Genomic DNA, 144,179 nt, shown 5'->3' with positions numbered 1-144,179 from the left:
TGGGCGGGGCCCCTCGGGGTCCGATTTGGTGGGTGGGGCCCCTCGGGGTCCGATTTGGTGAGCCGGGCCACTCTAGGTCTGATTTGGTGGGCGGGCCACTCTGGGTCCGATTTGGTGGGCGGGGCCCCTCAGAGTTCAATTTGGTCAGCGGGGACCCTCAGAGTCCGATTTTGTGGGTGGGGCCCCTCAGGGTCCGATTTTGTGGTTGGGGCCTTTCAGAATCCGATTTAGTGGGCGGGGCCCCTCAGGGTCCCATTTGGTGGGCGGGGCCCCTCAGGGTCCCATTTGGTGGGCGGGGCCCCTCAGGGTCCCATTTGGTGGACGGGGCCCTTCAGGGTCCAATTTGGTGGGCGGGGACACAGTCTGATTTTGTGGGTTGGGCCCCTCAGGGTCCGATTTTGTGGCCGGGGCCCCTCAGGGTCCGATTTTGTGTCCGGGGCCCCTCAGGGTCCGATTTTGTAGCCGGTGCCCCTCAGGGTCCGATTTTTGGGGCCGGGGCCCCTCAGGGTCCGATTTTGCGGGTGGAGCCCCTCAGGGTCCGATTTTGCGGGTGGGGCCCCTCAGGGTCCAATTTTGCGGGTGGGGCCCCTTAGGGTCCGATTTTGCGGGTGGGGCCCCTTAGGGTCCGATTTTGCGGGTGGGGCCCCTCAGGGTCCGATTTTGTGGCCGGGGCCCCTCAGTGTCCGATTTTGTGGCCGGGGCACCTCAGGGTCCGATTTTGTGGCCGGGGCCCCTCAGGGTCCGATTTTGTGGCCGTGGCCCCTCAGGGACCGATTTTGAGGGTGGGGCCCCTCAGGGTCTAATTTGGTGGGCGGGCCCCCTCAGGGTCCGATTTTGTGGGTGGGGCCCCTCAGGGTCCGATTTTGAGGGTGGGGCCCCTCAGGGTCCGATTTTGTGGGTGGGGCCCCTCAGGGTCTGATTTTGTGGGTGGGGCCCCTCAGGGTCTGATTTTGAGGGTGGGGCCCCTCAGGGTCCGATTTTGTGACTGGGGCCCCTCAGGGTCTGATTTTGTGGTTGGGGCCCCTCAGGGTCCGATTTTGTGGCCGGGGTCTCTCAGGGTCCGATTTTGTGGCCGGGTCCCCTCAGGGTCTGGATTTGTGGGTGGGGCCCCTCAGAGTCCGATTTTGTGGCTGGGGCCCCTCAGGGTCTGATTTTGTGGCTGGGGCTCCTCAGGGTCTGATTTTGAGGGTGGGGCCCCTCAGGGTCTAATTTGGTGGGCGGGGCCCCTCAGGGTCTGATTTTGTGGGTGGGGCCCCTCAGGGTCCGATTTCGTGACCTGGGCCCCTTAGGGTCTGATTTTGTGACTGGGGCCCCTCTGGGTTCGATTTTGTGGCCGGGGTCTCTCAGGGTCCGATTTTGTGGTTGGGGCCCCTCAGGGTCTGGTTTTGTGGATGGGGCCCCTCAGGGTCTGATTTTGTGGGTGGGGCCTCTCAGGGTCCGATTTTGTGACCGGGGCACCTAAGGGTCTGATTTTGTGGTTGGGGCCCCTGAGGGTCCTATTTTGTGACTGGGGCCCCTCTAGGTTCGATTTTGTGGCTGGGGTCTCTCAGGGTCTGATTTTGTGGCCGGGCCCACTCAGGGTCCGATTTTGTGGGTGGAGCCCCTTGGGTCCATTTTGGTGGGCGGGGCCACTCGGAGTATGATTTGGTGGGCGGGGCCCCTCAGGATCCGATTTGGTGGGCTGTGCTACTCTGGGTCTGATTTTTTGAGCGGGGCCACACTGGGTCCGATTTGGAGGCAAGGGTGGCTCAGCCTCCGATTTGGAGGCCGGGGTGGTTCAGCCTACGATTTGGAGGCCGGGGTGGCTCAGCCTCCGATTTGGAGGCCGGGGTCACTCAGCTTTCGATTTGGCGCGCCGGCCCTTTAAGGCTCATTTCGGTGCGCTGGCCCTTTAAGAATCACTGTGGCACGTCGGCCCTTTAAGAGCCAGGGTGGCTCACTGGGCTTCTAAATCCACTTTGTTGCACATTCTCTCTCAGGGGCATACGTCATGTGATGAAGCTAGATTTGCATTTGTGCTGTGGGTTTCGCTTTAAGAGCTGATATTATGTGGCAGAAGCTCTGTCCTTGGGATGTCATGTGACGTTCGTAGGCGTTGGCATAGTAACTGGTTCTGCCTGCGCATATCAATGAGCTCAACTGCCATTTCAATCGCCTCAGGGCACGTTTTGCCATTTCCCATTCAAATGCATTGAGACAGTGCATTCCAATGACGGGAAAAAAAAATTTCAAACGCAAATTGCTCAAAAACTACAAATCTGATCGACACGAAAAATACTTAGCACACCTCTCGTGGACGCTGGCTTCGAAACGACACCTCAACGGAGTCTGTGCGTGTAGCGGTTCGGGCTGTATTAATTGCGGAAATCAACTTAATAACTAGATGTGTATTTCCTGAAGGAAGTACAGATAATGGTTTGAAATGCTACCCGGGCTGCCCCTTTAAGAGAGACTTGCCTGCTGCACCTGCAAAACTTTCAACTCAGGATCCGTTTTAACTGTGGGTGCCTCTCAGGGGCCACTTTGGCCTCAGGGTTCGATTTTGTAGGTGGGGCACCTCAGGGTCCGATTTGGTGGGTGGGGCCCCTCAGGGTCCGATTTGGTGGCCGGGTCCCCTCAGGGGCTGATTTGGTGGGTGGGGCCCCTCAGGGTCCGATTTTGTGGCCGGGGCCCCTCAAGGTCTGATTTGGTGGTTGGGGCCCCTCAGAGTCCAATCTTGTGGCCGGGGCCCCTCAGGGTCCGATTTTGTGGGTGGGGCCCCTCAGGGTCTGATTTTGTGGCCGGGGCCCCTCAGGGTCTGATTTTGGGGGTGGGGCCCCTCAGGGTTCGATTTTGTGGCCGGGGCCCCTCAGGGTCCGATTTGGTGGGTGGGGCCCCTCAGGGTCCGATTTGGTGGGCGGGGCCCCTCAGGGTCCGATTTGGTGAGCGGGGCCCCTCAGGGTCCGATTTGGTGAGCGGAGCCTCTCAGGGTCTGATTTGGTGGGCGGGGCCCCTCAGGGTCCAATTTGGTTGGCGGGGACCCTAGGGGTCCGATTTGGTGGGCGGGATCCCTCGGGGTCCGATTTGGTGGGCGGGATCCCTCAGGGTCCGATTTTGTGGCCGGGGCCCCTCAAGGTCTGATTTGGTGGTTGGGGCCCCTCAGGGTCCAATCTTGTGGCTGGGGCCCCTCAGGGTCCGATTTTGTGGGTGGGGCCCCTCAGGGTCTGATTTTGTGGCCGGGGCCCCTCAGGGTCTGATTTTGTGGGCGGGGCCCCTCAGGGTTCGATTTTGTGGCCGGGGCCCCTCAGGGTCCGATTTGGTGGGCGGGGCCCCACAGGATCCGATTTGGTGAGCGGGGCCCCTCAGGGTCCGATTTGGTGAGCGGAGCCCCTCAGGGTCTGATTTGGTGGGCGGGATCTATCAGAGTCCGATTTGGTGGGCGGGGCCCCTCAGGGTCCAATTTGGTTGGCGGGGACCCTCCGGGTCCGATTTGGTGGGCGGGATCCCTCGGGGTTCGATTTGGTGGGCGGGGCCCCTCGGGGTCCGATGTTGTGGCCGGATCCCCTCAGGGTCCGATTTAGTGGGTGGGGCCCCTCAGGGTCCAACTTTGTGGCCGGGGCCCCTCAGGGTCCGATTTTGTGTCCGGGGCCCCTCAGGGTCCGATTTTGTGTCCGGGGCCCCTCAGGGTCCGATTTTGTAACCGGTGCCTCTCAGGGTCCGAATTTGTGGTTGGGGCCCCTCAGGGTCCGATTTTTGGGGCCGGGGCCCCTCAGGGTCCGATTTTGCGGGTGGGGCCCCTTAGGGTCCGATTTTGCGGGTGGGGCCCCTCAGGGTCCGATTTTGCGGGTGGGGCCCCTTAGGGTCCGATTTTGCCGGTGGGGCCCCTCAGGGTCCGATTTTGTGGCCGGGGCCCCTTAGGGTCCGATTTTGTGGGTGGGGCCCCTCAGGGTCCGATTTTGTGGCCGGGGTCTCTCAGGGTCCGATTTTGTGGCCGGGTCCCCTCAGGGTCTGGATTTGTGGGTGGGGCCCCTCAGAGTCCGATTTTGTGGCTGGGGCCCCTCAGGGTCTGATTTTGTGGCTGGGGCTCCTCAGGGTCTGATTTTGAGGGTGGGGCCCCTCAGGGTCTAATTTGGTGGGCGGGGCCCCTCAGGGTCTGATTTTGTGGGTGGGGCCCCTCAGGGTCCGATTTCGTGACCTGGGCCCCTTAGGGTCTGATTTTGTGACTGGGGCCCCTCTGGGTTCGATTTTGTGGCCGGGGTCTCTCAGGGTCCGATTTTGTGGTTGGGGCCCCTCAGGGTCTGGTTTTGTGGATGGGGCCCCTCAGGGTCTGATTTTGTGGGTGGGGCCTCTCAGGGTCCGATTTTGTGACCGGGGCACCTAAGGGTCTGATTTTGTGGTTGGGGCCCCTGAGGGTCCTATTTTGTGACTGGGGCCCCTCTAGGTTCGATTTTGTGGCCGGGGTCTCTCAGGGTCTGATTTTGTGGCCGGGCCCACTCAGGGTCCGATTTTGTGGGTGGAGCCCCTTGGGTCCATTTTGGTGGGCGGGGCCACTCGGAGTATGATTTGGTGGGCGGGGCCCCTCAGGATCCGATTTGGTGGGCTGTGCTACTCTGGGTCTGATTTTTTGAGCGGGGCCACACTGGGTCCGATTTGGAGGCAAGGGTGGCTCAGCCTCCGATTTGGAGGCCGGGGTGGTTCAGCCTACGATTTGGAGGCCGGGGTGGCTCAGCCTCCGATTTGGAGGCCGGGGTCACTCAGCTTTCGATTTGGCGCGCCGGCCCTTTAAGACTCATTTCGGTGCGCTGGCCCTTTAAGAATCACTGTGGCACGTCGGCCCTTTAAGAGCCAGGGTGGCTCACTGGGCTTCTAAATCCACTTTGTTGCACATTCTCTCTCAGGGGCATACGTCATGTGATGAAGCTAGATTTGCATTTGTGCTGTGGGTTTCGCTTTAAGAGCTGATATTATGTGGCAGAAGCTCTGTCCTTGGGATGTCATGTGACGTTCGTAGGCGTTGGCATAGTAACTGGTTCTGCCTGCGCATATCAATGAGCTCAACTGCCATTTCAATCGCCTCAGGGCACGTTTTGCCATTTCCCATTCAAATGCATTGAGACAGTGCATTCCAATGACGGGAAAAAAAAATTTCAAACGCAAATTGCTCAAAAACTACAAATCTGATCGACACGAAAAATACTTAGCACACCTCTCGTGGACGCTGGCTTCGAAACGACACCTCAACGGAGTCTGTGCGTGTAGCGGTTCGGGCTGTATTAATTGCGGAAATCAACTTAATAACTAGATGTGTATTTCCTGAAGGAAGTACAGATAATGGTTTGAAATGCTACCCGGGCTGCCCCTTTAAGAGAGACTTGCCTGCTGCACCTGCAAAACTTTCAACTCAGGATCCGTTTTAACTGTGGGTGCCTCTCAGGGGCCACTTTGGCCTCAGGGTTCGATTTTGTAGGTGGGGCACCTCAGGGTCCGATTTGGTGGGTGGGGCCCCTCAGGGTCCGATTTGGTGGCCGGGTCCCCTCAGGGGCTGATTTGGTGGGTGGGGCCCCTCAGGGTCCGATTTTGTGGCCGGGGCCCCTCAAGGTCTGATTTGGTGGTTGGGGCCCCTCAGGGTCCAATCTTGTGGCCGGGGCCCCTCAGGGTCCGATTTTGTGGGTGGGGCCCCTCAGGGTCTGATTTTGTGGCCGGGGCCCCTCAGGGTCTGATTTTGGGGGTGGGGCCCCTCAGGGTTCGATTTTGTGGCCGGGGCCCCTCAGGGTCCGATTTGGTGGGTGGGGCCCCTCAGGGTCCGATTTGGTGGGCGGGGCCCCTCAGGGTCCGATTTGGTGAGCGGGGCCCCTCAGGGTCCGATTTGGTGAGCGGAGCCTCTCAGGGTCTGATTTGGTGGGCGGGGCCCCTCAGGGTCCAATTTGGTTGGCGGGGACCCTAGGGGTCCGATTTGGTGGGCGGGATCCCTCGGGGTCCGATTTGGTGGGCGGGATCCCTCAGGGTCCGATTTTGTGGCCGGGGCCCCTCAAGGTCTGATTTGGTGGTTGGGGCCCCTCAGGGTCCAATCTTGTGGCTGGGGCCCCTCAGGGTCCGATTTTGTGGGTGGGGCCCCTCAGGGTCTGATTTTGTGGCCGGGGCCCCTCAGGGTCTGATTTTGTGGGCGGGGCCCCTCAGGGTTCGATTTTGTGGCCGGGGCCCCTCAGGGTCCGATTTGGTGGGCGGGGCCCCACAGGATCCGATTTGGTGAGCGGGGCCCCTCAGGGTCCGATTTGGTGAGCGGAGCCCCTCAGGGTCTGATTTGGTGGGCGGGATCTATCAGAGTCCGATTTGGTGGGCGGGGCCCCTCAGGGTCCAATTTGGTTGGCGGGGACCCTCCGGGTCCGATTTGGTGGGCGGGATCCCTCGGGGTTCGATTTGGTGGGCGGGGCCCCTCGGGGTCCGATGTTGTGGCCGGATCCCCTCAGGGTCCGATTTAGTGGGTGGGGCCCCTCAGGGTCCAACTTTGTGGCCGGGGCCCCTCAGGGTCCGATTTTGTGTCCGGGGCCCCTCAGGGTCCGATTTTGTGTCCGGGGCCCCTCAGGGTCCGATTTTGTAACCGGTGCCTCTCAGGGTCCGAATTTGTGGTTGGGGCCCCTCAGGGTCCGATTTTTGGGGCCGGGGCCCCTCAGGGTCCGATTTTGCGGGTGGGGCCCCTTAGGGTCCGATTTTGCGGGTGGGGCCCCTCAGGGTCCGATTTTGCGGGTGGGGCCCCTTAGGGTCCGATTTTGCCGGTGGGGCCCCTCAGGGTCCGATTTTGTGGCCGGGGCCCCTTAGGGTCCGATTTTGTGGGTGGGGCCCCTCAGGGTCCGATTTTGTGGCCGGGGCCCCTCAGGGTCCGATTTTGTGGGTGGGGCCCCTCAGGGACCGATTTTGAGGGTGGGGCCCCTCAGGGTCTAATTTGGTGGGTGGGGCCCCTCAGGGTCCGATTTTGTGGGTGGGGCCACTCTGGGTCCGATTTTGTGGGTGGGGCCCCTCAGGGTCCGATTTTGTGGCTGGGGTCCCTCAAGGTCTGATTTTGTGGCTGGGGTCCCTCAGGGTCTGATTTTGTGGGTGGGGCCCCTCAGGGTCCGATTTTGTGACCGGGGCCCCTCAGGGTCTGATTTTGTGGTTGGGGCCCCTCAGGGTCTGGATTTGTGGGTGGGGCCCATCAGGGTCCGATTTTGTGGGTGGGGCCCCTCAGGGTCTGGATTTGTGGGTGGGGCCCATCAGGGTCCGATTTTGTGGGTGGGGCCCCTCAGGGTCCGATTTTGTGGCTGGGGCCCCTCATGGTCTGATTTTGTGGCTGTGGCCCCTCAGAGTCTGATTTTGAGGGTGGGGCCCCTCAGGGTCTAATTTGGTGGGTGGGGCCCCTCAGAGTCCGATTTTGTGGGTGGGGCCCCTCAGGGTCTGATTTTGTGGGTGGGGCCCCTCAGGGTCCGATTTTGTGGCTGGGTCCCCTCAGGGTCCGATTTTGTGGCTGGGGTCCCTCAGGGTCTGATTTTGTGGGTGGGCCCCTCAGGGTCCGATTTTGTGGCCGGGGCCCCTTAGGGTCTGATTTTGTGACTGAGGCCCCTCTGGGTTCGATTTTGTGGCCGGGGTCTCTCAGGGTCCGATTTTGTGGGTGGGGCCCCTCAGCGACCGATTTTGAGGGTGGGGCCCTCAGGGTCTAATTTGGTGGGCGGGGCCCCTCAGGGTCCGATTTTGTGGGTGGGGTCCCTCATGGTCTGATTTTGTGGGTGGGGCCCCTCAGGTTCTGATTTTGTGGTTGGGGCCCCTAAGGTTCTGATTTTGTGGCTGGGGTCCCTCAGGGTCTGATTTTGTGGGTGGGGCCCTTCAGGGTCCGATTTTGTGACTGGGGCCCCTCAGGGTCTGATTTTGTGGTTGGGGCCCCTCAGGGTCCGATTTTGTGGCCGGGGTCTCTCAGGGTCTGGTTTTGTGGCCGGGTCCCCTCAGGGTCTGGATTTGTGGCCGCAGTCCCTCAGGGTCCGATTTTGTGGCCGGGGCCCCTCAGAGTCCGATTTTGTGGCTGGGGCCCCAAAGGGTCTGATTTTGTGGCTGGGGCCCCTCAGGGTCTGATTTTGAGGGTGGGGTCCCTCAGGGTCTAATTTGGTGGGCGGGGCCCCTCAGGGTCTAATTTGGTGGGTGGGGCCCCTCAGGGTCCGATTTCGTGACCTGGGCCCCTTAGGGTCTGATTTTGTGACTGGGGCCCCTCTGGGTTCGATTTTGTGGCCGGGGTCTCTCAGGGTCCGATTTTGTGGGTGGGGCCCCTCAGGGTCTTATTTTGTGGCTGGGGTCCCTCAGGGTCTGGTTTTGTGGGTGGGGCCCCTCAGGGTCTGATTTTGTGGGTGGGGCCCCTCAGGGTCCGATTTTGTGACCGGGGCACCTCAGGGTCTGATTTTGTGGTTGGGGCCCCTGAGGGTCGTATTTTGTGACTGGGGCCCCTCTAGGTTCGATTTTGTGGCCGGGGTCTTTCAGGGTCCGATTTTGTGGTTGGGGCCCCTCAGGGTCTGATTTTGTGGCCGGGCCCACTCAGGGTCCAATTTTGTGGGTGGGGCCCCTTAGGGTCTGATTTTGTGGGTGGAGCCCCCTGGGTCCATTTTGGTGGGCGGGGCCACTCTGGGTCCGATTTAGTGGGCGGTACCCCTCATGGTCCGATTTGGTGGGCGGGGCCCCTCATGGTCCGATTTGGTGGGCGGGGCCCCTCATGGTCCGATTTGGTGGGCGGGGCCCCCTGGGTCCGATTTGGTGGGCGGGGCCCCTCTGGGTCCGATTTGGTGGGGTGGGCCCTCCAGGGTCCGATTTGGTGGGCGGGGCACATCTGGGTCCGATTTGGTGGGCGGGGCCCTTCAGGGTCCGATTTGGTGGGCAGGGTCAATCTGGGTCTGATTTGGTGGGCGGGGCTCCTCGGGGTCCGATTTGGTGGGCAGGGTCAATCTGGGTCCGATTTGGTGGGTGGGGCTCCTCAGGTTCCGATTTGGTGGGCGGGGCCCCTCAGGGTCTGATTTGATGGGTGGGGCTCCTCAGGATCCGATTTGGTGGGCTGTGCTCCTCAGGGTCCGATTTGGTGGGCGGGGCCACTCGGAGTCTGATTTGGTGGGCGTGGCTCCTCAGGGTCCGATTTGGTGGACGGGGCCCTTCAGGGTCCGATTTGGTGGGCGGGGCCACTCGGAGTCTGATTTGGTGGGCGGGGCTCCTCAGGGTCCGATTTGGTGGACGGGGCCCTTCAGGGTCCGATTTGGTGGGCGGTGCCACTCGGAGTCTGATTTGGTGGGCGGGGTCACTCTGGGTCCGAAATGGTGGGCGGGGCTTCTCAGGGTCCGATTTGATGGGTGGGGCTCCTCAGGATCCGATTTGGTGGGCTGTGCTCCTCAGGGTCCGATTTGGTGGGCGGGGCCACTCGGAGTCTGATTTGGTGGGCGTGGCTCCTCAGGGTCCGATTTGGTGGACGGGGCCCTTCAGGGTCCGATTTGGTGGGCGGGGCCACTCGGAGTCTGATTTGGTGGGCGGGGCTCCTCAGGGTCCGATTTGGTGGACGGGGCCCTTCAGGGTCCGATTTGGTGGGCGGTGCCACTCGGAGTCTGATTTGGTGGGCGGGGTCACTCTGGGTCCGAAATGGTGGGCGGGGCTTCTCAGGGTCTGATTTGGTGGACGGGGCCCATCAGGGTCCGATTTGGTGGGCGGGGCCACTCGGAGTCTGATTTTTTGAGCGGGGCCACACTGGGTCCGATTTGGAGGCCAGGGTGGCTCAACCTCCGATTTGGAGGCCGGGGTGGTTCAGCCTCCGATTTGGAGGCCGGGGTGGCTCAGCCTCCGATTTGGAGGCCGGGGTCACTCAGCTTTCGATTTGGCGCGCCGACCCTTTAAGACTCATTTCGGTGCGCTGGCCCTTTAAGAATCACTGTGGCACGTCGGCCCTTTAAGAGCCAGGGTGGCTCACTGGGCTTCTAAATCCACTTTGTCGCACATTCTATCTCAGGGGCATGTGTCATGTGATGAAGCTAGATTTGCATTTGTGCTGTGGGTTTCGCTTTAAGAGCTGATATTATGTGGAAGAAGCCCTGTTCTGGAGATGTCATGTGACGTTCGTAGGAGTTGGCATAGTAACTGGGTCTGCCTGCGCATATCAATGAGCTCAACTGCCATTTCAATCGCCTCAGGGCACGTTTTGCCATTACCCATTGAAAAGCATTGGAGACAATTCATTCCAATGACGGGAAAAAAAAATTTCAAACGCAAATTGCGCAAAAACTACAAATCCGATCGACACGAAAAATACTTAGCACACCTCTCATGGACGCTGGCTTCGAAACAACACCCCAACGGCGTCTGTGCATGTAGCGGTTCGGGCTGTATTAATTGCGGAAATCAACTTAATAATAATAAGAAGAAGAAGAACTAGATGTGTATTTCCTGAAGGAAGTACAGATAGTGGTTTGAAATGCTGCCCAGGCTGCCCCTTTAAGAGAGACTTGCCTGCTGCACCTGCAAGACTTTCAACTCAGGATCCGTTTTAACTGTGGGTGCCTCTCAGGGGCCACTTTGGCCTCAGGGTCCGATTTTGTGGGTGGGGCCCTCGGGGCCCGATTTTGTGGGTGGGGCCCCTCAGGGTCCGATTTGGTGGGTGGGGCCCCTCAGGGTCCAATCTTGTGGCCGGGGCCCCTCAGGGTCCAATTTTGTGGGTGGGGCCCCTCAGGGTCCAATTTTGTGGCCGGGGCCCCTCAGGGTCCGATTTGGTGGGCAGGGCCCCTCAGGGTCCGATTTTGTGGCCGGGTCCCCTCAGGGTCTGGATTTGTGGGTGGGGCCCCTCAGGGTCCGATTTTGTGGGTGGGGCCCCTCAGAGTCCGATTTTGTGGGTGGGGCCCCTCAGGATCTGATTTTGTGGCCGGGGTCCCTCAGGGTCCGATTTTGTGGCCGGGGCCCTGAGGGTCCAATTTTGTGGGTGGGGTCCCTCAGGGTCTGATTTTGTGGGTGGGGCCCCTCAGGATCCGATTTTGTGGTTGGGGCCCCTCAGGGTTCAATTTTGTAGGTGGGGTCCCTCAGGGTCCGATTTTGTGGCCGGGGCCCCTCAGGGTCCGATTTTGTGGCCGGGGCCCATCAGGGTCCGATTTTGTGGTTGGGGCCCCTCAGGGTCCGATTTTGTGGGTAGGGCCCCTCAGGGTCCGATTTTGTGAGTGGAGCCCCCTGGGTCCATTTTGGTGGGCGGGGCCACTCTGGGTCCGATTTAGTGGGCGGTGCCCCTCATGGTCCGATTTGGTGGGCGGGGCCCCTCATGGTCCGATTTTGTGAGTGGAGCCCCCTGGGTCCATTTTGGTGGGCGGGGCCCCCCTGGGTCTGATTTGGTGGGCGGGGCCCCTCTGGGTCCGATTTGGTGGGCGGGGCCCTTCAGGGTCCGATTTGGTGGGCGGGGACCCTCTGGGTCCGATTTGGTGGGCGGGGCCCTTCAGGGTCCGATTTGGTGGGCGGGGTCAATCTGGGTCCGATTTGGTGGGCGGGGCTCCTCAGGTTCCGATTTGGTGGGCGGGGCCCCTCAGGGTCCAATTGGATGGGCGGGGACACTTTGGGTCCGATTTGATGGGCGGGGCCCTTCAGGGTCCGATTTGGTGGGCGGGGTCACTCTGGGTCCGATTTGGTGGGCGGGGCTTCTCAGGGTCTGATTTGGTGGGTGGGGCTCCTCAGGGTCCGATTTGGTGGACGGGGCCCCTCAGGGTCTGATTTGGTGGTTGGGGCCCCTCAGGGTCTGATTTTGTGGCTGGGGCCCCTCAGAGTCCGATTTTGTGGCTGGGGCCCCTCAGGGTCTGATTTTGTGGGTGGGGCCCCTCAGGGTCTAATTTGGTGGGCGGGGCCCCTCTGGGTCTGATTTTGTGGGTTGGGCCCCTCAGGGTCCGATTTTGTGGCCGGGGCCCCTCAGGGTCCGATTTTGTGTCCGGGGCCCCTCAGGGTCCGATTTTGTGGCCGGTGCCTCTCAGGGTCCGATTTTGTGGATGGGGCCCCTCAGGGTCCGATTTTGCAGCCGGAGCCTCTCAGGGTCCGATTTTGTGGTTGGGGCCCCTCAGGATCTGATTTTGTGGCCGGGGTCCCTCAGGGTCCGATTTTGTGGCCGGGGCCCCTGAGGGTCCAATTTTGTGGGTGGGGCCCCTCAGGGTCCGATTTTGTGGGTGGGGCCCCTCAGGATCCGATTTTGTGGTTGGGGCCCCTCAGGGTTCAATTTTGTGGGTGGGGTCCCTCAGGGTCCGATTTTGTGGCCGGGGCCCGTCATGGTCCGATTTTGCGGCCGAGGCCCGTTGGGGTCCGATTTTGTGGTTGGGGCCCCTCAGGGTCTGATTTTGTTGGTAAGGCCCGTCAGGGTCCGATTTTGTGGGTAGGGCCCCTCAGGGTCCGATTTTGTGAGTGGGGACACTCAGGTTCCGATGTTGTGGCCGGATCCCCTCAGGGTCCGATTTTGTGGGTGGGGCCCCTCAGGGTCCAATTTTGTGGTCGGGGCCCCTCAGGGTCCAATTTTGTGGGTGGGGCCCCTTAGGGTCCGATTTTGTGGGTTGGGCCCCTCAGGGTACAATTTGGTGGGCGGGGCCACTCTGGGACTGATTTGGTGGGCGGGGCCACTCTGGGTCCAATTTGGTGGGCGGGGCCACTCTGGGTCCGATTTGGTGAGCTGGGCCCCTCAGGGTCTGATTTGGTGGGCGGGATCTATCAGAGTCCGATTTGGTGGGCGGGGCCCCTCAGGGTCCGATTTGGTTGGCGGGGACCCTCGGGGTCCGATTTGGTGGGCGGGATCCCTCGGGGTTCGATTTGGTGGGCGGGATCCCTCGGGGTTCGATTTGGTGGGCGGGGCCCCTCAGAGTTCAATTTGGTCAGCAGGGACCCTCAGGGTCCGATTTTGTGGTTGGGGCCTTTCAGAATCCGATTTAGTGGGCGGGGCCCCTCAGGGTCCGATTTGGTGGGTGGGGCCCCTCAGGGTCCAATTTGGTGGGCGGGGCCCCTCAGGGTCCAATTTGGTGGGCGGGGCCCCTCAGGGTCCAATTTGGTGGGCGGGGCCCCTCAGGGTCCAATTTGGCGGGCGGGGCCACTCTGGGTCTGATTTGGTGGGCGGTGCCACTTTGGGTCCGATTTGGTGGATGGGGCCCTTCAGGGTCCAATTTGGTGGGCGGGGACACAGTCTGATTTTGTGGGTTGGGCCCCTCAGGGTCCGATTTTGCGCTTGGGGCCCCTCAGGGTCCGATTTTTGGGGCCGGGGCCCCTTAGGGTCCGATTTTGCGGGTGGGGCCCCTCAGGGTCCGATTTTGCGGGTGGGGCCCCTCAGGGTCCGATTTTGCGGGTGGGGCCCCTCAGGGTCCGATTTTGCGGGTGGGGCCCCTCAGGGTCCGATTTTGCGGATGGGGCCCCTCAGGGTCTGATTTTGTGGCCGGGGCCCCTTAGGGTCCGATTTTGCGGGTGGGGCCCCTTAGGGTCCGATTTTTGGCCGGGGCCCCTCAGGGACCGATTTTGAGGGTGGGGCCCCTCAGGGTCTAATTTGGTGGGCGGGGCCCCTCAGGGTCCGATTTTGTGGGTGGGGCCCCTCAGGGTCCGATTTTGTGGCTGGGGCCCCTCAGGGTCCGATTTTGTGGCTGGGGCCCCTCAGGGTCCGATTTTGTGGCTGGGGTCCCTCAGGGTCTGATTTTGTGGGTGGGGCCCCTCAGGGTCCGATTTTGTGACCGGGGCCCCTCTGGGTCTGATTTTGTGGTTGGGGCCCCTCAGGGTCCGATTTTGTGGCCGGGGTCTCTCAGGGTCCGATTTTGTGGCTGGGGCCCCTCAGGGTCTGGATTTGTGGGTGGGGCCCATCCGGGTCAGATTTTGTGGGTGGGGCCCCTCAGGGTCCGATTTTGTGGCTGGGGCCCCTCATGGTCTGATTTTGTGGCTGTGGCCCCTCAGGGTCTGATTTTGAGGGTGGGGCCCCTCAGGGTCTGATTTGATGGGCGGGGCTCCTCAGGGTCCGATTTGGTGGACGGGGCCCTTCAGGGTCCGATTTGGTGGGCGGGGCCACTCGGAGTCTGATTTGGTGGGCGGGGCCCCTCAGGATCCGATTTGGTGGGCTGTGCTACTCTGGGTGGTTCAGCCTCCGATTTGGAGGCCGGGGTGGCTCAGCCTCTGATTTGGAGGCCGGGGTCACTCAGCTTTCGATTTGGCGCGCCGGCCCTTTAAGACTCATTTCGGTGCGCTGGCCCTTTAAGAATCACTGTGGCACGTCGGCCCTTTAAGAGCCAGGGTGGCTCACTGGGTTTCTAAATCCACTTTGTCGCACATTCTATCTCAGGGGCATGTGTCATGTGATGAAGCTAGATTTGCATTTGTGCTGTGGGTTTCACTTTAAGAGCTGATATTATGTGGCAGAATCTCTGTCCTTGGGATGTCATGTGACGTTCGTAGGCGTTGGCATAGTAACTGGGTCTGCCTGCGCATATCAATGAGCTCAACTGCCATTTCAATCGCCTCAGGGCACGTTTTGCCATTACCCATTGAAAAGCATTGGAGACAGTGCATTCCAATGACGGGAAAAAAAATTTTCGAACACAAATTGCGCAAAAACTACAAATCTGATCGACACGAAAAATACTTAGCACACCTCTCATGGGCGCTGGCTTCGAAACGACACCTCAACGGAGTCTGTGCGTGTAGCGGTTCGGGCTGTATTAATTGCGGAAATCAACTTAATAATAAGAAGAAGAATAAGTTAGCAGCGTTCGGATTACAATATAGTGGTTATATAAATGGATAACATGCTGAGACATCGTTCACATTATAGTACAGAATAAATGATGGCACAGGGAATAGCAAATAATCGTGAAGAACAAGATCAAGAGAAGGAGGCACATACCAATAAGTTGCACTGTGAGCTCTTAGTGACTGGGCTTTAAGGGAGACACCTATGGGAAGATGAAGCTGATATAATGGCTGCTATGGTGGCCAGAAGTAAAGAGTAAAGGGATACACAAGCTGCACCACATCCATTACATACCAATACTGCAAGGAGGCACCTGCGGCCGTCCCACTGTGGGAGGAGAGGAAATGCTAAATAACTTCATGACAGGAGGCATAAAGACTGTCAGGTTGTGCATAGAGAGATCATGGGATCTTACCGTGGATCTATATAACAAGTGGACGCAGTATCCACCGCGAATCCAAGGGTGCTGTGATAAGGGAGAGTGACAGGGTTTTATAGTCCTGGGTGAGATGTAGCAGGGGCGGGAGCGTGCACCCGGAAGTGGAAGGACAAGTCTTGTACACACGTCATGTGTTCCAGAGGCTGAGAGAGGACGAAAGGGGGGCGTGTCAGCAAAAAAAGCCCCAGGAGAATGCTGCAGCCTGACAGGCTGGATCGCAGATCAGGGCAGTGAGGAGGGATTTGTTACCATGGAAGCTACTGCAGCTCTGGTATCAGAAGTGCCAAGAGTGAAAGTAGTAGCTATTCAGTGCTCTGGTGGTGAAGATTCAAAAAATTCACAATTGTTGATTCTGTAATTGAGATGGTCACAAACATCGGGGCACCTCAGGGGTGTGTTTTGTCACCGTTACTGTTTTCTCTCTATACGAATGATTGCATCTCTTCAGCAGACTCAGTAAAAATCTTGAAATTTGCCGATGATATGACACTGATTGGTCTCATCAGGGGAAATGCTGAAGACTTGTATCGGAGTGAGGTGGAAAGAATATGTGACTGGTGTAAAGCCAATAATCTTGTACTCAACACTAAAAAAACTGCTGAGATGGTTGTGGATTTTAGGAAAGATCAACATGAGATACTTCCAATCTACATCCATGACGAAGTGGTTCTTAGGGTCACAGAGACCAAATTCCTTGGTGTTATCATCTCTCATGATCTTAAATGGGGGAAAAACGTGGATGCTGTTATAAGAAAAGCACAACAGAGGATGTTCTTCCTGCATCAGCTGAAAAGATATGGTTTGTCTAAGAATCTGCTGATCTTATTCTTTAATGCTGTCATCAGATCTGTGATTTGTTCCTCTCTGATAGTCTGGTATGGGGGAGCCACTGCGCATGACAAACTCCGCTTACAAAGGACTTTCAGAACAGCAGAGAGAATTATAGGTTCCCCCCTGCCTAAAATCCAGGATCTTTATGATAAGAGTATTCGATCCCACGCATTGAAAATTTCATCCGATCCCTCTCACCCGGGACACTCCTCATTCCAACTACTCCCTTCAGGACGTCGCTTCAGAGTCCCCAAATGCAGCACCAACCGCCATATGAACAGCTTCTATCCACTCTCTGTTCAACAATTAAATCGTCATGTGTAGACTATATACTGTATCTGTCTTGTTAGATGTTACTTGTTGTATCTGTTGTTATATATTATGTTGCCTCTTTGCCACAAAGAATTCCTTGTATATATGTAATATGTACTTGGCGATAATAAATTTGATTGATTGATTGATAAAATGCAGTTAGTATCGAGGACATGGAGTATTACAATAAGATACAATAAAGTGAAAGAAAACATCATGATGCAGCATTGAAACAAAAATTACACAACATGTCTAAGCAGAATAACGGTGTCAGATTATGCCAAAAGTTATGACTGGAGGAAAGCCTGGATATCATAATCTTTGTTTAACCCCTTAGGTGCCAAAGTGTTGAGCTCATGGATCCAGTAGGCCTCTCTTCTTTTAAAAAAATTGATACGGTTGCCTCCCCTGCGTGATGGATGGATCTGCTCTATTACTTGAAATTTTAGTTGAGCAATGGTATGACCAGCAGTGATAAAATGGTACGGGATGGGAAGAAGCATATTCTTGCACCTGATGGTAGACTTGTGCTTAGATATCCGGTCCCTTATATGTTGTGTGGTCTCTCCTACATATAGTAGGCCACACGGACATTTAATGATGTATACTACAAATGAGCTGTCGCAAGTGTAGTATTCTCGAATATTGAATTTTTTTCCAGTATAGGGATGGTAAAAGACATTACCTTTCTGTACGTTATTACACTGCATACATTGCAGGCAGGGGAAGGTGCCAAATTTAGGATTTGATAGAAAACGTTGTTGTTTTAGAGGACCTGGAGAGCCAATATCTGCTTTGATTAAGATGTCACGAACATTGCGCGGTCTCCTAAAACAAGGTAGGAAAGGTTTCCTAAATGCCTCTACATTAGGGTGGGCTGTTTTTAAAAGGTGCCAATGACGCCTGATGCTGGAATGTATACGATAGGCAAGGGGGTGGTAGTCATGGACGAAGGCAATACGATTAGTGATACTAGGTTTGGAGGGAGAGGAAAGGTCTAGATCATTTAATATATTAGTTGGATAACCCCTCTCAAGAAATTTAGTACGCATTTCTCCCATGCGTATTTTTTGAGTCTCTGTGTTCGACACTATCCTTTGAACCCTTTTAAATTGCGACTTGGGTATAGCGTTTTTCATTTTGGTGGGATGGAAGCTTTCATAGTGAAGCAAACTGTTACGGTCAGTAGGTTTCCTATAGAGGTCAGTGGAGAGGTGACCCATCTCATCCTTGATGACAAGTGTATCTAGAAAATTGATCTGTTTGAGATGATGTGTCATGGTGAAAGTTAGTCCCGGCCAAGATGTTTGTAGCATGGAGAAGAAGGAATGTAATGTATCCAATGATCCTCCCCAGATACAGAAGATATCGTCGATATACCTCTTCCACACTATGGCATGAGTGCGGAGGAGGTCATCACGATAAACGACACAATCCTCTAAATGGGCTACGTAGCAATTTGCATAAGGGGGTGCAGTGTTCGAGCCCATAGCGGTCCCCTTGGTCTGCAGATAGTATGTATCCTCGAAAAGAAAGAAATTTTTTGTTAGTACGATAGATAATAGTTCGCAGCATAGGTTGATTTGTTCAGGGTGAAAATTTTATAGTGTAAGTAGCCTTCGTACTGACTGGATACCCTCCGTATGGGGAATGGATGTGTACAAGTCTTTCACATCAAATGTGACTAGAATGGCATCTATAGGGATACGGTCCAAGGTACGGATCACATCCAGAAAGGCCCCTGTATCCAGTAAAAAGGAAGGTGTTAGTTTAATTAGGGGTGTTAGGATTTTTTCCAGGTATTTGGAGATGGGAGAGAAAATGGACTCTGTGGAAGCCACGATAGGTCTACCTGGTGGGTTGTTTAGGTTTTTATGGACTTTAGGGAGTATGTAGAAGACCGGCGTGATAGGGAATAGTTTAGTTAAATAATCACATGTTTTGTTATCTAGGACACCACTCAATTTGTATTTGGATAGAGTAGTCTGGATGATTTGTTTAACTTCATTGGTGGGATCTCTATTGAGTGTTTGATAGACTGATGTATCACTCAGTTGGAGATAAATTTCACCCAGGTACATTGTTTTATCTAGGATAACAATAGCTCCCCCCTTATCAGCTGGTTTGACAATTATGTCCTTATCATCCTGTAGGGTTTTTAAAGCATGTTGGTCAAGTGCAGTGAGATTGGGTGGGAAATGGACTCGCCCTTTGTAAATGTCATCTCGCAGGTTCTGGAATGTATTGTCTATAAAGGAAATAAATGTCTTCAAGGCGTGTGAACCCGTGGGTGGTCTGAAATTACTCTTATTTCTAAGGCCTAAGCTATCTGAAGATATCAGTAGAGGGTGTGGTGATAAAGTCCTACAATCGGTATCGATAACATTAGAGAAATGCAGTTTTAATCTCAATGATCTATAGAACCTCTGAAGGTCCATGTCCAGATTAAATGTATTGTATCTATAGCTTGGGCAGAAGGAGAGACCCTTTTGTAACACACGGTATTCTGCTATGCCTAGATTTTTTGAGGAAATATTAATTACCAATGGGTCATTACCTGCGAGCGAGTGATGCGACCAGAGTCCACATTTCTGTGTAGATCTCTTCCCCCTACGGGTCCTCTTCTCTTTGTGGATCTGCGTCTCTGTCCTAAAAAACGACCCGATGGAGCCTGTCTGTCGTGATCCGAACCCGAAGACGAGATGTCTGTGGTGGATCTGTAATTGGGATAGGAGTTGAAGTTCCCAGAGATGTAAGATTCTCGCCATTTATAGACTCTGTTTTGCTCGTAATCTTCTGTGTCACTGGCGAACTTGTTCCTTTTCCTTGTCTCAATGTCTCGTCGGTGTTGTTCAATAACTCCGTTGATCTTGGTCTTCAGATTGTTAAAATCCTCGGTGCTAATGGAGGATGATAGCTGTGTTTCTATATTAGAGATTTCCTCTTTACACTTGGCGATTCCTAGATGCAGATGCTCTAACGTGAGGGTGATAAGGTCAAAAGAACATTTGTTAATAATCTGTTCAAAACGAGAGCAAAAATCACTTGAATCGCTGAAGAGGGTGGGACGTAGGGGAACACGTAGTCCCCTAGGTATCCTCTGGACTTTAAGGTATTCAGTGAGAGTAACACAGTGTAGCTCCAAATTAGTGCACCGCCTGAGTGTCCTCTCCAAGTCACGACCTCTGGTCTCCTTGGGAGGAAGTCTAAGAAAATCGCTGGGGAGAGTGGATTGTGCTATAATGTTGGATGTCTCCTCTGCATTGTACGAGAAAGTAAGAGATGTCATTGCCCAGGAGGGTGTGCACAGCGTAAGGGTTAAAAGTATTAGAACAAAACCGTTGGCACAACCCTGGTAACCGGAGGTGGTGCACAAGTAGGATCCCAATCCGTGAACTTCAATTTATATAGACTTGGCACACACCAAAAAGATTCTGATGCAGAAAGGTGGTTTTAATGAATTGCAGTACATACATACAGACGTTTCGGTCTAGGACCTTCATCAATGTACTGTGAAATATAAATAAAGATAACAATAATAAAAATTGACAAAGAAAGTATATTCAACAAATTACATGGGTTTTCAAAATGAAAAATGGATAACATGCTGAGACATCGTTCACATTATAGCACAGAATTAATGATGGCACAGGGAATAGCAAACAATCGTGAAGAACAAGATCAAGAGAAGGAGGCACATACCAATAAGTTGTACTGTGAGCTCTTAGTGACTGGGCTTTAAGGGAGACACCTATGGGAAGATGAAGCTGATATAATGGCTGCTATGGTGGCCAGAAGTAAAAAGTAAAGGGATACACAAGCTGCACCACATCCATTACATACCAATACTGCAAGGAGGCACCTGCGGCCGTCCCACTGTGGGAGGAGAGGAAATGCTAAATAACTTCATGACGAGAGGCATAAAGACTGTCAGGTTGTGCATAGAGAGATCATGGGATCTTACTGTGGATCTATATAACAAGTGGACGCAGTATCCACCGCGAATCCAAGGGTGCTGTGATAAGGGAGAGTGACAGGGTTTTATAGTCCTGGGTGAGATGTAGAAGGGGCGGGAGCGTGCACCCGGAAGTGGAAGGACAAGTCCTGTACACACGTCATGTGTTCCAGACGCTGAGAGAGGACGAAAGGGGGGTCGTGTCGTCCTCTCTCAGCGTCTGGAATACATGATGTGTGTACAGGACTTGTCCTTCCACTTCCGGGTGCACGCTCCCGCCCCTGCTACATCTCTGGATTCGCGATGGATACTGCGTCCACTTGTTATATAGATCCACGGTAAGATCCCATGATCTCTCTATGCACAACCTGACAGTCTTTATGCCTCTTGTCATGAAGTTATTTAGCATTTCCTCTCCTCCCACAGTGGGACGGCCGCAGGTGCCTCCTTGCATTATTGGTATGTAATGGATGTGGTGCAGCTTATGTATCCCTTTACTTTTTACTTCTGGCCACCATAGCAGCCATTATATCAGCTTCATCTTCCCATAGGTGTCTCCCTTAAAGCCCAGTCACTAAGAGCTCACAGTACAACTTATTGGTATGTGCCTCCTTCTCTTGATCTTGTTCTTCACGATTGTTTGCTATTCCCTGTGCCATCATTTATTCTGTGCTATAATGTGAACGATGTCTCAGCATGTTATCCATTTTTCATTTTGAAAACCCATGTAATTTGTTGAATATACTTTCTTTGTCAATTTTTATTTTTGTTATCTTTATTTATATTTCACAGTACATTGATGAAGGTCCTAGACCGAAACGTCTGTATGTATGTACTGCAATTCATTAAAACCACCTTTCTGCATCAGAATCTTTTTGGTGTGTGCCAAGTCTATATAAATTGAAGTTCACGGATAGGGATCCTACTTGTGCACCACCTCCGGTTACCAGGGTTGTGCCAACGGTTTTGTTCTAATACTCATAGACTTCATGACAGACATAATGCGTCCCTGATTCTCCCGCAGGAAGAGTAACTCTTTCTGGGTAGCAGCAGTAGTACCGGCGGAGTCCATGGCCTGATCGTACTGTTAGCATGGCTGGTCTGGAGCCGGAATCTCCAGGAGTGGACCCTCTGGGCCGTGGCACCGGTAGCCAGTACTGAGAGGGGCGGCTCAGGATGGACTGGAGTAGGAGTGTGGGACTGAAGTGTAGATGACAGGACAGAGCTGGAACATAGGAGACTGGAGTGGAGTAAGACTGTAGACTGGAACGTGGAGGGATGGTTGGAGTAGGAACACAGGAGACAGGATTGGAACAGGAACACCGGAGGCAGGACTGGAGTAGGACGGAAGGACTGGAACACCGGAGACAGGACGAGAGTAGGACGGAAGGACTGGAGCCGGATAGAACAGGAACACCGGAGGCAGGACTGGAGTAGGACGGAAGGACTGGAGCAGGATGGAACAGGAACACTGGAGGCAGGACTGGAGTAGGACGGAAGGACTGGAGCAGGATGAAACAGGAACACCGGAGGCAAGACTGGAGTAGGACGGAGGAACTGGAGCAGGATGGAACAGGAACACCGGATGCAGGACTGGAGTAGGACGGAAGGACTGGAGCAGGATGGAACAGGAACACCGGAGGTAGGACTGGAGTAGGACAGAAGGATCGGAGCCGGATGGAACAGGAACACCGAAGGCAGGACTGGAGTAGGATGGAGTAACTGGAGCAGGATGGAACAGGAACACCGGAGGCAGGACTGGAGTAGGACGGAAGGACTGGAGCAGGATGGAACAGGAACACCGGAGGCAGGACTGGAGTAGGATGGAAGGACTGGAGCAGGATGGAATAGGAACACCGGAGGTAGGACTGGAGTCGGACTGCGGAGTATAGCAGGGGACACGGATAGCAGGACTGCGAGGCTGCTGCAGGGAGCACACGAGAACGGGACTGTGAGACTGCAGAGAGCACACAAAGAAGCGAGGCCCAGTGTGCTAGGAAACACAATGATCAGGCGCCTCCCTCAGGGGGAAGCGGCCTGATATGCCCCTGTCTGGTCTGCCATTGGTCAGGGGGTGCTTCCAGGTCAGGGCTTAGCCTGAGCACAAGAAGCAGAAGGGAGGCGCGGCCACGGCCTATGGCGCATGCGCATTGTATGCAAAGACGCCGTCGGCCACGCGCCCGTCAGAGGTGACCACCGTGGCTGTCGGGCGGCGAGGGGCTGCGGCGTGGGAGTGATGGCCGGGTGAGTATGCAGAGACGGCGTGGGAGCGGAGGCCGGGTGAGTATGTTGGAATGGCGTGACAGTAGGTAGCCATGTAAGCAAATGATGGCTAATTAAGAGAAGGGCTATACGGCTACGTGTATTGTATAAAGGAGAATAATACATATAATCTTTTATGACTGGATGTAGTGTTCTCCATACATCGACCAGTTGGAGAGATCTGAGCACATTTAGCAAAGCTTTTTTTGTGATTTATATTGCTGACTCCAGCCCAGGGACGCGTCTAAAGAAGAATCCAAGATAAAATTAAAATCCCCTCCAATGATGATTATTCCCTCAGCAAAATATATTAAATTGTTTAAGTATTGATGGGATGTCTTAATTTGGTGACATTTAGAGAGAAAGAAGTTTGCCAAAGACAACATTTTGGAGTAGATAGAAATTTTATCAAACACATTCCCTCCATGTCAGACAGTGTTTCTAACATAGTATGCGGGTGTCAGCCTATACTCAGCACCTTAGACCTTGAGACAGCATTTGTACTGTGGCTCCAAGATGAATAATATCTTTTAGAAACTGAGGTGTATGATCACCCCTAAAGAGAGAGATAATGTACGTGTAGTTTCTGCATCTGATAAAACACTAGAGCTCTTTTCTCTGGAACATTAAGTCCTCTGACATTCAGTGAGAACGTTTTCAGTTGTGCCATATTATATGGAAAAAAGGAGAGGGGGAAAGAAAAAGGATAGAAAGATTAAGAGCTAGGAGGAAGTATAGATGTTAGATAGTAACATCTACCTCTCAGCATCTAAGACGTATAGATTATGGAGATATCGGACACAAGGAAACTGCAAAACAAGCAGATCCCAATGCACGGCCCTAACTGGGAGTTGTGTTTACAGGCGTCTTTCAGTCCTAGGGATTCTATTAGGGGGAACCATGGAATATATAGCGAGTAAAGTAATACAGCCTGATATTACAGTAATATAATGTGAACTCAACTTATATGCTGATCTAAGATCTTATATGAATCAGACATTGTACACTGCTCAAAAAAAAGTGAACACTCAAATAACACATCTTAGATCTGAATGAATGAAATGTTCTCATTGAATACTTTGTTCTGTACAAAGTTGAATGTGCCAACAACAAAATCACACAAAAATCATCAATGGAAATCAAATTTATTAACCACTGGATGCCTGGATTTGGAGTCCCACACAAAATTAAAGTGGAATGTTGAGAGTGTGTGGACCCCATCTGAAATGTAATGTCCTTAAAACAAGTCAAAATGATGCTCAGCATTGTGTGTGGCCTCCACGAGCCTGTATGACCTCCCTACAAAGCCTCGGCATGCTCCTGATGAGGCGGCAGATGGTCTCCTGAGGGATCTCCTCCCAGACCTGGACTAAAGCATCCGGCCAAGTCCTGGACAGGCTGTGGTGCAAAGTGATGTTGGTGGATGGAGCAAGACATGATGTCAAAGTTGTGCTCAATCGGATTCAGGTCTGGGGAACGGGCGGGCCAGTCCATAGCTTCAATGCCTTCATCTTGCAGGAACTGCTGACACTCCAGCCACATGAGGTCTGGCATTGTCCTGAATTAGGAGGAACCCAGGGCCAACCACACCAGCATATGGTCTCACAAGGTTTCTGAGGTTCTTATCATGATGTCAGTCAGGCTACCTCTGGTGAGCACATGGAGGCTGTGCGGCCCTTCAAAGAAATGCCACCCCACACCATTACTGACCCACTGCCAAACCAGTCATGCTGAAGGATGTTGCAGGCAGCAGATTGCTCTCCACGGTGTCTCCAGACTCTATCTCGTCTGTCACATGTGCTCAGTGTGAATCTGCTATCACCTGTGAAGAGCACAGGGCGCCAGTGGTGAATTTGCCAATCCTGTTCTGTGGCAAATGCCAAGCATCCTGCACGGTGTTGGGCTGTGAGCAGAACCCCCATCTGTGGATGTTGGGCACTCAGACCACCCTCATGGAATCGGTTTCTAACCCTTTGTGCAGACACATGCACATTTGTGGCCTGCTGGAGGTCATTTTGCAGGGCTCTTGCAGTGCTCCTCCTGTTCCTGAAAGGGGGGGTCGTGTCGTCCTCTCTCAGCGTCTGGAATACATGATGTGTGTACAGGACTTGTCCTTCCACTTCCGGGTGCACGCTCCCGCCCCTGCTACATCTCTGGATTCGCGATGGATACTGCGTCCACTTGTTATATAGATCCACGGTAAGATCCCATGATCTCTCTATGCACAACCTGACAGTCTTTATGCCTCTTGTCATGAAGTTATTTAGCATTTCCTCTCCTCCCACAGTGGGACGGCCGCAGGTGCCTCCTTGCATTATTGGTATGTAATGGATGTGTCATTTTGCAGGGCTCTTGCAGTGCTCCTCCTGTTCCTCCTTGCACAAAGGCTGAGGTAGCGGTCCTGCTGCTGGGTTGTTACCCTCCTACGGGCCCCTCCACATCTCCTGGTGTACTGGCCTGTCTCCCGGTAGCGCCTCCAGCGTCTGGAGACTACACTGACAGACACAGCAAACCTTATTGCCACAGATCGCATTGATGTGCCATCCTGGAAGAGCTGCACTACCTGAGTCACTTAAGAAATAAGATAATCCTTTAATCGTCCCACCATGGGGAAATTCAGAGTTGTAGTTGTGTGGGTTGTAGAGTCTTTCTCATGCTACCACGAGTGTGAAAGCACAACCAACATTCAAAAGTGACCAAAACATCAGTAAGAAAGCATTGGTACTGAGATGTGGTCTGTGGTCCCCACCTGCAGAACCACTCCTTTATTGAGGGTTTCTTGGTAATTGTCAGTAATTCCCATCTGTTGTCTATTCCATTTGCACAATAGCATGTGAAATTGATTGTCAATCAGTGTTGATTTCACAGAAGTTTGATTTAGTTAGAGTTATATTCTGTTGTTTAAGTGTTCCCTTTATTTTTTTGAGCAGTGTATATATTGGGAGAGAGGAACCTAAAACTCTATTAAACTATATGTAATTATATTCTTAAAGGAACAACCAAACATCTGTAAACTGTCACTCTCATCAGGGAAGACAAGTTTCATTTCAGGAGCTCATATGATTGTCAGGTTCCTTTCCCATCTGGGTGCATCACCATCAAGTTCCTGATCCATTGAAAGTCTTCTGCAACGTGCTGGAACTCTTTGTGGCAATGGTGGAGCAGGTGGCCAGTCAGATATATGGATTCTGGGAATGTCCAGGGCATCACAGAATTGTCTCATGTTGCTTGGATCTTTGAAAATATACAGCTGAAATGTGTAGCCCCAGGAGTACATCAGGCCATTTTTCCACAGGGTATTAAGTAGTGGTTTCAATACCCTTCTTTCAGAAAGTGTCATTCAGAAAGGATCTGTGAGCAATTTATGCTTTACATTTAAATTAAAAAGACCCAACTTTCGTGTTTTCCTCATAATGGGCTCATTTGCGTTATAAAAATGTGGGACAGATAATGTCTACTGGACTCTCAGAATCTGAGCCATGATTGTCTAGTGTACGGTGCGTCCTATCGATCTCCAGCTCATTATCAATAGGATCACCAAGGATATTTTGAATAACGTGAGCAGTGTTTGCTTAATCGCTTGTGTATTGATGCTTTCAGGTATACCCCTTATCCAGATATTATTGTAATTGTCTAGGTCATCAACCATATTAACCAGACTGTTTATTTGCTGGCTGTGAAGATCCAGTGTTTGTTTATGAGCATTTTGAAGGTCCAAAACTTGTACAACATCATCCTGTAATCTCTGTACCTTGTCAGTATGCTGTGACAGGCTATAAGTGAATATTTCAGTTTTGTATGTGGTCTCCAGCCTTTGTATATATTTCTCCATGTCTTGTTTAGTAGGGATAGACGCAATATGATATACAAATCAATTATGGTGTTCCCAATATCAGAATCCCCTGTAGCTTGGGAGGAGGGGAGGTAAATTCCCCTGTGACGCAAACATTGCTCAGTACGTGGGCTTCAGTGAGAACATAAGGAGATTTGTGGAGCTGTTTTCTTGTGAGACCAACAATAAGAAAGGAGAAATTGCAGGACTTACAGGCTTGAGCTGTCTTGCATTATGAGGGTTAAGAGTGCTACTTTTTCCAAGCTGAGGCAGAAATGGCCCCGTAGTGGAAAGATGTGCCCTTCGATAAGAAATTTGGGAAGGTGAATCGCGACATCAATGGATCAGCACCGGCAAGGAAGGAGAGTATGAGTGTTTTTATTTAAAGAGAACAAACATGAGAAATGAGAAGGTACAATTTTCGGATAAAACAACATTCTGAAGATGAAAAAGGCTACTCCCCTTTGTGACGTCTCTGAAGTTTATTAAGAGTTAATTTCCATGTAAAACATTTCCAGTAAATAAGCCCCAGATGTATCCTGAAAGATAAGAGAAATAAATTAGATTATACTCACCTGGGGGGGGGCGGTCCGATCCGATGGGTGTCGCAGGTCAGGGTCAAGGCGCCTCCCATCTTCATGCGATGATGTCCTCTTCCTTGCTTCTTTCGCGGCTCCTGCGCAGGTGTACTGATTTGCCCTATTGAGGACAGAGTAAAGTGCTGCAGTGCGCAGGGCCTCTCTGACCTTTCCCGGCACCTGCGTACTGCAGTACTTTGCTCTGGCCTCAGTAGGGCAGAGAATTACGCCTGCGCAGGAGCTGTGATAGAAGTAAGGAATCGGACGTCATTGCATGAAGATGGGAGGTCGCCGGACCCTGACCTGCGACACCCATCGGAATAGGACCGCACCCGACCGCCCCTGGGTGAGTATAATCTAACTTGTTTTTCTTATTATTCAGTTTACATCGGGGGCTTATCTATAGTATTATAGAATGCTGTAGATAAGCCCTAATGGCGGTGGCCACAGCTTATATGCGAAAAACGAGGTGACAGATTCCCTTTAAGCATATGAAGAAAGCTTCTCCCCCATGTGACTGCTCTGATGGCGAAGAAGAAATGATTTATTCTCAAAACATTTTCCACATTCTGAACAAGAAAAAGGCTTTTCCCCTGTGTGGGTTCTATGGTGGCGATCAAGACCTTCTTTACGTTTAAAACTCTTCCCACATTCTGAACAGGAAAATGGCTTCTCCCCTGTGTGAATTCTCTGATGTGTGATAAGATTTGTTTTTTGGTTAAAACATTTTCCACATTCTGAACATGAAAATGGCTTCTCCCCTGTATGAGTTCTCAGGTGTTTGATAAGACTTGATTTCTGGTTAAAACATTTTCCACAATCTGAACAGGAAAAAGGCTTCTCCCCTATGTGAGTTCTCCAGTGGTTAACAAAATGTGGTTTCTGGTTAAAACATTTTCCACATTCTGAACATGAAAAAGGCTTCTCCCCTGTGTGAGTTCTATGGTGGCAATCAAGACCTGCTTTATTTTTAAAACATTTCCCACATTCTGAACAGGAAAATGGCTTCTCCCCTGTGTGAGTTTTCTGATGTGTGATAAGACTTGATTTGAGGATAAAACATTTTCCACACTCTGAACATGAAAATGACTTCTCCCCTGTGTGAGTTTTCTGATGTGTGATAAGACTTGATTTGAGGATAAAACATTTTCCACATTCTGAACATGAAAATGGCTTCTCCCCTGTGTGAGTTTTCTGATGTGTGATAAGATTTGATTTGTGGTTATAACCTTTTCCACATTCTGAACATGAAAATGGCTTCTCCCCTGTGTGAGCTTGCTGATGTTTGATCAGATTTGATTTGTAGTTAAAACATTTTCCACATTCTGAACATGAAAATGTCTTCTCTCCTCTCATGTGAGTTTGCTGATGTTTGATCAGATTTGATTTATCTGTAAAACATTTTCCACATTCTGAACATGAAAAAGGCTTCTCCCCTGTGTGAGTTCTATGGTGCTTAACCAAAGCCCATTTCTGGTCAAAAATTTTTCCACATTCTGAACATGAAAATGATTTCTCACCTGTGTGACTTTTCTGGTGTGTAACAAGATGTGATATATGGTTATAACATTTCCCACACTTGGAACAAGAAAGACTATTCTCCGCTGTGTGAATTTTTTGACATTTAAGAAAAGACTTTTCGAGGGGAAAGCGATTTACATATTCTGAACGTGAAAATGGCTTCTTTGCTTTATAAGTTTTAATGCTTTTTTTGTGACTTTGATTTTCCTCAGGGGTCGGTAATGAATCAGAAGACAGGACCTGTTTCAAAGGATCAGATGGTCGATCTTTGCTGTGAATGGATGATGGTATATCTGGAGTAATGGCATTCACTTCAATTGTCTCCTGTGTACTTTCAAGATCATCTGGTTTAAAAATTGAAGTTGTCAGCTGTCCCTCTGATCTCCTTGTCCAGTCATCTGCCAAGAGTAAAACCAATTATTATTTTTGAATAAAATTGTTGAAATTAAGTACAAATGTTAAAAAGTATTAAACTATTAAAAAAGTTTAATTATAAACCAAGACAATGACAGTTCACAGTCTGATAGAAAACCTCATAGGATGAACTAGTAGAGCGTGGTGTTCGACTGTTTGTTTATTCTGCCTCCCAAATGTAGGTGAAAATAAAAACTTCTACTCATCTCACAAAGAACAAGCCTCACTCAGGTACATCATCTGACAGAGGAAAAACAGAGGTTTCCACATTATTAGTGGCTCAAAGACTCTTGAAAAGCAACATGGCTTCCAGAAACCAATCCAGCAATATCCGATCTCCCAAAGTCAAATCTTTCCCTCACTCCTGAGCCTTTCAGTGCGCCCAAACCACATTCAACATCCATGTGTTTGGCATTACTATATTGAGAAGAACCCACTTAATTTATGGTGTGTGTCTCCTGAAGCACAATCTGAACACTATGTGATAGGTAATAAAATGGCAAATGTGCAATTTTCACTCTTCAACATCCACTCAGTGCTAGTTTCCAGAAATTGGCTATGAACTCAAAATAGTCACTACTCCTATAGATTAATTTCCTGAGGGTTATAATTTCCAAAATTGAGCCACTTTATTGGGGCTTCTACTGCTCTGGTTTTCTATTTTGTCATATTAGGACTTCTGAAAATGGTGTGTCACATTTTTTCTGGGATTTGCTCCTGCAACGTCTGTTTCTGCCATCAGGCGCCACCTTATTCATTCTGCAGGTGGCGCTGGTGATGCAGGAGACATGGCAACAAGAAACTCTGGATGGCACAGGTTCTGTCCTTCCAAAAAGATTAGGTTGCCCGAGACCTGTAGTACCATCCAGTCTAGCAGTATGGGATTGTGTGGTGTCCAACTGAAGTAATTGGCTTCCTGCTTCAGCCAATTGGAAAGCATCACGCCTTACTAAAACTAGAAGCATATGGCCGGAATCTGCCAGATACAGCCTTGTTCTCCTCTGGTTCAGTCCTCTGTGCTCAGCTCCCGACTTTTGTATTTGTTTCCTGTTGTGACCCCGGCCCGTTTACTGACTACTCTTGCACCTTCTGATTTTGTATTTTCTCTGCTCTCCGGCTTGTGACCCGGCTATCTGACCATTCTTCTTGCCATGTCACACCACCGAACAGCAAATAAAGTTAGAGCTCGGGCAATATTTTCCTTTAAATGAGTTTCTTTAAAAAGTATTAGACATTCAAGGAGGACTTTTTATAATATTGCAGAGATACAGTGTCTTAAAATTAAGATCTTGGGCATTTGGAAGAGGCAAAGGCAACCTTTTTTTTTTTTTTAAAGACTACCATGAAGTTACAGGCTCACATAAGTGACGCAGGCCAGTTCCAGCACAACTCATAAAAAAAGACATGTTACATCCTCAACAACAACGTATGTATGAGGGGCAAACTCCAATACTAAACAGGACTTGCATTAATTTATGTTGGACCATTGGAGCTACTATGAGTCCTGACCAGAAGTGTAGAGAAAGCATTAGTGCTCCCCATTTCAGGAGAGATTGTGCAGTAATCTGAATTCCTTAGTATTGAAAACATAATGGAATTTATGACGTGGAGTCAATCCATGAAACCAGGGCTCGAGCCATGCCAACACATCTCCTGCATGTGTGAATAAATGTATATTACAGCCATCAGCCACGCACAGCTTAGAGATATATCATGGCACAGGTGCAGTGTTTTTATGTACAGTAGTTTCTCACGACCCTATTTGAAGTTAGTCAATTTTAAATTGAAAAGTCAAGATAAAGGGAAACTCTGTTGTTATTGTACAGAAATTCACACTTGGACCTCATTGAACATTTAATGTTACCGATCATAAAAGCGAAGTTTGGCCATAAAGACTGGACCTGCTCTTGTAGGGACCATATGAGCACATTCAGCAGCACATAAGGGAGAGAGGTAGATTCATCCAATAAGATATCAGGATTCTAGGAAGCCAACAGCATCATTACCATACGCATCTTAATATTTTTCTTCAAGTGATTTTCTAAATTGTCAGCACATTCTACATACGCGGTGGAACCACTGTGCCACGAACCACAGAGAGCCTGGAGGGGCGTGACTAAGCAATCACCTGACTTTTCACTAGAGCCTCTGATGGTGAGGAAGCTGCAGAGGTGGTTCACCCGGGTTGATCGAACACTTTGCGAAAAGCTTCTGAGAATGAAGGCAAATTGGAGATGATCGGATACTCACTCTTCCACAATTGGTTCAACCATGCCAGAGCCTCACCTCCAAGGTGCAACATTAAAAACACCACCTTTGCTCAATCCAACATGAAGTGGTGCGGAAGAAGTTCAAAATGTAGCCGGTCCAGGTTGATGAACCCACGGCAGAGCTTCGTATTGCTGTCAAAACGTAGTGGGGCTGCGAGTCAGAGGCCAAGATCTTGAACAGAGCAAATTGTCTGGGAAGTCTCTGGAGGAGACACGGCTGTTTTGAGATGCTGGAACTCTGGAGGGATGTTTAAGGCCTGCAACTGTGTGGACAGCTCTTCCTGTGCATTCTTCTGTCAGCAAAGCTCCTGGTACATGGTCCGTATGGGCAGGGTCCGGGGTCCAGCGGGATCCATGGCCTGAGCAAACTGTCACGGTTGTGGTTTGCGGAACCACTGTGTCATGAACTGCAGAGAGCCTGGAGGGACATGACTAAGTGATCACCTGACTATTCACTAGAGCATCTGATGGTGAGATTAGACTTGGCTCCCGATGAACGCCAGGTGCCAGACCAACAGTTGGCAGACCAACAGTCGCGCAGCAGCTGGACCCGAAGGACAGACTGGATGGAGCAGCAGGCAGAGCTTGTATCAGAGTGCAACAGACAGAGTTTGTGTCAGAGTGCAGCAGGCAAGTTTTGCTTCAGAGTGCAGCAGGCAGGATTTGCTTCAGAGTGCAGCAGGCAGGATTTGCACTGGTATGCGACCTTATACATCATAGACGGAAACAGGAAGGTTGCTCAGGCACCTCCCCAGTGAAGAGGAAGCAATATATTCATAATGCCTCAAAATCATTGGCTGGGGAGGAAAATAGAATTAGACTTACAGGTAATTTGGTTTCTAGGAACCTTCCATGACAGCCACATCGGAGGTTGTCTTCCCCGCCCTAATAGGGAACAGGAACACAAAGAGGTTAAATACCCTTCCCCTTCCTGCAACCACCAGTGTTTTCCTGGACACACTAGTATGAATAGTTACCACCGAAGTGCAGGAATCATCCGATAAAAACATCAGATAGGGAGGGAAATTAGTGCTGTCGTGGAAGGTTCCTAGAAGCCGAATTGCCGGTAAGTCTAATTCTATTTTCTCTAGTCACCTTCCACGACAGCCACATCGGAGTAATACCAACAGCTAATTTCTCTAGGGAGGGATCACGGCCTGCAGAACTCATCTGCCAAAAGTTAAATCCCTATTGAAATTTAGTCTGTAATGCCTGGTGAATGTGTGGATGGACGACCAGGTGGCAGCTCTACATATCTGCTCTGACGAAACATTCCCCCTCTTTGCCCATGATGTTGCTATCGCATGGGTAGAATGCGCCTTCAGTGAAGCTGGTGGATCCAGTTTCTGTGATGAGTAGGCCAGGCATATAGACTGTCTGATCCAATTCACAATCGTGTTCATAGAATCATAGAATCATAGAATCGTAGAGTTGGAAGGGACCTCCTGGGCCATCTGGTCCAACCCCCTGCTCAAAGCAGGATTCGCTAAATCATCCCAGTCCGATGTCTGTCCAGCCTCTGTTTGAAGACTACCATTGAAGGAGAACTCACCACTTCTCGTGGCAGCCTGTTCCACTCATTGATCACTCTAACTGTCAAAAAGTTTTTTCTAATATCTAATCTGTGTCTCTTCCCATTCAGTTTCATCCCATTGCTTCTAGTCTTTCCTTGTGCAAATGAGAATAAAGTTGATCCTTCTACAATGTGACAGCCCTTTAGATATTTGTAGACAGCTATTAAGTCTCCTCTCAGTCTTCTCTTTTGCAAACTAAACATTCCCAAATCCTGCAACCTTTCCTCATAAGACAGGGTTTGCAGACCGGTCACCATTCTGGTCGCTCTTTTCTGAACTTGCTCCAGTTTGTTGATGTCTTTTTTAAAATGTGGTGCCCAAAACTGGACACAATATTCCAGATGAGGTCTGACCAAAGAGGAGTAGAGGGAAATAATGACTTCACGTGATCTAGACTGTATGCTTCTGTTAATACATCCTAGAATTGCATTTGCCTTTTTTGCTGCTGCATCACACTGTTGACTCATATTCAGTCTGTGATCTATTAGTATACCCAAGTCTTTTTCACATGTGCTGTCACTTAGCCCTATTCCTCCCATTCTATATATGCTTTTTTCATTTTTATTGCCCAGATGTAGTACTTTGCATTTCTCCCTGTTAAAAACCATTCTGTTAGTTGCTGCCCACTTCTCCAGTTTATTTAAATCTTTTTGAATCCTCTCTCTCTCTTCTCTAGTATTAGCTATCCCTCCCTCCCTGTTCTTTGCCGCCTTCTTGCCCTTATTTCCTCCTGAGAACCGGATGAATAAATTCTTGTCAATCCGCCAGGCTTCAGTCTGCTGTAGGTAAAACAGGACCACTCTGCGAACGTCGAGAGTGTGGAAAGTCTCTTCCTTAGGGTTGGAAGGGCTTGGGCAGAATGAGGGTAGTACAATATCCTGATCTCTATGGAAGTTTGAGACCACTTTGGGTAGAAAGGTATGATCTAATCTCAAGATGATACTATCTGCAGTGATTGTGAGGTAAGGCTCTTGAATTGACAGGGCCTGCAATTCCCCTATATGTCTAGCCGTAGTAATTGCGACTAAGAAGACGGTTTTAATGGTTAAGTTCTTTATGGTCATGGAATCTAAAGGCTCAAATAAATCTTGGGTTAGGCTGTTGAGCACGATGTTGAGATCCCAAGGAGGCACCTGACTGCGGAGTCTAGGACGAATCCCGGCTGCCGAAGCCATAAACGTTTGGTCCAGCGGTGGCTGGCCAGGTCAAGATCTAAAAAGGCGCTAAGAGCTGAAATTTGCACCTTCAGTGTGCTGGGGGTAAGGCCCAGTTCTAGACCTTTTTGTAAAAAGTCTAGGATCTGTGCTACGTTGGGGTGGAAGAGATCAGGGGTGCCTGGAAAGCACCAGGAAGAAAACTTTTTCCAGACCTTGGCATAGATGGCATTGGTTATTGGTTTTGGATTACCTTATCCGAGAGTCCTTTGGCTCTTAGGATTTTGGCCTCAGTAACCATGCTGCCAGGTTCAATTTGCATAGGTCCGGGTATAGCAGAGGACCTTGGTGAAGGAGGTCGATCTTTTGGGGTAGAAGCCAGGGGCCTTCCTGGGCCATGTCCATTAGGGCAATGTACCAACTTCGTCTGGGCCACAGAGGGGCGATTAGTATTGTGGGGACTCGGTCTGTCCGGATTTTCTGTAATGTTTTTGCTTGCATCGGTAAGGGTGGGAAGGCATATGCGAGATTGAAATTCCACCGTTGGGTGAAGGCATCTATTCCTTGCGCTCCACCCATGTGGTTGAGGGAAAATAATACTCTGTCTTCGCATTTTGCCTGTTGGTGAATAGGTCCACCTCCGGAGTCCCCCATCTTGAGGCTAGGGACGAGAAGACTGCTTGGTCCAGGCACCACTCCCCTGGATGGACGTCTTTCCGTCTGAGGAAATCTGCCTGGGTGTTTTCTGATCCTTTCAGATGCACTGCTGTGATAGAAAGTGAGTTTTCCTCTGCCCAGGAGGAGATCCTTGCTGCTATTGCCTTCAGGCAGGCGTACTTCGTACCCCCTTGGTGCCGTAGATAGGCCACTGTGGGGATATTGTCTGAGTAGATGCGGACGTGGTGATTTTGGATTAGTGATGACGCTTTTAGAGCTTCTCCTACCACCTTTAGTTGCCTCAGGTTTGAGGAACTGGTGCTGATGCTCGGTGGCCATCTCCCCTGAAAATAGGACCTCTCTACTACTGTGCCCCAGCCATGTTGGCTGGCATGTGAGCGGAGTGTTTTCAGGGGAAGCTGATCCCAGCTGACCCCCTTCTGAAGATTTTGGTAGTTCAACCACCACCTCAGGGCTGATTTTACATGACCGGGGAGGGAAATCCTTCGGGACAATGGAGTTTGTCGCCGCCTGAAATGTAGAAGCACGTGGCTTTGTAGGATTTGAGTGTGGGCCTGAGCCCAAGAAACCGGCCGGGTTCATGCGGTCAGAGATCCTAGAGCAGACATTGACTTTCTGAGGGTTGGTGCCCGCTGGTTCCTAAACCTGGTTATCTTGTGGACAAGGTCGACCTGACGATCTTTGAGTAGGAAGGATGTCCTTTCCCTTGAGTCCAAGAGGACTCTCAGAAATTTTCTCCTTGTGGAGGAGGGAAGAATCTCTGATTTCTCCAAGTTCGGTATCCAACCCAGGGATCTTAATATCTCCAGGGTCTTTTCTACGTCCATCTTTAGACGTGAGCTAGATGGTGCAGTGACGAGGAAGTTGTCCAGATATGGGATAATGCATATCCCCTGGCGCCGGATGAAAATCACTGCCTCTGCCATGATCTTGGTAAAGACCCATGGTGCCGATGAAATGCCGAAGGGTAGAACTGAAAATGGTTGATTTGCTGACCCTGAGAGACTGTGAATCTGAGTACTTTCCTGTGCTCCGGATGGATTGACACATTGTAGTATGCATCCCTCAGATCCACTGTTGCTATTACCCAGTACTGTCTGATGAGAGGGATTTCCAACCTGATCGACTCCATTTTGAATCGCCTGTACCTGATCGATTCGTTTAATGGCTTCAGGTTTATGATAATTTGTTTTTTCCCTGATGCTTTCGTCACCAGGAAGAGACACGAGTAATAGCCGTGTCCTTTCTCCAGCTTTGGTACCCACGAGATCGCGTTCGACCTGAGTAGATCTTGTAGGCCTCTTAATAAGGAGTCCTGGAGATGCGGAGACTGTAGGGAGGTCACCCTTAAGCATTGTGGGGGAGGACTCTTGAACTCTATTTTTAGTCCAACTCGTATGGTACGGAGGACCCACTGATTTGTGGAGATGGATTGCCACTGGGTGAAAAAGAGCGAGAGTCGATTCCCGACCGGGGCGCCGTCATTGCTTATCTGGGGTCTGTTGCTGGTTAGGGACAAGGATGTTCTTGCCCTTGCCTCCTTTGGAATAACTCCTTCTCCCTGTTTTGCCTTTCCCCCTGTACTCTGAGAGGGTTGGTCATGGGAGGGACGAAAAAACCATCTCCGAGGATTTTTATGTTCCGGAAGAGATTTCTTTTTGTCCGAGGCCTTGTCCAGGATGTCATCCAGGACAGGCCCGAACACCTAATGGCCTTGGAAGGGGATGGTGCACAATTTGGCTTTGGAGGTAAAGTCGCCCCCCCACCCAGGATTTTAACCAGAGTGCTCTTCTCGAAGAGTTAGAAAGAACGGCTGCTTTTGCGGCTTCCCGGACTGACTCGGCTGAAGCATCAGCCAAGAATCCCGTCGCTTTCTGCAGTAGGGGTAGGGATTCGAGTATCTCTTCGGTGAGGTGCCCTGAGTCAGATGATCCTCAATTGTGCGTAACCATAGAAACAGGGACCTGGCCACACATGTGGAAGCTATATTAGCTTTTAGCAGATTTGTAGAGGTGTCCCAGGACTTCCTTAATAAGGTCTCAATTTTTCGATCCATATAATCTTTGAGCTGGGAAGAGTCCTCAAAAGAAAGGGCTGTTTTCTTAGATACCTTGGACACCTGCACGTCTACCTTCGAGGTCTCCCATAAGGAATTCTCACCATCCAGGGAAAAACGGTTTTTCAGCTCAGAGGGCACGCTGAGGCCTTTTCAGGGAGGCCCCATTCATGGAGGATCAGATTCTGTACGTTCTCATGTACAGTAAACCCCTTTTAATCTTTGGGCTTCAGACCCCCAAACATCTCATCCTGTACCGTGTATTTAACTTCTTCCCCCTTCACCCCCATGGTGCCCCTAACCATACTGATTAGTTCACCCATATCCTCGTGACTAAAGTAATATTGTTTGTTCCCTGATTTAGGAGTGGAAGTGGAAGTAGAACCCTTATTCTCCCAAGCGTCCTCCGAACCCGAGGACTGAATATCGCCCAAGTCTGGGTTAGATTTTATCGGAGCTTTCTTCCTCTTCTTAGAGAGAGGTGGTTGTGGCACCGGGATCTGGGAGAAAGTGGCCATGGAGGCCTGAACCTCCTGTTTTATGAGGGATTTAATGCTATCCAGAAGAGAGGGCTGTTCAGAATGTAGGACGTCCTCCATACAGGATTGGCAGAGCTTTTTGCCAGACGAAGAGAGGAGTCTAGCAGCACACATTTTACAGTTGCGGCTGGTCCTCTTAGGGTCAGAGACCTTTTCTCCCTATAAGAGAGAGAAGGTAAGCTAAGCCACTGGAGGGAATAAAGGTAGGATAGCTGGGGCAGACACCTGCTACTTACAGTAAGAGGGTGGTACGCTGGGCTCAGCAGAAGCAGAGAGCGAGGGTTTGTCACCGTCCATGTCCGTCTGCAGTCAGCGTCAGGCACGTTGTCTTACCTGGTGCTCCCCACCCGGATCTTTAAAAATCATGGGTCCACAGTCATCTGTGCTCCTCCTCCCCCCTTTGGCCCAACGGCACGCACGTCACCGCCCCGCTTTACCTCCCGAGGAGGCACAGGAGAGGCGGGAGGGTCCCGAGTCCACCGAGCAGGAGGAGACGGGAGCAGCCACCGGAGGAGCAGAGCAGTGCCCCAGACCTCAGCTTCCCAGCATGTACAGGTGAAAGACGTAGGGTGCTTCCGATTGCCGGCCACGGCAGCACCCTCGTAGACCTCCTCATGCCCCACAGGGGACAGGAAAACACTGGTGGTTGCAGGAAGGGGAGGGGTATTTAACCTCTTTGTGTTCATGTCCCCTATTAGCGCGGGGAAGACAACCTCCGATGTGGCTGTCGTGGAAGGTGACAAGAGAAATAGCAAGTGCACGTGCTGGTCCTTTAAGAGGGCGGGAACAAGCGCATGCCCTTAGAACATGGCAAGAAACCCAGCTGGAAGTGCTGCTGGGAGCAAGCGGAGCATGAGAAAGAGAGGAACCAGTTGCAGTGCAGATGAGTGAGCTGACACGCCGGGAACCCAGCGTGGTGCTAACAGTACCCCCCTTTACGCCCCAACCACTTCAAACCATCGAGGAAGTTCCGGAGAAGAATCGGAGCATGAATATTTTCCTTGGGCTCCCAGGACCTCTCTTCAGGACCAAATCCCTTCCAGTCAACGAGGAAGAAGGTCTTGCCTCTCACCCTCTTCATGGCCAAGATGTTCTACACTTCAAAAACATTATCCAAGGCTTTTGGCATGGGCGTGATACTGGGATCCTTGAAGAAGGGTCTCAGGATGACTATCTTCAGTAGGGATAAATGAAAGCAATTTGGAATCCACAGAGAAGGAAGTAGCTTCAATTTACAGGAGACCTTGTCGATTCGCTTCAACACCTCGAAAGGCCAGATAAGAGGGGACTCTTCAGCCAGAAGTACCTGGACAAAAGCCATACCTTGTCTCCAGGACAGAAGCATGGAGGATCCAGGCGGCTACTGTCGGCATGTCTCTTAACACGAACCGAGGATGCTTCCAATGTGACTCTGGTGTCCTCCCACAACTTCACAAAATCATTGGAAAGGATATCTGCCACAGTGACATATCAGAAGGAACCGTCACTGGAAGGGGAACCTCAGGTTGCCGACCGAACACAATGTAGAATGGCAATTCTCCCAAGGCTTCACCAACGTGATTATTATATGAGAACTCATTCCAGGGAAGACATTTCACCCAATCATTATGATGGTCATTGATGAAGTGTCGCAGGTAGTTGCCCAGGACCTGGTTGACATGCTCCACTTGTCCATTGGACTGAAGGTGATGGGCCGAGGAGAAATCCAAGACGATATCCAGATGTTTATAGAGCGCTCACCAGAATCTGGAAGTAAACTGCAAACCTCAATCGGATACGATGTGGCAAGGAAATCCATGCAGGCGGAAAATATGCTTGATGAAGCTTGTCAGCCAATTCAGGAGCAGATGGGAGAGCAGACAACAGGGTAAAATGTGCCATTTTAGAGAAGCAATCCACAACTACCCAGATGACGGTGCAACCCTTGGAAACTGGAAAATCCTTAATGAAGTCCATTGCTATGTGCTGCCAAAGAACAGATGGTATGGTTAACGGTAGGAGAGAACCGGTACGAATTTGTCTAGGAATTTTATTGCAGGCACAAGTCAGACAGACAGCCACATAAGCACAGATTTCCCTCCTCATGGATGGCCACCAGTAATGACGAGAGATCAATTTTAATTCTGTAAGTCTTTCCTTGAGGAATTCACGACAAGCAAATGGGGGTGACCAAAACCATCTTAGAGGGTTCAATGATGAATTGAGGATCCTCCTCTTGGTCCCCAGACAGAAGTGAGTGAGAGAGGGCATCAGCTCTGACAATCTTGTCACCGGATCTGAAATGCAAAAGAAAGTTAAAGCGGCCAAAAAACAAAGACCACCTGGCTTGGCGACGATTAAGTCTCTGAGCAGTCTGGAGATATGCCAGGTTCTTATGGTCTGTGTAGATCACTACTGTCAGGAACACCGCACTGCACTTGCTCACTGAGCCAGTGCGCATGTCCTGAGTACAAAAACAGTGCTCAAAGATACCTGTGGAGTGGGGCAGCAGCGGTGATGATGCATGCTCCAGGACCAGAAGCACGTGCTGGGGGCGTGGCCTAAGCTCCACAGAGCTAGGAGCTGCAGGGAAACTCCTAGAAAGGTAACTACAGGACAATGTTACCAAGGGACATAGACAGAGACAGAAACCAGATCAAGCCGGGTCAAAGCACGAGATAGCAGGACAGTACCAAAGGGTTAGACAGAGCGAATAGTCAGGATGTAGTAATAGATCAGAAAACCAGAACGGTGAATGGACGGTACAATAGGGACAAACTGCAACGGAGTAACAATAGCCAAGCCAGGAGGTCAGAACCGGAGAAGACAATAGTACCAAAACGAGAGATGGAGTACAGAGTGAGGGAACAGACCGGGTCATACACGGGAATCAAACAAGCAATGCAGAATACACGCACACCAGGGAGGTCGGTCAGACACACAGCCAGAATAACAGCTGATGCATTACTAAGACCGAAGGGCATCACTCGGTATTCATAATGTCCGTCCTGGGTGTTTAAAGCCGTCTTCCATTAGTCTCCCCGGCGAATGCGGATGAGATTGTAGGCACCTCTTAAATCTAATTTGGTAAAGATCCTGGCACCTCTAATTGGTCAAACAACTCGGGAATCAGTTGGATAGGATATTTATTTTTCACCATGATCTGGTTGAGACCTCGATAGTCTATACAGGATCGTAGAGCTCTGTCCTTCTTCTTGACGAAGAAAAACCCGGCCCCAGCAGGAGAGGAGGATTTCTGAATGAACCTCCTGGCCAAATTCTTCTGGATGTAGTCCGACATAGCTTGAGTCTCAGCTGGGGACAGGGTAATCTCCGCCTCTAGGGGGTGTAGACAAGAGAATCAAGTCGATAGGGATGTCATACGGCCTGTGGGGCAGCAAAGTCTCTGCCTCCTTCTTGTCAAATACGTCGGCGAAGGACCAATAGGCGGACAGCAAACCGGGCAGCGATGTAGGACTACACAGGGCCTTAGCAAGGCGTACGGGATCCAGACACCTCTCATGACAGAAATGTCCCGAGCAGAGCACATCTCCAGTTCTCCATTCCAACACAGGTTCGTGCTGACGCAGCCATGGTAGGCCCAAGAGAAAGGCATGAGACTTGTTGAAGAGGACAAAGAAGACCATTTTCTCTGTATGGAGCATCCCAATACGGATCTCACGCGGCTCAGTAGCCAAACGAACCGTCTCCAGAAGAGTTCTCCCATCGACAGATGTTATTGCCATGGGGTTCTGAAGTGGCTGAACTGGGATTTGGAATCGATCCACTACAGCCTGAAATTTCTGGCTGCCCCAGAATCCAAATATGCTGACTCAACAAACCGAGATTCACCGGTTGTCACAGTCACAGCAAGAATCAGGGGTTGAGAGACGTCCCTTCCATTTAGAGAGACCTTTCCTACTGCCCGAAGATGCCGGAGCTTCTCTGGTCCTTGAAAAAAAAAAACGGAGCCAGGCGCTGCGGTTTTCTTTCACATGCCACCTCACTAGCACGCTCATGGAAGCGCAGGTCTATACAAATAGGGAGAGAGATCAGGTCGTTGAAGGTGGTTGGTAGGTCTCGACCGGCTAGTTCATCCTTAATATCTTCGGAAACCTTCCAGAATGTCGCCAGCAAAGCTTCAATGTTCCATCCGAGTTCGAACGGCAGAGTGCGATAGGCGTACCGCATATTGCCCCACAGAAGAATTGGTCTGACGTAAAAGGAGCAAAGCAGAAGCTGCAGAGGTGGTTCACCCGGGTTCATCGAACACTTTGCGAAAAGCTTCCAAGAATGCAGGCAAATTGGAGATGAACGGTTCCTCGCTCTTCCACAGTGGGTTCAACCATGCCAGAGTCTCACCTCCAAGGTGCAACATTGGAAATGCCACCTTTGCTCGATCTAGCAGGAAAGTGGTGCGGAAGAAGTTCAAAATGTAGCCGGTCCTGGTTGATGAACCCATGGCAGAGCTTCGGATTGCTGTCAAAACGTGGTGGGGCTGCGAGTTAGAGGTCAAGATCTTTAACTAAGCAAATTGTCTATGAAGTCTCTGGAGGAGACACGGCTGTTTCGAGATGCTGGAACTCTGGAGGGATGTTTAAGGCCTGCAACTGTGTGGACAGCTCTTCCTGTGCGTTCTTCTGTTGGCAAAGCTCCTGGTACATTGTCCGTATGGGCAGGGTCTGGGGTCCAGCATGATCTATGGCCTGGAGGGACATGACTAAGCGATCACCTGACTATTCACTAGAGCATCTGATGGTGAGGTTATTTTTGGCTCCCGATGAATGCCAGGTGCTACTCCAGGGCAGACTAACAGTCGCGCAGCAGCTGGACCCGAAGGGCTGACTGGATGGAGCAGCAGGCAGAGCTTGTATCAGAGTGCAGCTGAAAGCGTTTGTGCCAGAGTGCAGTAGGCAAGTTTTGATTCAGAGTGCAGCCAACAGGATTTGCTTCAGAGTGCAGCAAGCAGGATTAGCTTCACAGTGTAGCAAGTGGGATAAGCTTCAGAGTGCAGCAGGCAGGATTTGCTTCAGAGTGCAGCAGGAACGATTTGTACTGGTATGCGACCTTACACAACATAGACTGAAACAGGAAGGTTGCTCATGCACCTGCCTCAAAACCATTGGCTGCTGAGGAAATAGCAAGTGCACACGCTGGCCCTTTAAGAGGGCGGGAGCGCGCGTGCCCTTAGAATATGGCCAGAGTCCCGGCTGGAAGTGCTGCTGGGAGCATGAGGAAGAGAGGAACAACTGAGGCACGGGTGAGTGAGCTGACATGCCGGGAAACCGGCATGGTGCTAACATCAGACTACACCATCGAAAAAGCAGCCACAGCTGCTGGCTGAGAAAAATCTCTGACCCCTCTATATTTTGTGGTTACTACTCACCTGACCGGTTATAAGCAGTAATCTCCTCTTTACACAGCACATCACTCTTCACATATGTCTCTGTAGTATTAATATGGGTCAGATCTTCACCCTGAAACAAATAATGTAAAAGTCAGACACAGATGGAGAAGTCACATCTATGATCAGCTCTAAGGCTGGTTTCACATTAGCGCTTTTTAAGCGCACGCACGGCCGGGGGTAGCTCCGCCCCGAGCCGGCTCTCTGCCCGGCGTGCCCGCCCCTTGCTTGTAGCGCTGCCTCCTAGCGCACAGCGGCCCCTGCGATGGGCGCACCCTATCTTTAGCATAGGGTGCGCAGATCGTGCGCAGGCCGTGCGCTAGTTGCGCTTTGACCTGCGCTGCGCACTTTTGACGGTGCGCCGTGCGCGCCAAAATCAAACTTTTCGGATTTTGGCGCGCACGGCGCACCGTCAAAAGTGCGCAGCGCAGGTCAAAGCGCAACTAGCGCACAGCCTGCGCACGATCTGCGCACCCTATGCTAAAGATAGGGTGCGCCGATCGCAGGGGCCGCTGTGCGCTAGGAGGCGGCGCTACAAGCAAGGGGCGGGCACGCCGGGCAGAGAGCCGGCTCGGGGGCGGAGCTACCCCCGGCCGTGCGTGCGCTTAAAAAGCGCTAATGTGAAACCAGCCTAATCCTGCCATCTCCACCGTTCTCATTACACAAGTATAAAACATATAATACTGGTGGATAAAACAAGACTGAGCACAAGACCTTCACAGCCATCTACACATCATAGGGGAGATCTCATGACTCCTTCTCTCCATCTACCTGATGATCCTGAGGAACATTGGGATCTTCTTGTTTACAGTCCTGTAGAAGAAGAGTAAAGGGACAGCTCTCTGGTGTTGTCATCTTACTGGATAGATCTGGAGGAAACACATACAGGGACTGAATTCATTCTTTACATACAGATACCGTATTTTCCGCTTTGTAAGACGCACTTTTTTTCCCCAAAATTTGGGGGGAAAACAGGGGTGCGTCTTACAAAGCGGACATGCCTTACCTAGGCTGTGATCGGGGCGTCCGGCGGTTGCTGGCCGCTGCTGCGGGTGTGTCCGGTGCCGCGTTGTGTGCCCGTCGATGCCCGGGGCTCTGCCAACATTGTGCGACAGGCCAGAGCCCCGGCATTTCCTCAGTTCCCTGTGTGCCGGTAAAAATATGGCCGCCAGCGCGTGCGCAGATGGGATCTCGGGACCCAGTTCTCGAGAGATGAGATTTGAAATCTCATCTCTCGAGAACTGGTCCCGAGATCCCATCTGCGCATGCGCCGGCGGCCATTTTTTTTTTTACCGGCACTTCAGCGCACATATACAGGGAACCAAGGAAATGCTGGGGCTCTGGTCTGTCAAACAATGTCGGCAGAGCCCCGGGCATCGATGGGCACACAACGCCGCACCGGAGCACCCGCAGCACCGGCCTCCAACCGCCGGACAAGTGGAGAAACCTGACACCAGCACAAGACTCTGCAGCAGCAACAGCACACATCGGAGCCCCCCCTCATCCCTGAATGCGGCCTGCAGCATCACTCCACGCCTGCCTCCTCCAGCAGCGAGCCTGGGACCCCTCTACACCGCAGCCACCAACCCCGGTAAGCAATAAGATGCAAGGATTATAAGAGGCACCACCATTTTATTAAAAAATATTTTTTTCTTATTTTTCTCCTCAAAAATTGTGGTGCGTCTTATAATCCGGAGCGTCTTATAAAGCGAAAAATACGGTAATTATAGGCCGTGTGTATTTAGTCCCGTCTATTACCTGGTGATGTGAGCGGCTGGGGAACCTCCATCATGACGTCCTTGTACATATGTTTATGTCCTTCTAAATACTCCCACTCCTCCATGGAGAAATAGACGGCGACATCCTGACACCTTATAGGAACCTGACACATACAATGATACCGTCATCCCCCCGATCCCTTCATAGCGTTACTGTGTAATGTCCCAGCTTTCCCAGCAGTGTCACCTCTCCAGTCAGCAGCTCAATCATCTTGTAGGCGAGTTCTAGGATCTTCTGGTGATTGATGTCCTCATGTATCAGGGGGTGAGGTGGAGGCCCCATGATTGGGCTCAGGAGTATTCCCCATCCCTCAGACACAGGGTCCTGACAGCGCTCACTAGAGGTCTTCTTCACTACTGTGTAATCCTGGTTATGGAGAGACACATTAATAAATCTCACTACAGACATTTCCAGAGTCCTCACCTCTCCAGTTCTGTCCATCTGTTATTCCCATAGATAAGAATGATGTAATGTGACGTCATCAGAATCTCTCACCTCTCCAGTAAGCCGGAAGAGGATCTCTAGGGTGAGGGGTAATATCCTCTCCGCCATCTTGTCTCTGTCCATATCCATCCTTGATGGGTAATTCAGGAAAATTCTCTTATGTAGAAGATCTTCACTGAGAGGATCCGATATTGTAGAGACCTGAAAGAGAAGATGAGCCGATGTAACATCATAAAAATCCTGTGTAATAATACAATTACTGGAGATAATAAGGAAACATATGAGGAGATTTATTATTTTACAGTATTTAGTTTCCTTCTTTACATCTGCTAATAAAATCTATATATTTAGGCCACAGACAACAAGCAGTTTCTCCCTCGGAGTCGGCAGCTGAATACGTTTCTCATAGACTCATCTTCCATAACGCTAATTCTCGTCTCATTTACCGACACTGGAATCGGCATTAGCAATACTGCAGGAGATATTCATTACACGGGACAGGAGAAATAACTACTTCATGATGAGGACGACATCTTCATCTTCTACTACGGCTCTAGAAACATATTTGGCCAGAGTCCGTCACTGACTCCATCGCCACCGGCCGTCTATATGAAGGTTTCCCGTCTGATGGGTACTATATACTGTGATTGATGAGCGCTATATACAGTGGCTGATGAGCACTATATACAGTGACTGATGAGCACTATATACAGTGGCTGATGAGCACTATATACAGTGACTGATGAGCTCTATATACAGTGACTGATGAGCACTATATACAGTGACTGATGGACACTATATACAGTGACTGATGAACACTATATACAGTGACTGATGAGCACTATATACAGTGACTGATGAGCACTATATACTGTGACTGATGAGCACTATATACTACAAATGATGAGCACTATATACAGTGACTGATGAGCACTATATACAGTGACGGCAGAACACAATATATATTGACTACAGAGCACTATATACAGTGACTGATGAACACTATATACAGTGACTGATGAGCACTATATACAGTGACTGATGAGCACTATATACTGTGACTGATGAGCACTATATACTACAAATGATGAGCACTATATACAGTGACTGATGAGCACTATATACAGTGACTGATGAGCACTATATACAGTGACGGCAGAACACAATATATATTGACTACAGAGCACTATATACAGTGACTGATGTACACTATATACAGTGACTGATGGGTACTATATACAGTGACTGATAATGCTCTGTACACAGTGACTGATGAGCACTATATAGAGTGACTGATGGACACTATATACAGTGACTGATGGACACTATATACATTGACTGAGGAGCGCTATATACAGTAAATGATGAGCACTATATACAGTGACTGATGAGCACTGTATACAGTGACTGATGAGCACTATATACTGTTACTTATGAACACTATGTACAGTGACTGATGAACACTATATCCAGTCACTGATGAGCACTATATACTGTGACTGATGAGTTCTATATACAGTGACTGATGAGCACTATATACAGTGACTGATGTGCACTATAAACAGGGACTGATGAGCACTATATACAGTGACTGATGAGCACTATATACTAATGATGAGCACTATATACATGGACTAATGAGCACTATATACTACAAAAGATGAGCACTATATACAGTGACTAATGAGCACTATATACTACAAATGATGGGCACTATATACAGTGACTGGGTACTATATACAGTGGCTGATGGGCACTATATACAGTGACTGATGGACACTATATACTGTGACTGATGAGCGCTATATACAGTGACTGATGGGCTCTATATACAGTGACTGATGTGCTCTATATACAGTGACTGATAACGCTCTATATACAGGGACTGATGAGCGCTATATACAGTGACTGATGAGCTCTATATACAGTGACTGATAAGCACTATATAGAGTGACTGATGAGCACTATATACAGTGACTGATGAGCACTATATACAGTGACTGATGGGCACTATATACAGTCACTAATGAGCTCTATATACTGTGACTGATGAGCTCTATATACAGTGACTGATAACCCTCTATATACAGGGACTGATGAGCGCTATATATAGTGACTGATGAGCACTATATACAGTGACTGATGAGCGCTATATGCAGTGACTGATGAGATATATACTTTGACTGATGAGCACTTTATACAGTGACTGATGAGCACTTTATACAGTGACTGATGAGCACTTTATACAGTGACTGATGAGCTCTATATACAGTGACTGATGAGCTCTATATACAGTGACTGATGGGCACTATATACAGTCACTAATGAGCTCTATATACTGTGACTGATGAGCTCTATATACAGTGACTGATAACCCTCTATATACTGTGACTGATGAGCACTTTATACAGTGACTGATGAGCACTTTATACAGTGACTGAGGAGCGCTATATATGTGGTGCCCCTGAGGCTCAGTCGCCACAGAGGTACTTCACCTTCTCCTAAGGTGTAGTGCCCCACCATCCTGGTAAGTTGGGAGCTCCTTTCCACACTCCAACACCTACACCCGCACACAGGATAGTTCAGCAAAGGACCAGATTGCAGCTCCATGCTTAGAGGGTAGCAGAGCACCTTTCCTGGGTCCTTGCTTTGTAACACGAGATGTGCTGGGAGGTGGGTGGAGTTTAGATTCCTATAAAAGATTGGGAAGGTTTAGAATTACAAGTCAGTCCCTTAGGGGGCCGTCTGACAGAAGGTCGGAAGAGTAGGAAGTCACTCAGAGTGAGGAGTGAGGATCCCTGGAAGAAGGGATGAAGGAAGGAGTGCTGCAGCTGCCCTCAGTGACCTGAGCCAGCTGGCACGGGAAAGTAAGAAAGGTGGAAAGACGTAGACCTGTAACCTAAGCATCCATACGAAGGAGAGACAAGTACGGAACGAAGGAGTAGAGAACACAGAGGAGGAGTGGGTTGGATAGGAACCCTGCCTGTATGTTCTCAGCGCAAGGCCGGGGCCCGGTCCCCAAGATTGTATGGACACTTATGGTTCTGCAGCAGACACCGGTGGAGTAGTTGGCTGTAAATGCACTACTCCCATCCAAGACTTGGGACACAACAGCAACACGGATAGAGAGCCGGGATCCAGGAGAATCCCCAAGCAGGCTACAGCTGTCTGTCATACAAGTAGAGTTCTAGGAACATCTAGAAAGGAGGTATTCCAGGGTAACTAAGTACTGGAGTGCTTCACACCACAAGGCGCATTGGAGGAGTCGTTCAGGAAAGGTACATGTTGGCAGAGTGTTGGAGAGGAGAGCCCTGACTTGCCCGGGAGGTTGATTGAGTCTCTACCATGGAGGACACGGCACGGAGGCAGGCACCAGTGTGTACCACAAACTGTGAGTAAAGCTTTGAAATTGCAAGCTCTGGTGTCCTCCATTGATTTGTGTGCTAACACCTTCAGCACCCCTACATCTGGGTACCAGCATCCACACCATCCTGCTCTTCTCCAGATCCATTGCACCTACACTGCCCTGGGACTACAGCTCCACCTGTGGGGAGCTACACCATCTTTGCTGCATCACACCATCAGTCCCAGCGGATCTGCAAGCAGCGTTGGCTTAACATCTTACTTGCCAAACACCACAGGTGGCGTCACGAACTATTCATATAAACTACACTACCAAAACCACCCTTGATTTGGGCGCCCAGGGCCACGGAACGGGTCACCGCTGCTGTGACACCCCCCCTGACACAGGCCCGGTACCAAGTACCCCACGTCCCTGGGAGGGTGACCCATATACAGTGACTGATGAGCACTATATACAGTGACTGATGAGCACTATATACAGTGACTGATGAGCACTATATACAGTGACTGAAGAGCACTATATACTGTTACTTATGAGCACTATGTACAGTGACTGATGTGCACTATATACAGTGACTGATGTGCACTATATACAGTGACTGATGAGCACTTTATACTGTTACTTATGAGCACTATGTACAGTGACTAATGTGCACTATATACAGTGACTGATGTGCACTATATACAGTGACTGATGAGCACTATATACAGTGACTGCAGAACACAATATACAGTGACTACAGAGCACTATATACAGTGACTGATGGGTACTATATACAGAGACTGATGGGCTCTATATACATTGACTGAAAATGCTCTATATACAGTGACTGATGAGCACTATATACAGTGACTGATGGGCTATATATACAATGGCTGATGGGCTCTATATACAGTGACTGATGAGCGCTATATACAGTGACTAATGAGCACTATATACAGTGACTGATGAGCACTATATACTGTTACTTATGAGCACTATATATAGTGACTGATGTGCACTATATACAGTGACTGCAGAACACAATATACAGTGACTACAGAGCACTATATACAGTGACTGATGGGTACTATATACAGTGACTGATGAGCACTATAAATAGTGACTGATGTGCACTATATACAGTGACTGATGTGCACTATATACAGTGACTGATAAGCATTATATACAGTGACTGCAGAACACAATATACAGTGACTACAGAGCACTATATACAGTGACTGATGGGCACTATATACAGTGACTGATGGGTACTATATACAGAGACTGATGGGCTCTATATACAGTGACTGATAATGCTCTATATACAGGGACTGATGAGCGCTATATACAGTGACTGATGAGCACTATATACAGTGACTTATGGACACTATATACTGTGACTGATGAGCACTATATACTGTGACTGATGCGCACTATATACTGTGACTGATGAGCACTATATACAGTGACTGAGGAGCGCTATATACAGTGACTGATGAGCACTATATACAGTGACTGATCTGCACTATATACTGTTACTTATGAGCACTATGTACAGTGACTGATGTGCACTATATACAGTGACTGATGAGCACTATATACAGTGACTGATGAGCACTATATACAGTGACTGATGAGCACCATATACTGTGACTGATGAGCACTATATACTGTTACTTATGAGCACTATGTACAGTGACTGATGTGCACTATATACAGTGACTGATGTGCACTATATACAGTGACTGATGTGCACTGCATATAGTGACTGATGAGCACTATATACACTGACTGATGAGCACTATATACTACAAATGATGGGCACTATATACAGTGACTGATGGGTTCTATATACAGTGACTGATAACGCTCTATATACAGGGACTGATGAGCGCTATATACAGTGACTGATGAGCACTATATACAGCGACTGATGAGCACTATATTCTGTAACTGAAGCGCACTATATACAGTGACTGATGTGCACTATATACAGTGACTGATGGACACTATATACAGTGACTGATGGACATTATATACAGTGACTGATGAGCACTATATACTGTTACTTATGAGCACTATGTACAGTGACTGATGTGCACTATATACAGTGACTGATGTGCACTGCATATAGTGAATGATGAGCACTATATACACTGACGGATGAGCACTATATACTACAAATGATGGGCACTATATACAGTGACTGATGAGCAATATATACAGGGACTGATGAGCACTATATACAGTGACTGATGAGCGCTATATACAGTGACTGATGGGCTCTATATACAGTGACTGATGAGCGATATATACAGTGACTGATGGACACTATATACAGTGACTGATGAGCGCTATATACAGTGGCTGATAGGCACTATATACTGTGACTGATGAGCACTATATACAGTGACTGATGAGCGCTATATACAGTGACTGATGGGCTCTATATACAGTGACTGATGGGCTCTATATACAATGACTGATGAGCGCTATATACAGTGACTGATGAGCACTATATACTGTGACTGATGAGCTCTATATACAGTGACTGATGAGCTCTATATACAGTTTCTGATGAGCACTATAAACTGTGACTGATGAGCACTATATGCAGTGACTGATGAGCGCTATATAAAGTGACTGATGGGCACTATATACAGTGACTGATGAGCTCTCTATACAGTGACTGATGAGCACTATATACAGTAACTTATGGACACTATATACTGTGACTGATGAGCACTATCTACTGTGACTGATGCGCACTATATACTGTGACTGATGAGCACTATATACAGTGACTGAGGAGCGCTATATACAGTGACTGATGAGCACTATATACAGTGACTGAGGAGCGCTATATACAGTGACTGATTTGCACTATATACTGTTACTTATGAGCACTATATACAGTGACTGATGTGCACTATATACAGTGACTGATGAGCACTATATACTGTGACTGATGAGCACTATATACTGTGACTGATGAGCACGATATACTGTTACTTATGAGCACTATGTACAGTGACTGATGTGCACTATATACAGTGACTGATGTGCACTATATACAGTGACTGATGTGCACTGCATATAACGACTGATGAGCACTATATACACTGATGGATGAGCACTATATTCTACAAATGATGGGCACTATATACAGTGACTGATGAGCACTATATACAGGGACTGATGAGCACTATATACAGTGACTGATGAGCACTATATACAGTAACTGATGAGCACTATATACAGTGACTGATGAGCGCTATATACAGTGACTGATGGGCTCTATATACAGTGACTGATGAGCGATATATACAGTGACTGATGGACACTATGTACAGTGACTGATGAGATCTATATACAGTTTCTGATGAGCACTATATACTGTGACTGATGAGCACTATATGCAGTGACTGATGAGCGCTATATAAAGTGACTGATGGGCACTATATACAGTGACTGATGTGCACTATATACAGTGACTGATGTGCACTATATACAGTGACTGATCTGCACTATATAAAGTGACTGATGAGCACTATATACTGTTACTTACGAGCACTATGTACAGTGACTAATGTGCACTATATACAGTGACTGATGTGCACTATATACAGTGACTGATGAGCACTATATACAGTGACTGCAGAACACAATATACAGTGACTACAGAGCACTATATACAGTGACTGATGGGCTCTATATACAGTGACATACAGTGACTGAAAATGCTCTATATACAGTGACTGATGAGCACTATATACAGTGACTGATGGGCTATATATACAATGGCTGATGGGCTCTATATACAGTGACTGATGAGCGCTATATACTGTTACTTATGAGCACTATATACAGTGACTGATGAGCACTATATACTGTTACTTATGAGCACTATATATAGTGACTGATGTGCACTATATACAGTGACTGCAGAACACAATATACAGTGACTACAGAGCACTATATACAGTGACTGATGGGCACTATATACAGTGACTGATGGGTACTATATACAGAGACTGATGGGCTCTATATACAGTGACTGATAATGCTCTATATACAGGGACTGATGAGCGCTATATACAGTGACTGATGAGCACTATATACAGTGACTTATGGACACTATATACTGTGACTGATGAGCACTATATACTGTGACTGATGCGCACTATATACTGTGACTGATGAGCACTATATACAGTGACTGAGGAGCGCTATATACAGTGACTGATGAGCACTATATACAGTGACTGATCTGCACTATATACTGTTACTTATGAGCACTATGTACAGTGACTGATGTGCACTATATACAGTGACTGATGAGCACTATATACAGTGACTGATGAGCACTATATACTGTGACTGATGAGCACCATATACTGTGACTGATGAGCACTATATACTGTTACTTATGAGCACTATGTACAGTGACTGATGTGCACTATATACAGTGACTGATGTGCACTATATACAGTGACTGATGTGCACTGCATATAGTGACTGATGAGCACTATATACACTGACTGATGAGCACTATATACTACAAATGATGGGCACTATATACAGTGACTGATGGGTTCTATATACAGTGACTGATAACGCTCTATATACAGGGACTGATGAGCACTATATACAGCGACTGATGAGCACTATATTCTGTAACTGAAGCGCACTATATACAGTGACTGATGGACACTATATACAGTGACTGATGGACATTATATACAGTGACTGATGAGCACTATATACTGTTACTTATGAGCACTATGTACAGTGACTGATGTGCACTATATACAGTGACTGATGTGCACTATATACAGTGACTGATGTGCACTGCATATAGTGAATGATGAGCACTATATACACTGACGGATGAGCACTATATACTACAAATGATGGGCACTATCTACAGTGACTGATGAGCAATATATACAGGGACTGATGAGCACTATATACAGTGACTGATGAGCGCTATATACAGTGACTGATGGGCTCTATATACAGTGACTGATGAGCGATATATACAGTGACTGATGGACACTATATACAGTGACTGATGAGCGCTATATACAGTGGCTGATAGGCACTATATACTGTGACTGATGAGCACTATATACAGTGACTGATGAGCGCTATATACAGTGACTGATGGGCTCTATATACAGTGACTGATGGGCTCTATATACAATGACTGATGAGCGCTATATACAGTGACTGATGAGCACTATATACTGTGACTGATGAGCTCTATATACAGTGACTGATGAGCTCTATATACAGTTTCTGATGAGCACTATATACTGTGACTGATGAGCACTATATGCAGTGACTGATGAGCGCTATATAAAGTGACTGATGGGCACTATATACAGTGACTGATGAGCTCTCTATACAGTGACTGATGAGCACTATATACTGTGACTGATGAGCACTATATACAGTAACTTATGGACACTATATACTGTGACTGATGAGCACTATATACTGTGACTGATGGGCACTATATACTGTGACTGATGAGCACTATATACAGTGACTGAGGAGCGCTATATACAGTGACTGATGAGCACTATATACAGTGACTGAGGAGCGCTATATACAGTGACTGATTTGCACTATATACTGTTACTTATGAGCACTATATACAGTGACTGATGTGCACTATATACAGTGACTGATGAGTACTATATACAGTGACTGCAGAACACAATATACAGTGACTACAGAGCACTATATACAGTGACTAATGGGTACTATATAAAGAGACTGATGGGCTCTATATACAGTGACATACAGTGACTGAAAATGCTCTATATACAGTGACTGATGAGCACTATATACAGTGACTGATGGGCTATATATACAATGGCTGATGGGCTCTATATACAGTGACTGATGAGCGCTATATACAGTGACTGATGAGCACTATATACAGTGACTGATGAGCACTATATACTGTTACTTATGAGCACTATGTACAGTGACTGATGTGCACTATATACAGTGACTGATGTGCACTATATACAGTGACTGATGAGCATTATACACAGTGACTGCAGAACACAATATACAGTGACTACAGAGCACTATATACAGTGACTGATGGGCACTATATACAGTGACTGATGGGTACTATATACAGAGACTGATGGGCTCTATATACAGTGACTGATGAGCACTATATACAGGGACTGATGAGCACTATATACTGTGACTGATGAGCACTATATACTGTGACTGATGCGCACTATATACTGTGACTGATGCGCACTATATACTGTGACTGATGAGCACTATATACAGTGACTGATGAGCACTATATACAGTGACTGATTTGCACTATATACTGTCACTTATGAGCACTATGTACAGTGACTGATGTGCACTATATACAGTGACTGATGAGCACTATATACTGTGACTGATGAGCACTATATACTGTGACTGATGAGCACTATATACTGTGACTGATGTGCACTATATACAGTGACTGATGTGCACTATATACAGTGACTGATGTACACTGCATATAGTGACTGATGAGCACTATATACACTGACTGATGAGCACTATATACTACAAATGATGGGCACTATATAGAGTGACTGATGAGTACTATATACAGTGACTGATGGGTTCTATATACAGTGACTGATAACGCTCTAAATACAGGGACTGATGAGCGCTATATACAGTGACTGATGGGCACTATATACTGTGACTGAAGCGCACTATATACAGTGACTGATGGACACTATATACAGTGACTGATGGACATTATATACAGTGAATGATGAGCACTATATACTGTTACTTATGAGCACTATGTACAGTGACTGATGTGCACTATATACAGTGACTGATGTGCACTATATACAGTGACTGATGTGCACTGCATATAGTGACTGATGAGCACTATATACACTGACGGATGAGCACTATATACTACAAATGATGGGCACTATATACAGTGACTGATGAGCACTATATACAGTGACTGATGAGCGCTATATACAGTGACTGATGGGCTCTATATACAGTGACTGATGAGCGATATATACAGTGACTGATGGAAACTATATACAGTGACTGATGAGCGCTATATACAGTGGCTGATGGGCACTATATACTGTGACTGATGAGCACTATATACAGTGACTGATGAGCGCTATATACAGTGACTGATGGGCTCTATATACAGTGACTGATGAGCGCTATATACAGTGACTGATGAGCTCTATATAGTTTCTGATGAGCACTATATACTGTGACTGATGAGCACTATATTCAGTGACTGATGAGCGCTATATAAAGTGACTGATGGGAACTATATACAGTGACTGATGAGCTCTATATACAGTACAGTGTCTGATGAGCACTATATACAGGGACTGATGAGCGCTATATACAGGGACTGATGAGCGCTATATACAGTGACTGATGAGCACTATATACAGTGACTGATGAGCACTATATACAGTGACTGATGAGCACTATATACAGTGACTGATGAGCTCTATATACAGTGACTGATGAGCTCTATGTAGAGGGACTGATGAGCACTATATACAGTGACTGATGAGCACTATATACTGTAACTGATGAGCACTATATACAGTGACTGATGAGCACTATATACAGTGACTGATGAGCACTATATACAGTACAGTGTCTCATGAGCACTATATACAGGGACTGATGAGCACTATATACAGTACAGTGTCTGATGAGCACTATATACAGGGACTGATGAGCGCTATATACAGTGACTGATGAGCTCTATATACAGAGACTGATGAGCACTATATACAGTGACTGATGAGCACTATATACAGTGACTGATGAGCGCTATATACAGGGACTGATGAGCACTATATACAGTGACTGAAGAGCACTATATACAGTGTCTGGTGAGCTCTATGTACAGTACAGTGTCTGATGAGCACTGTATACAGTGTCTGATGAGCACTATATAGAGGGACTGATGAGCACTATATACAGTGACTGATGAGCGCTATATACAGTGACTGATGAGCACTATATACAGTGACTGATGAGCACTATATACAGTGACTGATGAGCACTATATACAGTGAATGATGAGCACTATATACAGTGAGTGATGAGCACTATATACTGTGAGTGATGAGCACTATATACAGTGACTGATGGGCACTATATACAGTGACTGATGAGCGCTACATACAGTGTCTGATGAGCTCTATATACAGAGACTGATGAGCACTATATACAGAGACTGATGAGCACTATATACAGTGACTGATGAGCGCTATATACAGTGACTGATGAGCGCTATATACAGTGACTGATGAGCATTATATACAGTGACTGATGAGCTCTATATACAGTACAGTGTCTGATGAGCACTGTATACAGTGACTGATGGGCACTATATACAGTGACTGATGAGCGCTATATACAGTGTCTGATGAGCTCTATATACAGAGACTGATGAGCACTATATAAAGTGACTGATGAGCGCTATATACAGTGACTGAAGAGCACTATATACAGTGACTGAAGAGCACTATATACAGTGTCTGATGAGCTCTATATACAGTACAGTGTCTGATGAGCACTGTATACAGTGTCTGATGAGCACTATATACAGGGACTGATGAGCACTATATACAGTGACTGATGAGCGCTATATACAGTGACTGATGAGCACTATATACAGTGACTGATGAGCACTATATACAGTGACTGATGATCACTATATACAGTGAGTGATGAGCACTATATACTGTGAGTGATGAGCACTGTATACAGTGACTGATGGGCACTATATACAGTGACTGATGAGCGCTATATACAGTGTCTGATGAGCTCTATATACAGAGACTGATGAGCACTATATACAGAGACTGATGAGCACTTTATACAGGGACTGATGAGCGCTATATACAGTGACTGATGAGCTCTATATACAGTACAGTGTCTGATGAGCACTATATACAGTGTCTGATGAGCACTATATACAGGGACTGATGAGCACTATATACAGTGACTGATGAGCACTATATACAGTGACTGATGAGCACTAATACAGTGACTGGTGAGCTCTATATACTGTGACTGATGACCTCTATATACAGTACAGTGACTGATGAGCACTATATACAGTGACTGATGAGCTCTATATACAGTACAGTGTCTGAGCGCTATATACAGTGACTGATGAGCTCTATATACAGTACAGTGTCTGATGAGCACTGTATACAGTGTCTGATGAGCACCATATACACGGACTGGTGGGCACTATATACAGTGACAGATGAGCTCTATATACAGTACAGTGACTGATGGGCACTATATACAGTGACTGATGAGCTCTATATACAGTAAAGTGTCTGATGAGCACTATATACAGTGACTGATGAGCTCTATACAGTACAGTGTCTGATGAGCACTGTATACAGTGTCTGATGAGCACTATATACAGGGACTGATGGTCACTATATACAGTGACTGATGAGCACTAATACAGTGACTGGTGAGCTCTATATACTGTGACTGATGAGCTCTATATACAGTACAGTGATTGATGAGCACTATATACAGTGACTGATGAGCTCTATATACAGTACAGTGTCTGATGAGCGCTATATACAGTGACTGATGAGCTCTATATACAGTACAGTGTCTGATGAGCACTGTATACATTGTCTGATGAGCAATATATACACGGACTGATGGGCACTATATACAGTGACTGGTGAGCTCTATATAAGGTACAGTGACTGATGGGCACTATATACAGTGACTGATGAGCTCTATATACAGTACAGTGTCTGATGAGCACTATATACAGTGACTGATGAGCTCTATATGCAGTACAGTGTCTGATGAGCACTGTATACAGTGTCTGATGAGCACTATATACAGGGACTGATGAGCACTATATATAGTGACTGATGGTCACTATATACAGTGACTGATGAGCACTAATACAGTGACTGATGAGCACTAATACAGTGACTGGTGAGCTCTATATACTGTGACTGATGAGCTCTATATACAGTACAGTGACTGATGAGCACTATATACAGTGACTGATGAGCTCTATATACAGTACAGTGACTGATGAGCTCTATATACAGTGCAGTGTCTGATGAGCACTGTATACAGTGTCTGATGAACACTATATACAGGGACTGTTGGGCACTATATACAGTGACTGATGAGCTCTATATACAGTACAGTGACTGATGGGCACTATATACAGTGAATGATGAGTTCTATATACAGTACAGTGTCTGATGAGCACTATATACAGTGAATGATGAGCTCTATATACAGTACAGTGTCTGATGAGCACTGTATACAGTGTCTGATGAGCACTATATACAGTGACTGATGGTCACTATAAACAGTGACTGATGAGCACTAATACAGTGACTGGTGAGCTCTATATACAGTACAGTGACTGATGAGCACTATATACAGTGACTGATGAGCGCTATATACAGTGACTGATGAGCACTATATACAGTGACTGATGAGCACTATATACAGTGACTGATGAGCACTATATACAGTGAATGATGAGCACTATATACAGTGAGTGATGAGCACTATATACTGTGAGTGATGAGCGCTATATACAGTGACTGATGAGCGCTATATACAGTGACTGATGAGCGCTATATACAGTGACTGATGAGCACTATATACAGTGACTGATGAGCACTATATATAGTGACTGATGAGCACTATATACAGTGAGTGATGAGCTCTATATACAGTGACTGATGGGCTCTATATACTGTGACTGATGAGCACTATATAGTGACTGATGAGCACTATATACAGTGACTGATGAGCACTATATACTGTGACTGATGAGCACTATGTACAGTGAGTGATGAGCTCTATATACAGTGACTGATGAGCACTATATACAGTGACTGATGAGCACTAAATACAGTGACTGATGAGCACTATATACAGTGACTGATGAGCACTATATACAGTGACTGATGAGCACTATATACAGTGAGTGATGAGCACTATATACTGTGAGTGATGAGCGCTATATACAGTGACTGATGAGCGCTATATACAGTGTCTGATGAGCACTATATACAGTGACTGATGGGCGCTATATACAGTGACTGATGAGCGCTATATACAGTGACTGATGAGCGCTATATACAGTGACTGATGAGCGCTATATACAGTGACTGATGAGCACTATATACAGTGAATGATGAGCACTATATACAGTGAGTGATGAGCACTATATACTGTGAGTGATGAGCGCTATATACAGTGACTGATGAGCGCTATATACAGTGTCTGATGAGCGCTATATACAGTGACTGATGAGCACTATATACAGTGACTGATGAGCACTATATATAGTGACTGATGAGCACTATATACAGTGAGTGATGAGCTCTATATACAGTGACTGATGAGCACTATATACAGTGACTGATGAGCACTATATACAGTGACTGATGGGCTCTATATACTGTGACTGATGAGCACTATATACAGTGACTGATGAGCTCTATATGCAGTACAGTGTCTGATGAGCACTGTATACAGTGTCTGATGAGCACTATATACAGGGACTGATGAGCACTATATACAGTGACTGATGGTCACTATATACAGTGACTGATGAGCTCTATATACTGTGACTGATGAGCTCTATATACAGTACAGTGACTGATGAGCACTATATACAGTGACTGATGAGCGCTATATACAGTGACTGATGAGCACTATATACAGTGACTGATGAGCGCTATATACAGTGACTGAAGAGCACTATATACAGTGACTGATGAGCACTATATATAGTGACTGATGGGCTCTATATACTGTGACTGATGAGCACTATATACAGTGACTGATGAGCACTATATACAGTGACTGATGAGCGCTATATACATTGACTGATGAGCACTATATACAGTGACTGATGAGCACTATATACAGTGACTGATGAGCACTATATACAGTGAATGATGAGCACTATATACAGTGAGTGATGAGCACTATATACTGTGAGTGATGAGCGCTATATACAGTGACTGGTGAGCTCTATATACAGTGACTGATGAGCACTATATACAGTGACTGATGGGCTCTATATGCAATGACTGATGAGCGCTATATATAGTGACTGATGAGCACTATATACAGTGACTGATGAGCGCTATATACAGTGACTGATGAGCGCTATATACAGTGATTGAAGAGCACTATATACAGTGACTGATGAGCGCTATATACAGTGACTGATGAGAACTATATACAGTGACTGATGAGCGCTATATACAGTGATTGAAGAGCACTATATACAGTGACTGATGAGCGCTATATACAGTGACTGATGAGCACTATGTATAGTGACTGATGAGCACTATATACAGTGAGTGATGACCTCTATATACAGTGACTGATGAGCGCTATATACAGTGACTGATGGGCTCTATATACTGTGACTGATGAGCACTATATACAGTGACTGATGGGCTCTATATGCAATGACTGATGAGCGCTATATATAGTGACTGATGAGCACTATATACAGTGACTGATGAGCGCTATATACAGTGACTGATGAGCGCTATATACAGTGATTGAAGAGCACTATATACAGTGACTGATGAGCGCTATATACAGTGACTGATGAGCACTATATACAGTGACTGATGAGCGCTATATACAGTGATTGAAGAGCACTATATACAGTGACTGATGAGCGCTATATACAGTGACTGATGAGCACTATATATAGTGACTGATGAGCACTATATACAGTGAGTGATGACCTCTATATACAGTGACTGATGAGCGCTATATACAGTGACTGATGGGCTCTATATACTGTGACTGATGAGCACTATATGCAGTGACTGATGAGCTCTATATGCAGTACAGTGTCTGATGAGCACTGTATACAGTGTCTGATGAGCACTATATACAGGGACTGATGAGCGCTATATACAGTGACTGAAGAGCACTATATACAGTGAATGATGAGCACTATATACAGTGACTGATGAGCTCTATATACTGTGACTGATGAGCACTATATATAGTGACTGATGAGCGCTATATACAGTGACTGAAGAGCACTATATACAGTGAATGATGAGCACTATATACAGTGACTGATGAGCACTATATACAGTGAGTTATGAGCGCTATATACAGTGACTGAAGAGCACTATATACAGTGACTGATGAGCACTATAAATAGTGACTGATGAGCACTATATACAGTGACTGATGAGCGCTATATACAGTGACTGAAGAGCACTATATACAGTGACTGATGAGCACTATATATAGTGACTGATGAGCGCTATATACAGTGACTGAAGAGCACTATATACAGTGAGTGATGAGCTCTATATACAGTGACTGATGAGCGCTATATACAGTGACTGATGGGCTCTATATACTGTGACTGATGAGCACTATATACAGTGACTGATGAGCACTATATACAGTGACTGATGAGCGCTATATACAGTGACTGATGAGCACTATATACATTGACTGATGAGCACTATATACAGTGACTGATGAACACTATATACTGTGAGTGATGAGCACTATATACTGTGAGTGATGAGCGCTATATACAGTGACTGGTGAGCTCTATATACAGTGACTGATGGGCTCTATATACAATGACTGATGACCGCTATATATAGTGACTGATTCGCACTATATACAGTGACTGATGAGCACTATATACAGTGACTGATGAGCACTATATACAGTGTCTGATGAGCACTATATACAATGACTGATGACCGCTATATATAGTGACTGATTCGCACTATATACTGTGACTGATGAGCACTATATACAGTGACTGATGAGCACTATATATAGTGACTGATGAGCGTTATATACAGTGTCTGATGAGCGCTATATACAGTGATTGAAGAGCACTATATACAGTGACTGATGAGCACTATATACAGTGACTGATGAGCGCTATATACAGTGACTGATGAGCTCTATACACTGTGACTGATGAGCACTTTATACAGTGACTGATGAGCACTTTATATAGTGACTGATGAGCACTTTATACAGTGACTGAGGAGCGCTATATATGTGGTGCCCCTGAGGCTCAGTCGCCACAGAGGTACTGCACCTTCTCCTAAGGTGTAGTGCCCCACCATCCTGGTAAGTTGGGAGCTCCTTTCCACACTCCAACACCTACACCCGCACACAGGATAGTTCAGCAAAGGACCAGATTGCAGCTCCATGCTTAGAGGGTAGCAGAGCACCTTTCCTGGGTCCTTGCTTTGTAACACGAGATGTGCTGGGAGGTGGGTGGAGTTTAGATTCCTATAAAAGATTGGGAAGGTTTAGAATTACAAGTCAGTCCCTAAGGCTACTTTCACACATCAGGCTTTCGGCGTCAGGCGCGATCCGGCGTCGTGCCGGAATGCTGGATCCGGCAAATGTTTTGTAAAACCTGAAGTGCCGGATCCGGTTTTCTGCCGGATCCGTCTTGTTCTTGACAGACAAAACCGGATCCGTCTCATCCGGTTCATCCGTTTTTCTATCCGTTTTTCGACGGATTACGCCGGATCCGGTTTTTAAAATTGACCCTTGTGGCCTTCCGAACGGGATTGGCTACTGGAAAACTAGATATAACATGTTCCTACAGCCCTTCTTTGACAGGTTGTAGAGAAGAAAGTGCAGGTTGGAGAGAAGAGCAAGTTACTGGCGAAGATGGATGTTGTCATTGGAAATATTACCACTAGAAGTTCTGTGACGGTTTCAGGGACAATTTTGCACTATACTTTATGTCACCTCAAGGCAGAGTACACTGGCAGGATGACAGAGTGTGAGAGATTTTTGCCCTAAACTTGTGTACCTTCTGGACCAACAGTATATACCTTTGCCAACCAAAGTTGGCTATCTTGTCATGGTCTACTATTTTTAGCTTTAGGCCACAGGTGTGTACCTGGTTGTGTTTTATGCAAAGTATTTCACCTTTTAACAAAAGTTGTGTACATTGGTAGGAAATCACCAACAATAAACACAACTTTTTAGGTGAAATACTTTGCTTCAAACACAAATAGGAACACAACTGTGGCAAAAAGCTAAAATTTACCCACAGTTATATACCTGGTTTTGAATACCTTTTTACCTTTGAAATACCCTGTATTTAACCTTTTTTTAAAACATAGTTCGCCGCAGAAAGAAATGACAGACAACCATTGTGAAACGATAATTTAACTTTTATTTAAATTTTTTTTGTTTTTTTGTTTTTAAAGTGCAAAAAACTTTTTTAATAAAGGTTTTAAACCCAATGGGCATTTTTATTACAAAAAAAAAACATTACAAATCGGTATACTGTGGGGTGGAAATACTGCTGGAGGGGCTGCGGGACACTTCGACACTGGGTGTGTGGAGAGAGGACTGGGATCGTGGTGGGGAAGGAACAGTTAGAGGTGAAGGTGTGGAAAAAGCTACAGAAAGGGTGGACATGTGGGAGGCAGAAGAGGTGGTGGGCGGTGGAGTGGAGGGTTGGGCAGGGACTGTAGGAGCAGATGATGTTGATGGAAAGTTGTATGGGGAAGGAGTTTGGTACGGGGAAGGAGTTTGGTACGGGGCAGGTTGCTGGAAGTGGGGAGATGTCTGGTACTGGTGAGGTTGCTGGTATGTAATAGGAGGGGGAGGATGGAAAGTGGCTGGAGGGGGTGCAGATGTAATAGGAGGGGGAGGATGGAAAGTGGCTGGAGGGGGTGCAGATGTAATAGGAGGGGGAGGATGGAAAGTGGCTGGAGGGGGTGCAGGTGGAGGAACTACAGTGGTGGGAGGTGGAGGTTGGGAGGTAACCTGCTGTAGAGCACCGTGGCACGAATGCATTACATGCATCTGCTGGGTAGGAGATAGTGTTGCCATGCGCTCCACAACAGACCTGAAAAAGGTGTGGTTTGGCGAAGATCTTGCTTCTGAATGCATGGTTTGCAGAAGTGTCTTCACCTCCAGAATGCTGGAGTTGATCTGCTGAAAGCCTGCGGAGATTTGCTCTGACAAGACTTTTAGACAGTTCTGGAAAGATGCATTCAGATGCAAGAACTCTTGCGCATAGCTCTTTTCCTGACCCCTCTGCCGCTGCCGCCCAGTACCCGCAGGTGTACTAGAGGTGGCAGGGGCAGAAGGGTGGGGTAAAGGGAAAGCGATCTCCTCACCAGCAGCTTCATGTAATGTAGGCGGCCACGATGCTCCTGTGCTGGTGGATGGGACAGATGGGTCGAATGTGTGGGAAGGCTGGGAAGGTGCAGATGTACCGGGGCGGTCGAAGTGTCCCTCGGTGCCGGTCTCCTCAGGGATCGCCTCAGAAGGGTCCAATCGTGCAGGCTCCCTAGTGCTGCTCACCGTGCTGTGTAATAAAGAGAAAAAAAACCAATTAAAATACTGACATGGTATGGCCCTGACTGAAAAAAAAAAGTTACATCTAACATTTTTTTCACATGTGGTGTGTAATATTTACCTTCTGGTGAGCATTGTTTCCCGGAGGAACGACAGGGCTTGTGCGTACTTGTACTTGCTCCTGCGTCCTCCAGATCCACTCGGAGCCCGCATCTCTTTATTGAACTCCTTCTTGAAACGATCCCTCACAGACCGCCACCGATTCACAATTCTGTTCCCTGAAACGAGAAAGGAGTGGTTAGTATACAACATCAGTGTTTCACAAACTCCAGTCCTCATGGTCCCCAGGGGTCATGTTTTCAGGATTTCCATAGTAAATAGAAATCCTGAACACATGATCCGTGGGGACCACGAGGACTGGAGTTCGGGAAACACTGGTTTACATCAAGCAACCGGTACTGTATATACTTACGCTCTTTAATCTGGGCCCGAGCTTCGAGGTCCTCCCAGCGGCCCACAAGGAGAGAACAGATTTCCTCCCAGAGTCGTCGGGTAACAATCAGGTCAGCGTGGCGGCGGTCAGCCATATTCCAGAGCGGCTCCCTTTCTCTGACGAGATCGATGAGGCGGTCCACATCAATCCCTCCATCCTCACCGTCAGAGTCGGGAGCACGCTGTGAAGGCTGTTAAAGAAAAAGACAAAAATAACATAATTAGCCTCCACAAAAGAAATGAAATAAAAAGTGCAAAAAATACAAAGCAAAAATATTTATACTTACACGCTGGTGACCGCCGCGTTGCTGTCGCCGACGACCCTGGGAGGCACTGCGAGGACCTCTTGGCCGAGCACCAGATTGGGAAGACTAGAGAAGAAAACAAAAAATGTTATGTCTTTGGATGTAGGCATTTGTTTGCTGTGTGTGGTCTGCAGAACATTGTTTTCTATGTGTTGTGTGTAGTGTGATGTTGTGTTTCTGCGTTTGATGCAAAAAACTTACCAATTGTGAGCCCACTCCAGGTGTCTGTCCACCCCTTCCTTCTTCTTCTGGGAGCTCCTCTTCATCTTGTGATTCCTGTTTTGAAATAAAAGGCAATGAATAGACATATATTACAGAGATGATGGATTTTGGAAATAAAAACTTACCGTCAAACGCTGACGATGCGAGGGAGGGCTCCCAGAAGAAGATGTGCTGTCCTGTTGATGGCCAGACTCCATGGCTGTGGGTATTGCTGCTGCCAGTGATGCCATTGCTGCTGCTGCTGCTGCTGCTTCATCTCTTTGGCGGCTGTTGAATAAAGAGAAACAAAGGGCCAATGAATATCTTGATATTCCATGGCCCTAGTTTGGAGGAATGGGGGATTTGATAATTACCGTCTCTCATCTGCTTCTGGACTCCCCTCCCGTTCAGCATGCTGCTCCATTTGGGGTGTTGCTGATGGTGCTGCTGCTGCAGATGTCTGCTGCCTTCTCCTGCTCCTGGTTCTTGGCTTGGGTGGCATGTTGGGTGTGGCTGAGGGTCCCATTGTCTTGCTTTTATATATCTCCTGTGGGCAGAGCTACTGAGCATGCTCAGACCAAAAAAACGGATCCGGCCGCCGGATCAGGCTTTCGCCGGATCCGGCGCATTGCGGCGCCCATAGGCTTTCATTGTGTGAAAAAGCCGGACGCGCCGGATCCGGCGGGTACGGCTTTTTCGCCGGAGACAAAAAACGTTACAGTAGACGTTTTTTCCAGACGCCGGATCGCGACACATTGCGACACATTGCCGGATCCGGCGAAAACCGGATGAAACGCATGGCCATCCAGCGCGATCCGGCGCAAATGCAAGTCAATGGGGGGGAAACCGGATCCGGCATTGCATTTCGCCGGATCCGGTTTCTGTCAAAAGCGCCGGATCGCGCCTGACGGCGAAAACCTGATGTGTGAAAGAGGCCTTAGGAGGCCGTCTGACAGAAGGTTGGAAGAGTAGGAAGTCACTCAGAGTGAGGAGTGAGGATCCCTGGAAGAAGGGATGAAGGAAGGAGTGCTGCAGCTGCCTCAGTGACCTGAGCCAGCTGGCACAGGAAAGTAAGAAAGGTGGAAAGACATAGACCTGTAACCTAAGCATCCATACGAAGGAGAGACAAGTATGGAACGAAGGAGTAGAGAACACAGAGGAGGAGTGGGTTGGATAGGAAACCTGCCTATATGTTCTCAGCGCAAGGCCGGGGCCCGGTTCCCAAGATTGTATGGACACTTATGGTTCTGCAGCAGACACCGGTGGAGTAGTTGGCTGTAAATGCACTACTCCCATCCAAGACTTGGGACACAACAGCAACACGGATAGAGAGCCGGGATCCAGGAGAATCCCCAAGCAGGCTACAGCTGTCTGTCATACAAGTAGAGTTCTAGGAACATCTAGAAAGGAGGTATTCCAGGGTAACTAAGTACTGGAGTGCTTCACACCACAAGGCGCATTGGAGGAGTCGTTCAGGAAAGGTACATGTTGGCAGAGTGTTGGAGAGGAGAGCCCTGACTTGCCCGGGAGGTTGATTGAGTCTCTACCCCGGAGGACACGGCACGGAGGCAGGCACCAGTGTGTACCACGAACTGTGAGTAAAGCTTTGAAATTGCAAGCTCTGGTGTCCTCCATTGATTTGTGTGCTAACACCTTCAGCACCCCTACATCTGGGTACCAGCATCCACACCATCCTGCTCTTCTCCAGATCCATTGCACCTACACTGCCCTGGGACTACAGCTCCACCTGTGGGGAGCTACACCATCTTTGCTGCATCACACCATCAGTCCCAGCGGATCTGCAAGCAGCGTTGGCTTAACATCTTACTTGCCAAACACCACAGGTGGCGTCACGAACTATTCATATAAACTACACTACCAAAACCACCCTTGATTTGGGGGCCCAGGGCCACGGACCGGGTCACCGCTGCTGTGACACCCCCCCTGACACAGGCCCGGTACCAAGTACCCCACGTCCCTGGGAGGGTGACCCATATACAGTGACTGATGAGCACTATATACAGTGACTGATGAGCTCTATATACTGTGACTGATGAGCACTATATACAGTGACTGAAGAGCACTATATACAGTGACTGATGAGCACTATATACAGTGACTGAAGAGCACTATATACTGTTACTTATGAGCACTATGTACAGTGACTGATGAGCACTATATACAGTGACTGATGAGCACTATATACAGTGACTGAAGAGCACTATATACTGTTACTTATGTGCACTATGTACAGTGACTGATGTGCACTATATACAGTGACTGATGAGCACTATATACAGTGAATGATGAGCACTATATACAGTGAGTGATGAGCACTATATACTGTGAGTGATGAGCACTATATACTGTGAGTGATGAGCGCTATATACAGTGACTGGTGAGCTCTATATACAGTGACTGATGAGCACTATATACAGTGACTGATGGGCTCTATATACAATGACTGATGAGCGCTATATATAGTGACTGATGAGCACTATATACAGTGACTGATGAGCACTATATACAGTGACTGATGAGCACTATATTTAGTGACTGATGAGCATTATATACAGTGTCTGATGAGCGCTATATACAGTGATTGAAGAGCACTATATACAGTGACTGATGAGCACTATATACAGTGACTGATGAGCGCTATATACAGTGACTGATGAGCTCTATATACTGTGACTGATGAGCACTTTATACAGTGACTGATGAGCACTTTATACAGTGACTGATGAGCACTTTATACAGTGACTGAGGAGCGCTATATATGTGGTGCCCCTGAGGCTCAGTCGCCACAGAGGTACTGCACCTTCTCCTAAGGTGTAGTGCCCCACCATCCTGGTAAGTTGGGAGCTCCTTTCCACACTCCAACACCTACACCCGCACACAGGATAGTTCAGCAAAGGACCAGATTGCAGCTCCATGCTTAGAGGGTAGCAGAGCACCTTTCCTGGGTCCTTGCTTTGTAACACGAGATGTGCTGGGAGGTGGGTGGAGTTTAGATTCCTATAAAAGATTGGGAAGGTTTAGAATTACAAGTCAGTCCCTTAGGGGGCCGTCTGACAGAAGGTCGGAAGAGTAGGAAGTCACTCAGAGTGAGGAGTGAGGATCCCTGGAAGAAGGGATGAAGGAAGGAGTGCTGCAGCTGCCTCAGTGACCTGAGCCAGCTGGCACAGGAAAGTAAGAAAGGTGGAAAGACGTAGACCTGTAACCTAAGCATCCATACGAAGGAGAGACAAGTACGTAACGAAGGAGAATAGAACACAGAGGAGGAGTGGGTTGGATAGGAACCCTGCCTGTATGTTCTCAGCGCAAGGCCGGGGCCCGGTCCCCAAGATTGTATGGACACTTATGGTTCTGCAGCAGACACCGGTGGAGTAGTTGGCTGTAAATGCACTACTCCCATCCAAGACTTGGGACACAACAGCAACACGGATAGAGAGCCGGGATCCAGGAGAATCCCCAAGCAGGCTACAGCTGTCTGTCATACAAGTAGAGTTCTAGGAACATCTAGAAAGAAGGTATTCCTGGGTAACTAAGTACTGGAGTGCTTCACACCACAAGGCGCATTGGAGGAGTCGTTCAGGAAAGGTACAGGTTGGTGGAGTGGTGGAGAGGAGAGCCCTGACTTGCCCGGGAGGTTGATTGAGTCTCTACACCGGAGGACACGGCACGGAGGCAGGCAACAGTGTGTACCACGAACTGTGAGTAAAGCTTTGAAATTGCAAGCTCTGGTGTCCTCCATTGATTTGTGTGCTAACACCTTCAGCACCCCTACACCTGGGTACCAGCATCCACACCATCCTGCTCTTCTCCAGATCCATTGTACCTACACTGCCCTGGGACTACAGCTCCACCTGTGGGGAGCTACACCATCTTTGCTGCATCACACCATCAGTCCCAGCGGATCTGCAAGCAGCGTTGGCTTAACATCTTACTTGCCAAACACCACAGGTGGCATCACGAACTATTCATATAAACTACACTACCAAAACCACCCTTGATTTGGGCGCCCAGGGCCACGGACCGGGTCACCGCTGCTGTGACACCCCCCATGACACAGGCCCGGTACCAAGTACCCCACGTCCCTGGGAGGATGACCCATATACAGTGACTGATGAGCACTATATACAGTGACTGATGAGCTCTATATACTGTGACTGATGAGCACTATATACAGTGACTGAAGAGCACTATATACAGTGACTGATGAGCACTATATACAGTGACTGAAGAGCACTATATACTGTTACTTATGAGCACTATATACAGTGACTGATGAGCACTATATACAGTGACTGAAGAGCACTATATACTGTTACTTATGAGCACTATGTACAGTGACTAATGTGCACTATATACAGTGACTGATGTGCACTATATACAGTGACTGATGAGCACTATATACAGTGACTGATGAGCACTATACACAGTGACTGATGAGCACTATATACAGTGACTGATGAGCACTATATACAGTGACTGATGAGCACTATATACTGTTACTTATGAGCACTATGTACAGTGACTGATGTTCACTATATACAGTGACTGATGTGTACTATATACAGTGACTGATGAGCGCTATATACAGTGACTGATGAGCACTATACACAGTGACTGATGAGCACTATATACAGTGACTGATGGGCTCTATATACTGTGACTGATGAGCACTTTATACTGTTACTTATGAGCAGTATGTACAGTGACTAATGTGCACTATATACAGTGAATGATGTGCACTATATACAGTGACTGATGAGCACTATATACAGTGACTGCAGAACACAATATACAGTGACTACAGAGCACTATATACAGTGACTGATGGGTACTATATACAGAGACTGATGGGCTCTATATACAGTGACTGAAAATGCTCTATATACAGTGACTGATGAGCACTATATACAGTGACTGATGGGCTATATATACAATGGCTGATGGGCTCTAAATACAGTGACTGATGAGCGCTATATACAGTGACTGATGAGCACTATATACAGTGACTGATGAGCACTATATACTGTTACTTATGAGCACTATGTACAGTGACTGATATGCACTATATACAGTGACTGATGAGCACTATATACTGTGACTGAGGAGCGCTATATACTGTGACTGATGAGCACGATATACTGTTACTTATGAGCACTATGTACAGTGACTGATGTGCACTATATACAGTGACTGATGAGCACTATATACACTGACTGATGAGCACTATATACTACAAATGATGGGCACTATATACAGTGACTGATGAGTACTATATACAGTGACTGATGGGTTCTATATACAGTGACTGATAGCGCTCTATATACAGGGACTGATGAGCGCTATATACAGTGACTGATGAGCACTATATACAGCGACTGATGAGCACTATATACTGTAACTGAAGCGCACTATATACAGTGACTGATGGACACTATATACAGTAACTGATGGACATTATATACAGTGACTGATGAGCACTATATACTGTTACTTATGAGCACTATGTCCAGTGACTGATGTGCACTATATACAGTGACTGATGAGCACTATATACTACAAATGATGGGCACTATATACAGTGACTGATGAGCACTATATACAGGGACTGATGTGCACTATATACAGTGACTGATGAGCACTATATACTACAAATGATGGGCACTATATACAGTGACTGATGAGCACTATATACAGTAACTGATGAGCACTATATACAGTAACTGATGAGCACTATATACAGTGACTGATGAGCGCTATATACAGTGACTGATGGGCTCTATATACAGTGACTGATGAGTGATATATACAGTGACTGATGGGCTCTATATACAGTGACTGATGAGCGCTATATACAGTGACTGATGAGCACTATATACTGTGACTGATGAGCTCTATATACAGTGACTGATGAGCTCTATATACAGTTTCTGATGAGCACTATATGCTGTGACTGATGAGCACTATATGCAGTGACTGACGAGCGCTATATAAAGTGACTGATGGGCACTATATACAGTGACTGATGAGCTCTATATACAGTACAGTGTCTGATGAGCACTATATACAGGGACTGATGAGCGCTATATACAGTGACTGATGAGCACTATATACAGTGACTGATGAGCACTATATACAGTGACTGATGAGCACTATATACAGTGACTGATGAGCTCTATATACAGTGACTGATGAGCTCTATATAGAGGGACTGATGAGCACTATATACAGTGACTGATGAGCACTATATACTGTAACTGATGAGCACTATATACAGTGACTGATGAGCTCTATATACAGTATAGTGTCTGATGAGCACTATATACATGGACTGATGAGCGCTATATACAGGGACTGATGGGCTCTATATACAGTGACTGATGAGCTCTACATACAGTGTCTGATGAGCACTTTATACAGTGACTGATGAGCACTGTATACAGTGACTGATGAGCACTGTATACAGTGACTGATGAGCACTATTATACAGTGACTGATGAGCTATATACAGTACAGTGTCTGATGAGCACTATATACAGGGACTGATGAGCACTATATACAGGGACTGATGGGCACTATATACAGTGACCGATGAGCGCTATATACAGTGACTGATGAGCACTATGTACAGTGACTAATGAGCACTACATACAGTACAGTGACTGATGAGCACTATATACAGGGACTGATGAGCGCTATATACAGTGACTGATGAGCTCTATATACAGTACAGTGTCTGATGAGCACTATATACAGTGACTGATGAGCACTATATACAGTACAGTGACTGATGAGCACTATATACAGGGACTGATGAGCTCTATATACAGAACAGTGTCTGATGAGCACTATATACAGGGACTGATGAGCACTATGTACAGTGACTGATGAGCACTATATACAGTGACTGATGAGCACTAATACAGTGACTGGTGAGCTCTATATACTGTGACTGGTGAGCTCTATATACAGTACAGTGACTGATGAGCACTATATACAGTGACTGATGAGCTCTATATACAGTACAGTGTCTGATGAGCGCTATATACAGTGACTGATGAGCTCTATATACAGTACAGTGTCTGATGAGCACTGTATACAGTGTCTGATGAGCACTATATACACGGACTGATGGGCACTATATACAGTGACTGATGAGCTCTATATACAGTACAGTGACTGATGGGCACTATATATAGAGACTGATGAGCTCTATATACAGTACAGTGTCTGATGAGCACTGTATACAGTGTCTGATGAGCACTATATACAGGGACTGATGGTCACTATATACAGGGACTGATGAGCACTAATACAGTGACTGGTGAGCTCTATATACAGTACAGTGTCTGATGAGCACTATATACAGGGACTGATGAGCACTATATACAGTGACTGATGAGCTCTATATACAGTACAGTGACTGATGAGCACTATATACAGTGACTGATGAGCGCTATATATAGTGACTGATGAGCACTATATACAGTGACTGATGAGCTCTATATACAGTGACTGTTGAGCTCTATATACAGTGACTGATGAGCACTATATACAGTGTCTGATGAGCTCTATATACAGTGACTGATGAGCACTATATACAGTGACTGAAGAGCGCTATATACAGTGACTGAAGAGCACTATATACAGTGACTGATGAGCACTATATATAGTGACTGATGAGCACTATATACAGTGACTGATGAGCTCTATATACAGTGACTGATGAGCGCTATATACAGTGACTGATGAGCGCTATATACAGTGACTGATGGGCTCTATATACAGTGACTGATGAGCTCTATATACAGTACATGTCTTATGAGCACTGTATACAGTGTCTGATGAGCACTATATACACGGACTGATGGGCACTATATACAGTGATTGATGAGCTCTATATACAGTACAGTGACTGATGGGCACTATATACAGTGACTGATGAGCTCTATATACAGTACAGTGACTGATGGGCACTATATACAGTGACTGATGAGCTCTATATACAGTACAGTGTCTGATGAGCACTATATACAGTGACTGATGAGCTCTATATACAGTACAGTGTCTGATGAGCACTGTATACAGTGTCTGATGAGCACTATATACAGGGACTGATGGTCACTATATACAGTGACTGATGAGCACTAATACAGTGACTGGTGAGCTCTATATATTATGACTGATGAGCTCTATATACAGTACAGTGACTGATGAGCACTATATACAGTGACTGATGAGCTCTATATACAGTGACTCGTGAGCTCTATATACAGTGACTGATGAGCACTATATACAGTGTCTGATGAGCTCTATATACAGTGACTGATGAGCACTATATACAGTGACTGATGAGCGCTATATACAGTGACTGAAGAGCACTATATACAGTGACTTATGAGCACTATATAGTGACTGATGAGCACTATATGCAGTGAGTGATGAGCTCTATATACAGTGACTGATGAGCGCTATATACAGTGACTGATGGGCTCTATATACTGTGAATGATGAGCACTATATACAGTGACTGATGAGCACTATATACAGTGAGTGATGAGCTCTATATACAGTGACTGATGAGCACTATATACAGTGACTGATGAGCACTATATACAGTGAGTGATGAGCTCTATATACAGTGACTGATCAGCACTATATACAGTGACTGATGAGCACTATATACAGTGACTGATGAGCACTATATACAGTGACTGATGAGCACTATATACAGTGAATGATGAGCACTATATACAGTGAGTGATGAGCGCTATATACAGTGACTGATGAGCACGATATACAGTGACTGATGAGCACGGTATACAGTGAATGATGAGCACTATATACAGTGAGTGATGAGCACTATATACAGTGACTGATGGGCACTATATACAGAGACTGATGAGCACTATATACAGTGACTGATGAGCACTATATACAGTGACTGATGAGCACTATATACAGTGAATGATGAGCACTATATACAGTGAGTGATGAGCGCTATATACAGTGTCTGATGAGCTCTATATACAGAGACTGATGATCACTATATACAGAGACTGAAGAGCACTATATACAGTGACTGATGAGCACTAATACAGTGACTGATGGTCACTATATACAGTGACTGATGAACACTAATACAGTGACTGGTGAGCTCTATATACTGTGACTGATGAGCTCTATATACAGTACAGTGACTGATGAGCACTATATACAGTGACTGATGAGCTCTATATACAGTACAGTGACTGATGAGCTCTATATACAGTACAGTGTCTGATGAGCACTGTATACAGTGTCTGATGAGCACTATATACAGGGACTGATGAGCACTATATACAGTGACTGATGAGCGCTATATACAGTGACTGATGAGCACTATATACAGTGACTGATGAGCACTATATACAGTGAGTGATGAGCACTATATACAGTGACTGATGGGCACTATATACAGAGACTGATGAGCACTATATACAGTGACTGATGAGCTCTATATACAGTACAGTGACTGATGAGCTCTATATACAGTACAGTGTCTGATGAGCACTGTATACAGGACTGATGAGCACTATATACAGTGACTGATGAGCTCTATATACAGTACAGTGACTGATGTGCACTATATACAGTGACTGATGAGCTCTATATACAGTACAGTGTCTGATGAGCACTATATACAGTGACTGATGAGCTCTATATATAGTACAGTGTCTGATGAGCACTGTATACAGTGTCTGATGAGCACTATATATAGGGACTGATGAGCACTATATACAGTGACTGATGAGCACTATATACAGTGACTGATGAGCACTATATATAGTGACTGATGAGCGCTATATACAGTGACTGATGAGCACTAATACAGTGACTGATGAGCACTAATACAGTGACTGGTGAGCTCTATATACAGTACAGTGACTGATGAACACTATATACAATGACTGATGAGCGCTATATACAGTGACTGATGAGCACTATATACAGTGACTGATGAGCTCTATATACAGTGACTGGTGAGCTCTATATACAGTGACTGATGAGCACTATATACAGTGTCTGATGAGCTCTATAAACTGTGACTGATGAGCACTATATACAGTGACTGATGAGCGCTATATACAGTGACTGATGAGCGCTATATACTGTGACTGAAGAGCACTATATACAGTGACTGATGAGCTCTATATACAGTGACTGATGAGCGCTATATACAGTGACTGATGGGCTCTATATACTGTGACTGATGAGCACTATATACAGTGACTGATGAGCACTATATACAGTGACTGAGGAGCACTATATACTGTGACTGATGAGTACTATATACAGTGAGTGATGAGCTCTATATACAGTGACTGATGAGCACTATATACAGTGACTGATGAGCGCTATATACAGTGACTGAAGAGCACTATATACAGTGAGTGACGAGCACTATATACAGTGAGTGATGAGCACTATATACAGTGACTGATGGGCACTATATACAGAGACTGATGAGCACTATATACAGTGACTGATGAGCACTATATACAGTGACTGATGAGCGCTATATACAGTGACTGAAGAGCACTATATACAGTGAGTGATGAGCACTATATACAGTGACTGATGTGCACTATATACAGAGACTGATGAGCACTATATACAGTGACTGATGAGCGCTATATACAGTGACTGATGAGCACTATATACAATGACTGATGAGCACTATATACAGTGACTGATGAGCACTATATACAGTGAGTGATGAGCACTATATACAGTGAGTGATGAGCGCTATATACAGTGTCTGATGAGCTCTATATACAGAGACTGATGATCACTATATACAGAGACTGAAGAGCACTATATACAGTGACTGATGAGCACTAATACAGTGACTGATGGTCACTATATACAGTGACTGATGAGCACTAATACAGTGACTGATGAGCACTAATACAGTGACTGGTGAGCTCTATATACTGTGACTGATGAGCTCTATATACAGTACAGTGACTGATGAGCACTATATACAGTGACTGATGAGCTCTATATACAGTACAGTGACTGATGAGCTCTATATACAGTACAGTGTCTGATGAGCACTGTATACAGTGTCTGATGAGCACTATATACAGGGACTGATGAGCACTATATACAGTGACTGATGAGCGCTATATACAGTGACTGATGAGCACTATATACAGTGAGTGATGAGCACTATATACAGTGAGTGATGAGCACTATATACAGTGAATGATGAGCACTATATACAGTGACTGATGGGCACTATATACAGAGACTGATGAGCACTATATACAGTGACTGATGAGCGCTATATACAGTGACTGATGAGCACTAATACAGTGACTGATGGTCACTATATACAGTGACTGATGAGCACTAATACAGTGACTGGTGAGCTCTATATACTGTGACTGATGAGCTCTATATACAGTACAGTGACTGATGAGCACTATATACAATGACTGATGAGCACTATATACAGTGAGTGATGAGCACTATATACAGTGAGTGATGAGCACTATATACAGTGACTGATGGGCACTATATACAGAGACTGATGAGCACTATATACAGTGACTGATGAGCGCTATATACAGTGACTGATGAGCACTAATACAGTGACTGATGGTCACTATATACAGTGACTGATGAGCACTAATACAGTGACTGATGAGCACTAATACAGTGACTGGTGAGCTCTATATACTGTGACTGATGAGCTCTATATACAGTACTGTGACTGATGAGCACTATATACAGTGACTGATGAGCTCTATATACAGTACAGTGACTGATGAGCTCTATATACAGTACAGTGTCTGATGAGCACTGTATACAGTGTCTGATGAGCACTATATACAGGACTGATGAGCACTATATACAGTGACTGATGAGCTCTATATACAGTACAGTGACTGATGTGCACTATATACAGTGACTGATGAGCTCTATATACAGTACAGTGTCTGATGAGCACTATATACAGTGACTGATGAGCTCTATATATAGTACAGAGTCTGATGAGCACTGTATACAGTGTCTGATGAGCACTATATACAGGGACTGATGAGCACTATATACAGTGACTGATGAGCACTATATATAGTGACTGATGAGCGCTATATACAGTGACTGATGAGCACTATATACAGTGACTGATGAGCACTAATACAGTGACTGGTGAGCTCTATATACAGTACAGTGACTGATGAACACTATATACAATGACTGATGAGCGCTATATACAGTGACTGATGAGCACTATATACAGTGACTGATGAGCTCTATATACAGTGACTGGTGAGCTCTATATACAGTGACTGATGAGCACTATATACAGTGTCTGATGAGCTCTATAAACTGTGACTGATGAGCACTATATACAGTGACTGATGAGCGCTATATACAGTGACTGATGAGCGCTATATACTGTGACTGAAGAGCACTATATACAGTGACTGATGAGCTCTATATACAGTGACTGATGAGCGCTATATACAGTGACTGATGGGCTCTATATACTGTGACTGATGAGCACTATATACAGTGACTGAGGAGCACTATATACTGTGACTGATGAGTACTATATACAGTGAGTGATGAGCTCTATATACAGTGACTGATGAGCACTATATACAGTGACTGATGAGCACTAAATACAGTGACTGATGAGCACTATATACAGTGACTGATGAGCACTATATACAGTGAGTGATGAGCTCTATATACAGTGAGGGATGGGCACTATATACAGTGACTGAGCGCTATATACAGTGACTGATGAGCGCTATATACAGTGACTGATGAGCACTATATACAGTGTCTGATGAGAACTATATACAGTGACTGATGAGCACTATATACAGTGAATGATGAGCACCATATACAGTGAGTGATGAGCACTATATACTGTGAGTGATGAGCGCTATATACAGTGACTGATTAGCGCTATATACAGTGTCTGATGAGCACTATATACAGTGACTGATGAGCACTATATACAGTGTCTGATGAGCGCTATATACAGTGACTGATGAGCACTATATATAGTGACTGATGAGCACTATATACAGTGAGTGATGAGCTCTATATACAGTGACTGATGAGCGCTATATACAGTGACTGATGGGCTCTATATACTGTGACTGATGAGCACTATATACAGTGACTTATGAGCTCTATATGCAGTACAGTGTCTGATGAGCACAGTATACAGTGTCTGATGAGCACTATATACAGGGACTGATGAGCACTATATACAGTGACTGATGGTCACTATATACAGTGACTGATGAGCTCTATATACTGTGACTGATGAGCTCTATATACAGTACAGTGACTGATGAGCACTATATACAGTGACTGATGAGCGCTATATACAGTGACTGATGAGCGCTATATACAGTGACTGATGAGCACTATATATAGTGACTGATGAGCACTATATACAGTGAGTGATAAGCTCTATATACAGTGACTGATGAGCGCTATATACAGTGACTGATGGGCTCTATATACTGTGACTGATGAGCACTATATACAGTGACTGATGAGCACTAATACAGTGACTGGTGAGCTCTATATACAGTACAGTGACTGATGAACACTATATACAATGACTGATGAGCGCTATATACAGTGACTGATGAGCACTATATACAGTGACTGATGAGCTCTATATACAGTGACTGGTGAGCTCTATATACAGTGACTGATGAGCACTATATACAGTGTCTGATGAGCTCTATAAACTGTGACTGATGAGCACTATATACAGTGACTGATGAGCGCTATATACAGTGACTGATGAGCGCTATATACTGTGACTGAAGAGCACTATATACAGTGACTGATGAGCTCTATATACAGTGACTGATGAGCGCTATATACAGTGACTGATGGGCTCTATATACTGTGACTGATGAGCACTATATACAGTGACTGAGGAGCACTATATACTGTGACTGATGAGTACTATATACAGTGAGTGATGAGCTCTATATACAGTGACTGATGAGCACTATATACAGTGACTGATGAGCACTAAATACAGTGACTGATGAGCACTATATACAGTGACTGATGAGCACTATATACAGTGAGTGATGAGCTCTATATACAGTGAGTGATGAGCACTATATACAGTGAGGGATGGGCACTATATACAGTGACTGAGCGCTATATACAGTGACTGATGAGCGCTATATACAGTGACTGATGAGCACTATATACAGTGTCTGATGAGAACTATCTACAGTGACTGATGAGCACTATATACAGTGAATGATGAGCACTATATACAGTGAGTGATGAGCACTATATACTGTGAGTGATGAGCGCTATATACAGTGACTGATTAGCGCTATATACAGTGTCTGATGAGCACTATATACAGTGACTGATGAGCACTATATACAGTGACTGATGAGCGCTATATACAGTGACTGATGAGCACTATATATAGTGACTGATGAGCACTATATACAGTGAGTGATGAGCTCTATATACAGTGACTGATGAGCGCTATATACAGTGACTGATGGGCTCTATATACTGTGACTGATGAGCACTATATACAGTGACTTATGAGCTCTATATGCAGTACAGTGTCTGATGAGCACAGTATACAGTGTCTGATGAGCACTATATACAGGGACTGATGAGCACTATATACAGTGACTGATGGTCACTATATACAGTGACTGATGAGCTCTATATACTGTGACTGATGAGCTCTATATACAGTACAGTGACTGATGAGCACTATATACAGTGACTGATGAGCGCTATATACAGTGACTGATGAGCGCTATATACAGTGACTGATGAGCACTATATATAGTGACTGATGAGCACTTTATACAGTGAGTGATAAGCTCTATATACAGTGACTGATGAGCGCTATATACAGTGACTGATGGGCTCTATATACTGTGACTGATGAGCACTATATACAGTGACTGATGAGCACTATATACAGTGACTGATGAGCACTATATACAGTGACTGATGGGCACTATATACAGTGACTGATGAGCACTATATACAGTGACTGATGGGCACTATATACAGTGACTGATGAACACTATATACAGTGACTGATGAGCACTATATATAGTGACTGATGAGCTCTATATACAGTGACTGATGAGCACTATATACAGTGACTGATGGGCTCTATATACAGTGACCGATGAGCACTATATACAGGGACCGATGAGCGCTATACACAGTGACGGATGAGCTCTATATACAGTGACTGATGAGCACTATATACAGGGACCGATGAGCACTATATACTGTGACTGATGGGCACTATATACAGTGACTGATGAGCACTATATACTGTGACTGATGAGCACTATATACAGTGACTGATGAGCACTATATACAGTGACTGATGAGCACTATATACTGTGACTGATGAGCACTATATACAGTGACTGATGAGCTCTATATACAGTACAGTGACTGATGTGCACTATATACAGTGACTGATGAGCTCTATATACAGTACAGTGTCTGATGAGCACTATATATAGTGACTGATGAGCTCTATATATAGTACAGTGTCTGATGAGCACTATATACAGGGACTGATGAGCACTATATACAGTGACTGATGAGCACTATATATAGTGACTGATGAGCGCTATATACAGTGACTGATGAGCACTATATACAGTGACTGATGAGCACTAATACAGTGACTGGTGAGCTCTATATACAGTACAGTGACTGATGAACACTATATACAGTGACTGATGAGCGCTATATACAGTGACTGATGAGCACTATATACAGTGACTGATGAGCTCTATATACAGTGACTGGTGAGCTCTATATACAGTGACTGATGAGCACTATATACAGTGTCTGATGAGCTCTATAAACAGTGACTGATGAGCGCTATATACAGTGACTGATAAGCGCTATATACAGTGACTGATGAGCGCTATATACTGTGACTGAAGAGCACTATATACAATGACTGATGAGCTCTATATACAGTGACTGATGAGCGCTATATACAGTGACTGATGGGCTCTATATACTGTGACTGATGAGCACTATATACAGTGACTGAGGAGCACTATATACTGTGACTGATGAGTACTATATACAGTGAGTGATGAGCTCTATATACAGTGACTGATGAGCACTATATACAGTGACTGATGAGCACTAAATACAGTGATTGATGAGCACTATATACAGTGACTGATGAGCACTATATACAGTGAGTGATGAGCTCTATATACAGTGAGTGATGAGCACTATATACAGTGAGGGATGGGCACTATATACAGTGACTGATGAGCGCTATATACAGTGACTGATGAGCGCTATATACAGTGACTGATGAGCACTATATACAGTGACTGATGAGCACTATATACAGTGACTGATGAGCACTATATACAGTGAATGATGAGCACTATATACAGTGAGTGATGAGCACTATATACTGTGAGTGATGAGTGCTATATACAGTGACTGATTAGCGCTATATACAGTGTCTGATGAGCACTATATACAGTGACTGATGAGCACTATATACAGTGACTGATGAGCACTATATACAGTGACTGATGAGCGCTATATATAGTGACTGATGAGCACTATATACAGTGAGTGATGAGCTCTATATACAGTGACTGATGGGCTCTATATACTGTGACTGATGAGCACTATATACAGTGACTTATGAGCTCTATGTGCAGTACAGTGTCTGATGAGCACTATATACAGGGACTGATGAGCACTATATACAGTGACTTATGAGCACTATATACAGTGACTGATGAGCACTATATACTGTGACTGATGAGCACTATATACAGTGACTGATGAGCACTATATACTGTGACTGATGAGCACTATATACAGGGACTGATGGGCACTATATACAGTGACTGATGAACACTATATACAGTGACTGATGAGCACTATATACAGTGAGTGATGAGCTCTATATACAGTGACTGATGGGCTCTATATACTGTGACTGATGAGCACTATATACAGTGACTTATGAGCTCTATGTGCAGTACAGTGTCTGATGAGCACTATATACAGGGACTGATGAGCACTATATACAGTGACTTATGAGCACTATATACAGTGACTGATGAGCACTATATACTGTGACTGATGAGCACTATATACAGTGACTGATGAGCACTATATACTGTGACTGATGAGCACTATATACAGGGACTGATGGGCACTATATACAGTGACTGATGAACACTATATACAGTGACTGATGAGCACTATATATAGTGACTGATGTGCTCTATATACAGTGACTGATGAGCACTATATACAGTGACTGATGGGCACTATATACAGTGACTGATGAGCACTATATACAGTGACCGATGAGCACTATATACAGGGACCGATGAGCACTATATACAGGGACCGATGAGCGCTATATACAGTGACCGATGAGCTCTATATACAGTGACCGATGAGCACTATATACAGTGACTGATGAGCACTATATACAGTGACTGATGAGCACTATATACTGTGACTGATGAGCACTATATACAGTGACTGATGAGCACTATATACTGTGACTGATGAGCACTATATACAGTGACTGATGAGCACTATATACAGTGACTGATGAGCACTATATACTGTGACTGATGAGCACTATATACAGTGACTGATGAGCACTATATACTGTGACTGATGAGCACTATATACAGTGACTGATGAGCACTATATACTGTGACTGATGAGCACTATATACAGTGACTGTTGAGCACTATATACAGTGACTGATGAGCGCTATATACAGTGACTGATGAGCACTATATACAGTGACTGATGAGCACTATATACAGTGACTGATGAGCGCTATATACAGTGACTGATGAGCGCTATATACAGTGACTGATGAGCGCTATATACAGTGACTGATGAGCGCTATATACAGTGACTGATGAGCGCTATATACAGTGACTGATGAGCACTATATACAGTGACTGATGAGCACTATATACTGTGACTGATGAGCACTATATACAGTGACTGATGAGCACTATATACAGTGACTGATGAGCACTATATACAGTGACTGATGAGCACTATATACTGTGACTGATGAGCACTATATACAGTGACTGATGAGCACTATATACTGTGACTGATGAGCACTATATACAGTGACTGATGAGCACTATATACAGTGACTGATGAGCACTATATACTGTGACTGATGAGCACTATATACAGTGACTGTTGAGCACTATATACAGTGACTGATGAGCACTATATACAGTGACTGATGAGCACTATATACAGTGACTGATGAGCACTATATACTGTGACTGATGAGCACTATATACAGTGACTGATGAGCGCTATATACAGTGACTGATGAGCGCTATATACAGTGACTGATGAGCGCTATATACAGTGACTGATGAGCACTATATACAGTGACTGATGAGCACTATATACTGTGACTGATGAGCACTATATACTGTGACTGATGAGCACTATATACAGTGACTGATGAGCACTATATACAGTGACTGATGAGCGCTATATACTGTGACTGATGAGCACTATATACAGTGACTGATGAGCACTATATACAGTGACTGATGAGCACTATATACAGTGACTGATGAGCACTATATACAGTGACTGATGAGCACTATATACAGTGACTGATGAGCACTATATACTGTGACTGATGAGCACTATATACAGTGACTGTTGAGCACTATATACAGTGACTGATGAGCACTATATACAGTGACTGATGAGCACTATATACAGTGACTGATGAGCACTATATACTGTGACTGATGAGCACTATATACAGTGACTGATGAGCGCTATATACAGTGACTGATGAGCGCTATATACAGTGACTGATGAGCGCTATATACAGTGACTGATGAGCACTATATACAGTGACTGATGAGCACTATATACTGTGACTGATGAGCACTATATACTGTGACTGATGAGCACTATATACAGTGACTGATGAGCACTATATACAGTGACTGATGAGCGCTATATACTGTGACTGATGAGCACTATATACAGTGACTGATGAGCACTATATACAGTGACTGATGAGCACTATATACAGTGACTGATGAGCACTATATACAGTGACTGATGAGCACTATATACAGTGACTGATGAGCACTATATACTGTGACTGATGAGCACTATATACAGTGACTGATGAGCGCTATATACAGTGACTGATGAGCGCTATATACAGTGACTGATGAGCACTATATACAGTGACTGATGAGCACTATATACAGTGACTGATGAGCGCTATATACAGTGACTGATGAGCACTATATACAGTGACTGATGAGCACTATATACTGTGACTGATGAGCACTATATACAGTGTCTGATGAGCACTATATACAGTGACTGATGAGCACTATATACAGTGACTGATGAGCACTATATACAGTGTCTGATGAGCAGGGCCCGACTGGGACAAAAAAAGCAGCCCTGCCACACTAATTCCACCAGCCCACATAGTATAACACGTCCTACCCCCGATCAGTGGGTTTTTATTCACTTACTCTAGCGATTTGGTTTTTTTTTCAGCGCTGCAGTGGCGCTCCAAGTGTAAACCCCCTAACCCCAGTGATATTCTCACCCTGCAGCGTCTTTCCAGCACCGCTCCGGTCCCACGGTGCCATTTTGTAAGCACAGCTTCTGACAGCTGGAGGTCAGGAGTTACATCACAAGCTCTCAGTACAAGGTTATTGGAGCCAGGACAAGGTTCTCCTAGACATGTACTGAAAGGTGATCTCCGCTCCATGAACACTAGTGCTGTGAGTAGGTCACTATTCACCGGAGATGAAGCGGAGCAATGCTGGAGACCAATGAAGGCAGCGGAAGGTGAGGATGCGACAGGGGGCAGCGAACTTACATTTAAAGCACCACTCCAGCCGGGCAATAAAAACAATGGTGGAGTGGTTCTTTAAAGGAGCCACATGTGAATGGCGCCGCAGTGCGCAGGATTGACCACAGATCTATTTACATGATGCTTTTCAGAGCTCCGGTTCTCAGGATTATGGGGGTTCCAGCAATTGGCAAGTTATCCCATATCCCGAGGAGAGGGGATTATTTGGGGTAACTCAACAAGACAGGAGAAGTGTATATATACAGAATAAGGCCCTGGTCACACGATCAGTATTTTACCTCAGTATTTGTAAGCCCCAGCCAGGAGTGGTGACGGGTTTCTATCAGACGTTTCCTCTGATTGTTCCTCTCCTGGTTTTGGCTACAAATACTGAGGTAAAAAACTCACCAAATACTGAATGTGTGAATGTGGCCGTAATACTGAGAATCACACCCAGTATACAGGACAGGAGAAGTGGTGCTGTGCAGGGTGTGTGTGGTGGCTCCACACTATTTACTACATGTGTGTACGGTACCAATACGTGGACTATGTTGTGGTGCGTCCTGTGGAGCTGTGATATAGTTATCTAGTGGGCGCTGCGCCTGGGTATATAATTTGTAGTGGGGAGTCCACATCATATACAGAGCTCCACACTATATACTGTGGTAATAAGCCTGGTATGGAGCGGTGCGTATATTATATAGTGTAGAGACGTGCCTGTGTATATAGTATAGCGTCCACACCATCAAATATAGCCTCAAATATTCATGAAAACATTATATATATACATACACAGTCTCTCTCTATATATATACTGTATATTAGCACACACTGATAGCAACACCACAGAAGAAACGCTAGCACGGGCTTCCAGTATCCGTTGTTTCAGATGCTGCACATCTCGTACCTTCACAGCATAGACAGTTGCCTTCAGATGACCCCAAAGATAAAAGTCTAAGGGGTTCAGGTCGGATCGGAAGTGAGGTCGGCACTAGGCACATCACACACGCCAGCTGCGCACGGTTCTTAGCTCAAAGCCGGCAGCGGCTGTATAATGAGGCCCAGGCTTTATAATGAAGGGACTGGAGGGAGAAAAGAGGGGAAAGGAGCAAGAAGAGCCGGACTGCCCATCACTAGAGCCCTGTACAGCTGTATAATGAGGCCCAGGCTTTATAATGAAGGTACTGGAGGGAGAAAAGAGGGAAAGAGCAAGAAGAGCCGGACTGCCCATCACTAGACCCCTGTACAGCTGTATAATGAGGCCCAGGCTTTATAGTGAAGAGACTGGAGGGAGAAAAGAGGGGAAAGGAGCAAGAAGAGCCGGACTGCCCATCACTAAACCCCTGTACAGCTGTATAATGAGGCCCAGGCTTTATAGTGAAGGGACAGGAGGGAGAAAAGAGGGAAAAGTAGCAAGAAGAGACGGACTGCCCATCACTAGACCCCTGTACAGCTGTATAATGAGACCCAGGCTTTATAGTGAAGGGACTGGAGGGAGAAAAGAGGGGAAAGAAGCAAGACGAGCCGGACTGCCCATCACTAGACCCCTGTACAGCTGTATAATGAGGCCCAGGCTTTATAGTGAAGAGACTGGAGGGAGAAAAGAGGGGAAAGGAGCAAGAAGAGCGGGACTGCCCATCACTAGACCCCTGTACAGCTGTATAATGAGGCCCAGGCTTTATAGTGAAGAGACTGGAGGGAGAAAAGAGGGGAAAGGAGCAAGAAGAGCGGGACTGCCCATCACTAGACCTCTGTACAGCTGTATAATGAGGCCCAGGCTTTATAGTGAAGGGACTGGAGGGAGAAAAGAGAGGAAAGGAGCAAGAAGAGCCGGACTGCCCATCACTAGACCCCTGTACAGCTGTATAATGAGGCCCAGGCTTTATTGTGAAGGGACTGGAAGGAGAAAAGAGGGTAAAGGAGCAAGAAGAGCCAGACTGCCCATCACTAGACCCCTGTACAGCTGTATAATGAGGCCCAGGCTTTATTGTGAAGGGACTGGAAGGAGAAAAGAGGGTAAAGGAGCAAGAAGAGCCAGACTGCCCATCACTAGACCCCTGTACAGCTGTATAATGAGGCCCAGGCTTTATAGTGAAGGGACTGGAGGGAGAAAAGAGGGGAAAGGAGCAAGAAGAGCTGGACTGCCCATCACTAGACCCCTGTACAGCTGTATAATGAGGCCCAGGCTTTATAGTGAAGGGACTGGAGGGAGAAAAGAGGGGAAAGGAGCAAGAAGAGCCGGACTGCCCATCACTAGACCCCTGTACAGCTGTATAATGAGGCCCAGGCTTTATAGTGAAGGGACTGGAGGGAGAAAAGAGGGAAAGGAGCAAGAAGAGCCAGACTGCCCATCACTAGACCCCTGTACAGCTGTATAATGAGGCCCAGGCTTTATAGTGAAGGGACAGGAGGGAGAAAAGAGGGGAAAGAGCAAGAAGAGCCGGACTGCCCATCACTAGACCCCTGTACAGCTGTATAATGAGGCCCAGGCTTTATAGTGAAGGGACTGGAGGGAGAAAAGAGGGGAAAGGAGCAAGAAGAGCCGGACTGCCCATCACTAGAGCCCTGTACAGCTGTATAATGAGGCCCAGGCTTTATAATGAAGGGACTGGAGGGAGAAAAGAGGGAAAGGAGCAAGAAGAGCCGGACTGCCCATCACTAGACCCCTGTACAGCTGTATAATGAGGCCCAGGCTTTATAGTGAAGGGACTGGAGGGAGAAAAGAGGGAAAGGAGCAAGAAGAGCCGGACTGCCCATCACTAGAGCCCTGTACAGCTGTTTAATGAGGCCCAGGCTTTATAATGAAGGGACTGGAGGGAGAAAAGAGGGGAAAGGAGCAAGAAGAGCCGGACTGCCCATCACTAGAGCCCTGTACATCTGTATAATGAGGCCCAGGCTTTATAGTGAAGGGACTGGAGGGAGAGAAGGGAGGAAAGTAGCAAGAAGAGCCGGACTGCCCATCACTAGAGCCCTGTACAGCTGTATAATGAGGCCCAGGCTTTATAGTGAAGGGACTGGAGAGAGAAAAGAGGGAAAGGAGCAAGAAGAGCTGGACTGCCCATCACTAGACCCCTGTACAGCTGTATAATGAGGCCCAGGCTGATGAGCACTATATACAGGGACCGATGAGCGCTATACACAGTGACGGATGAGCTCTATATACAGTGACTGATGAGCACTATATACAGGGACCGATGAGCACTATATACTGTGACTGATGGGCACTATATACAGTGACTGATGAGCACTATATACTGTGACTGATGAGCACTATATACAGTGACTGATGAGCACTATATACAGTGACTGATGAGCACTATATACTGTGACTGATGAGCACTATATACAGTGACTGATGAGCTCTATATACAGTACAGTGACTGATGTGCACTATATACAGTGACTGATGAGCTCTATATACAGTACAGTGTCTGATGAGCACTATATATAGTGACTGATGAGCTCTATATATAGTACAGTGTCTGATGAGCACTATATACAGGGACTGATGAGCACTATATACAGTGACTGATGAGCACTATATATAGTGACTGATGAGCGCTATATACAGTGACTGATGAGCACTATATACAGTGACTGATGAGCACTAATACAGTGACTGGTGAGCTCTATATACAGTACAGTGACTGATGAACACTATATACAGTGACTGATGAGCGCTATATACAGTGACTGATGAGCACTATATACAGTGACTGATGAGCTCTATATACAGTGACTGGTGAGCTCTATATACAGTGACTGATGAGCACTATATACAGTGTCTGATGAGCTCTATAAACAGTGACTGATGAGCGCTATATACAGTGACTGATGAGCGCTATATACAGTGACTGATGAGCGCTATATACTGTGACTGAAGAGCACTATATACAATGACTGATGAGCTCTATATACAGTGACTGATGAGCGCTATATACAGTGACTGATGGGCTCTATATACTGTGACTGATGAGCACTATATACAGTGACTGAGGAGCACTATATACTGTGACTGATGAGTACTATATACAGTGAGTGATGAGCTCTATATACAGTGACTGATGAGCACTATATACAGTGACTGATGAGCACTAAATACAGTGATTGATGAGCACTATATACAGTGACTGATGAGCACTATATACAGTGAGTGATGAGCTCTATATACAGTGAGTGATGAGCACTATATACAGTGAGGGATGGGCACTATATACAGTGACTGATGAGCGCTATATACAGTGACTGATGAGCGCTATATACAGTGACTGATGAGCACTATATACAGTGACTGATGAGCACTATATACAGTGACTGATGAGCACTATATACAGTGAATGATGAGCACTATATACAGTGAGTGATGAGCACTATATACTGTGAGTGATGAGTGCTATATACAGTGACTGATTAGCGCTATATACAGTGTCTGATGAGCACTATATACAGTGACTGATGAGCACTATATACAGTGACTGATGAGAACTATATACAGTGACTGATGAGCGCTATATATAGTGACTGATGAGCACTATATACAGTGAGTGATGAGCTCTATATACAGTGACTGATGGGCTCTATATACTGTGACTGATGAGCACTATATACAGTGACTTATGAGCTCTATGTGCAGTACAGTGTCTGATGAGCACTATATACAGGGACTGATGAGCACTATATACAGTGACTTATGAGCACTATATACAGTGACTGATGAGCACTATATACTGTGACTGATGAGCACTATATACAGTGACTGATGAGCACTATATACTGTGACTGATGAGCACTATATACAGGGACTGATGGGCACTATATACAGTGACTGATGAACACTATATACAGTGACTGATGAGCACTATATACAGTGAGTGATGAGCTCTATATACAGTGACTGATGGGCTCTATATACTGTGACTGATGAGCACTATATACAGTGACTTATGAGCTCTATGTGCAGTACAGTGTCTGATGAGCACTATATACAGGGACTGATGAGCACTATATACAGTGACTTATGAGCACTATATACAGTGACTGATGAGCACTATATACTGTGACTGATGAGCACTATATACAGTGACTGATGAGCACTATATACTGTGACTGATGAGCACTATATACAGGGACTGATGGGCACTATATACAGTGACTGATGAACACTATATACAGTGACTGATGAGCACTATATATAGTGACTGATGTGCTCTATATACAGTGACTGATGAGCACTATATACAGTGACTGATGGGCACTATATACAGTGACTGATGAGCACTATATACAGTGACCGATGAGCACTATATACAGGGACCGATGAGCACTATATACAGGGACCGATGAGCGCTATATACAGTGACCGATGAGCTCTATATACAGTGACCGATGAGCACTATATACAGTGACTGATGAGCACTATATACAGTGACTGATGAGCACTATATACTGTGACTGATGAGCACTATATACAGTGACTGATGAGCACTATATACTGTGACTGATGAGCACTATATACAGTGACTGATGAGCACTATATACAGTGACTGATGAGCACTATATACTGTGACTGATGAGCACTATATACAGTGACTGATGAGCACTATATACTGTGACTGATGAGCACTATATACAGTGACTGATGAGCACTATATACTGTGACTGATGAGCACTATATACAGTGACTGTTGAGCACTATATACAGTGACTGATGAGCGCTATATACAGTGACTGATGAGCACTATATACAGTGACTGATGAGCACTATATACAGTGACTGATGAGCGCTATATACAGTGACTGATGAGCGCTATATACAGTGACTGATGAGCGCTATATACAGTGACTGATGAGCGCTATATACAGTGACTGATGAGCGCTATATACAGTGACTGATGAGCACTATATACAGTGACTGATGAGCACTATATACTGTGACTGATGAGCACTATATACAGTGACTGATGAGCACTATATACAGTGACTGATGAGCACTATATACAGTGACTGATGAGCACTATATACTGTGACTGATGAGCACTATATACAGTGACTGATGAGCACTATATACTGTGACTGATGAGCACTATATACAGTGACTGATGAGCACTATATACAGTGACTGATGAGCACTATATACTGTGACTGATGAGCACTATATACAGTGACTGTTGAGCACTATATACAGTGACTGATGAGCACTATATACAGTGACTGATGAGCACTATATACAGTGACTGATGAGCACTATATACTGTGACTGATGAGCACTATATACAGTGACTGATGAGCGCTATATACAGTGACTGATGAGCGCTATATACAGTGACTGATGAGCGCTATATACAGTGACTGATGAGCACTATATACAGTGACTGATGAGCACTATATACTGTGACTGATGAGCACTATATACTGTGACTGATGAGCACTATATACAGTGACTGATGAGCACTATATACAGTGACTGATGAGCGCTATATACTGTGACTGATGAGCACTATATACAGTGACTGATGAGCACTATATACAGTGACTGATGAGCACTATATACAGTGACTGATGAGCACTATATACAGTGACTGATGAGCACTATATACAGTGACTGATGAGCACTATATACTGTGACTGATGAGCACTATATACAGTGACTGATGAGCGCTATATACAGTGACTGATGAGCGCTATATACAGTGACTGATGAGCACTATATACAGTGACTGATGAGCACTATATACAGTGACTGATGAGCACTATATACAGTGACTGATGAGCACTATATACTGTGACTGATGAGCACTATATACAGTGTCTGATGAGCACTATATACAGTGACTGATGAGCACTATATACAGTGACTGATGAGCACTATATACAGTGTCTGATGAGCAGGGCCCGACTGGGACAAAAAAAGCAGCCCTGCCACACTAATTCCACCAGCCCACATAGTATAACACGTCCTACCCCCGATCAGTGGGTTTTTATTCACTTACTCTAGCGATTTGGTTTTTTTTTCAGCGCTGCAGTGGCGCTCCAAGTGTAAACCCCCTAACCCCAGTGATATTCTCACCCTGCAGCGTCTTTCCAGCACCGCTCCGGTCCCACGGTGCCATTTTGTAAGCACAGCTTCTGACAGCTGGAGGTCAGGAGTTACATCACAAGCTCTCAGTACAAGGTTATTGGAGCCAGGACAAGGTTCTCCTAGACATGTACTGAAAGGTGATCTCCGCTCCATGAACACTAGTGCTGTGAGTAGGTCACTATTCACCGGAGATGAAGCGGAGCAATGCTGGAGACCAATGAAGACAGCGGAAGGTGAGGATGCGACAGGGGGCAGCGAACTTACATTTAAAGCACCACTCCAGCCGGGCAATAAAAACAATGGTGGAGTGGTTCTTTAAAGGAGCCACATGTGAATGGCGCCGCAGTGCGCAGGATTGACCACAGATCTATTTACATGATGCTTTTCAGAGCTCCGGTTCTCAGGATTATGGGGGTTCCAGCAATTGGAAAGTTATCCCATATCCCGAGGAGAGGGGATTATTTGGGGTAACTCAACAAGACAGGAGAAGTGTATATATACAGAATAAGGCCCTGGTCACACGATCAGTATTTTACCTCAGTATTTGTAAGCCCCAGCCAGGAGTGGTGACGGGTTTCTATCAGACGTTTCCTCTGATTGTTCCTCTCCTGGTTTTGGCTACAAATACTGAGGTAAAAAACTCACCAAATACTGAATGTGTGAATGTGGCCGTAATACTGAGAATCACACCCAGTATACAGGACAGGAGAAGTGGTGCTGTGCAGGGTGTGTGTGGTGGCTCCACACTATTTACTACATGTGTGTACGGTACCAATACGTGGACTATGTTGTGGTGCGTCCTGTGGAGCTGTGATATAGTTATCTAGTGGGCGCTGCGCCTGGGTATATAATTTGTAGTGGGGAGTCCACATCATATACAGAGCTCCACACTATATACTGTGGTAATAAGCCTGGTATGGAGCGGTGCGTATATTATATAGTGTAGAGACGTGCCTGTGTATATAGTATAGCGTCCACACCATCAAATATAGCCTCAAATATTCATGAAAACATTATATATATACATACACAGTCTCTCTCTATATATATACTGTATATTAGCACACACTGATAGCAACACCACAGAAGAAACGCTAGCACGGGCTTCCAGTATCCGTTGTTTCAGATGCTGCACATCTCGTACCTTCACAGCATAGACAGTTGCCTTCAGATGACCCCAAAGATAAAAGTCTAAGGGGTTCAGGTCGGATCGGAAGTGAGGTCGGCACTAGGCACATCACACACGCCAGCTGCGCACGGTTCTTAGCTCAAAGCCGGCAGCGGCTGTATAATGAGGCCCAGGCTTTATAATGAAGGGACTGGAGGGAGAAAAGAGGGGAAAGGAGCAAGAAGAGCCGGACTGCCCATCACTAGAGCCCTGTACAGCTGTATAATGAGGCCCAGGCTTTATAATGAAGGTACTGGAGGGAGAAAAGAGGGAAAGAGCAAGAAGAGCCGGACTGCCCATCACTAGACCCCTGTACAGCTGTATAATGAGGCCCAGGCTTTATAGTGAAGAGACTGGAGGGAGAAAAGAGGGGAAAGGAGCAAGAAGAGCCGGACTGCCCATCACTAAACCCCTGTACAGCTGTATAATGAGGCCCAGGCTTTATAGTGAAGGGACAGGAGGGAGAAAAGAGGGAAAAGTAGCAAGAAGAGACGGACTGCCCATCACTAGACCCCTGTACAGCTGTATAATGAGACCCAGGCTTTATAGTGAAGGGACTGGAGGGAGAAAAGAGGGGAAAGAAGCAAGACGAGCCGGACTGCCCATCACTAGACCCCTGTACAGCTGTATAATGAGGCCCAGGCTTTATAGTGAAGAGACTGGAGGGAGAAAAGAGGGGAAAGGAGCAAGAAGAGCGGGACTGCCCATCACTAGACCCCTGTACAGCTGTATAATGAGGCCCAGGCTTTATAGTGAAGAGACTGGAGGGAGAAAAGAGGGGAAAGGAGCAAGAAGAGCGGGACTGCCCATCACTAGACCTCTGTACAGCTGTATAATGAGGCCCAGGCTTTATAGTGAAGGGACTGGAGGGAGAAAAGAGAGGAAAGGAGCAAGAAGAGCCGGACTGCCCATCACTAGACCCCTGTACAGCTGTATAATGAGGCCCAGGCTTTATTGTGAAGGGACTGGAAGGAGAAAAGAGGGTAAAGGAGCAAGAAGAGCCAGACTGCCCATCACTAGACCCCTGTACAGCTGTATAATGAGGCCCAGGCTTTATTGTGAAGGGACTGGAAGGAGAAAAGAGGGTAAAGGAGCAAGAAGAGCCAGACTGCCCATCACTAGACCCCTGTACAGCTGTATAATGAGGCCCAGGCTTTATAGTGAAGGGACTGGAGGGAGAAAAGAGGGGAAAGGAGCAAGAAGAGCTGGACTGCCCATCACTAGACCCCTGTACAGCTGTATAATGAGGCCCAGGCTTTATAGTGAAGGGACTGGAGGGAGAAAAGAGGGGAAAGGAGCAAGAAGAGCCGGACTGCCCATCACTAGACCCCTGTACAGCTGTATAATGAGGCCCAGGCTTTATAGTGAAGGGACTGGAGGGAGAAAAGAGGGAAAGGAGCAAGAAGAGCCAGACTGCCCATCACTAGACCCCTGTACAGCTGTATAATGAGGCCCAGGCTTTATAGTGAAGGGACAGGAGGGAGAAAAGAGGGGAAAGAGCAAGAAGAGCCGGACTGCCCATCACTAGACCCCTGTACAGCTGTATAATGAGGCCCAGGCTTTATAGTGAAGGGACTGGAGGGAGAAAAGAGGGGAAAGGAGCAAGAAGAGCCGGACTGCCCATCACTAGAGCCCTGTACAGCTGTATAATGAGGCCCAGGCTTTATAATGAAGGGACTGGAGGGAGAAAAGAGGGAAAGGAGCAAGAAGAGCCGGACTGCCCATCACTAGACCCCTGTACAGCTGTATAATGAGGCCCAGGCTTTATAGTGAAGGGACTGGAGGGAGAAAAGAGGGAAAGGAGCAAGAAGAGCCGGACTGCCCATCACTAGAGCCCTGTACAGCTGTTTAATGAGGCCCAGGCTTTATAATGAAGGGACTGGAGGGAGAAAAGAGGGGAAAGGAGCAAGAAGAGCCGGACTGCCCATCACTAGAGCCCTGTACATCTGTATAATGAGGCCCAGGCTTTATAGTGAAGGGACTGGAGGGAGAGAAGGGAGGAAAGTAGCAAGAAGAGCCGGACTGCCCATCACTAGAGCCCTGTACAGCTGTATAATGAGGCCCAGGCTTTATAGTGAAGGGACTGGAGAGAGAAAAGAGGGAAAGGAGCAAGAAGAGCTGGACTGCCCATCACTAGACCCCTGTACAGCTGTATAATGAGGCCCAGGCTTTATAGTGAAGAGACTGGAGGATGAAAAGAGGGGAAAGGAGCAAGAAGAGCCGGACTGCCCATCACTAGACCCCTGTACAGCTGTATAATGAGGCCCAGGCTTTATAGTGAAGAGACTGGAGGATGAAAAGAGGGGAAAGGAGCAAGAAGAGCCGGACTGCCCATCACTAGACCCCTGTACAGCTGTATAATGAGGCCCAGGCTTTATAGTGAAGGGACTGGAGGGAGATAAGAGGGGAAAGGAGCAAGAAGAGCCGGACTGCCCATCACTAGACCCCTGTACAGCTGTATAATGAGGCCCAGGCTTTATAGTGAAGAGACTGGAGGGAGAAAAGAGGGGAAAGGAGCAAGAGGAGCCGGACTGCCCATCACTAGACCCCTGTACAGCTGTATAATGAGGCCCAGGCTTTAGAGTGAAGGGACTGGAGGGAGAAAAGAGGGGAAAGGAGCAAGAAGAGCTGGACTGCGCATCACTAGACCCCTGTACAGCTGTATAATGAGGCCCAGGCTTTATAGTGAAGGGACTGGAGTGAGAAAAGAGGGGAAAGGAGCAAGAAGAGTCGGACTGCCCATCACTAGACCCCTGTACAGCTGTATAATGAGGCCCAGGCTTTATAGTGAAGGGACTGGAGGGAGAAAAGAGGGGAAAGGAGCAAGAAGAGCCAGACTGCCCATCACTAGACCCCTGTACAGCTGTATAATGAGGCCCAGGCTTTATAGTGAAGGGACTGGAGGGAGAAAAGAGGGGAAAGGAGCAAGAAGAGCCGGACTGCCCATCACTAGACCCCTGTACAGCTGTATAATGAGGCCCAGGCTTTATAGTGAAGAGACTGGAGGGAGAAAAGAGGGAAAAGCAGCAAGAAGAGCTGGACTGCGCATCACTAGACCCCTGTGCAGCTGTATAATGAGGCACAGGTTTTATAGTGAAGGGACTGGAGGGAGAAAAGGGGGGAAAGGAGCAAGAAGAGCCGGACTGCCCATCACTAGACCCCTGTACAGCTGTATAATGAGGCCCAGGCTTTATAGTGAAGAGACTGGAGGGAGAAAAGGGGGGAAAGGAGCAAGAAGAGCCGGACTGCCCATCACTAGACCCCTGTACAGCTGTATAATGAGGCCCAGGCTTTATAGTGAAGGGACTGGAGGGAGAAAAGGGGGAAAAGGAGCAAGAAGAGCCGGACTGCCCATCACTAGACCCCTGTACAGCTGTATAATGAGGCCCAGGCTTTATAGTGAAGAGACTGGAGGGAGAAAAGAGGGGAAAGGAGCAAGAAGAGCCGGACTGCCCATCACTAGACCCCTGTACAGCTGTATAATGAGGCCCTGGCTTTATAGTGAAGAGACTGGAGGGAGAAAAGAGGGGAAAGGAGCAAGAAGAGCCGGACTGCCCATCACTAACCTGCAGAGCCGCACCCCATATATATGGCTGCTCTGTGCGCACAGGACCTGTGATGAGGTCACAGAAGAGGAGGAGTCAGGGGTCACATGATATCCGGAATGCAGACACTACATGGAGACTTCTCCTCAGTCAGTGATATTTAGTGATGGGCAGTCCGGCTCTTGCTCCTTTCCCCACATTTCTCCCTCCAGTCCCTTCACTGTAAAGCCTGGGCCTCATTATACAGCTGTACAGGGGTCTAGTGATGGGCAGTCTGGCTCTTCTTGCTCCTTTCCCCTCTTTTCTACCTCCAGTACCTTCACTATAAAGCCTGGGCCTCATTATACAGCTGTACAGAGGTCTAGTGATGGGCAGTCCGGCTCTTCTTGCTCCTTTCCCCTCTTTTCTCCCTCCAGTCTCTTCACTATAAAGCCTGGGCCTCATTATACAGCTGTACAGAGGTCTAGTGATGGGCAGTCCGGCTCTTCTTGCTCCTTGCCCCTCTTTACTCCTTCCAGTCCCTTCACTATAAAGCCTGGTCCTCATTATACAGCTGTACAGGGGTCTAGTGATGGGCAGTCCGGCTCTTCTTGCTCCTTACCCCTCTTTACTTCCTCCAGCCTCTTCACTATAAAGCCTGGGCCTCATTATACAGCTGTACAGGGGTCTAGTGATGGGCAGTCCGGCTCTTCTTGCTCCTTACCCCTCTTTACTCCCTCCAGTCCCTTCACTATAAAGCCTGGGCCTCATTATACAGCTGTACAGGGGTCTAGTGATGGGCAGTCCGGCTCTTCTTTCTCCTTTCCCCTCTTTTCTCCCTCCAGTCCCTTCACTATAAAGCCTGGGCCTCATTATACAGCTGTACAGGGGTCTAGTGATGGGCAGTCTGGCTCTTCTTGCTCCTTTCCCCTCTTTTCTCCCTCCAGTCCCTTCACTATAAAGCCTGGGCCTCATTATACAGCTGTACAGGGGTCTAGTGAAGGCTTTTAGCCCTTTCCTCAGACTGTAGCTCCTGGGATCAGGCCCTCCCTCCTGTCCATATTGCTGATTTGTGTTCTCCTCTAATACCTGAGATTTGTCCATGTGTTCTACATTAGTCAGTGTGGTGACATCTGCCGGCACTGATTATTCTCAGGCTATGTGCACACGTTGCGGATTTGCTGCGGATCCACAAGTGATTAACAGTACAATGTTATTCTATGGGGAAAAAACCGCTGTGCACATGCAGCGGAAAAGTCCAAGCGGAAACGCAGCAGTTTATTTTCCGCAGCATGTCAATTCTTTGTGTGGATTCCGCAGCGTTTCTACACCCATTCCATTATAGGAATCCGCAGTTGTAAAAACGCAGGTGAAATCCACAATAAATCCGCATAAAAACCTCACGGATTTAGACCTGCGGATTCTGCCAAGAGATGCAGATTCCACACAGAAAATTCCACACAGCAATCCGCAACATGTGCACATACCCTTATAAGTAAATCCTTGGAGACATGTTCCAGGTTCTTACAGAGTAAGGCCGGGGTCACACTGGCGAGGAATACGGCCGAGTGAGAGGCGCTAAAAGCACGCATTACACACGGACCAATGATTCTCTATGGGGTCACTCGCACCAGCCGTATATTTCTCGGGCGTATCCTACGCTCCGTGACACTCGCAGCATGCTGCGATTGTCAGCGTACTACGCCCGTAGTACGCCAATGTAAGTCTATGGGTGCGCAAAAAATACGGATTACACACGGACCACACATGTGACTTGCAAGATATACGCACCCGGTGTCTTTTAGAAAAGCCGGCAATTCAGTGCGCTATACAGTAAACTCACACTGACAGGTTTAATAAAGAAAGAAATAATAGATATAGACACATAGAATACATATATATGTATATATGAATATATATATGCATTCTATGTGTCTATATCTATTCTTTGGTTTCTGTTAGAAACCCTGTCATAGGAGTCCATTATATGTCCATTTTGCAAGCCTGCGAGAAAATCTCGCCATACGGATGCCATACGGATTACATACGGATGCTTACATGCGCAAAATACGCGACCACACCTTGATTACGGATGACATACGGAGCACTGTTTAGGGGCCATTCATCCGTATTACGCATGTAAAATACTGACCGTATTTTGCATTGGTTAGTGTGACCCCGGCCTAACTGATATCTGCACCATACATGGCACCCCTTACCTACCAATTCTGGTATGCATGGTCCCCTCATCCCCAATCCTGGTATGCGTGGTCCCCTCACCTCCCAATCCTGGTATGCATGGCCCCCTTGCCCTCGCCCCAATCCTGGTATGCATGGTCCCCTCACCCCCCAAATCATGGTATGCATGGTCCTCTCACCCCCCCAATCCTGGTATGTATGGTCACCTCACCCCCCAATCATGGTATGCAAGGTCCCCCCTCATCCCTATCTTAGGATGTATGGTCCCCTCATCCCCAATCCTGGTATGCATGTGACTCGCCCCCAGAGGCCGTGGGGTACTCAGAGCCGGGCCCGTTGATTTCAATGGGAGATGTCACAGTGGCAGTGACCCGGTCCGTGGCCTCAGGCGGTCATTGTAAAAGGGGCAGGGTGATGGGGATAAAGTTATTGAGATGATTTGTGATGCCACCTATGGTTCCTGGTCAGTTTGACCAGAGCTGCCGGGCTGCTTCTCTGGGACAGATGTTATGAGGGAGCAAGATGTAATAGCTCCCCACAGGTAGAGCTGTAGTCCCAGGGCAGTAGAGTGTTGATGAAGACGGTGCAGTGTGAGGCACAGAGATGTAGCAGTGCTGAGTGGGTTGCCCTCCTAAGGTGCAACTATTTACAGTAAAAGTTTTTGGATCACTCCAAGTTCATGATCTCTTAGTTCAATAAAATTGGTGCCAACTGGGCGAACTGGGGAAACACAGAAAATGAGGGCACAACGGTGCCCATACCCTCCTGGGTAACAGTTCAGTTATTTGTGAGCATGTTCTTAGTGGTGGTCCCCTCCTGGGGTGGTGGAAGCAGATTTCTTCTGTTTCCAGGAAACACTTCCAGGATGTCCGCTACCTGGTGGCATCACATTTGGTCCATAATCTTCCTGTTGGGCTTTGCTGATTGCTGCCTGCAGTGGTACTTCTGCAGCTTGTTGGCAGGATGCAGCGAGTGTCACTGCTGCAATGGACATGGATGCTGCGGTGATAGCTACTAGAGATGCTGCTGCTGTTATTGAAGCCACTGCGGTGTCTATTGGGACAGGCTGGGACCCGATGGGACCGGAAAGGCTTCCCAGGACTTAGGGGTGACGGCAGTACCTTTTTCCTCATGGCCGCTCAGGTCCTCCGCAGGCGTCGGTAGCAGGTCGGGTGGAGCATCCTCTGGTGTCTGGGAGGTCAGGTCGGCAGTAGCAGCAGACACCGGTGAGGCCTGTGCAGTGATGGCATCAGCTGGTGTCCGTGAGAAAGCCGGCACCGCAGCGGCGGCAGCAGATGATGATGACACGGCCTCTGCAGTGATGTCAGTAGCAGGAGCTGATGGCAACGACTCCCTGCTGATAGACCGCGCCGCTGGAAGCCGCCATTAAGTGACAACATCAGGTACCAGTGGTGGGGGTACCAGGGCAGTAGCGGCAGGTACCGGTAGTATGGGTAATTCGCAAGCAGACCCCTCCTGGGCGTGCTGTCTCCGCTGCTCCAGCAGGGCCTGCCGCAGCTGTAGACTGGTGTCCAGCTGGGCAATTTCTTCCTCCAGCTGTTCCAGGTCCATGTCTTCCAGCGGGCCAGAGACGGTGACTATTGCGCCAGGGAAGAGTTGCTTTTCTCCACCGGGCTCTCCTGGCCTCCATCCTCCTTCCATCATGGGGTCCTGGCGTTCTAGCTTCTCCTTCAGCCTTCTTCCGAGTTCTTCGCGCCTCACAGCTTTGCTCCTCCTTCCTGGGGCGGCGCCTCCTTCCTCTTCCTCCATACCAAGCCAGTATACAAACCCCTCTGGGGGTGGGCCATGTTGCTGTTGCATAGAAGTTCAGGCAGGGGTGGCCCAGGACAATTTGTGCTCTTTTCTTAGGGCCACCCATGTTGTAACGCCCATCTTCACCGTGCTGGTGGCCATTTTGAGAGTCTATTTTACAGTCTATCATTTTCATTCTTTTGCACATTTTCAGCAATTTTAAGTCCAATAAATCTTTGGCACACAGAACCCGGTGGCACCGGGCCTCGTCATCCTGTTCGTGATGCCAAAATTGACTCACCCCCAGAGGCCGTGGGGTACTCGGAGCCAGGCCCGTTGATTTCAATGGGAGATGTCACAGTGGCAGTGACCCGGTCCGTGGCCTCAGGCAGTCAATGTAAAAGGGGTAGAGTGATGGGGATAAAGTTATTGAGATGATTCGTGACGCCACCTGTGGTTCCTGGTCAGTTTGACCAGCGCTGCCGGGCTGCTTCTCTGCGATAGATGTTATGAGGCAGCAAGATGTAATAGCTCCCCACAGGTAGATCTGTAGTCCCAGGGCAGTAGAGTGTTGATGAAGAGGGTGCAGTGTGAGGCACAGAGATGTAGCAGTGCTGAGTGGGTTGGCGCAAGAAGAAGGCAATGAGACAGCTAGGTGCAGTTCCAGTTCTTTTACTCATGTTCTCAGCACAAACCGATGCCCGCTTCAATGCCGCGGCCTCCAGATCAGGGGCTCAGCCAACTCCAAGGCAGATGGAATTAACCTTTCCAGCTCTCCCTTTCGTGTGCCTGTTCTGAACGTCTCCTCTCTAGTGCTTATGGGTCGCCCTCGCTTCACCTAGGACTGTGGGGTACTAGGTACCGGGCCGGTGTCAGGGGGAAGATGCGTCACAGCAGCGGCGACCCGGTCCGTGGCCCTGGGCGCCCAATGTCAATGGCTGAGATGTTTGTAATATAGTTTATATGGAAAGTTCGTGACGCCACCCGTGGTGTTTGGCAAGTAAGATGGTAAGCCAACGCTGCTTGCAGATCCACTGGGACTAATGGCGTGATGCAGCAAAGATGGTATAGCTCCCCACAGGTAGAGCTGTAGTGCCTGGGCAGTGTTTGTGCGATGGATGAGTAGGGGCACCGAATGGTGTAGATGTTGATACCCAAATGTAGCGGTGCTGATGCAGGAATGAATGGAGGACACCAGAGCTTGCAGTTTCAAAGCTTTACTCACAGTTCGTAGTGCACACAGGTGCCTGCTTCCGTATCATGTCCTCTGGGGCAGAGGCCCAGCCAACCTCCAGGCAAGATAGGACTCTCCCTGCCAGCACCCCGCCAACATGTGCCTTCCTGAACGACTCCTCTATTGCGCCTTTTAACGTGAAGAGCTCCAGTACCGTGGTTCTCTGAAGTTCCTCCTGTCAGATGTTCCTAACAACTCCACTTGTGTGACAGACAGCTGTAGCCTGCTTCGGGGACTTCTTTCTCCTGAATCCCGGCTCTCTATCAGTTTGCTGTTGTGTCCCAAGTCTTGGTTGGGAGTAGTGCATTTACAGCCAACTACTCCACCGGTGTCTGCTGCAGAACCATAAGTGTCCATACAACCTCGGTGACCGGGCCCCGGCCTTGCGCTGAGAACCTATAGGCAGGGTTCCTATCCAACCCACTCCTCCTCTCTGTTCTCTCTCCTCTTCGTGCCGTACTTGTCTTTCTCTCTCTTATGGAAATGCAGGTTACAGTTCTACGTCCTTCCTTCTCCTTCCTTTCCCGTGCCAGCTGGCTCAGGTCACTGAGGCAGCTGCAGCACTCCTTCCTCCATCCCTTCTTCCAGGGACCTCTGGGACTCGCCCCAGACTGACCTTCTGTCAGACTCACCCCTAAGGGACTGACCTGTAAATCTATCTTCCCCTTCTTTTTATACTAACTCCACCCACCTCCCAGCACATCTCGTGTTATGAAGCAGGGTTCCACGAAAGGTGCTCTGCTACACCCCGAGCCTAAAGCTGCACTGTGGCCCTGCTGAACTATCCTGTGTGTGGGATGCAGGTGTTGGAGTGTGGCAAGGAGTTCCCACCTTACCTGGATGGTGGGGCACTACACCTTAGGAGAAGGTGCAGTACCTCTGTGGCGACTGAGCCTCAGGGGCACCACATACCCCCCCGTTAAACACAGCACGTCCGCAGGCTGCAAGGGAAACAAAGCATACAGCAAAGAAACATACAAAAATTTTATAATGCATAATAAACTTCTCTTATTCTAAACTTCCTAATATAGGAGGTACTCTTCTTGAACGTTACCAACAATCCTATGTAAAATTCTAAGTTAAGCAGTGCTATTATTTCTTAATTCTAAGTGTAATTCTTACTTTCAAAGTGCAATTCTCTGTAACACATTTCTTTATTACTTTCTCTTATTCTGTCAATTTACTCTCATTTTTCTCTCATTCTACTAGACACAAGACACTGACCTCAAATACCTGGTCTGTCACCTGTCTCTATCAATTCTTTATTCGCATCGCTCACTGCTATATCAGACATTCCTAATTCTCACTATAAAAGCTATTTCTTAATTATCAACATTCTCATAAAACACATTATCAAATACTTTTTCGATAAAACATTGCAAAGATTCTTGTAAGTGCTGGACACCGCTCCCAGACGGGATTTCTTGCAGTGTCCTTTGAGGTAGACATCATTCTTCAAAAAGTGTCCATGCAAAAACATCATCTTCGCAAAGTGTCTATATATGTAAAACCAAGAAAGGGCACCTAAAGAGGTGCAAACTATTTGCAATAAAGTTTCGGATCACTCAGCGTTCATGATCTCCTTAGTTCCATTTCAAAAATAACGCTGTCAATCAAAACTAGGCAACATAATGAAAAATAGAAAAAGGCACAACTGGTGCAACAAACCCTCCTGGGTAACGAGATTTGAAAAGGAAAAATCTTCTAATGGTGGTCCCCTCCTGGGGTTCTGGAAACCGAACCGAGACTGCTACCAGACGTAACGTCTTCATCTTGATTTTGAGTACTGGTGATAGGGCCTTGAAGTTGTGGCAGAGGGAACCCATGATGTATCTCAATGCCCATCAACTGTGCTTCAGCAATCGGTGATTCTACGCTTCTAGTGCTAGGTCTAGCTCCTAGGGCCTCTGCAGCTTGTCGGCTCTGAAATGGCAACTGCCTGGAGACTTGGCAGTGAAGGAATCCCAAAATCACCATCCCAAAACGATCCAGATTCCCCTCTGACCTGTAGATGTCGGATCGGACGCGCTGGTTCCAACCGTACCCCCAGCAGCAGGGTCCTCCTCCTCCCCATCAACCCATTAGGAAGGCCGGGATATATACCTGGGAGTTCCCAGCGGTGTGGTCTCTGCTCCGGTGCAGGTGTGGTGGTAGCAGGCGCTACCCGGTGAGACACCGGGGATGGCGGTGGAGCCAACGGCGGTTGCGGTTCCGCGGGGGTCGCTGGCGGGACCTGCGCAGCCGCGCCAGGTCCGGACGGGGGCTCCTCTTCCTCCGCTTCAGCTCCCTGGGCTGCATACAATTCCTCCGGTATCAGCGGTAAAGAGGGGACAGTATACGCTGTCGATGGCATGGCAGCGGCTCCAAGCTCCGCAAGGTCCGCCCAGAAAAGGTCCGGTGCCACAGCGGCAGATACCGGTGGAGGGGGTACCGCGGGTGTAGGCCCTTCTGGGGCGCGCTGCCGTCTCAGTCTCCTGAAGGCCTCCTGCCTCAGCTGCAGACGGGTAGTCAGTTCAATAATTTCTTCGGCTAATTGCCGGCAGTCCATTCCAGAGTCAGGGTTGGAGCCGTCAGCCATGGCGCCGGGGATATGCACTTCCCCGCGCTCTGCAGGCCTCCTTCCCTTGCTCTCCAAGATGGCGTTCTGGCGTTCTTCCTGCCTCGGCCCCTTTCCCGCCACTGGCTTCTTCTGCCCCTCCTTCCGGGGGCGGCGTCATCTTCCAGCGCCTCCATACCAAGCCAGTATACGAACTCCTCGGGGGGTGGGCCATGTATCTGTCACATAGTAATTCAGGCAGGGGGGGCCCAACACTCTTCGCGGTCTTTTCCTAGGACCTCCTATCTCTCCATGCCCTTCTTCTCCGTGCCAGCGGCCATTTCTAATGTCCATTTTACAGTCTATCAAATCAGGTCTTCCGCACATTTTCAAAAAGTCGAAGTCCAATAAATTTCAGGCACACAGAACCCGATGGCTTCGGGTCTCATCATCCTGTTCGTGACGCCAAAATTGGGTCGCCCTCGCTTCACCCAGTGCTGTGGGGTACTCGGTACCGGGCCGGTGTCAGGGGGAAGATGTGTCACAGCAGCGGCAACCCGGTCCGTGGCCCTGGGTGCCCAATGTCAATGGCTGAGATGTTTGTAATACAGTTTATATGGAAAGTTCGTGACTAGTGTTGAGCATTCCGATACTGCAAGTATCGGGTATCGGCCGATATTCGCTGTATCGGAATTCCGATACTTAGTTCCGATACTTTTTTCATATTGAATACCGGAATCGGAAGTTCCCATAATGCTATGAACCCGCTCAATTTGATTCAGCCAATGGAAATCCTCAGAAGTGTGGGCACATCCTGTTAGGCATGTAGGCATGTTAACTATTGGCATGGCTGTGATTGGCTGCTGAAATGATGTCATGATGCACTATAAAAGCCGCCGCCGCCATTTCTGTTCACTCTGCTGTGAATTCAGTTAGGGACAGGCTGCTGTTGAAGACTGTGAGGGACAGTTAGAAATAGCGATTCTCAAAAAAATATTGTGCTTTACCCAGGCTACATAAACCACCACTGTAGCTTTCTTTTGCTTAGCAGCAGTGTTCACAGCTGTCTGCAAGGGCTGTGTGAGTGCAGCTCACACTGTGTAGTGGGTCCTTCAGCCACGTCTGGTTGTAGGCCGCCCAGCGTGCATCACTGCTGCCTCATACATATTTTTCTTTTCTAGCTGCTTATTTTTCATAAATTCTATCTAGTGTGCTTCCATCCGTATCCATATACGGTGGTTGCAAACACTAGTAGTAGACAGCGGAGCCTTTCTGCAGCCTTTCAGTACTAGTGCCCACTTCTCTGCACTGTTCATGGCTGTCTGAGAGGTCTCTGACTGTGTGTGAGTGCAGCTCACTCTGAGTAGTGTGTCCTGCAGCTACGTCTGGTTGTAGGCCGCTCAGCGTGCGTCACTGCCTCACACATTTTTCTTTTATTGCAGCTCCTTTTTTTTTTCTCCTATTAGTGTGCATCCATCCGTATCCATCTACATTAGTTGGTTGCAAACACTATATAGGAGGAGCCTTTTTTCTGGCTTGTGCCCTTCAGCTGCAGCCAGATTAGTAATACCCAATTGTTTTGGAGCCTCATCTTTTGCATTGTAGGTTACCTGCCTGCATTGTAATAGCTCCAAAAAGTTTGTGATACTATCACTTTCAAATCTTTGGTCACATCCTTTTAGTTTTTTTTCCAAAAAAAAACAAAATAAAGTTCACCAAACACTACATTTGACAGTTCTGTAGGCCACATTAGCTCCTATTAAAGTGTAGTCCACACACACTTCATAAAATTAGTGTTTCTTATACTTGTTACCAGCTGTTCAGCAATAAGCACACTAAGCCCCCCCCTTTGTACTTTTCTGCCTATCTTTATCAGTCTAGCAAGATGAAGAAGGCAGGGAGTAAGGCATGTGGGCGTGGGCATGGAGTTTCAGCAGGGAGAGGACATGGGGATTCTGCAGGGAGAGGACGTGGGGATTCTGCAGGGAGAGGACGTGGGGATTCTCTGCCTGCTGCGGGCACCAGTGAGTCAGCATCCCCCAGTTTTAGCAGGCAACAGTCCTTTATGCGCAGCTTTGTAGGACCTCGCTGTACCCCACTGCTGCGGGAGGAACAAATTGAAGCCGTTGTCGGATGGATGGCAGCTAACGCATCGACTTCAATGACTTCCACATCCTCTCAGGGCCAGAGCACCGAAGAGCAACCATCTGTCTCTTCACCACCTGCCAAAGTGCCTAGGCAGTCAGAGAGCCCTGGACAGGAGCCATCCCAGTCTCTACTTCTGTTCTCTGAATCTGTTGGCTTGGAAAGAGGGGGCCAGCCAAGCAGCATTCAAGAATGTGAAGAAGAGGGAGTATGCAGTGATGCGTAACTTCTTTGTCCCTCGGAATCTGAAGAGGCGGGTGGGCCAGTACCTATGGTCAGCACACCTCAGTATGCATCAGATGATGACAAGACTCAGTTACCACTTTCTGGTGCGTACAGTGCTGGCGAGACAACCCAGGAGAAGCAGGTGTCTGAAGAGGGGAGTGTAGATGATGAGGTCCTTGACCCATCATGGCGTGAGGAACAGGAAGGTGGTGGGAGCAGCTCTGAGAAAGAGATTCCCCGAACGGCCAAAACAGGAGGGAGAGGGAGGGGGCAGACTTGGTTGCCTGTAGCCTCCACTTCGGCACCCGGTAGGAGCATTCCTCTTTCAAAAGGCAAAATGGGCGCTCCCAAGACTTGCAGTGCGTGGTCCTTTTTTTGACACAGTTGCAGATGACATTTGCTTTGTCAAATGCAAGCTGTGTCATCAGAAAGTCAAAAGAGGGAAAAATGTCAGCAACCTCAATACCACAAATATGTGGAAACATGTGCGGACCAAGCACGAGGTGGAGTTACACAGACACACTGAAGATGTAGGCCAACGTACAGCACCACCTACAACCTCTTCAGCTCGTGTTGGGGCCTCTTCCTCCAGCTCACACATAGCTGGTTCGGCTTCCTCACAGGATCGCCAAGGAAGAACCTCTGGCACGGTTGTCCGGAGACCCAGTGAACTTCCACCCACAGCACCACGTTCCCAGTCCTCCTCACACTCCCAGGCCACTCTACAGCCATCGGTAGCACAGGTATGGGATAAAAGGCGGCCATACTCGGCAAACCATCCCCGAGCACAGGCTCTGAATGCTGGCATTGCCAAACTACTGGCACTTGAAATGCTCTCATTCAGGCTGGTGGAGACTGACACCTTCCGATACTTGATGGCATTGGCAGTCCCACAATACACCTTGCCGAGCCGCTTTTATTTCAGCAGGCGAGCCGTCCCTGCCCTGCAAAAACATGTGGAGGGAAAAGTACAATATGCGCTACTAAATGCCGTCAGTAGCAAGGTCCACCTGACCACCGATGCGTGGACCAGTAACCATGGACAGGGACGATACCTTTCCCTCACTGCCCATTGGGTCAATGTTGTGGAGCCGGGTACAGATCTGGAGAGTGGCGCTGTACGTGTTCTGCCAACTCCACGGATTGCAGGAATCCAGTCTGTACATATTGACTCCTCCTCCTACTCAAGTTCCTCAGAAACAGCGCAGCAGGAGCCTGTTACGACCGATATGAGCACAGCCGTGGCCAAATGTCAACAGGCCGTACTCAAATTAATTTCTTTGGGGAATCAAAGACACACAGCGCAGGAGCTCTGGAATGCCATCAAGCAGGAGAGCGACGTGTGGCTTCTGCCAGCGAATCTCCAGCCGGGCTTGGTAGTGTGTGACAATGGCCGAAATCTGGTTGTAGCTCTTGGCCTAGGCAACCTCACTCACATCCCATGTCTGGCACATGTGCTGAACTTGGTCGTGCAGAGCTTTGTGAGGGACTATCCGGATCTTGATGCACTGCTGCACAAGGTCCGCATAGAGTGCGCTCACTTGCGGCATTCCAGCACGGCAAGATCGCGCCTTGCTGCTCTGCAGCGCGCCGATTACGCCTTCCGGAACATCGCATCATATGTGACCTACCCACCAGGTGGAATTCAACGTTACATATGTTGGAGCAGTTGTGTGAGCAGCAGGCAGCAGTCATGGAGTACCAGCTGCACCAGGCGCAAACAAGTGGCACTGTGCGCCGGTCACACTTCAGCACCACTGAGTGGGCCTCTATGAAGTACATCTGCCTCGTTTTGCATGCCTTCGATGATTCCACGCAGATGGCGAGTGCAGATGATGCACTAGTCAGCATGACTGTCCCCCTTATCTGCCTGCTTCAAAAAACACTGCAAGCACTAAGGGAGGAGGTTTTGGAAGAGGTGGAGGATGAGGAGTCCCAAATGCCATTTGCTTCTGGACAGTCTGCGCTACGTGGTTCCTCACAAAGGCCTAGGCAGGGGACACTTTGTGAGGAGGATGTGGAGGAGTCGATGGAGGAGGAAGACATCTCTCCTGAGGAGGGAGGTACACAATCCTCTAGTCAGTATGTACAGCGAGGGTAGGGTGATGCAGAGCAGGCAGAGATGACACATCAAGCAGGGGACAGCGTTTCTTTGGCAGTTGGGAGTCTGCAGCACATGGTTGATTTCATGCTGCAGTGCCTGAGAAACGACCGCCGCATCGCCCACATTCTCAACACGACTGATTATTGGGTGTACACCCTCCTAGATCCTCGCTCCCGGGACAACTTACAAAGCCTCATACCACCGTTGAACCGGGAGCGTAAACTGCGGGAGTACCAAGACACACTGGTGCAGTCCATCATGTTTTCGATTCCACCCGACAGCAGTGGTGCTAGTGCTTTACAAAGCAGCTCTGTGCGTCGAGGCAGTGGAGGAAACTCGGCACAAAGAGGGAGCAGAGGCAGCGCCTCAGCACAAGGCAAGACCACTATGGCCCAAATGTGGCAAAGTTTTGTGTGTCCGCCACAATTGTCTACACCATCACAGACGGCTCCAGTCAGCAGGAGGCAACGTTTCCATCAGATGGTGGCAGACTACATGTCTTGCCCTGTCAGTGTACTCCCAGATGGCTCTTCCCCTTCAAGTTTTGGGTCTCTAAGCTGGATACATGGCCAGAGCTTAGCCAGTATGCATTGGAGGTGCTGGCTTGCCCTGCTGCCAGTGTATTATCGGAACGCGTCTTTAGTGCCGCAGGTGGTGTACTAACAGACCGTCGCACGCGACTATCTTCCGATAACGTTGACCGGCTTACTTTTCTGAAAATGAACAAGGCCTGGATCTCGCCAGAATTTGCCAGTCCTCTTCCCGAATAAATAATTGGTTGGCAACAGTATCCAGGTCTCCTGTTGTGTTCATGTTTCTACCACCTGAACTATAATCCCTGGGCTTCAACACAGCCAGTTGTCGCTCAGAAGTGTCGTCTGCACAGAGAAAAACACTAACCTGTGTTAGTGGGGTTCAGTAACGCCAGCTGCTCCCCTGCTCTGTGGATGGCAAAGTCTCCTGCTCCATCCACATTCAAACTACTACTGATTTTTAACCGTGCTCCACTTAGGCCTGCGGCTCCACTGTCTCTAGTTTTCCCCTGGCCTCCAACCCCGCCAGTTGCTGCTCAGAAGTGGCGTCTGCACAATCCACACTTGTTCCTGTGTTACTGGGGCTCAGTCACGTCAGTTGATCCCCTGAAGTGTGTCCGGCAATGTCTCCTGCTCTGTCCACATTCCCATTACTAGTAGTGTGAATGAGGACAGAGCAGGAGACCTTGCCGGACACACATCAGGGGATCAACTGACATGACTGAGCCCCAGTTACACAGGAACAAGTGTGGATTGTGCAGACGCCACTTCAGAGCTGTAACTGGCGGGGTTGGAGGCCTGGGGAAATACTAGAGACAGTGGAGCCAGAGGCCATAGTAGAGCACGGTTACAATCAGTAGTAGTCTACAACCTATATAAAACCTGCTGCAAGTTCGCCTCCGCCTGCTGCATGATTGATCCTGTGCTCCAACAACGCCTGTTGGGTTCAGAAGTGCCATCTTCACAGAGAAAAACACACTAGCTCCTGTGTTAGTGGGGTTCAGTAACGTCAGCTGTTCCCCTGCTGTGTGGATGGCAATGTCTCCTGCTGCCTCCACATTCAAAAAATATCAGGCCACAGCCTACACCCTGATTGTTCCTGGGCTCCAACATCACCAGTTCGTGTTCAGAAGTGCCATCTTCACAGAGAAAAACACACTAGCTCCTGTGTTAGTGGGGTTCAGTAACGTCAGCTGTTCCCCTGCTGTGTAGACGGCAATGTCTCCTGCTGCCTCCACATGCCAAAAACATCAGGCCTCAGCCTGCTCCTTGCTTCACCCTGGGCTCCAACAACGCCAGTTGGTGTTCAGAAGTGCCATCTTCACAGAGAAAAACACACTAGCTCCTGTGTTAGTGGGGTTCAGTAACGTCAGCTGTTCCTCTGCTGTGTAGACGGCAATTGTCTCCTGCTGCCTCCACATGCCAAAAACATCAGGCCTCAGCCTGCTCCTTGCTTCATCCTGGGCTCCAACAATGCCAGTTGGTGTTCAGAAGTGCCGTCTTCACAGAGAAAAACACACTAGCTCCTGTGTTAGTGGGGTTCAGTATCGTCAGCTGTTCCCCTGCTGTGTGGAAGGCAATGTCTCCTGCTGCCTCCACATTCAAAAAATATCAGGCCTCAGCCTACACCATGATTGTTCCTGGGCTCCAACATTGCCAGTTGGTGTTCAGAAGTGCTATCCTCACAGAGAAAAACACACTAGCTCCTGTGTTAGTGGGGTTCAGTAACGTCAGCTGTTCCCCTGCTGTGTAGACGGCAATGTCTCCTGCTGCCTCCACATGCCAAAAACATCAGGCCTCAGCCTGCTCCTTGCTTCATCCTGGGCTCCAACAATGCCAGTTGGTGTTCAGAAGTGCCGTCTTCACAGAGAAAAACACATTAGCTCCTGTGTTAGTGGGGTTCAGTATCGTCAGCTGTTCCCCTGCTGTGTGGAAGGCAATGTCTCCTGCTGCCTCCACATTCAAAAAATATCAGGCCTCAGCCTACACCATGATTGTTCCTGGGCTCCAACATTGCCAGTTGGTGTTCAGAAGTGCCATCCTCACAGAGAAAAACACACTAGCTCCTGTGTTAGTGGGGTTCAGTAACGTCAGCTGTTCCCCTGCTGTGTAGACGGCAATGTCTCCTGCTGCCTCCACATGCCAAAAACATCAGGCCTCAGCCTCCTCCATGCTTCATCCTGGGCTCCAACAACGCCAGTTGGTGTTCAGAAGTGCCGTCTTCACAGAGAAAAACACACTAGCTCCTGTGTTAGTGGGGTTCAGTAACGTCAGCTGTTCCCCTGCTGTGTGGAAGGCAATGTCTCCTGCTGCCTCCACATTCAAAAAATATCAGGCCTCATCCTACACCCTGATTGTTCCTGGGCTCCAACATCGCCAGTTGGTGTTCAGAAGTGCCGTCCTCACAGAGAAAAACACACTAGCTCCTGTGTTAGTGGGGTTCAGTAACGTCAGCTGTTCCCCTGCTGTGTAGACGGCAATGTCTCCTGCTGCCTCCACATGCCAAAAACATCAGGCCTCAGCCTGCTCCATGCTTCATCCTGGGCTCCAACAACGTCAGTTGGTGTTCAGAAGTGCCGTCTTCACAGAGAAAAACACACTAGCTCCTGTGTTAATGGGGTTCAGTAACGTCAGCTGTTCCCCTGCTGTGTAGACGGCAATGTCTCCTGCTGCCTCCACATGCCAAAAACATCAGGCCTAAGCCTGCTCCATGCTTCATCCTGGGCTCCAACAACGCCAGTTGGTGTTCAGAAGTGCTGTCTTCACAGAGAAAAACACACTAGCTCCTGTGTTAGTTGGGTTCAGTATCGTCAGCTGTTCCCCTGCTGTGTAGACGGCAATGTCTCCTGCTGCCTCCACATGCCAAAAACATCAGGCCTCAGCCTGCTCCATGCTTCATCCTGGGCTCCAACAACGTCAGTTGGTGTTCAGAAGTGCCGTCTTCACAGAGAAAAACACACTAGCTCCTGTGTTAGTGGGGTTCAGTAATGTCAGCTGTTCCCCTGCTGTGTGGACGGCAATGTCTCCTGCTGCCTCCACATGCCAAAAACATCAGGCCTCAGCCTGCTCCATGCTTCATCCTGGGCTCCAACCACACCAGTTGGTGTTCAGAAGTGCCATCTTCACAGAGAAAAACACACTAGCTCCTGTGTTAGTGGGGTTCAGTAACATCAGCTGTTCCCCTGCTGTGTGGACGGCAATGTCTCCTGCTGCCTCCATGTTCAAAAAATATCAGGCCTCAGCCTACACCCTGATTGTTCCTGGGCTCCAACATCGCCAGTTGGTGTTCAGAAGTGCCGTCCTCACAGAGAAAAACACACTAGCTCCTGTGTTAGTGGGGTTCAGTAACGTCAGCTGTTCCCCTGCTGTGTAGACGGCAATGTCTCCTGCTGCCTCCACATGCCAAAAACATCAGGCCTCAGCCTGCTCCATGCTTCATCCTGGGCTCCAACAACGACAGTTGGTGTTCAGAAGTGCCGTCCTCACAGAGAAAAACACTAGCTCCTGTGTTAGGCCTGTTTCACATTTGCGTTTCAGGGCGCAGCGACGGCCTGCGCACGGCCGCCGCTAAGCCCTGCCCCCTGCCGTGCCTCAGTCGGTAGCTCCGCCTCCAAGCGCATGACGCTGCATGCGTCCTGCGTCCCCTATCTTTATCACTGAGGATGCAGGCCGTGCGCAGTATGCGTTTTTGCAGCGCCTGCGTCCTTTTGACAATGTGCCGACCAGCGCCAAACGCAACCTGTTGCAATTTGGTTGCGCTCGGCGCACCGTCAAAAGGACGCAGGCACCGCCAAACGCATACTGCGCACGGCCTGTGTCCTCAGTGATAAAGATAGGGGACGCAGGACGCATGCAGCGTCATGCGCCCGGAGGCAGAGCTAATCACACTACATCTTATTTTCTACTTGCTCCAAGTAGGCCTCAGCCTGCTCCATGATTGATCCTGGGCTTCAACACAGCCAGTTGTTGCTTGGAAGTGCCGTCCGCACAGATAGAAACACTTGCTCCTGTGTCAGTGGGGTTCAGTAACGCCAGCTGCTCCCCTGCTGTGTGGATGGCAAAGTCTCCTGCTGCCTCCCAAAGCACACTACATCTTAATTACTACTTGCTCCAAGTAGGCCTCAGCCTGCTCCATGATTGATCCTGGGCTTCAACACAGCCAGTTGTTGCTTGGAAGTGCCGTCCGCACAGATAGAAACACTCGCTCCTGTGTCAGTGGGGTTCAGTAACGCCAGCTGCTCCCCTGTTGTGTGGATGGCAAAGTCTCCTGCTGCCTCCCAAATCACACTACATCTTATTTTCTACTTGCTCCAAGTAGGCCTCAGCCTGCTCCATGATTGATCCTGGGCTTCAACACAGCCAGTTGTTGCTTGGAAGTGCCGTCCGCACAGATAGAAACACTCGCTCCTGTGTCAGTGGGGTTCAGTAACGCCAGCTGCTCCCCTGCTGTGTGGATGGCAAAGACTCCTGCTGCCTCCCAAAGCACACTACATCTTAATTACTACTTGCTCCAAGTAGGCCTCAGCCTGCTCCATGATTGATCCTGGGCTTCAACACAGCCAGTTGTTGCTTGGAAGTGCCGTCCGCACAGATAGAAACACTCGCTCCTGTGTCAGTGGGGTTCAGTAACGCCAGCTGCTCCCCTGCTGTGTGGATGGCAAAGTCTCCTGCTGCCTCCCAAATCACACTACATCTTATTTTCTACTTGCTCCAAGTAGGCCTCAGCCTGCTCCATGATTGATCCTGGGCTTCAACACAGCCAGTTGTTGCTTGGAAGTGCCGTCCGCACAGATAGAAACACTCGCTCCTGTGTCAGTGGGGTTCAGTAGCGCCAGCTGCTCCCCTGCTGTGTGGATGGCAAAGTCTCCTGCTGCCTGCACAGTCACACTACTACTGATTTTTATCCATGCTTCACTTAGGCCTCTGGCTCCACTGTCTCTAGCATTTCCCCTGGCCTCCAACCCCACCAGTTGCTGCTCTGAAGTGGCGTCTGCACTATCCACACTTGTTCCTGTGTTACTGGTGCTCAGTCACGTCAGTTGATCCCCTGATGTGGGTCCGGCAATGTCTCCAGCTCTGTCTACATTCCCATTTCTAGTAGTGGGAATGTGGACAGAGCAGGAGACCTTGTCGGACACACATCAGGGGATCCACTGGCGTGACAGATCCCCTGTAACCCAGGAACAAGTGTGGATTGTGCAGACGCCACTTCAGAGCAGCAACTGGCGGGGTTGGAGGCCAGGGGAAATACTAGAGACAGTAGAGCCAGAGGCCTAAGTGGAGCACGGTTACAATCAGTAGTAGTGTACAACTGATATAAAACTTGCTCCAAGTAGGCCTAAGCCTGCTCCGTGATTGATCCTGGGCTCCAACATCGCCAGTTGCTGCTCAGAAGTGTCTTTGGCACGGGTACTCCCTCCTGCCCAGCCTGGTTCCAGCGCGCCTGCTGTTTCCGGGTAGTGTCAATGTCACTTTGCCACCAATACGTTGTCCTGTCGTGTTGCCGTCGGGTTAGCCGAGCCTATGGTGCCTGCAGTTTAGGTGATTCCTATGTGGGCTGCAGGTTCTGGTAATAAAGGCTGGTTCCGTAGTGCCAATAGGACAAGCACCCCCTGTAGGACTGTGGGTTTCGGTAACTGCGGCCAGCTCACAGCCTTGCAACATTGTCTTTTTCATGGGTACCTTGTGCTACCAATCCAGGTTCCAGCACCGTCAGCTGGTTCTCGGCAGAGCCTTTGGCCTAGGTGCCTCCTTCTTGGTAACCGTGTTCCAGCACCGTCAACTGGTCCACGGTTGTGCCATTGGCTCTTGTTCCTTCTGCTGCCTCTCCGGGTTCCAGCACCATCAGCTGGTCCTCGGTAGATTCATTTTCTCTTGCAGCTTCTGCTACCCATCCGGGTTCCAGCACCGTCAGCTGGTTCTCGGCAGAGCCTTTGGCCTAGGTGCCTCCTTCTTGGTATCCGAGTTCCAGCAACGTCTGCTGGTCCTTGGTAGTGCTTTGTAGCACAGGTACCTCCTGCTTAGTAACCGTGTTCCAGCACCGTCAGCTGGTCCACGGTTGTGCCATTGGCTCTTGTTCCTTCTGCTGCCACTCTGGGTTCCAGCACCGTCAGCTGGTTCTCGGTAGTTCCATTGACTCTTGTAGCTTCTGCTACCCATCCGGGTTCCAGCACCGTCAGCTGGTTCTCGGAAGTGTCTTTGGCACGGGCACTCCCTCCTGCCCAGCCTGGTTACAGCAAGCCTGCTGTTTCCGGGTAGTGTCAACGTCACTTTGCCACCAATACGTTGTCCTGTCGTGTTGCTGTCGGGTTAGCCGAGCCTATGGTGCCTGCAGTTTAGGTGCTTCCTATGTGTGCTGCGGGTTCTGGTAATAAAGGCTGGTTCCGTAGTGCCAATAGGACAAGCACCCCCTGTAGGACTGTGGGTTTCGGTAACTGCGGCCGGCTCACGGCCTTGCAACTTTGTCTTTTTCATGGGTACCTTGTGCTACCCATCTGGTTTCCAGCACCGTCAGCTGGTTCTCAGAAGTGTCTTTGGCACGGGCACTCCCTCCTGCCCAGCCTGGTTACAGCACGCCTGCTGTTTCCGGGTTGTGTCAACGTCACTTTGCCACCAATACGCTGTCTTGTCGTGTTGCCGTCGGGTTAGCCGAGCCTATGGTGCCTGCAGTTTAGGTGATTCCTATGTGGGCTGCGGGTTCTGGTAATAAAGGCTGGTTCCGTAGTTACAATAGGACAAGCACCCCCTGTAGGACTGTGGGTTTCGGTAACTGCGGCCGGCTCACGGCCTTGCAACTTTGTCTTTTTCATGAGTACCTTGTGCTACCCATCCGGGTTCCAGTACCGTCAGCTGGTTCTTGGCAGAGCCTTTGGCCTAGGTGCCTCCTTCTTGGTAACCGTGTTCCAGCACCGTCAACTGGTCCACGGTTGTGCCATTGGCTCTTATTCCTTCTGCTGCCCCTCTGGGTTCCAGCACCATCAGCTGGTCCTCGCTAGTTTCATTTGCTCTTGCAGCTTCTGCTACCCATCCGGGTTCCAGCACCGTCAGCTGGTTCTCAGCAGAGCCTTTGGCCTAGGTGCCTCCTTCTTGGTATCCGAGTTCCAGCAACGTCTGCTGGTCCTTGGTAGTGCTTTGTAGCACAGGTACCTCCTGCTTAGTAACCATGTTCCAGCACCGTCAGCTGGTCCACGTTTGTGCCATTGGCTCATGTTCCTTCTGCTGCCCCTCCGGGTTCCAGCACCATCAGCTGGTCCTCGCTAGTTTCATTTGCTCTTGCAGCTTCTGCTACCCATCCGGGTTCCAGCACCGTCAGCTGGTTCTCGGCAGAGCCTTTGGCCTAGGTGCCTCCTTCTTGGTATTCGAGTTCCAGCAACGTCTGCTGGTCCTTGGTAGTGCTTTGTAGAACAGGTACCTCCTGCTTTGTAACCGTGTTCCAGCACCGTCAGCTGGTCCACGGTTGTGCCATTGGCTCTTGTTCCTTCTGCTGCCCCTCCGGGTTCCAGCACCGTCAGCTGGTCCTCGCTAGTTTCATTTGCTCTTGCAGCTTCTGCTACCCATCCGGGTTCCAGCACAGTCAGCTGGTTCTCGGCAGTGCCTTTGGCCTAGGTGCCTCCTTCTTGGTATCCGAGTTCCAGCAACGTCTGCTAGTCCTTGGTAGTGCTTTGGAGCACAGGTACCTCCTGCTTAGTAACCGTGTTCCAGCACCGTCAGCTGGTCCACGGTTGTGCCATTGGCTCTTGTTCCTTCTGCTGCCCCTCCGGGTTCCAGCACCATCAGCTGGTCCTCGCTAGTTCCATTTGCTATTGTTCCTTCTGCTACCCATCCGGGTTCCTGTACCGTCAGCTGGTTCTCAGCAGTTCCTCAGCCTTCTTGTACCTTCTGCTACTTTTCCAAGTTCAAGCTTGTGGAATTGTTTTTTGATTCTCACTCTGGATCTTCCTGACGATAACCCTGAAGACGGCGACCCTGAAGACCACACCAAAGAAGACCAAAAAGATGACCCTCAAGAAGATGACCAAGAGGACAAAGAACATGAAGACAACCACCAAGATGCAGAATAACAAGAGACAGAAGACCAAGAAGCAGAAAAACCAAAAGCAGAAGAACATTAAGCATAAGACTAAAATTAAGAGCAAATGATATTATCTAAATTATAAGCAGAAGAAGACTAAGCAGTGTATGGGGGTGAGTCCGTTCCTCCTCATGGTGCCCCTGAAAAATGCCTGCTGCTGCAGGCCAAACTGAACGTGGACAAATCCTGTTGTAAATCTTTTGTGACAGGCAGACCGGAAGGTGTAATCTTCAAACTTTTATAGATAACAACTACAGGAATGCCTGTCACAAATAAGAATATGATGAAGAAGAAGAATAGGAAGAAGATGAAGAAGTAGAATATGAAGAAGAATAATAGTTAAATAAGAAGAATATGAAGAATGCAAAAAAAAAGAATAATAGGAAGAAGGTGAAGAAGAAGAAGAAGATGAATAAGGTGAAGAAGAAGTTGATGAAAAAGATGCTGCTGAGGATGATGAAGGAGAAAGTGTGGGAGAAGTAAAAAAGAAGGTGAAGAGCATGGAAGTAGTGAAACATACATATCTGACAAAATATAAAGGAGGTTAGCATAGTCATTATCTTTGTAACTCCAAACGTCTTTAAAATAAAAAAATTATTCCTGCTATTCCATTTGATTGGGCTAAACCTCTATGGCTTTAATGTCTCCTCCACCTCCCCCAATACATTCTACATTATTATTAGTTGTTTTTCTTCATGTAGAATTAACCTACAAGGAAAGAAAGGGTTTTTTTCAATTCCGATATTTCTGTTCCATTGACTTGAATGGGACTTCCGGGATCGGAATCGGCGATACCCGATATTTTTTTTAGATCGGCCGATCCAATCCGATCCGATATTTTTCAATATCGGGTGGTATCGTTCAACACTATTTGTGACGCCACCCGTGGTGTTTTGGCAAGTAAGATGGTAAGCCAACGCTGCTTGCAGATCCACTGGGACTGATGGTGTGATGCAGCAAAGATGGTATAGCTCCCCACAGGTAGAGCTGTAGTCCCAGGGCAGTGTAGGTGCGATGGATGAGTAGGGGCAACGAATGGTGTAGATGTTGATACCCAAATGTAGCGGTGCTGATGCGGGAATGAATGGAGGACACCAGAGCTTGCAGTTTCAAAGCTATACTCACAGTTCGTAGTGCACACAGGTGCCTGCTTCCGTATCGTGTCCTCCGGGGCAGAGGCCCAGCCAACCTCCAGGCAAGATAGGACTCTCCCCGCCAGCACCCCGCCAACATGTGCCTTCCTGAACGACTCCTCTATTGCGCCTTTTAATGTGAAGAGCTCCAATACCGCAGTTCTCTGAAGTTCCTCCTGTCAGATGTTCCTAACAACTCCACTTGTATGACAGACAGCTGTAGCCTGCTTAGGGGACTCCCTTCTCCTGAATCCTGGCTCTCTAACAGTTTGCTGTTGTGCTCCAAGTCTTGGTTGGGAGTAGTGCATTTACAGCCAACTACTCCACCGGTGTCTGCTGCAGAACCATAAGTGTCCATACAACCTCGGGGACCGGGCCCCGGCCTTGCGCTGAGAACCTATAGGCAGGGTTCCTATCCAACCCACTCCTCCTCTCTGTTCTCTCTCCTCTTCGTGCCGTACTTGTCTTTCTCTCTCTTATGGAAATGCAGGTTACAGTTCTACGTCCTTCCTTCTCCTTCCTTTCCCGTGCCAGCTGGCTCAGGTCACTGAGGCAACTGCAGCACTCCTTCCTCCATCCCTTCTTCCAGGGACCTCTGGGACTCGCCCCAGACTGACCTTCTGTCAGACTCACCCCTAAGGGACTGACCTGTAAATCTATCTTTCCCCTTCTTTTTATACTAACTCCACCCACCTCCCAGCACATCTCGTGTTATGAAGCAGGGTTCCACGAAAGGTGCTCTGCTACACCCCGAGCCTAAAGCTGCACTGTGGCCCTGCTGAACTATCCTGTGTGTGGGATTGTGGGATGCAGGTGTTGGAGTGTGGCAAGGAGTTCCCACCTTACCTGGATGGTGGGGCACTACACCTTAGGAGAAGGTGCAGTACCACTGTGGCGACTGAGCCTCAGGGGCGACACAGTTATTTGAGGTACTTGCAGTACCCCTTTCCTGGTATGCATGGTCCTCTCACCCCCCTTTCCTGGTATGCATGGTCCCCTCACCCCCCTATCCTGGAATGCATGGTCCTCTCACCCCTAATCCTGGTATGCATGGTCTCCTCACACCCTATCCTGGTATGCATGGTCCTCTCACCCTCCCCCCTATCCTGGTATGCATGCTACCCCTCAACCCCCAATCCTGGTATGCATGGTCCTCTCACCCCCCTATCCTGGTATGCATGCTACCCCTCACCCCCCAATCCTGGTATGCATGGTACTCTCACCCCCCTATCCAGGTATGCATGGTGCCACAACCCGCCCTCTCCTGACTTCACGGTGAATACCCGATCGGTAATCTTTTGTGCCGTGATGTGAGAGGGCGGGTTGTTGGGCCGGAATTGGCACCTGCGCATTCCTCTCTTTCTGGCACCATTTTCTGGAAGACACACTGCAGTGTGTCTTCCAGAAAATGGTGCCGGAAAGCACGGACTGCGCATAGGCCGATTCCGGCCCACAACCCGCCCTCTCCTGTCATCACCGCCAGATGCAAGACCCCGCGGCAACACCGAATCGGTAAGGTGTTGTGCCGGAGATCGCAGTATGCATTCAGTGCTTACGCATACCACGATCTCCTGGGGGGAGTGCGTCTACCGTGATCTCGTGGGGGGGTGCGTCACTCTGGAGCCAGACTGCACAGGTGCGTCGCACTTGCGCAGTCTATAAAAGCTTCGGACAGAGTGATGCTTAGAGCGTTATATTATACATATACCCCGGATCTTTCCACAAAGTTTCTCTGCCTCAGATTTATATTATTACTTTCCCACTGTAGAGCAGCAGGAACTACAGAAAATAATGAGAGGGATAAGATGGCTGTCAGTGCCTGACCTCAGTGCCTCTGCTCATCCTGCAGCTGCCGGACATCTACTGTTATGTCAGACAGTGAGGCTATGTGCACACGCTGCGGATTCTGCTGCGGTTCCGCAGCGTTTTTGGCCCTGCGGAACAGCAGCAGTTCTGCTGACATGGTACAGTACCACGTTATCCTATGGGTTTTCAAAACCGCTGTGCCCACGCTGAGGTTTTTTCCGCGCGGTTTTGCTGCGGTTTACAAATCGCAGCATGTCAATTCTTTCTGCGGATTCTGCAGCGGTTTAGCACGTGTTCCATTGTCCAGGTGCCAAACCGCAGGGGAAAACCGCAGGCCAATCTGCAGGAAAACCGCAGGTCACTTGACCTGCAGTTTTACCTGCAGATCCGCGCGAAAAAACCCGCAGGTGAATCCGCAGCGTGTGCACATAGCCTGATACTGACAGTCTCTGTGACTGCACATTGTGATCTATCACAGATCATGTGTGTGCACTCACTGCACTGAGCAGCAGCCAATCACAGTACAGCTATGTGTTCATGTGGGAGGAGCCCAGTCGCAAGTCAAAGCCTTGCCAGTCACTTCCCACTTGTACACAGGCTCTAAGTCTCCTCCTCAGCTCCTCCCAGCCCCCAGCCAGGCAGGAAGAAGCTACGCAAACAGCAGGGGGAAAAAAAATTTGGCTCAGCTCTTAGGGGTGGAAAGAGCCGGCTCTTTGTCTCAGTTCTTTCACGTATGACACTTCACTAGTGACTTTCCCGCCATTATTTCCTCTCACTACTGGCACAATTACCCCGCGCCGCCTTTTCTACACAGTGTTGTGTGTGGAATGTAACGTGTGATTTCTCTGCTTGGAGACAAATAGACCCCACACATGAGGGAATTATCACCAGTTATCGGACGGCTACTATATGGCGGCATATTTTTTGTGACTTATTGTACTTTATGATAGTGGTAATATTTCTTTGATACGACTTGTGCTTACTTGTGAAAAAATCAGAAATTTGATGAAAATTTTGAAAATGTTGAAGTTATGAAATGTTTCACTTTTATGCCCTTAAATCAGAGATATGTCACACAAAATAGTTAATAAATAACATTTCCCACATGTCTACTTTACATCAGCACAATTTTTGAAATATCATTGTTTTTATTATGAAGTTATAAGCGTTCTAAGTTGACCAGCAAACTTCTATTTTTACCCGCAAATTTATAAAACCCTTTTTTTTTTAGAGAGAGCATATCACATTGGAAATGACTTTGAGGGGCCTATATGGCAGGAAATACCCAAAAATGACACCATTCTAAAAACTGCACCCCTCAAGTGTCTCAAAACAACAGTCAACAAGTTTATTAACCCTTCAGGTGTTTCAAGTGGAAAAAAACTTTTTTTCACAAATATTTTACATTAGACACAATTTTTTTTAACTTTCACAAGGGTACCAGGAGAAAACGAACTGCAAAATGTGTTATCCGATATGTTGAGCAAAACTACTATTTTGGCACCTGGCAGGCCTCGGAAGGGAAGGAGCGCTATTGTACTTCTTGAATCCAAAAAAATTGCTGGAGTCATTAGCAGACACTGTGCCACATTTGGAAAGCCCCTTAAGTTCCCAAAGAGTGGAAACCCCATCAAGTGACCCCATTTTGGAAGCTAAACCTCTCAAGGAACTCATCTAGATGTATGGTGCGCACCTTAAACCCCCAGGTGCTTCATAGAAGTTTAAAACGTTGAGCAATGAAAATAAAAACAAAATAATCTTTTTGGTCCCCATTTTTTTTATTTTTACAAGGATAACAGGAGAAAATGAACCTTAAAATTGTTTTTGCAATTTCTCATGAGTTTTGATGAGCGAACCCCTGGATGTTCGGGGTTCAACCGAACAGTTAAAAACTAGTGATGAGCAAGCACTAAAATGCTTGAGTGCTTGTTGCTTGGGTCGAGCAAATTGGAATACTCGGGTACTCGGACAGAACAACGAGCCCAATGTACGGTATTTTTCCGACCATAAGACGCACTTTTTTCCCCCAAAATTTTTGGGGAAAGAGGGGGGTACGTCTTATGGTCGCAATACACGGCACTAACCTTCTGGCTGGTATCAGCGGGCGGCACTCTGCGGTGCGGTGGTGGCAGCGGCCGGCGCTCTGCGGTGCGGTGGTGGCAGCGGGCGGCGCTCTGCGGTGCGGTGTTGGCAGCGGGCTGTGCTCCGGTGCAGGGGCTGCGGGTCCGCCGGCATTTCTTCGCAGCCCGGAGGCCTCCGCACTTCCCTTGCTGGCCGCCGCCATGTTGCGGTGGCCTCCGGGAGCATGGACGCCGGGAAGATGGCCGCCGGTCCGGGGACGGTGCATGCGCAGCTTCAGATCTTGTCCCGAGATCTCAAGAAGACAGAAGAGAAACACTGAGAAGACGTCGTCGTCGCTATTGGCAACACCCCATTCTTCAACTCCGAGAGAGCCGTGGAGCCTACGATTCTTTGTACAGCGAGCTGCAGCAAAACCTGAAGAAGTTTTTTGACTACATGAGGATGTCGCAACAGAGCTTCCATGACTTGCTGCTACATGTCCAAGAATCCATTCCCAGGCAGGACACACAGCTCCGTCGAGCTATTCCTGCTAAGGAATGTCTCTTGGTCACCCTAAGGTATGTAGTGTTGAAAAACTCCTGTTACAAATAACCCTATCCCTAATCTTATCCCTAACCCTAAGCAGTGTACTGATTTTTGTTTTCCATTTTCTTTTCCGCAGATTCCTGGCAACTGGTGAGACATTGTCATTGTTACGTTTCCAATTCCGGATTGGGGTATCCACCCTTTCTGGGATTATTGTAGACACTTGTCGTGCTTTAGTTGGCATTCGGTGGCAAGAATTCCTCGCTCAACCTACAAGTGAACTCTGGATTGAAAATGCTTCCAAATTCCAGGAAATTTGCAATTTTCCTAACTGTGTGGGGGCTGTGGACAGTAAACACATTAGGATTATAAACCATATGGAAGTGGAACTGAGTACTTCAATTATAAAAAATATTTTTCCATTGTTCTAATGGCTATTGCGGATGCCAATTGTAGATTTGTTGCCATGGGCAATGACTCGCAGACGTTCAAAAACTCAGACATGGGCCAACATCTGTATGGGAATGATTTTAATTTTCCGCCACGACCTCTGCCCAACACTGATGGATCGTCAATGCCTTTTGTTGTTGGTGATGAGGCGTTCCAATTGTGTGTCAACCTCATTAAACCATACTTTAGTTGAAACTTTAATCACACAAAAAAAATGTTCAACTACAGACTGACAAGGGCATGAAGAACCATGGAGTGTGCATTTGGATTGCTGGTATCGCACATCCATTAATCTAAAAGTTGACAATATTGATGAGGTTGTGAAAGCATGTGGTGTTCTGCACAACTACATCATGGTAAAAGAGTGACCAAGCTTACAACCTGAGGAACCTGTTACATTGCATGATTACCAATTTCACCCTCTGAGAACCACAGTGAAAGTTGCCCAGATGAGGGATAATTTTGCCGCATACTTTCAGATAATGGATGTGTGGCATGGCAAGATGAATTGATTTAAGCCGCTAAATTAAATGTACCTATTATGTTTTGTACCTGTTATGCTTAAAACATACATGTAATGTCAAATATTACATACCTGTTATGTCTAAATGTACATGTGATGTTAACATATACAAGTAATGTAATATGAAAATTTACCCATGATGTTTGCGGAGTTAAATATAAACTACCTTCCCTCAAAGAAAAGTGTGTTTGTGTGGTACGTTACCTCAAAAATCAAGTGTGTTTGTGTAGGCGGCAGCGCATAAAGATAAAAAAAACCCACAAGATATAGTGCTAACAAAATACAACTTTTATTGTACAGGAAAGATGTATATCTTTGTACCGTGTTAGCCAGTAGATAGAGAAATATTCAGAATTGAGAACCCTCAGTGGTTGATACCTTTTAATGGCTAACTGAAAAGATGGTAACACATTGCAAGCTTTCGAGACTACTCAGGTCTCTTCTTCATCCTTGTTCTAAGCTTTTGCCCGCTCTTCCCCACATACAGACCCCCAGTTGGACATTTAGTACAAATAATTAAGTACACCACATTAGATGTAATGCAGCTGAAAGTACCTGGGATCTTGTAGTCCTGATGTGAGTTGGGGATCTTTATCTTGTCCGTGGTCAGGTACTTTCAGCTGCATTACATCAAATGTGGTGTACTTAATCATTTGTACTAAATGTCCAACTGGGGGTCTGTATGTGGGGAAGACAGGGCAAAAGCTTAGAACAAGGATGAATGCTCATCGTCACACAATAAGAGAAAAAAGAATGGATCTAAATGTGGCAAAACATTTTTGTATCCCTGATCACAGCAACATGGATATGAAATTACTGGTATTGAAAGGTAACTTCACATCTCAGAGAGAGAGACGTGTTTGGGAGTATAAATTTATGATGACCTTTGACACTGTCAGTGCTGGAATGAATGTGTCGCATGGATTGATGTCTTTTTACATCAATTAAGGAATTTGCTTTCAAGACCTGGTGGGGGCATCACAACACATTAGGAGACCCCAATCAGAGGACTATAAAACATCCGGACTCCTTATCTATGTACTGGTCCAATATTTATGTTTCTCCCTCTCCCATATTGATAGTTCTGCTTCACGTCACTTGTCTTATCCATTGCATTTTTTCTGTGTTGTATTGTGCATAAATATGTGACTCTTCAGATTTTGTATTAGTCTAGCCTGAAGAAGAGACCTGAATAGTCTCGAAAGCTTGCAATGTGTTACCATCTTTTCAGTTAGCCATTAAAAGGTATCAACCACTGAGGACTCTCAATTCTGAACTTTTATGTTAAACACTTTTTGTTACAACTTTTAGTTCTATCACTTTAAAAAAAAATGGCTAAGGTTGGGGTGATTCGGTTTTTTTTCGAGGTTTACATGAGGGTGAAATGGGGAGGACCTTGGTGGGTATGGAGCTGTGAGGATTGGGTGGTAGTTGATGAGGAAGGGTCTACAGATGAAGGGACAACAAACTGAAGGATTGGATCAAGGATGGCAGTGGAGATATTGGGGATAGATGACAAAGTGAAATCATGGGAATCAATAGACAAACTGGAAGGAACAGAGACACAAGGGAAGGTAGTGACAAATTGGTAGGAGAGGGTGGAGGTAGTGGGATCAAGGTGGGCATATTTTTTTGGCTCCTGGTTTTGGTCCTGACCCCAAGATTTTATTTTTTTGGACCTCGCTTTTCTTGGCCTAGTGGGAGTGCTGGGCTCTGTAGCAGTCATCTGGCATGGTGTTGGACTGGGCCACATTGTGGATACTGCTGGCTGGAGGGGTGAAGGACTTGGCAGCGTGGTCGCTCGGTAAGCTAGAGGCGGTGGTGGTGGCGGATAGTTCGGTGCTGTGGGAGCTGGAATGAAGATTGACTGCTGGTAATATCCTCCGGCCTGTTGACTCTAGGATTGTGACTGCTGCTGCTGTTGTAAAGCATGGCTGTATGCAACCTGGCAGGCCTGCAAGACATTCAGCTGGAGTTGAGGCATAAGGTTTTCTGACATGCTCCGCTCAATTGCAGAAAAAAAATGTTCTCTCAAGGTTGGCTTCCAGGCAGTCAAGGCATTTGTTGACTTCCCTGAACCCACTCTTCACTCTGTCAGCAATCACGAGAAGACCCAGCAAAAGCAGCAGCAGAGGGCTGGGAGAGGGGAAAACCTGATGGACCGGCTGCCTCTTCCCCAGCCTATAAAACCTGGAAGGTTGCTCCATCGCTGGTGGATGACTGGGACTGTGTCTGGTCAGTGGCTGGTAGATGAGGGGCCACTTCAACCAAAGATGATCCGGGTTGTGTGGCGCTGCATAAGGTTCTGTGTGGAAAAGAGAAAAACATTAGTGCAAAAATCAAGATTGTGTTGTGCTGCTGCTGGTTCTGTGTGTGGAAAAAAATTAAACATTAGTAAAAAGAAAAAAAAATTATATACTTACGTTCACTGAGCATGCGCAGGCCTCAGAAAGGCAAGGTCCCGGTGGTACTTGTATTTGTGGAACCTTGCAGCAGAACCACTTTGAACCCGAAGCTCCTCTCTCATGTCCCATGTCCTTGTTGAAGCGGTCCTTCATTGAGCGCCAATGAATTTTGAGTGTGAAGGGGGAAAAGGGGGAAAAAAAATTAGAAAACAATGCACATCCATTCACAGGCTCACTGCCGATCCAGACCACATTGCAATATTTACCAAAATCATTTCTGGCTCGTGGCGTGGCACGGTCCCAACCAGGCAGCAGTGATGTTGCCACTTCTTCCCAGAGCTGTTGAATCACCACAGTGTCGGAGTGCTGATGGTCACGGGTGTCCCACAACGGTACTCGCTCTTGCACAAGGTGAATTAGTTGGTCATTGTCAATATTCAGTTTGGCTTCTTCCCATTGTGAAACCTATAGATATAATAGTAAAAAATTATTTTAAGTAAAACTGAAAAAAATTTGTATTACAACTCTGATGAAAGGAATACTTACACCCCGTCTTTACTCCTGAGACACATGACCCTGATGACTCTGGGAACAATCCAGATGCACTTATATATCTAATGGCAATCCATAAATTTTCAAAAAGAGGAAGCCTTAATCCTTAAGGGGAGCTGGTAGTCCTATATAGAAAGTACAGCCAAATACTGTACATATCCAGTCAAAATATTTTACCTGAATTCAGTTGATCATAAATGAGTGTGGGTGGTTCGATGGTGTCCCCCTCGCCCCAACGCACGTTTCGCCCTTTAGCTTCTTCTGGGGGCGTGACAGTGTTGTCCACTCCACGACAGAAAGCAGCACCAGGAAACGAAATGGAGAAAACCACTGCACCAGGAGACACCCACTGCGCCAGAGAGAATCAGCCAGTCTGCAAGGAACAGAAAAAGCATTCAGAGAGACAGACATTTACAAAGTTTCTATACTTACATAGACAGTGTTGTCCTCACCACGACAGAAAGCAGCACCTGGAGCCAACCAGGAGCCAACCACTGTACCAGGCCACTCGACGCATCTAAAAGTAAACAGAAAAAAAATTTAATGCAAAGTACAAACAGCAGTGAGGGAGGATGACATTTTCTAAGGTTCTATACTTACATAGCGAGTGTTGTGGTATCGTCCAGAGTCCAAAGAGTTATGGCCTTGCTGTGTCCACACTTCCTTTTATAGAGCTCTCAATTATCAGGTGGTTGAATCACTTCCTGGACCAACTCATTAAAAAGACGCATGCATATAGAACGCATGTGCGTATGCATGTCCTTGTGTACGCATGCATTCCCATAGACAGTAATGCATTTTTTTACGCACTCATCAGCATGCACATGACTGCGCATATTTGACTGATTTTTGTCGCTTCCAAAAATCCAACATGATGCGTTCGCCAGACCCCGCCACACACCGAAAAACAATGCACGCGTATGGTTACGCATGCGAACTGATGCAAACACATGCCCCTGTGTGCACCATGTTAAAGATAGGGAAAAATGACGCATAAGGATTGCTGCGGATGAAACTCTGCGCAAACAGACACTAATGTGAAACCAGCCTTACTGCACCTGCTATGTGGTTCTGTGTGCATCGAGATGGTTAAACAACCCTCTAGAATATTTTAATGTAAATTTGCAGGTGCCAAGAAAACAGTGCCCGCATTTTGCCCCCAAGAAAGTAATGCCCTCTGTGTGCCCTTTGACAGTCACAGTAACCTGAGTTCCCCTATAACAATAACTGCTGTGCCCACTTAATATTTAATAATGTTCCGAGTCTTCCCTAATACAGCTCTCCTCTACACAGTATGATGCTCTCTCTATGATGGCTCCTGCACCAATCTCAGAAGCATCTATCTCCACCTGAAATGGGAGTGAAACATCAGGTTGCCGTAGAACAGGAGCAGAAGTGAATCTCTGCTTAAGCTCCTGAAATGCCGAGACTGCCTCTGGAGACCAATTTACCACATCAGCGCCCTTTTTGGTCAAATCCGTCAGAGGTTTAACAATACCATAAAAATTACTTATAAATTTACGGTAGAAATTAGCAAAACCCAAAAACTTCTGAAGAGCCTTCAGAGAAGTGGGCTGAACCCAATCATAAATGGCCTGTACCTTGGCCGGGTCCATTTCAATAGCAGACGGGGACAAAATGAATCTCAAAAATGAAATCCTCTGTACACCAAAAAAACATTTCGATCCCTTAACACAGTGGTCCCCAACCTTTTTTGCACCAGGGACCGGTTTCAAGCAAGACCATTCTTCCATGGCCCGGCAGGGCGGGGATGGAGGTGTGGCAGGGGCGGGGCTTTTGTCATAAGGGGGTGGGGCTATGGACACGGTTGTAGTGTAGCAGTGCATACTTAAAATTAAATAACATTTATAATGTGACTCAACTCACCATAGGTTTTGAATGAGTGCTCCATCACCCCCTTCTCCCCATCATTGCCTTCACCCCATCACTCCCTTCTCTCCATCATTGCCTTCACCCCATCACTGCTGTCTCTCCATCATTGCCTTCACCCCATCACTCCCTTCTCCCCATCATTGCATTCACCCCATCACTGCCATCTCTCCATCATTGCCTTCACCCCATCACTGCCATCTCTCCATCATTGCCTTCACCCCATCACTGCCGTCTCCCCATCATTGCCTTCACCCCATCACTGCTGTCTCCCCATCATTGCCTTCACCCCATCACTGCCATCTCTCCATCATTGCCTTCACCCCATCACTGCCGTCTCCCCATCATTGCCTTCACCCCATCACTGCCATCTCTCCATCATTGCCTTCACCCCACCACTCCCTTCTCCCCATCATTGCCTTCACCCCATCACTCCCTTCTCTCCATCATTGCCTTCACCCCATCACTGCCATCTCTCCATCATTGCCTTCACCCCATCACTGCTGTCTCTCCATCATTGCCTTCACCCCATCACTCCCTTCTCTCCATCATTGCCTTCACCCCATCACTGCCATCTCTCCATCATTGCCTTCACCCCATCACTGCCATCTCTCCATCATTGCCTTCACCCCATCACTGCTGTCTCCCCATCATTGCCTTCACCCCATCACTGCTGTCTCCCCATCATTGCCTTCACCCCATCACTGCCGTCTCTCCATCATTGCCTTCACCCCATCACTGCTGTCTCTCCATCATTGCCTTCACCCCATCACTCCCTTCTCTCCATCATTGCCTTCACCCCATCACTGCCATCTCTCCATCATTGCCTTCACCCCATCACTGCCATCTCTCCATCATTGCCTTCACCCCATCACTGCTGTCTCCCCATCATTGCCTTCACCCCATCACTGCTGTCTCCCCATCATTGCCTTCACCCCATCACTGCCATCTCTCCATCATTGCCTTCACCCCATCACTGCTGTCTCTCCATCATTGCCTTCACCCCATCACTCCCTTCTCTCCATCATTGCCTTCACCCCATCACTGCCATCTCTCCATCATTGCCTTCACCCCATCACTGCCATCTCTCCATCATTGCCTTCACCCCATCACTCCCTTCTCTCCATCATTGCCTTCACCCCATCACTGCCATCTCTCCATCATTGCCTTCACCCCATCACTGCTGTCTCTCCATCATTGCCTTCACCCCATCACTGCTGTCTCTCCATCATTGCCTTCACCCCATCACTGCCATCTCTCCATCATTGCCTTCACCCCATCACTCCCTTCTCTCCATCATTGCCTTCACCCCATCACTGCCATCTCTCCATCATTGCCTTCACCCCATCACTGCCGTCTCTCCATCATTGCCTTCACCCCATCACTGCCATCTCTCCATCATTGCCTTCACCCCATCACTGCTGTCTCTCCATCATTGCCTTCACCCCATCACTGCTGTCTCCCCATCATTGCCTTCACCCCATCACTGCTGTCTCCCCATCATTGCCTTCACCCCATCACTGCCATCTCTCCATCATTGCCTTCACCCCATCACTGCTGTCTCTCCATCATTGCCTTCACCCCATCACTCCCTTCTCTCCATCATTGCCTTCACCCCATCACTGCCATCTCTCCATCATTGCCTTCACCCCATCACTGCCATCTCTCCATCATTGCCTTCACCCCATCACTCCCTTCTCTCCATCATTGCCTTCACCCCATCACTGCCATCTCTCCATCATTGCCTTCAAACCATCACTGCTGTCTCTCCATCATTGCCTTCACCCCATCACTGCTGTCTCTCCATCATTGCCTTCACCCCATCACTGCCATCTCTCCATCATTGCCTTCACCCCATCACTCCCTTCTCTCCATCATTGCCTTCACCCCATCACTGCCATCTCTCCATCATTGCCTTCACCCCATCACTGCCATCTCTCCATCATTGCCTTCACCCCATCACTGCTGTCTCTCCATCATTGCCTTCACCCCATCACTCCCTTCTCCCCATCATTGCCTTCACCCCATCACTCCCTTCTCCCCATCATTGCCTTCACCCCATCACTGCCATCTCTCCATCATTGCCTTCACCCCATCACTGCCATCTCTCCATCATTGCCTTCACCCCATCACTGCCATCTCTCCATCATTGCCTTCACCCCATCACTGCTGTCTCTCCATCATTGCCTTCACCCCATCACTGCTGTCTCTCCATCATTGCCTTCACCCCATCACTCCCTTCTCTCCATCATTGCCTTCACCCCATCACTCCCTTCTTCCCATCATTGCCTTCACCCCATCACTCCCTTCTCCCCATCATTGCCTTCACCCCATCACTCCCTTCTCCCCATCACTGCCATCTCTCCATCACTCCCCTCACGGTCTTCTCCTCATGTCCCCATCTCCTCCAGGGCCAGGCTACACAAACACAGACCAACACACACACACACCACCTCTCTCCTCTCACCTGTCCGCCGCATCGCCCGCGCTTCCTCGCTCTGACACAGCAGCGGCCGCGCTCTCCTCTCTGTGTCAGTCAGAGACAGGAAGCGCGGGCGGCGGGCAGGAAACTGGACGGGTCCTTGCAGCTCCGCTCCTGCTATTCCCTCTTGCAGGCAGCGGAGCTGCTTGATCGCTCCCTGGCCGCCGCTAAGAACTGCTGCGCGCCGCCCCAGCCCCCGCTACGCCACTGACCGCCCCTGGCTCCCCTTGTGTCCGCGGACCGGCAAGGGCACTGCAGCGGCCCGGTGCTGGGCCGCGGACCGGCGGTTGGGGACCCCTGCCTTAACATACAGAGTATTTTCCCTCAAAATCCGGAACACAGTCTGGACATGTTCCACATGAGAATCCCAATCACTGGAAAAAATCGAAATATCATCCAGATAAATGATCAAAAACTTATCCACAAGGTCCCGGAAAATATCATTCATAAAAGATTGAAGACGGAAGGGGCATTAGTGAGCCCAAAAGGCATCACCAGGTACTCAAAATGTCCCTCCAGAGTATTAAACGCTGTCTTCCATTCATCCCCGTGCTTGATGTGAATAAGATTATACGCCCCCCTGAGGTCAAGTTTGGTAAACCAACAAGCACTTTTAACTCTGGAAAATAAATCAGAAATCAGGGGTAACGGGTACTGATATTTAACAGTGATCTTGTTAAGGGAACGATAATCAATACAGGGCCTTAATGAGCCATCTTTTTTGGCCACAAAGAAAAATCCAGCACCCAAAGGCGAAGAGGATGGTCTGATATAACTCTTCTCCAATGATTCCTTGATAGAAGATCGCATAGCATCATGTTCAGATACAGATAAGTTGAAAAGCCGACCCTTGGAAAATTTACACCCGGGCATTAACTCAATTGCACAGTCATAACTCCTATGAGGAGGCAAAGACGCAGACTTAAGGTACTGTCACACTTAGCGATGCACCAGCGATCCCGACCAGCGATATGACGTGGTCAGGATCGCTGGTACATCGCTAAGTGGTCGCTAGTGAGCTGCCACACAGGCAGATCTCACTAGCGACATCGCTGGGGAGGGGGGTCGATACTTACCTGTCACACCAGGCAATCCTGCGTCCTCCCGCCCGGCTCCACGCGTCGCTCGTCGTCACAGCAGGAAGAGCCGCAGGAAGCTGACGACGAGAAACAGTCCAGCCTGTTCTCGCGCGATCAGCGATAACCAGCGGGGGAGCAGATTGTAGGTAAGTATCGCACACAGCGATATCGCTAGCAATATCACTATAGCGTCACAAGTTATAGAGATATTGCTAGCGCTATCTCTTAGTGTGACATGCCCATTACTCTCACTAAATACATTAGAAAAATCAGCCAAATAGTCAGGAACGTCTTGAGACTGGGGAGAGGTGGAGAAAACAGGAGTGTCACTAAGAACACATTGACAACCCCAACTCACCACAGACAGAGATTTCCAATCTAAAACAGGATTATTGGTTTGCAACCAAGGAAAACCCAATACAATAGTATCATGTAAATTGTGCAACACCAAAAATCTACAATTCTCTTGATGGTCCGGGACGACCCGCATTACCACCTGGGTCCAAAACTGGGGTTTATTCTCCGTCAAAGGGGTAGCATCAATCCCCTTCAAGGGAATAGGGGTTCTCAGGGGCACCATGGGGAAACCACAACGCTTGGCAAAGTCAAGATCCATCAGATTCAAAGCTGCTCCTGAATCCACAAAGGCCTTAGCAGAAAAAGTAGACAAGGAGCAGATCAAGGTAACCACCAACAGGAACTTAGGCTGTACACCGCCCACTGCAAATGCGTGAGCAAAACGTTTTTCTCGTTTAGGGCAGACAGAAATAACATGAGAGGCGTCCCCACAAAAGAAGCATAACTTATTACGCTTTCTAAACTCTTGACGTTGTGTCCTAGACAAAACCCTATCACATTTCATGGGTTCAGAAGTTTGTTCAAAAGGCAGCAACGCCTCTCGCCTACTTTTACGTTCATGTAAACGTCGATCTATTTGAATGGCTAATGACATGGAGTTGTTAAGACCAGAGGGGACAGGAAATCCCACCATAACATCTTTTACGGTTTCTGCCAGACCTTTCTGAAAGAGGGCTGCTAGAGCATCATCATTCCATTTAGTTAGGACCGCCCACTTTCGGAACTTCTGGCAGTATAACTCCGCAGCATCCTGACCCTGGTTCAATGCCAATAAGGTCTTCTCAGCTTGATCAATAGTATTAGGTTCATCATACAACAACCCCAGTGCCTGAAAAAATGCCTCCACATTAGTCAGAATAGGATCTCCAGGTGTCAGAGAAAAAGCCCAATCCTGGTGATCGCCGCGTAGCAGTGGGATGACAATTTTAACCTGCTGCACCGAGCTCCCCGATGAATTAGGCTTCAAGGCAAGAAATAGTTTACAGTTATTCTTGAAATTCAAAAATTTAGACAGATCCCCAGAAAACACATCAGGAGTATGGATCTTTGTTTCTACAGCAGATGATTGAGCGAGATAGGCAGAAATTCCCTGCACTTCAGTAGCGAGCTGCTCAACACGATCGGATAATTGCTTAGTCTCCATTAAAGAAAAAATCCTCCTACGGCCCCAGAGAAAAAGAGGAAAAAATATATGAAAAAAAAATTCTGACACTATTTTTTTTTTACAATTCTTTCCTTCTTTTTAGTACCCCAGAGTCTGCAGTTGGGCTGGTGATTCTGTTGTGAATGGGTCACCGAGGAGGATGACAAAGCAGGCTAAGCCACCAGTAGACCAGAGAGGTTGGTAACTAAGCGGATTGCAGACCCCTGATCCTATCCGCGCAACTAGCAGTAGCCGTGGAGCGTTCCTACGATGCCCTAGATGCTTCGTCACAGCCGGAGGACTAACTAAGCCTAAAGACAGAAAGATGAAATCTAAACTGCCCCGGAGCAGATCCCCAAAGGAATAGACAGCCTCCAAACATATATTGTCGGTGAGACAAGATGAGACACAAACACAGGCAGAGAACAGACTGAGCAAACGGTGGGGCCCAAGCTGTCTAGACAGGGCAGGACAGAAAAAGATATTGTCTGCAATCACGCACAAAACCCTGAAAAAGTCCAACACTTCTGATATACAAAAAAACCTGAGATCACACGATCTCACCCCCGCTAGATCAGCACTCTGGTATAAACTGGCAGCAAGCAAAAAGATACTAACATAACAGGGGACTAAACAAGCTGCAACATATGAAGCAGGGTCCAGTGCTGCCACCCAGCAGGGAGCACGCGGAACCCTAGCAACAAAACAGAAAGCAAAAAAAGACACAACCAGATTAGATGCAAAGGATTACCAAAAGAATCACTTAGCTGGACATGCAGATCAGGCAGGGGACAAAAGAGCTCCAAATGCACACTGAGGAAAAAATCACCAGCAACCTTCAAGAGCAGCCAGCTCCATTATATGCTCCCAGCCAGCAATCCCAGATTCCCAATTATCATCGTCAGGTGGAGAACCTCCATCCATCTGGCCAGCTCCACTACTGTCAGTAACCACCAGAGGGAGCAAAGGGAGCTTCGGCTCAGAAATCCGAGCAAGGGAGTTCACAGCAGAGAAGTAAAGTCCTGGCAGGACACTGAGAAAGAGACTGTTAAACAAGTTCTGGCTAAGCTGAGGAGCACCTTTGACACCCGCTCTGCAGCAGAAATAAAAAACAGGTTCTTTGGGTGCAAAGGGTGCAAAATAGTACACGGGACTATGCTCTTAACCTTCATGAGGCGCTGCGGGCCATAAAGCAGATTGACCCAGACAGCGTGTGGGATGGAGACAGATTGTTAAAGGAACAATTTATGGAGGGACTCCTATCCAGCACCCACAGAGCATAGCTGTACATCATAGCCTGCAAAACCCTGATCAAAACTTTGCAGACTTTAAAGACAGGGCTATCCGGTTGCTGCATGAACCAAATGTTAGCCACCCCGTGCCCCCTAGGCACTCAGCAATTACATACCACCAAGAGGCAGTGTCCTTCCCTCAAATCCCTATTGAAGCTGATGCACATACCCAGGAAAATGATCCATCTGCAGAACTACTTCTTCAGATCCAGGAGCTGACCAAAAGTATGGCTGCACTAGCCAAAACCATGCAGTCCATGCAAGCGCCCCCAAAGGAGAAGATCCAGCTGGCCTCCAGTCCAGATGACGTCCGCATGGCTATGGTGAAAGAGAATCTCACCAATCAGAGGGAGAGACAACGATCGCTACGACCAGAATGGACGACCCATCTCGCGCCGCTGCCGCAAAGCAGGCCATATTGCAAGATTCTGCCATTTAAAGGAGCAACCACTGGGGCAGAGGGACAACCCCCAGGAGTTGGACAACCAGGCCCACAGAACGTCAAGTATGTCGGAGGATGACCGGTCCTCCCAGAGGTGATTGACGGCATCTCCATGAACGCTTTACTGGACACCGGCTCTCAGGTGACAACTATGCCATATATTCTTTACAAACGGTATTGGGCTGACTCTGAACTTACTCACGGCCCAGTTGATGAGCTGACAGTAGTTGCCAGCAATAGTCAGCCTTTGCCACAAGTGGGGTGTAAGGAGGTGACCATTAAGGTGGGGAGAGTAGAGTTAAAAAACCAAGGACTGATAATTGTAGACATTGATCAACGAGAATGTAATCCAATAGTGATCTTATGTACTAATGTGATAGAAAATTGTCTTGCCGAGTGTCATACCTGCCATGTCCGTTATGCCTGTCATGCCCGCCATGTCCGTTATGTCTGTCATGCCCGCCATGTCCGTTATGCCTGTCATGCCCACCATGTCTGTTATGCCGCATGACCCCTGGAGCAGTGTGCATGTGCACAAAATCCTCATGCCATGCTCCAGCCCGTGCTCCGAGAAATGGAGATCAATGCGGGTGGGAATGGCAATCAACTCCTCCAGACTTGCAGGAACCTCTCTGGTAGATAAGCATCCTTAACATGCTCAGCTAAACCTCTCCAAAACACAGTGATGAGAGCTCTATCAGACCACTCCAGCTCGGAAGCCAGTGTCCGAAAACGAACGGCATACTGGCTGACCGAGAGGGATCCCTGAGTTAATGCAAGGAGCTGAAGAGAGGTATCGTGTGTGACCCGTGGTCCCAGGAAAACCTGTTTGATAGATGTTAAGAACTGAGCATTGGTCCGAACCTCAGGGTCACCATGCTCCCACAGTGGCGTGGCCCACTCCAACGTGTGCGGTGTCGCTACTGTGGACGCCAAGGAGGGCTGCAATGGCCGTTAGTCGACAAGGCTAGGAAGCAGGCACAATGTCGGATGCTAGAGTAGAGGTGCGGTGTGCATAGTGGCCTAAGGCTTGCCACTGACTGGTGCTGACTGCTGCACTAATTCCCTATCCACATGCGTAATATCAGAGGGAAGGGGTTTCAAATGAGTCAGCCACCAGAGTCATACATCCGTCACCATTCACACATTTAGCTTGAAAAGTCTATACTAGCGCATGACCGTTCGGCCATGCACTCCTTTTATAGCCGTGCGGGACCTTCCAGATCTCCGAGATGGACCAATGAGATCTGGAGCAGGACCTGGGCACATGACTCCCGATCTCCAATGGGAGATCACCTCATGAGCATGCCCAGTAGGAACACAGAGGAACTTAGTCTCTGGAGAGGTCAGCTGCAAAGTAATCTTCTCTGCAGTAGATAGACAGCAGGAGAACACAGAATGTGAGGCTCTGGATTCCTGCAGAGCAGTCGCAGAAACCAGATGCCTAACAAGTAACCCCTGACTTCCAATCATCATCGTCAGGTGGCAGACTTCTGTCAACCCGGCCAGCTCCACTACCCGAAGTAACCACCAGAGGGAGCCCCGACTCAGAAGTCAGATCAAGAAACTTCACAACAGACTACTGTAAGAACTTTTGAGCATTCTTATGGACGATTGGGTCACTGGGCTCGTAATGACCAGGACAATGCTTGTAAATAGTTAGCACTAATGACCACAGAACGAAAACCATCTGGCATGGCTGAAGATGTAGTCCAGAAAGGAGACCAGCCATGCCTTGTCGCCTGCCCAAGGCCTATGTTGAGGGTTTGCGATGGGTTTCCTCATATTGCACTTTGTTAGGGTGAAAAGGACACCCCATTTCAGGACTTTGCTGAAATTTAGATATTTGCTGTTTAGGTCTTGTAAAAACTTATGCTTTAATTCTCTTTTATGTTTCCTCAGTCCGGGAATATTGAATTGTACTGGGGGGAATGTGGTGCCCCCAGGAGTATGGGCTACGGTTGCCACAGTGGCCTTACCTCCTTCCTAGGGAGAGTGATGTCATGCCTGAAAGCAAGGAAAGGATCTCTTTATCAGGTAGTTCCAGCATACAACACAGTTCCTGCTCCACGCCAGCAGAGGGAGCTCTAAACTTAACTTCAGGGTTGCTGCTCTCTCTGGTCAGAGGGAGAAAGTTAGAGTTAGTTGAGCCTGAATAGGGGAAGCGAGAGGATGTGGGAGAAAGAGCTGGGGACAAGGGCATAGCAGAGCTCATCCCCAGACTTGAAGGCGAGAGACCAGATGCCGGAGTCCGAGGCTGTGTGGATGGTAATGGTCCCACAGCAGAAACCGGAGGACAAGAGAGTGCAGATCCTCTGTTCCCAACTGAGACTCGACGACACAGCAGCAATGTGTGAGCCGGAGACATGATAGAGGTGATTCCTGAAGGAGGCTACAGCTGCCTGTCATGCGAGTGGAGTTCTAAGTAACAGACAGAAAGAGGAACTTGAGTGGAGTTTACAACAGCAAGTACCTCAGAGGATAGCGCTAGAGAGGAGACCTCACAACCCACCTGTATAGACAGATTCCTAAATTGCTTTCAGGCTGACCGACTCCTGTAGCAACTGTAACTTGAGCCATGGACTGTACCTACAAAGCACAGTAAAAGGTAATGGAAGCTTCACCCTGTTATGTTCTTTTAATTCTTTCTGCAACACCTTCTCAGCACTGCTACATCTCTTGCTAAATACTACATCACCATCTTCCTCAACATCTTTCATCTGCCCTGGGACAACAGCTCTGCCTGTGGAGAGCTATTCCAACTCTGCTGCATCACCATCTGTCTCAGCGGATCTGCACTGCAGCGCTGGTTACTGCTGATCAGATACCACAGGTGACGTCACGAATACTTATTACAAAAACTATTTTTCATCCCTTGTAAATATACCCCTTTTATTGGACGCCCAGGGCCACGGACCAGGTCAATGCTGCTGTGACACTGCCCCTTTAAGTAGCGGCCCGTTACCAAGTACCCCACGGCCCTGACGAGCGCTCCATATCTAACCCTTTATCATTGGGGGTGCCCATAGTAGGGTCCACTTGGGGCCTGTCCTTGTCAGGACAGTAGCAATACAGGGGCATGACAGGGAGTTTAGGAAATTATCATACATCCCTACGTGCTTTCCCTATCCTTTTTTCATTTCACCTGGTTGGACCACATTCCCGGCGAATTATGTCTGAAGGGTTGCTGGGATTGCTTGTCTGTCATCAATCATTTTTAAATGAGCACTGGTTTGCATGAGCACTTTATGCAATGTTTCTGTGTGTTCTGTCTTTTTAATGGTTTATTAAAGGTTATGTTTTATTCAGATTTGGGGAACTCGCTAATCTATATTTAATAATTAACCCCAGAGGGTCTTTTGAATGGTGGTAAGGACCTTACACCATAGCTGATTTTGTATTCCCCTATCAGTGCCCCCTTTTGAGAACAGATGATTCTTCCCTTAACTTACAGGCAGCGTCGGACTGGAGCACCTTGGGCCCCCGGAGAAGATCATTCTTGGGGCCCACTATGTAGCTACATAGAGATAAATACAAGACCACCAATTGTGTGGTAAAGCATGCTAATATCAGGGTATAATATAAGGTAGTATACATCTTAATTATGTAGCAGGGGTTGGGGTAGCCTCCCTCATAGAATATAATGCAGCCCCCTCATAGACTATAGCCCTCTCATAGGGTATAATGCTGCCCCCTCATAGGGTATAATGTTATATAGATATAGAGTTAGATGTAGAAATAGATAGATAGATGGATAGATAGATAATGGATAGATAGAGATACATGGATAGATAGATAGATAGATAGATAGATAGATAGATAGATAGATAGATAGATAGATAGATAGATAGATAGAGCGAGAGATAGAGATAGATAGATATACAAAAAATATATATATATCTTTATATAGATAGATAGAGAGATAGATATAAAGATAGATATAGAGATAATAGATAGATATAGAGATAGATATAGAGATAATAGATAGATATAGAGATAGATATAGAGATAATTGATAAATATAGAGATAGATATAGAGAGATATAGAGATAATAGATAGCTATAGAGATAGATATAAAGATAGATAGATACAGAGATAGATAGAGTTAGATAGATAGATAGATAGATAGATAGATAGAGATATATAGAGATAGATAGAGATAGATGTAGAAATAGATAGATAGATGGATAGATAGATAGATAGATAGATAGATAGATAGATGGATGGATAGATAGATAATGGATAGATAGATAGAGATAGATGGATAGATAGATAGATAGATAGATAGATAGATAGATAGAGAGAGAGAGAGCGAGAGATAGAGATAGATAGATATACAAAAAATATATATCTTTATATAGATAGATAGAGAGATAGATAATAGATAGATATAGAGATAGATATAGAGATAATAGATAGCTATAGAGATAGATATAGAGATAATAGATAAATATAGAGATAGATATAGAGAGATATAGAGATAATAGATAGCTATAGAGATAGATATAAAGATAGATAGATAGATACAGAGATAGATAGAGTTAGATAGATAGATAGATAGAGATATATAGAGATAGATAGAGATAGAGCGATAGATATATATACAGTATATATAGATAGATATAGAGTTGGATATAGAGATAGATAGATATAGAGAAAGATAGATAGATAGATAGATAGATAGATATAGAGATAGATATAGATAATAGATAGAGATAGATAGATAATAGAGATAGAGATAGATCGATAGATAGATATAGAGACAGATAATAGATATAGAGATAATAGATAGATAGAGATAGATAGATAGATAGATAGAGAAAGATAGATAGATATAGATAATAGAGAGAGAGATATATATATATAGAGAGAGATAGATTGATATAGAGATAAATATCTAGATAGATAGAGAGACAGATAGAGAGAGAGAGAGAGAGAGAGAGAGATATAAAAAAAACCAAACCACAATACTCACCTCTCCTCCTCGCTCCCACGCTGATTCCGGCAGCCGGCTTCAGTGTCAGGAGCTGCCCCCTCTGCCAGACACACAGCGGGTGCGCGACGCAGTGAGTATTCATTTCTCTTTAGCAGCGGGGACAGGGGCTCCTGCCTCCTGACACCCGCTGCTGCTCCACTGGCAGGGGCCCCCATAGCAGCTGCATGGTGTGCGACACACCACTGGCAGGGGCCCCCATAGCAGCTGCATGGTGTGCGACACACCACTGGCTGGGGGCCCCTGGAGCAGCGGGGGCCCTAGGCAACTGCTGGCCCTGTATGCCTGCAGGTGCCAGGGCCCACCAGATGCCAGGGTCCAACCGGAGAATCCTTCAGTTCTCCGGTGGGGCAGTCCGACGCTGCTTCCAGGTACTTCAAAGGCCTAGCACCAGTGTCCGACGTTCACTTATTTTCTTCTGCCGAATTCCCCATACGGTGGGGAGATCATATCTTATTCTCAACTGAAGTATGTTGTCATATTTATAATGGTGAGTTTTTCAACTACGTGTGCATGGTTTTACTAATTAGTCTTTGGAGGGGTCTTCTGATGCTGGGGGTGCAGCAACCTGCCTCTTCTTGTGTCCTGCCACGGTTTCAGAGGAAATTGGGCCTAGCTGACCGACTGTTTCTTTTATTGCATCCCTAGCATATTTTATGAATCTCTGTTGATTATAGTAAATGTAATTCATCCAGTCCACATTTTTCTTAAAGTTCAGTCTAAAATAAGCTGCTGTCTCAGAAGTGTCACTTTGGTTTGTCTGAGCCATTTGTCCCTCCTGGAGTAGGACTATAAGTATCATGAGGAGCAGGATCATTACTCTTTCGTTCCAGGACCTTGCCGTGGCTGGCATGGATCCAAGTAGGTTTACCCTCAAGCTTTACTGATGTGACTGTAGTGAGAAGGACTTGGAATGGACTGTCAAATCTTGGCTCCAGTGGCTTTCGTGTATGTCTTTTGACCATCACCCAGTCTCCAGGCTGTAGAGAATGGGTTCTTCCTTGACTCTCTAGGTCTGGAATAGAATCAAAAACTTGTTAATGCACATGTGAGAGCCTCTTTTGAAGACTCTTGACATAACTGGTGAAGTTGTCGCACTGTAGTTGTAATGTCTGTGGAAAGTACAAACCTGGCCTCGGTGCTGACCCAAACAAAACCTCAAATGGGGAGATTTTTCTCTTTCTATTGGGTGTGTACCTAATGGAAAAGAGAGCTAAAGGCAAACATTCTGTCCAAGGTTTCCCTAATTGCTCACTTGCTTTCTGAATTTTTAACTTAAGTGTAGCATTTAGCAGCTCAACCTTACCACTTGCTTGGGGACTGTATGGGGTGTGTAGTGCCTGCGTAACACCCAACATTTGCATAGCATTTTGTATTACCTCTCCAGTGAAGTGGGTACCTCTGTCGGACTCTATGGTTTATTATTATTATTATTATTTATTTATATAGCACCATTGATTCCATGGTGCTGTACATGAGAAGGGGTTACATACAAATTACAGATATCACTTACAGTAAGCAAACTAACAATGACAGACTGATACAGAGAGGACCCTGCCCTTTCGGGCTTACATGCTACAGGATGGTGGGGAAGGAGACAGTAGGTTGGTGGGATGCAGCAGTTCCGGTGTTGGTTGAGGTGATATCACTGGTAGTGGTGTGAGAGAAGGAGGTAGCGGGGTCATTGCAGGCTGTAGGCTTTCTTGAAGAGGTGGGTTTTCAGGTTCCATCTGAAGGATCCAAATGTGGTTGATAGTCGGACTTGTTGGGGCAAAAAATTCCAGAGAATAGGGGCTATTCGGGAGAAGTCTTGGAGGCGGTTGGGTGAGGAGCGAATAAGTGTGGAGGAGAGAAGGAGGTCTTGGGAGGACCGGAGGTTACGTGAGGGAAGGTATCGGGAGATTAGTTCAGAGACATATGGGGGGAGACAGGTTATAGATGGCCTTGTAGGTCAGAATTAGTAATTTGAACTGGATACGCTGAGGGAATGGGAGCCAGTGAAGAGATTTGCAGAGGGGAGTAGCGAGGAGAGAGATGAATTAGTTGGGCGGCAGAGTTAAGGATGGACTGGAGAGGTGCGAGGGTGTTAGCAGGGAGACCACAGAAAAGGATGCTGCAGTAGTCGAGGCGGGAGATGATGAGGGCATGCACAAGCATTTTAGTAGATTGAGGGTTGAGGAAAGGACGGATTCTGGAAATATTTTTGAGCTGGTGGCGACAGGAGGTAGAAAGAGCTTGGATGTGCGGTTTGAAGGACAGGGCAGTGTCAAAGGTTACTCCAAGGCAGCGGACTTCTGGTACTGGGGAAAGTGTGATGTCATTAATTGTTATAGCTAGGTCGGGTAAAGAAGATCTGTGAGATGGTTTCAGGTAGTCTGAACTTACAGAAGACTTCTGACATCAATTTCTTTGCAGTGGCCCTTGCAGTAGCTTTTGGCATCGGGAAAGCTTCTGGCCACCAAGAGAAGAGTTCAACACACACAAGAACATATTCATATGTTCCCACCTTAGGTAACTGTATGAAGTCTATCTGCAGTTGTTGAAATGGGTAGAGGGACTTAGGTATGTGTTTCTGTGGTACTTTCACTACACTTCCTGGATTGTGTTTGCATATGTTAGACATGTCTGTGTAAACCTAGTACCAACCATTGTGAAACCAGGGCAATCCATTGTCTATCTCCTAAAACACACATGGCATTCTTGGACAGGTGTGTTGGGCAATGGGCCGCATGAGCCATCATGGGTCACAAGGATCTTGGTAGGCATACCCATTGTCCCACCAACCACAAATCTTCATGGTCCCGAGCTCCAGCTTTCAAACAGACCTTTTTCTCCTCCCCGGTGGCTTGCCGAGTTAGAGCCTGTAGGATACTGAAGTCTAACTGGGGACACTAAGTGCTTACCATGATCAGTGGAGATGCACCAGAGGTCTTATGTTGCCTCGGCTTTCTTGTGGCTTCCTTGGCTGTGAGGTCTGCCTTGTCATTACTTCTTGCTTCATTGGTAGTGAGTTTCGTATGTGCCCTTACCTTAACT

The 144,179-nt window shown here is 47.7% G+C and overlaps 1 protein-coding gene across 1 annotated transcript; it reads right to left on the bottom strand.

Annotated features, from left to right (window-relative positions):
• Positions 1-27,226: 27,226 nt before the first annotated feature.
• LOC141047166 (uncharacterized) lies at positions 27,227-101,049 on the bottom strand. Its single transcript, XM_073542122.1, has 9 exons — positions 100,831-101,049; positions 100,509-100,620; positions 97,231-97,277; positions 44,768-44,917; positions 44,459-44,638; positions 44,252-44,375; positions 43,265-43,362; positions 42,476-42,566; positions 27,227-28,823 (listed from the first exon to the last, which is right to left on the bottom strand). Exons 1-9 carry the CDS (start codon positions 101,047-101,049, stop codon positions 27,388-27,390), a joined length of 2,457 nt encoding a protein of 818 aa, XP_073398223.1. The 3' UTR covers positions 27,227-27,387.
• Between the last annotated feature and the right edge of the window lie 43,130 nt (positions 101,050-144,179).

This window comes from Dendrobates tinctorius, unplaced genomic scaffold (assembly GCF_039654945.1).
Source record: "Dendrobates tinctorius isolate UK_male_01 unplaced genomic scaffold, ASM3965494v1 ptg000126l, whole genome shotgun sequence".
In the NCBI taxonomy this organism is placed as follows: domain Eukaryota; kingdom Metazoa; phylum Chordata; class Amphibia; order Anura; family Dendrobatidae; genus Dendrobates; species Dendrobates tinctorius.
This window is presented reverse-complemented; position numbering and strand designations above follow the sequence as displayed.

Coding starts and splice junctions, on each gene's coding strand:
- LOC141047166 (XM_073542122.1), bottom strand. CDS start 101,049: ATGGAAGGAGGATGGAGGCCAGGAGAGCCCGGTGGAGAAAAGCAACTC. Junction 97,278..100,508: donor GAGCGGCCATGAGGAAAAAG/GTACTGCCGTCA, acceptor ACCTCATCACAG/GTCCTGTGCGCACAGAGCAG. Junction 28,824..42,475: donor TACTGCTTATAACCGGTCAG/GTGAGTAGTAAC, acceptor TACTCTTGGCAG/ATGACTGGACAAGGAGATCA.